The sequence below is a fragment of the Meleagris gallopavo genome, chromosome 8 (genome assembly GCF_905368555.1).
Source record: "Meleagris gallopavo chromosome 8, MGAL_WU_HG_1.1, whole genome shotgun sequence".
Lineage (NCBI taxonomy): Eukaryota > Metazoa > Chordata > Aves > Galliformes > Phasianidae > Meleagris > Meleagris gallopavo.
In genome coordinates this window covers 4,770,656-4,914,328 of record NC_139411.1, presented here as the reverse complement: position 1 = coordinate 4,914,328, position 143,673 = coordinate 4,770,656, and the positions used below count along the sequence as shown (strand labels likewise).

Genomic DNA, 143,673 nt, shown 5'->3' with positions numbered 1-143,673 from the left:
TGTAACAGCAAAGAGAATGTCTTTTACCATTTGAAATGCAGAGTTTTGTCCATGAAAGTGAAGGACCTATCTTTCATTATCTTTATGTTGGAATACAGTTGTCAACCACGAAAAAAATGTTATTATTTTAAATATATGCCCTTGATATTGGAAAGATATCATATTGATTTTTAAAAGTTTCATATAAATATCATCTGCAACCACAAAGGAATTAGCTAATGAATGCTAATTTTAAATTTTGTAGTGTTATTTGTGAATATTTCTACAGTAGCTGGAGGTGATAATGCAATTTAGACTTAAAAATACCATGAAAATCTAGAAAGCTGCTGCACTGCACACAGGTCATTGAAACAAACGAGAACTGTGTGGAAAAAGTGAATAGACAATGGCAGGGTCATTTGAATGCCACTGCAAGATTTTACTTTTGATTTTATCTCTGCCATCTTTCTGAGAGAGAGCATGGATGCAAGCAGGAACAGCTTCTTGGTTTTATGAGCACGGTTGGGATGAGCTGATGGTTAGACTAGATCACTTAATTCCTTTTTTCCTCTAACACCTCTCTCCTTTCTTCACTGCCTGATTCTTTCTGTTGCAGCTGTGAATTCTGTTCACCAGGGAAAATCTTCTGCTCTCCAGGCACCAAGGTTGTCTTCAGCTCCTTGTGTCCAGAACTTGCCCCCGCTAGTTTCTTCAACTCCTGATGAATTTCTGGAGACTTTCCTCATGGTAATGCCTATTATACTCTTTTTACCACTCAGGTGAAGCCTAACGTGATTGTATTCATGGCTTGAAACTTAACCCATCATTTGCATTAGAGATGTATATATGGAGTCTTTCTCTTGTTTAGAAGCAATTCAATTGCGTTAACTAAATTGGCGAAGTATATAGCATTAGCATCTGCTAATGCATGCTTTATTTCTCTTTTTTTATTATAAATTAATTTTAATTCTATTGCTCCTGGTATTTAGTTGTAATTTATGATGTTTCACTCATGAGGCAAAATTGAGGATGGTGAAAACAAATCTTACCATACAGTCACTGGCTACTATCTACAATGTTATTATTCCAGAGTACCAGTGAAGGGAAACCACTTTGTTGATGCACTGAAGACATTAGAGACAGGAGGTTAATTATGTTGGATTGCCTTTTTGAGTAGAATTTAAATTCAGTGGGAAGAGAGGTGTTTTCAGTCAATGTTGCTAATACTGATGTGAGGCAGTATCTGGGAAGCAAGGCATGTTGACCAATGAGTGCACTAAAAAAGCAAATGAGCTTGATTTTGGCTTGGAGATCATTAAGGGAACTGAGAAATCATTAAATCTAAAAATGGGACCTAATGGAAGTTGATGAGAAAACAACTACGGATGTTTAATGAGCACTGCATCACATTTCCATCTCTTCAGAAATAAGTAATGAAATACTTGAATTTCTTTTTGAGGAAGAGGAAATAGTATATGAAAACAGCATAGGGAAAAGTAATCCTTTGGGCCATCCTTTCAGTAAGTGATTTCTACAAGCTTAATTAATTATCGGAGTTACTTGTGGAACAAGCTTATGCAAAACCATAGCACCATAAAATGTCTGTTTAATAGTTAGCCCCAAAACACGTTTAGATTATCTTGAAACTCTGAGACGTATTAAAAAATTGTCAGCATAATTTCATTCTTCTGAAGGGGCTGCAGATGGAATTATACACTTTACCCTTAAGAGAGAAATAGCAATATATTTATTGGTATAATATGGTGATTTAACAAAACTTTATTATAAACAAGACAAGTTTAACAAGGTTTGAGATAGCAGGGTGCACCTGATTATTTACTAAAGCATCAAGGAACATTTAATTGTAAATTACATGAAGAGCATTACATAGAAGACATTATATACTATACAAAAGTACAAAGAAAACCCATTCAGGCAGCATTACACCATGGACACTCTTTGGATCTGATGACATTATATGGAGAATAGTCTCCTGTTGAGTCTCAAGGGTTTGGAATGGAGTTCCTTTTGCCTTCTGGACTCTGGAGATTCTAGAAGCTATGAATCCTGTTCCATTCCTGGACTTAAGAATGAACCCTCTGCTTTTTCCAGATTCCTCCACAGAGGAGTCTGGATGCAGCCAAATCCACTCTCAGTCTCAAATTTTCCCCAGCCTTGGTCAGTGCTTTGCTTAGCTAGGTTTTTCCACTAAAACATCCTTAGCAAATTACTTGCGAATTGTCAAGAAGCTAGGTATTAATCACTTGCCAAAGATCTTCCACAGCATGAGATTTCTTACTTGGTAGACCCACCTTTCTGAGCATCTCTCAAGAGGAGGTCCTATTGTGCATCCCACTTCCATGCAGGAGAGTTTACAAGGCTCTTGGACTGTTTATTATTTGTGAAGCAAGATAACTGACTCATAGCCATATTGCATGCAAAATTACATGGACTGCAATTTTGAGCTAGATGTGAAGGGGAACACGCTGTAAGAACATTGCATGAAAACAAATACTCACCAAAACTAGTTAGCAATCTTATTTAAGATCAATATCTTGTTCTGCTGTTGTAATATACGTATTAACTTTCAGGTAATTTCATGTAAGAATAGGTATGCTGTTGCTTCACTTTTGACTAGTAACTTCTGTCTCTATACTAGAAAGTAAAAAACAAGATCCACGTGTCCACAACAAGTAGGAGAGCAAGGTGGCAATAGGGTTGCAGTGGAGACACGAGGGCAGTTGCACCACGTGGCCTTTTGCACCCAGATTACTTGAGGACCTGTGCTACCTACATTTCCTGTTTCCAATGGGAGCAGAGACCAGCTTCAGCAACTGGCTATCCATGTTGCACTTGCTCTAGAAGACCCTGGCCATCTTGACGACTACCAAGGATTAGTCTAGTTACGGCTCTGAGCTGGCTGCACAAGGTTGGATTGCATGAATGCTTTGAATGCTTTCCTTCCATGGGATTGCAAAGTTTTGAAGACTAGAAAAGATCTATAGAGATCCGCATGGCTGGTTTTGGCTTTTTCAGGCTTTTTCTACCTGCAGGAAAGCATGAAAGAGTTTGGAGTTTTGAAAAATAACATCCACACCAGCTCTTCAAAATACATCTAAAATATATCTGTCTTTTATAGCACTCTCAGACAGGAGCATTACATGTTGAAACATCTATAGTTTGTTTTTGTTTTTTGTTTTTTAATGTAAATTTTAATTTTTCTTCAAAACTCCAAAATGTCTTTTGGATGAGATTGTTTCTATTTCCTCCTTGGCATCGTGACAGTTCATATGATGTGACATTTAGATAATCTGCAGAAGGGCAGTTGTAGGTACAACCGTGCTTTTAAAAAGGTGCAGAGCTGTAGTTCTCTCCCCGGGGAAATACGAATTTAAGTATAAGAGGAGGATGGAAGAATCTGTCATGGGCATTTTTTTCTGTACAATGTGATTACAATTAAGGTCCAACAAAGCCTAATGTTTAGGGGACATTTTTGTGGTTGTAATTTCTTTGCCCTTCTCCTCCAACCTTAGCTAAAGAACAGTGAAGCTGGGAAGTGACTGGTGCTGAAAAGCCAATAGGATGCCAGGAGACTTCTGCTTCAGCCAGCTACATTTGATCTTACACCCCAATTTCATTGCGAAAATCTGACTATAGAGTTCCAATTCAGTTAATAAAGTCTGGGATTTTGGTAGAATTTCTTTTGTTTTGTGCTGAAGTGAGGCATCTGGGACTCTCCCCTGAATAACAATACTGGATACATTGGCTATCCTGAACTCCAGAAGTATGAGAAATGTTTTCCTAAAGCATCTAAAGATGAGTTGTGCCTAGTTAGTTCTCTACTGCTAGCTTTTCAGCTTTGTTCCATCACTCCTCACTTCTGTTAACATTTTTTAACCTGTGTTTTATGTTTTCTGTATGATACAGGTGTGCCAAAGCTATTATGAAGCAGGCAACTGTACTGGTAAGTGTGGGAGTAGCAATCAGATGAGGCTGAATGTAATCACCTACAAATTCCGACAAAGATTTTTACTTTTAAAGGAATGTTTCATATTTGAGGTGTATTTGGTATGCATACTTTCACACTCACCGGAAAATAGTAGCCCTTGTACGAATGAGATGTCTTGGTTTGTATGAATTAAATTTTGCTCCTATCTCAAAGAGCAACTGCTTAAGCTTTACTTTGTGTGTATATGGTCTTTTCTTTCATATATTGAGTTCTTTGGAGTGTTGAAAACATGGGTTGTTTCAAATCAGCTTTGCAGTTACAGCTGCCCTTTTGAATAGATGGGAAACTATTGTCTTCAAGGGGTGTGAACAAAAGTAGTTTTTCTCAGTGTTTCTGAAGCTGTGTCATGACTCTGCTTCAGGTGGTGCTCCCCAGATGGTCCCTTATCCAGGCTGTGTTGTGTCAGCAAGTGAGAGCACAGCGCTCGGTTCTGCAGGCCTACTAGAAACTTGTGTGCATTTACTGGGTTATTTAGTGCTTGTTAATATCAGGAGTGATTCCAAGAGCTCAGTAAATGTTGAAAAGAAAGCCACCTAAGAGTTTAAAAAAAAAAAAACAAAACAAACAAACAAACAAAAACAACAAAGAAACAAAAAACAAAAAAACAACAGCTTTTAACAGTTTCACTACGTATTTTCAATATTCTTCTGCAGGAGGCTTACATTCCAGTAGCATAAGATACTGTTTCTATCATATCGTAAAACCATAGAATGGCCTGGGTTGAAAAGGACCAAAATGATCATCTGGTTTCAACCGCCCTGCTCTGTGCAGGGTCACCAATCACCAGACCAGGCTGCCCAGAGCCACATCCAACCTGGCCTTGAATGCCTCCAGGGATGGGACATCCAAAACCTCCTTGGGCAACCTGTTCCAGTGCCTCACCACCCTCTGGGTGAAAAACTTCCTCCTAAAAGCACTTCCAAAGTCTCTGAGAAAGCACTCTATTACTAATTCCTGGTCAGATAAGAGTTATGCATGTCACCCCAAAATATGTTTGCTTTTTTCACGCGTGAGAGCCACAGATTTCCTGAGAAGTGGAGTTTGGGGCTCCCAGAGGGAACCAATGCTGTCTGTACGGTTCCAGGAAGCAATAAGCACCTACATGAAAATAACTCAAGTCCCCATCCTTAATCCCTGCCTATCCTTTTTTATCTGATGGACTCAGCGAGGGCTGGAGGATCACAGCGTGGCTGAAAACGAAAGGGAGTTAACAAGATGTGACCAGTCAATGGCTAAAACAATAGGCGAGACCCTGCACGTTGCCTACTGCCCAGGTGTCCTTCCCATGCACAGGTAGTCATGTGGATCACCGTGAGTTTGCTCTGCTGCTTGGTGCTCGGGGGGCTGCCGTGGGCAGGCACGTCGTGCCCCTCGCAGTGCAGCTGTGCCTTCCACAGCCTCAACGAAGGGACGAAAGCCAGGTATGCTGATACTTCCGAAGGGCTGGGGGTTTTCTTTCTTCTCTCTAAGGATGCTTTCAGAACAAAATATTGTGTCTACGCTTCATGTCTGTTATTTTTCCAGTTGCTCTGCTCTCCTGCTTCATTTGCAGAGGATTAGCTTCTGAAAACACAGTAAGCTGATTTCAGAGAAAGCGTTTGGGCATCTTCTCTGTGAGAACAGCAACATAATTACTGCTGGGGCAATGGCAAAAAGGAATACAGTTAAAACATTTTTCTCTTTCTGCCTTCATGCTGAATATACTGGTTTTATTCAGTCCTGTTAGTCTGTATCTAAAGTGTAAGCAGGTTTATTTTGCGGTACCAAAGCCTTCAATCCATTCTGCTTGCTTAAAAAATCCTTGGGTTGGAGATTTTAGGCTAAGTAATAGACTCTGGATGCCAATAAACAAAAAAAGGAAACAATAAAAATAAAACAAGACAATTCTCAGACTGGAAACTTTCAGTTGGAAAGGCAGGTAAGGCTGGAAGGTTATCCACTGCGGGAAGCAGCACCATTATACAGAGATTTCACTGGAGGACTACAATAAGAAAAAAAGTTATTCTGAAGGGTTATCAGAAATTAATGATCTGACCTAATGAAATACAGGCTACATTTTTATCAGATCTGATTCACAGTAGAGGAGGTTTGTGGCAGAGAGTATCTGATAACTCCTCTAGAAGAAATGTTTTTTTCTAGGCAAGATGACAGTACAGCAATGAAAGGCTGTCCTCTGTATTTGGATCACCATCAGGTGCATCTGCTTCATCTCTTTTATAGTGGCATAGTTTTAAAACCAGAAACTGTCCCAGTGAGAAGGGTGGCAGAGCCACAAATAGTGTAGAATTTTTTTAAAGGCAGCACAATAGCAGAAGAGCCTATATTTGCTCCATAAGTGTCATAATTCCTGGTAGAATTTCCTTACAGAGACTGGAAAAAACTGCAGTGCGTTTTGGTAAGATGCATAATAAAGCAAATGCTCGTTATTCTCTTAATGAGCATGATGTCGCATTTTTCTGTACTAAGATTTGTATTTTTCACTAGTAGAAGATTATCCTATAGATTTATTGTTTAGTGCTTAGCAACATAGTTTAGGGACACTATGAGGAGCCTCAGAGTAGAGTTTTGCCGTGATAATATCTCTGCTAGCGAACATTTTGTGTCATGTTTACACAAAACCAAATGTTTTATTGAGAGATGATCTCTGAATTTTTCTTATTTGACATATTTCTTTTCTTCCGCAAAATCTCAACCCAGGACTTAAGGGCAGCATAGAAGTGCTGGATGACAGAAATATATAGGGTTTTTTTGGTTAAAAATTAACTGGAGGCTCTAATAACATTTAACTTCAGGAAAACTACATGAGCAGTTCAGCCACGTTATTTATTGTTGCAGACAGTAGAGGAATAGTTGCTTTCAGCCAACGTCAGTCTGGCTTTGTAATGTCCTATTTATCGATCAGGCAGTATGATAAGAAAATGGTACTTGACTGATCACATTACATTACTTGAGTTATTTGGTTTAGCATGTGGAGTGGGACATGCCAATGTAACCTGCTGTGTTTTCTGAGGTGGCTTTGCACTTTGTTAAGAACTTGCCTTTTTTTGTCCTCTTGGCAAAGACAAAGTTACAGTTTTTTTATACAAAGACTGCAAAATGCTGCATGGGGTTTTCAGGATTTGAACTCCAGGAATTAGAAATAGAAAGGAGTGATTTAGACACGTGAATCTGCCTTGCTTTCAGCAAAACATTTTCTAAAGTGTTAGTTTTCTGTACTTTTGCTCTCATAAATGGTGTATCTCTGTGGTGAAGTGCCCATTGCATCTCTACAAACCTTCCAGTTTCACAGTGATATATTGCTATAGAATATTACTGGTGAGTCGACCTTCTCCTTGCTTCATGAGCAGAGATCCTGTGCTGTATTTGGTCTGTTTTACTTTATCCCATCCCAAACTTCATCAAACAGTTAAGGCTTCTTTTTACATGTCCTTTAATGTTTGCTTTATTGATCCTTTTATTTTAAAATGCATTAGCATCCTCTGCTGTGCATTGGCACTGCTGACTGTCATAAAGACCGTAAGAACCCAAAAGAGAAAAAAGCTGGAACACAATATGTGCCAGACTCAGATTCATACTACTTCAGGAAAGTGCAATCTCTGCAGTCAATAAATGTGTGTATATATGACTTAGTGTAAGCCAAATGTACTTACGGTGATGATGTGAGAATCAGCAGCAAGTAAGAAATGACAAGAACGAAGCTTTTGAAAAAAGAAAGGCAGATAAAATATTGTACTAAATTTTTCAAAATGTCTCAAGTATATGTCTTCAAAAAGATGAGGAAGTTGTATCTGTGTTTCTTTCTCACCAGGACAGTGCTGTGTAATGACCCAGAGATGACCCTCACCCCTGTGAACATCCCTGTAGACACATTCAAGCTTCGAATAGAGAAGACAGCCATCCGCAGGGTGCCAGGGGAAGCTTTCCATGCTCTTCACAACCTGGAGTACCTCTGGTTACCCTATAACTCCCTGGCCAGCCTCAGCGGGATCACCTTCAAGGGCCTCCGTCGCTTGCTGGAGCTGAGGCTAGATGGAAACGACTTAATATCATTTCCCTGGGAAACCTTGTCTGACATGCCACAGTTAAGGCTTCTGGATTTACACAACAATGAACTTACCTCAATCCCTCCCGATGCTGCTCGTTACATCAAGAATATCACGTACCTGGACCTGTCTAGCAACAAACTGATGACTCTTCCTCAGGCTCTTATTTCTACTTGGGCCAACCTGCAGGCAGTCCCTTACTTTCCTAACGATAACTCCAAGATCATCTTAGGTAAGAGTGACTGTGATTTTGCAGTAGGCAAAATGACAAGAGATCCTGATGTCATTGTAGCATTTTCACTCGCTGTGGTTACTATGACATGTACACTGCTCATTTCATGCCCTATATGAAGTGTGCACATTCACTTATACCTTAACCAACTTGCCTTTCCACACCCAGCTTATTACACCCTGACCTTTATCACAGACTTGAGTCTTTCTTATAGAAAACCAGTTACTCCTCTTCAGGAGCTTTTTATTTATGAACACTGCCACTTTTGTTGAACATACAAATGTGATTAGAGCTCCACATCTTTCAAGTGCTGTTTCCTACTAACAGCTGGCATGGAGTTGATTAGTTTTAAGCAGCATTAAATAAAAAGATGAATTCTTCTTATGTCCAAGTTAAAAAGGAGTAAACCTGCTGCTGAGCATAAAATCTGGGTCAGAACAGCCAGTTTGTTCTAGTATGTGCCTCTTAAGAGTCTCATTTATCTCTCCACGTAGAATTAAAATCTCAGTTTCCAAAGAGCCATTAATATAATGCTGCCTCCAAGGGTGAGAATCCACTTGTTGGTGGCATTTCTATGCTTCTCAGAAGCATGGTTCAGGTCAATAGTACATTTTTGTGTCAGAGAGTATATTACAGACCACTGTCTTAATTACTCCAAATTGTGATATACTCAGATGAGGTACACTTATCATGGGATTACTACTTAGCCTTTTAGCCGTAGTACGCTGGTTCAAATCCTCAGCAGGTTGATGATGTTTCAGAGTTGTTGCCATCTGCTGTCTTTATTTGTTATGAACTGACATAGTTCCACTGGCTCTTTGCCCCATGGGATGTGTGCATCTGCAGGTATTGTGTCTACAACCATGGGTGTGAGTTCAGGCACTTGATGGTAATCTAATCAGAAACATTTTCTCTCACTCTGAGAAGTGTTTGGCAAAATCTGCTCTTGTTCTCTGGATAAATTTAGGGGAGATACCATTTTTAGAACCAGGTCGCAGTGGAAAGAGACACTGAACTTTAAAAAGAATCCAATTGCCACATAAAAAACTTCTAGTGCTCTTAGCAGGTGTAAAGGTTTGATTAGGAAAGGAGCAGGTGTTTCCCCATCCTGTTTTGCCAGGTGTAACATCAAGTTCTTTAAGCCCACTGTTTGAGATTACCCATTTTGGTTGTGGCAAGGCGAGACGCTGCTGAGATCATTTTCTTTTCTTTATTTATTTTTCAGAGTAAAGTGGCCTGTAAAAGCATTCTTCCATGGAAGTGGTGTATTGTCAGTAAGAACAGATCACTTTTCTGCTCATGGCCAACCTGAGTGTTTGCATAAGCAGCTGCACACAGGTTGCCTGTTCTAGGATTCTGAAAAATTCATGTGAGCAAATGAGCATAATGCTAGCATTCATATGGTAATGTATAGGCATACCACCTCCTAGCTCCTATTCTGCTGACATCCATGGAGAAACATGTCTCTTTGCAGAAACAAAATGAGATTAGACAGCTCATGTCTCTATTTTGCTCTGCTGTTTCATATGTTTCATTTGACTGTTTCATATGGAGGCATAGAAAAATCCAAGAACAGCAAAGAATTAGCTCAGTCCCTTCCCTTGCCTACACTGAATCATTGTGAATCCTCTTCAGGGCCCTTGCTTGTTCACTGCTTCAAGAAAAAGGTGGTTTCAGCAATAGTTTCTTGGCTGATAGTTTGTGTCAAGACTGCAAGATTCTGAGTGTGAAGATTGCCCACGTGACCTGCCTGTGAAAGAGAAAAAGCAGATCTCAGAGTTAATAATGTAAAGTGTCATGAAGGATGGCTCTACCGATTATTTAATCTATGATGAGTCTGTACAGGAACTAAAGTGGCAATGCAAAAAGTTAAAGCTGTTTTTTTTTTGGCCAGAGTATCTAGAATAAATTGCAATCTAGTACATGAAGTCAGAAGTAAGCAGATAGCAAAAATGCCATAAAATAACACAGCTGAGATCTTAATTTTCATTCTTTCTTTAGTTCTCCTTTTACATATTTTAATTAATAAGTGGTGCACTCCTGCCAAGACTCCCTTTCAAGCCTTCGGAGGATGGTGTGCAGTGGTCTCAGCGAGATATTTTTTCAGCCAAATCTTTAAAACAGTTCATTTGGGGCATCAGAGTCTTTTGATATACTCTGTGTTCCAGCTGACTCCAGCAAATTCAAGCAGCCCCTTGGTGCGCATGGAGCCTTGTGCTGCACACACTGTGCTTGTGCCAAGTGTTGGTTCTTGCTGAAAAGCCACAGCTTGTGTGACTGCTGCTGCCATGCTCCAGGGGCCAGCAGTAGCAGCACTACTGTGTGGGCAGATGTTTCTGCTTGCTGGGAATTGAGGGGATAGTAGAGCTCCTTACTTTCAGGCTGCTGCCAAGCCCTGAGCCTTGTCCTTGGGCTGCCTGCTGAAAAGAGAGGGTGAAGCCCCCTTGAAGACAGGTCTGGGACACTGACCTCCTGTCTTAGTCTTCGCATACCTGGATTTAGTCTAAAATCCCCAGTGGCAGTGCTGCTAGCTAAAGCCATTAAAGACCAGAAACTTTTCGAAGGACAGGCAAATGTCAATATTTTTGAGTGAGATGACATACAGATTTAGTCAGAATGCAGCGGCTTCTATTCATGCCTGTGCATTGCTCCAGATCTGATTTTGCTTTTTCAGTACCATCTTCACAAATCTATTTTTAATGGGGTAATATCTCTTTTCTTTTTTCAGAATTTGAGTTCAGTATGCACACACACTGAAAGAGCAGAAAAGCAGAAAAAGAGAAACGTTCTGGGACAGTGAAGCAGGAGTGTTTTCTTTAATATATCTCTTCCTATGTGCATATTCTTAATACAGGTGCTGCCTAATAGATGTGTGTGACCTACCGTAGGCCTTATTGTTAGCCTATAGCTGGCTAATAATTTTAAAGATCACTGGCAAGAAGAATGTAATAGCCTGTGTCTTATTAGGAAAATGAAAACAAATAACCAACTCACTCCCATAACTATTTTTTCCAAAGTATATGACAAACTATTTGTTTTGCTTGATTATATGCATAAATAGTGACGTGTTCTTGGCACAAATTACCTTGCTTTGAACTTCATGAGTGTGATTTAATGTCCAGGTTTTGAGATACCTTAGCAAACCCAATTTTCTCCCTTTTACTGACCAGTATTGTGAGACACTTCAACCTCAGCCAACAGCAGCAGCGCTACGATCCCCATGCATATCCTTTTTTAGGGGCAGACTGGGAATCTATCGGTTTGTCCTGCTGAAAAATGGAAACAAAATTGGCAGAAACAAAAGTACTGTTGGAGTGACTGAGTGCTCTGGTTTCTTTTGACAGGTTTGCAAGACAATCCTTGGGCGTGTGACTGCAGTCTGTATGAAATGGTCCATTTTCTGAATTTCCAGTCTCCCAACATAGCGTTCATTGAGCCCAGGCTGAAATGCTTCACCCCTCGCAGCCTTGCAGGAGTCTTCTTCAGCCAAGTTGAGCTAAGGAAGTGTCAAAGCCCTGTTGTACATACGTCTGTAGCCAAAGTAAAGACCATCCTGGGCAGCACTGTGCTACTGCGATGTGGGACAACGGGGGTGCCCATTCCTGAGCTCAGCTGGAGAAGGGCTGATGGTGCTCCGCTAAATGGCACAGGTACATTTAAGCTTAAGCTTTTTTTTCCCGAGTGTGAACTGGGTGAGTGAGTCCTATACCATTATTTTCTGGGCTGCAAAGCATATGGAAGCTTATGACAGTAGCAACTTCCCGTCGATGAAAGACCCAAAAAAAGAAGTGGGTACAACATTAAGATTTCACTGTAACTCACTATAGAATGGTTTCATTGGAAAGGGACCTCAGAGATCATCTAGTTCCAGCTCCTCTGCCATGGCAGAATTGCCAGCCACTAAATCAGGCAATAGATCAGGTCACCCAGAGTTGCATCATCCAGCCAGGCTTTGAACACCTCCAGGGCTGGGATATCCACAACCTTTCTGGGCAGCCTGTACCAGAGCCTCATTTTTCAGCTTCTCAGTGAAAAATTCCTCCCTGCTATCTAATTTAGATCTTCCCTCTTTTAGTTTACAACCATTGCCCCTTGTCTTATCACTATCTACCCATGAACAAAGTCAATTTATCTCCTGTCTGTAAGCTGTCTCTAAGTACTGGAAGGCCACAGTGAGGTCTTCCTGCAGCCTTCTCTTTGCCAGGCTGAAAAAGTACAGCTCCCTCAGCCTGTCTTCATAGCAGAGGTGCTGCAGCCCTCTGAGCATCTTCACGGCCCTTTTCTGGACCTTATGCAAATGCTGTCTTTTCTGTGCTGGGAGACACGGTATACCAGATGGGGCCTCGTGAGGGCAGAGCAGAGTGGGACAATCACAACCATGTTTCTGCTGCCTCCCCTCTTTTGATGCAGCCCAGGATGCTGTTGGCCTTCCAGGCTGCAAGTGTACACTGCTGGCTCCTGCTATGTTTTTCGTCTACCAGGACCCCCAGGTCCTTCTTGGCAGAGATGCTCTTAAGTACAGTAGTATGTGTAAATCACTATAGCATTGAAATTCTCTGTAGGCTGTAAAATTGCTTACATGTTGATGTAAATATCATCAGATAAATACATGCTATCATTTTTTTTTTTTGTTTCACAATTGTGCTGGTGGTGAGGTGACTTGAAGGGTTTTCTGCAAATCTGTTGGAGCTGAAGAAATGAGATATGTCCAGCTGTAGCAAGAGACTGTCTTAATTTAGTTAGCTAGTCAGTCACTGAAAAGGATTCCCACTGACTTTTTTAAAGGGCCTTTTAAGAGTAAATGTGAGCTATTACTAATCAGTTAGGGAACATCTCTGGAGGAGAGATGTCAGCTGGAATTCAGATCGTCTGTGGTGAAGAAGGAAGACTGCAACATTAAGGCACTGATAGATTAAAAATAATAATTATAAAATATAATATAATTTATAATATAATTACAAAAAAGCACTGAACCACTGAGGAATACAACACTCCAGTAAAAATGCTGTGCTTCCAATGGTTCACTTAGGAAGGATTGATGAGGCCTCTTAGAAAAATGTTCTTTAGGTGATATAGTGACCAATTTCCTCTCCTATGCATATCCTGCTTATGGAGGGAGTCTTTGAATAACTTCTGCCTTCGTGAACAATCAAATTTTCATTTCCATTTTTCTGACTGCTTGGATGCAGAATTGCAATGTGAGTTGGTCCTTTAATGTGCGGGGAATTTACGAAAGAAACCATTGCTACATTCAAGGCAGTTGCTCTTAGTTTTTTAAGGTTTTACCTCAGAACCTGAACCTTCATTTTTTTCTAATCCCCCCAGGTGGTACTGTCTCCTGGGCCTGATTGGAAAGTGTGGGGTCTCAACTACACTTGAGCAGTGCATACAGAGGAGTGAGCATTTCTCTTCTCAGCAGTGGAACCACTTGTAATAAGTAACCTTTTGGGGGATCTTCACAAGCTATTCCTCTGTTGTGCATGATGTACAGGTTGTAGCAGAGCCTCTCCTTATAATGATGTCTATCCTAGTGCTGCAAACACTTCTCATACATTTGAAAGAGAGTCACAACAAAAAATAAAACAGAGAATGCTTTCCTGAAAATGTATGTTGAGTTTACTTTGAGTTACAACTGAGAATGATGGATTTTGTGCCCCATTAAATCACACTTGAGCACCTTTTAGTAAAAAGTTGGCTGAAAATACGCATTATTTCTCAGCAATGGCAGCTCCTGTGTTGTTATATCACTGAAATAGTGGTGTTCTGAGTACAAAAGTGTGAGAAACAGCTCAGTGTCTACACGAATGGGGAAAGGCCATAGGAAGACCGGTAGCTTTGTTTCCTAGTGTTTCAATTCAGTAAAAAATTAAATGGAAAAGGTAAGTTTTGCTGCTATTCCATTTTATTGGAATGTGCCTTGGTTGCCAAGGCTGGATCCTGACCCATGTGGGCTTGACAGGTTTTCATCCTGTCTTACGTTTGCCTTTCAAATATCTCCTTTGTTTACCTTCAAATTGAAAGGAGAGGTATTACATGCTCATCCTAAGGAGGCTGGTTAAATAACGGAGAATGTGCTTTACCCCTAACCCCCCTTTTTTTCCCTGCCTAAATAGAAAAATTCAAAAAATGCTAGTTTTTAGCATCTTGGCAAAAGAAACGAGAAAGTTGACGCTCAGCTGCATACATATTGCTTAGCGGAGCCGTCTGCTTTGATCAGTGATCAGACTTCCCCATGTTTGACTTGATATAAAAACCTGCCCTAATTTCACAGTAATAGGAAAATCATTTTTCAGCTTTGCTCCGTATGTTCTAGACTAATCCATGTGTTATTTTTGAAGAAAATCTGCACTGTTTTTATTTTCTATGTCGCTGAGAAGTGCATTCAGTGTTCAACTAGGTTGTGTTACAGCCCACTCCTGCTGCTGCTTTAAATATTGTACCAGCACATGTGAAATTTCAGTTTTTTTGAAAATGGAGGAAACTTCCCTGTTTAGTTTGCAAGTTGTGTGTCAAATGGAGGGAAATAGCATGAAATGCTTCACATCCATTTGTTCTGAAGCAGACTAAATCGTAACATAACTTTATTTTAGTGTTAATGTCATTTTCTTGGAATTAGTTTAATATTACAACGTACTTGGTGGCAAAAATAAACAATTTTGCTGTCTCCGGCAGATATTCTGTTGATTGAGACCTAATAGTTCACAAAACACACTATTAATTCTAGTGACAATTGACTGTTTTACATTTTTCCTTCTTTGCAGTGCACCAAGAGATCTCTAGTGATGGGATGAGCTGGTCTATCCTGGGCCTGCCTGTAGTCTCTTACCTTGACTCTGGAGAGTACATCTGTAAAGCAAAGAATTTTCTAGGGGCAACAGAAGCATTCATATCCCTAATCATCATGGACTCGGAAAGCACGGATGACCCCAACTCCAATGCCAAAGGCACGTGGAGCGGGAAGGCAAGCGGGATGGAGGCAGCTGCCTACAATGACAAGCTAGTGGCAAGATATGTTATCACCACCTCCACCATGCCTACCCTAGGGGCTGGAGCAGGAACCGGAGAGGATCTCCTCATCCCAGCTGGAGCACAAGATAGGAACCCCCAAAACCTACTGGTGAGCCCACCTACTGGTCAGCAGGAGCCAGAGAGAATAGTGAGATCTGTCAGGGTGATAGGAGATACTGACCAGAGTGTCACCCTGGCATGGAAGGCCCCTCTGGCGAAGAACACGACAGTGTTCAGTGTCCTTTACGCTGTCTTTGGAGAGAGAGACATGCGTCGGATCAATGTGGAACCAGGGAAGACCAAGGTTAGCATTTATGGGCTGCTACCAAAGACCAAATACATAGTGTGCGTCTGTGTGAAAGGGCTGATCCCCAGGAAGGAGCAGTGCATCATATTTTCCACAGATGAAGTTGCTAGTGCAGGAGGGACCCAGAAACTCATCAACGTGGTTGTCATAAGTGTGGCTTGTGTCATTGCCGTTCCTCTGACACTGGTGGTCTGCTGCGGAGCACTGAAGAGACGCTGCAAAAAGTGCTTTGTGAGGAAACCCAAGGAAATTCAGGAGTCCTATGTCACCTTTGAAAGTCTTTCTCCTGGGGCCAAGGTGAAAGGAGTGGAAGGAGAATACTTGACTAGACATACCCCTGATGAGTCTAACAGGCTCCTTTCTGCCCGATCCAGTGTGGACTCAGAAGCAATACCAAAGATAGAGGGGCAACCAAATGAATACTTTTGCTGATAGTTACTAGGCTGGTCATTGGCTTGTTAGATGGAAAGCTTGTGGCTGTATATATGACTGTGCTGCAACACTGCATGCCATTGTGTCAATGTGTGTCTCTTGGACATATTCTGGAGGAGGATGCAAGAAAGTGGAAGATGCCCAGTCTTTATAGGAATGTGTTGTTTGACAGCTGGGGTTTGATGTTTTGTACTCAATCAAAAGCTTCTGTGCTAACGGTCTCATTCTCTTGGACCATTCTTATTTTCATAAAATGATGCATGCACACTGAGTGTGAGGACATTAAACAGCACTTTTGAGCATGCTCTGCTCAGTGCTGTTTAGTACCTGCTCTGCATTATGCTAAATGTTTTCTTTGCAGCTCTGTTATGGTTCTTTGGTTTACAAATCGGGAAGTACTTGATAATTTTAATACAAATATCTGTGAATGTGAAGATAGAGTTTTACCTGTTATGCAACATATATTTGCATGAAACAGGCAAATTCATGTTTAACAGATGGCTAAATACAACTGTTTGTAGTACATCTAACAACAGCTTTATATTCTCAGTTCAAAGAAATGTGCAAAGAGATATGACTCGAGACAAAAAGCAATCGATTCCTAAGAACACGTAAGAGAGTAAGCTTGAGAATGGCATTTTGACCCTAACCACTGTTCTTCTTATCACTCAATTCAGCAACAGTACCATGCAGACCTTTCAGTATCAGACTTAGTTGTCATTTTCTAGCAGTGTTGTAATTAGTACAGTATGATTTATATCAGCTATGCTACTTAAAAATCATACAGTAGACTCTTCTGCAAATTATGTGTGGCGTTGTTATGTTTTGTACTGCAAAACCTACATTAAATAGTTCTGTAAAAATCTCCCAGAGCAGCCCTGTCGTTGCTGCTGGCTGTACTGGTAAAACTGGTAGTGAAGATCAGAGGGCTTAACTGGGCACTTGTGGTTCAGCCACGAAAATCCCTTGCTCTGTGTAGATCAGAGGTGTGTACTGCTGACTGGGCACACTTCTGCAGTACTTCTGCTGTGGCAGCAATGGTGGCAAAGGCTCCATGCTGATATTTGGGTTTCAAACATTTTGCAAGTTTGAGAACTCTGATAAAAGAAGAAAAAAAGCTAATATTTGTCTAACTGTGTTTTTCTAACCACGGTTTGCTGATCAGTTATTTGTTACTCAAGTCCTGCAATTCTGCGGGAATTTGGATCTGAATGCTTATCTGAAAGCACTTCCTAGCTGTGTAATTTTTCACTCCTGTCCCTTAGGTTGTAATATTGTATATAATGACTTTCTGTACGTAATAAATATAAAGAAAATGCTGCAAGATCTGCCAAATGTTGAATGGGAGGGATCCAACCAAGCTGAAATGATAATGGATGAAGCCTCGGTCTTTTGGAATCGATTTGAAACGTATGCTTGTAAATGTCTTGAAAAGATCACCACTCACATTCTGGATGTGTACGTAAAACATGGATTTGCAAAATTCAGTACATGGAATGACAATCCGTATTTTGCAAGTCCTTCTTGTCCTAAAGGATTTCTGTGATGTCAGATTACTTGACCTGATGGAAAAAAAAAAGTCATTTGATCTCAGCATAAATGCTAACAACAGAGAGCACGCTACAATGGTTTCTGATAGAACTCCCTGTCTTCCTTACATTCATGAAAAGGAACTTCTCTTGTACCGGGAGAATTTTTCAGTCCCTCTGTATAGCAATTCATGCCGCTGCATAGATTTTTATGTTTACAAATAACCTTTTTCAAAATGTATTTTAACACGATAGATCAATTGATGAAATAGGTAGTACCTAATAGATATATTATTTATTTATGCATTTATATTTCCCAGGATTGATTTCAAGTCTCATTCTTCAAGGTGGATTAAAAATGTTGTTCCAGTAGCAGTTTTTTGTGTGGGTTGAAAAGATTGTTTTCTTCAATCCAATTCCTGTCCCTCATCTGTAGTGGTGTTGCTTTAGGCTGTGCAGAAATCAGCAAGGGGCCCAGTCTAGCACGGGTGGCTAATTTTTAGTATTGAAAAATCAAGGCTGTCCTGAAGCTCTCCTGCAGTGAATGGAGTGGTCCTACTGCCCAAGGGCCTTCCCACAAGTGAGGTTTGCAGCCATCTGGGAGTGAGATGTATTTACCTTTCAGCTGCCTGGAGGCAGGAGCAGGGTAATTTGCCACACCTAGTCCTGGCTAAGAACAGCACTTGCCCACTCCAAGGCAACCACAGTGATAAAGGCACGGGTTGGGTTAGTCCCATCACTCCTTACCTGTGGGGATGGGAAGGCCAGGTCATCCCATGGCCTTCCTTGTGGATGTGTTAAGCTTTAGACTCTACTGGATATTTTTGCACTTGGAATAAATAGCAATCCCAAGTAGAATAAATGTGATTTTCCATTTCTATTTCCTATAGTGATTCTCACCGTCCTGTAGGTGAGGCAAAATGCTTTAGCAGCACAGCTGCTGCTCCAAAACCAGAATATCTGTACCAGACAGATGATTCACACAAGGTAGGCAATAGATTGAAACGTGTGTAAGCTCTGTGTTCTGTCGTTCATACTTTGCTAAACTGTATGTGGAATTTCAAACTGTTACAGGCAAACTGATTTTCTGCTGAATGGACGGCAGGTGAATTTCAAAACTCTGAATGAGATCTGCAGTTGTATGAGGCAAGTGAAAATGCAAATAAAAACCTCATTGCACTTTTCTGTTTCATTAACCCATGGGTGTTAGGGACCTCCTTTCAGCAGGGTCAGTGGAGGTAAGTGATGCTCTTCAGTCACAGCACACCAAACAGAGCTGGCTCAGAGCTCATCCCTGGGAACAGCTTCTTACTTGGTTAAGGTCAGTCCTTGGACAGAAGTGCCGTAAGGACCGTTTCCGTGCTCTCCCCTCCCACTCCCCCTCCCATCCTCACTTTAATGTTTTGGTTTTCTTGGTGCAAAAGTGAAATATTAAGGATAAGGAGTCAAAAAGAACATAATAGTGTTTTAAAAATGGATCCAAATAGCTCTGAACTGTACTGAAAAAACTGGTCTTAATCAAAAGATTCTTGAGAAGAGCAGCTATCAAAATGAAAGAACTGAGCAGAATATAAAGGAAATAATATGACAAAAGTGATTAAAAAGGAGTACTGCAAGTAGTTGAAGTGCATTAGAAGAAAGGTAAAAAAGTAGGTTAAAGCTTCGAAAAATGGTTTTGCAAACATGTTCAGAAGTGCCCAGGTTGTCTGATGAGCAGATCTAGAAAAAGAATAGTGTGTGCTCTAAACTACAAAGTCTCTGCATAAAAATTCCACAGGTGCAGAATAATGTCCTGGCTGATCACCACCTCATTTTCATAAAGTGATTTAAATGTACTGGGGGGCTGGTGGCCTCATTGCCCACCCTCTGCGGGACCTGCTAAGGTCAGCGATGTGCCAGGAATCCCAGAGGGATGCTGCCAGGGTTGTTGGGTTACTGAGAAAATGGGGAAAGTTTTGCAGGTTTGTATAGCTGCTGTTGAAGGTTCATGAAAGAATTTACCTCTTCCTTTTCACATCACTGTCCTCTTTTCAAAAGCTGCTTTTTCAGCCCTCTGCCATTTGGTGTTAGATGCACCGTGTCTGAAATACCCAACTGCAGCCTTCACCTCATTTGCCCTCCCTAGCAGGGATTTCTAGCTCTGATAACCCTGGTAAAGGGCCTCTAATTGTAAAGCATTGGCCTTAACTTGATTTCTTACAGATGCGTGTGCCCGTCATTTCAAGACAACAGTTTGGATCCCTTTCTGTTGCTGGAGGCACGCGAGAGGCTTCCCTTCAGCATTTGCTTTGGCAATGAGCGTGATCTCTTAAACTCCACTTCCCATGGATTAGCATACAATATCTCTATTGAAATTTATTTTGACAGCTTGGGTTTTAGACAGCTTGTTCTGCATTTTGGCTTCAATCGTGATGCCACATGACGGTAAAGAGCAGCTGAACTGAGTGGACATCTGCTGCCACAAAAGTGGCCATTAAATTTACAGGCAGGCATAAACTCAGCTGAATTGAAGACGCAACAAAATCCCACTCCAGTAGGGAGCATAAACATAAATGCTGTGGCTAACACTGAGGATGTGTACTCTTTCCTCCTCTCCCAGTCTCTACCTTATAGTGTGGTTACTCTCTTCCCATCAATTCATCTTATTTTGATATATAATTCCTCAGTGGAACTTTGGTGGCTCATGAAATGAGCATTTCCTAGAGCATTTTTCTCATTGAGTGCCATTAAGACATTGGGTTGTTTTTTTTTTGCCTCATCTGAAAGTGTTTCCCTAGTTGCTTCTGCAACGCACATAGGCTTGTTCCTGATGCCCAACTCGTTTTTGGTATGTTACTACTATTATTACCTTGTAATATTATCAGCAGCTATAATAAATTGTAAAATTACAAAATTATTACTATATAATTATAATAACATTACTCCATTAGGAGTTATTTCCACAGCAGACTACAGGACAGGACTGCAAGCACAGGTGCCTGTGGTGTTTGCTTAGGAAAGATGCTCATGCCTACACAAAGTAGGCCCATGGAGTCTTGAGGCTTCAGTTCCCATGGCCGAGACCACCGTGTGACACAACTTCTTATTGCTGCTACCTGTGTGACTCCTTCAGCCCTCCTGGTTCAGCCAGCAAGCCCCACTGACCGGTGACCACTTTGCCACGTAAGCCATATTAATAGGGGATAAGTAGCACCTATGTTGGCTTACAAGGTCCACGCTGTAAGAACCCCTCAGTGATATCCCTGCAGCCACCACAGTCAGGTAGGAGCTAGTAGCTGCTGTCCCTGCTGCACTACTAGACCAGCAACCTTTCTCTTTCACGTCATGTCTTGCTAATGACATATTAGAATGCAGGGCACTTGTTGAAATACCATCAAGTACGACATCGTGGTAAGTAATGTGCATTTTTGCTAGAAATATCATGCCCATATGGCTGTGGTTAGCTGCTAGGCACAGACAGCAGCGGCAGCCCAATGGACCCACTAATTGCAGCCTGCCCCTTGGGAGCTGGAAGCAGTCACAAAACCCAGCAGCAGTCCTCAACGTTCTCCATCAGTTTGTTTTTCTGATTAGCCTTAAAATCAAAGAGCCTGCTGATTTCAAATCTACAGAATCAGCCCTACGTCTTCTGGAGGCTTACAGCAGCTACACTAGCACACGTGCCCCAAAAGACATGTATGGTTCTAAGCTTTTGTGCTATAAATATTTTTCTATCCTGGTCCGCAGGTTGGAGGTTAAGTAGGTTCAGGCTAATCTTGATTTGTGACCCAGCTTCACACGTATTGGTACTGAGGTTAAGCCCTTTTCCGACGGCTGCTGCATCCAGCAGCCTGTAATGAAGCCCAAGCACGCTAGATGGCCCCAAGAGAACATGGTGCTGCTTGGAAATCGGAACTGAAAACTGCTGGCTTTGGATTTTGAAAGAAATATATATATATATATATTTTCTAATGAAATTATTTAGACTGAGTTTTTCGAGGGGACCCAAGAGCAATTGGTACACATGTCTTACGTGGGAAGCCTGAGAACTTAAAATATTGCAATAGCACTGAAATTTTATATTTTATGTAAAGTAGATGAACGTTAAAACCAATCTTTTCTCAGGGAAGTCCATGGACTGGCTGTACCTGTGTTGTGGTTTTCATTGCCGTTGTGTAAGAATGGAGACATTGAGGGGGAAAAATATGTATTTTTTTTTAGATAGTTTTTTTCACTGGAGAACTAGTGTCCATTCTCAGTGACAGAATGGCTGAGTAGCTTTCTTGCCCACCAAGTGTAATAGTGCACCCTGCGACGATCTATGAGGAGGTTTTGGAGCCTGATGGTTTGCACAGTCAGCACTATGTGCTACCAAATCACAACTGGGAGGTCTGGCCCTTACTGTGGTTTTTGACCTTGATGAATGCCATTAAAATGGCAGGAGACTGAAGGAGACTCATTTTAAAACAAACAAACAAACAAAAAAATATAAATAGGCCTGGTTAACTACTTGGGATCAGAAGAGTTTTCAGCTTCAGGAACCTGTTGAGCTTTATATTACCATCCAAGCAAATCTGTCATCCCCACGGCTAAGTAAGAGGCAGCCGGGAGTGAGCCCAGGGGTGATTTTTAGCCCTTCGACATAGGCTGTGAACCATACTATATGTCTTCTTTAGGCTTGGGTCCCCAGCAGGATTTATTTCTGCGTCAAGGAAGATTACAGATAATAGGATTTGCTTCTTGGAGGCTGTTGGCATGTTTGGTGAACACCCTGCACAGTGCTGTCTTAAAGGAGAATATGGACCCTACTATACATCACATTTTTCTTCTTCTTGTGGCCTTCCACAAGATAAACCCTTCTTTTTCATCTTGTGTCACAGGATGCTCTTGTTCTCAAGACAATTTTGGAAGGTAAGAGAACTGGTTATTTTAGCTGTAGCATCAGTGAAGAAGCTCAGAGATTTCTATATATATATTCCTATACATGTTTGTTGTTGTGATGAGGACCAAAACCAAGTGGCCCCATGGTATGCCTTTGCTATAACTAATACTGCACATTACCATCTTGAAGATATGAGATCTCTTTTATTTCCTTGAGAAACGTAGTGGCACGTGTAACATTTTTTTAATGCTTTTTAAAAATAATTTTAATAGTATTCTTAGAGGGAAAGATGGTGTAAAACTGAACTGAAGGATGGATTCACTGCTTCTGCATGCCATGAAAGCAACACTTGTTAATTCTTCATGTGCTTGCAGACCTATGTAGGGAACTGGTTTGTTAGCCGTGGAAGTAGTATGTGACCTAGAGAATTTTCTTGTTTCCTCCTCAGGAGTTTACTCTGCATGTCTGCACTGCTGAGGAAGATTCCTGAAAGCATCCCTCAAGACATTAGAAAAATTAGAATAGAAAACTCTCACCTAACAGAATTGCCTCGCGGGTCATTTGCGAACATTAGTGCCTTGGAGTATCTCTGGCTCAATTTCAACAACATCACGGTGATGCACATGAAGAGCCTGGAGTACCTTCTGGCTCTGAAGGAGCTGCGCTTGCAAGGGAACAAATTAAGTTCAGTGCCATGGACAGCATTTCAAGACACCCCAGCTCTGAAAATTCTGGACCTGAAGCACAACCGGCTGGATGTCCTTCCAGAACATGCGCTCCGCTATCTGCCCAACCTGACCTATTTAGATCTATCCTCAAATCAGCTTACTGTCATATCCAGGGATGTCTTCTACAGCTGGCCTATCTACCAGAGAAGCCAGATGGTGGGAGGGCAGGGAGAAGCTATTTCCAACGTTGTACTGGCCCTCCATGACAACCCGTGGATTTGTGACTGCCGCCTGAGGGGATTTGTCCAGTTTATCAAGTCAGTTGGTCCTCCTATTATTCTGATGAATTCCTATTTAACTTGCTCAAGCCCAAAATTCAGGGCAGGGAAGTTTTTTCATGAAGTGGAGCTCAACAGCTGCATGAAGCCACAAACTTCAGCTCTTGACACCAATCTGACAGTCCCAGTGGGGCTGAACATCACCCTGACCTGCTTTGTGCAAGCCAGCCCTGCCCCGGCCGTCTGGTGGACCTATGCACTCAAACTTCTACGGGCGTTTAATGGTAAGCAAAGCAAAGCTTTTTTTTGTATTTATTTATGTTTCGCTACTCTGCTGACATAGTTCTTCAGGCCATCTAGTCACCACACCAGTTCTCCGCCTCTTTGGTGCATCACTGTCATTGTGGTTGCAAAAGAATCCACACAATCTTAATTATCACACTTTATGTAAAAAATTGGTGAAAGATGAAAGGAACAAGTTCCACAATTATTTTATGACATGTGGATTTTTATTAGCAGCCTTTCCATCATGGCAAATGATGTAAGAACTATAAATAATACCTCAGCCATGCATATATATAAAATATGCACTTATCTAGACATGCATATAAATATATAATATATACTGCATAATATACAATTATATAAGTACATAAGTGTGTGTGACTAGATATGTCTCTCTCTCTCTCTCTCTATATATAGCCTCCATATACACATTCTCTATACATATATATCTCTGTATATAATTATATATTTATATGTGTGTTTACATGTGTGAACATGTACACACTTGTAGACTATTCCCATATATTTTCTCAGGAAATATCCATGCAATCCACAAACCCTTGAAGCCACATCACTAGATACTGTCTACTTGCACTCTATAACCAAAATGAATGCTGTTGTTCTGCATAAACCCCACTAATTTATCTGCTTTGCTGAGGACTTCATACTAGGAGACCTTTTCCCTTCCTCTCTGTCCGGCTGGCCTCATACAAGCCCTCCCTCACAGCTATTTTTGGCACCAGTCTTCAACAGGGCAAGTTGCTATTTTCATACGTTCAAAGCTAAAAAGACACACAGCCACTGTGCAGGTTGTGTGTAGCCCAAACGATCCTGCTATCTAAGTAAGGCAGCATTTGCCCTTTATCTTGGTCTGATGTTTGATGTATTTCAGCATTTTAACAGCAATTGTGCATCTTTCTGTGAGCACATGCTGGATTAATTACACACAGGTTTTTCTTACCAATGTGCCCATGTTTGTGTAGATGATGGGTTAGTTCATAGAGTTATTCAAATTGCATTTTGTGTCCAGCTCAGCCCTTCCTTGGCCTCATGTGCCTCTTTTTTGGTCCAGAGCCTCTTGGGAATGGAATTTTTCAATTTCCAGTCTAGTGGAATGCAGCACATGTTTAAACTAGAGAGCCCTCCCTGCCTTCTTGCAGCCCGGACACGTGAAGGGCAGACGGCGCACTGCTGGGCTTGGCCACCTCCAGTGCCCTGCCTCCGGTGCTGGAGCGCCCTGAGACATTTAGGGTCTGCTCTGTGAAATGTCCCTCTCAGGGTAGGTTCACTGAATATCCTGAGCTGGAAAGCACCCACAAAGATCACTGAGTCCATCTTGTCACTCCACACAGGGCCAGCTAAGAGTTAAACCACGCAACTTAGAGTGTTGTCCCAACAGTTGTTGAGCTCCAGAATGCTTGATGCCGAGACCACTGCCTCAAGAGTGTTCCAAGTGCTTGACCAGCCACTCAGTGCAGAGCCTTTTCCTAACATCTGACCCTCCCCTGACGCAGCTGTAAGCCCTTACTTCACATCCTGTTGTTACCAAAGAGCTGAGGGCAGTACGTGCCTCTCTGCTCCCCTTGTGAGGCTAGTGAGGGTCCTTACACTCTTCTTTACACTGAGCCAGCTAAGGGACCTCAGCTGCTCCACAGAAGTCATGCATTTCAGTCCTTCCAGTATCCATTGCCTTACTTTGGACACAACATAATGCTATTATATCTTTCTTGTACTGGAGTGCCCTAAGCTGCAGGTAGTACTTGGAGGTGAGGCTGCACCAATGCTGAGTGCAGCAGGCCAGTCACTTCTTTCAGCCAGCTAGCTGTGCTTTGACCGATGGCCCCAGGACTGGGTTGGTTGGCTCTTTTGCCCATCAGGGCCACACTCCTGTTCCCTTTTCCCCAGGATAGACTGGAGCTGCTTGGCCCCCTAACCCCCACTGAGGTGGTCTCAGGGCTACAGTATCACTATTCAAGACAATGACTTGGCTTCTTTCTGCCCTGCAGTTTCCACTCAGCCCATCAGCGAGGAGACTGTCCGTTCTGACCTGCTGATCCCAGCTGTACGGCCTGCAGATGCAGGCAACTACACCTGCACAGCCACCAACTTCCTGGGCAACGCCTCAGTGGCCATTGTGCTCCATGTGGGTACCTCACCAGCCTTTGCCACGCAGCCGGGCTGGGCCGCTGCCGCCCCAGTTGAGCCAGGCGCCCATGTAGAGGTGCGTATTGCCAAGCAGACGGTCTACGGCATCACCCTGGAATGGTTTGCAGCGGCGGCAGTGGCAGAGCCGGGGGAGATCTGGTACACGCTGTTGGTGGGCCGCTACGACACTGCGCAGAAGGACGCCATCTATATTGGCCCCGGTGTCAACACCTATTCGGTGACCGACCTGCTGCCTGCCACCAAGTATGAAGTCTGCGTGGCCGTCCGCAACCAAGCGCCCCGTAAGGGCCAGTGTGTTGTCTTTGTAACAGGCAGCGATGTCAGCCAGCTGGAGCAGCGCGAAAAGCTCATCCACATTGTTGTCATCGTCTGCGCCATGGTGTTGGCTGTGCCCGCCGGCATGTACGCCTGCACTGCTGAGGCCCGTCCCGGCTGCCTGGCCCGCTGCCCCCCTGCCTGGCCCCGCCGCCGCCGTGGGGACAAGCAGCCGGGTGCTGGGAGCAAGGAGAGCACACTGGACAGCCTGCCCGGTGGCAGTCAGGATGGACTCTGCCGTCCTGACGGTGGCCGTGGTGCCCGGCGGCCCCCAGCACATGAGGAGCCCGAGCGCCCCGGCAAGGCCCGGCTGCCCCACAGGAACAGCGCTGACCTCTATTAGCACAGCCCCCGCCCCAAACGTATCTGTGGCTGCTCGGCCTGGTGAATGGTCTCCATCTTGCTGGCTTCCCCCATGTGGCACAGATGTGGGGCATGGTGGGGTGTATGGCCAAGATCTCCAGTTGGCTCGGTGCCCCAGGACTGTGGGGCATGCACCCCAGCACCCCAGGCTGCCAGCACTGCCACAGAGCAACATTCATTGGCACACAACACACACATTGAGATGCACTCAACCAGCCTAACAAACAACATAGCAAAAATATGTTGCAGTCACTTCTTAAGAAATGTTTTAAAGCCATGGTGAGACTGCTTCAATCTGGCATGTAAAGAAACAAACATTAACAAAACCACACACCCTACAGCTCCATAGAAGCACATGCAGTGACAGGCCAGAGCTGCCTGCTCTTTTTTGCATAAACATCTTTTTTTTTTTTTTTTAAGTATTTTTATTATTATTTCTTTATTTTTCCCACCCAGGAGGTGGTGGGCATGGAGGTTGGTTTCAGCTCCTCCCTGTGCCAGGTGTGGACTTCTGTTGGCTGTCAAGTGGAAAAGTAAGAAGGTGCGGGTGTGGTTTGGAGTGCTTTTTTGTTTGTTTTGAATTTTCCTTTGTTTATTTTCTTACTCCTGTGAACCAGCATGATGTGGCAGCAGTGCAGGGTTTTACTTGTTTTCTGATGGGAATGCTGTATGTAATACAGAGGGAAGGAATATTTACTTGTGTCTAAAACGTGTGTCTTAGATGAGCAGTTTAGTTTCCTGCATAGCCATGCTTTTGCATAACAAAAACTTGCATATCTAATACCTTTTGTGAATTATTTTTTAATACTAAGAACAAGAGCTGGTGAATGAACGTCTTGGTTTTTGTGGACAAATACTCAACCACTGTTTCTTTCCCTTTCTATTCTCACCACCACTCCTCTCAACTTCCCCAGGAAGGCTTGTGGCAGTGGCTGTGGGGGTGATGTGGGAAGGTGATGGGGATACTTGGCATGACCCTTGCCATTGGGACATCGGCTGCCAACACTGTACGGGTATGGCCTTGACTGTAGGGCTTTGGCTGCTGCGAGTGTTGTGAGTCTGGGCAGCAGCCAGGCCCCCACCCCAGACAAGGATGCACCACCCGTCTCTCCTGCTGCTTCACAACCCGCATTTGCCTTTTTGCTGGAGGCAAAAAAACCCGAACACCCAAATATGCATGTGGGAGCTACTGGCCCAGGCTCGCAGAGCAGCTGCATTTTTTAAGAGCGTCTGAGGATATATGACTCATCTGTTTTTTTTGACCTCGTGATTTCCAGCGCAACCAAATTATGCCCACAGCCCTTGTTCTATAAGTTATTGTAGACTTTGCCACAAAAAAAAAAGAAAAAAAAAAAAAGAAAAGAAAAAAAAAAAAAAGCCAAAACCAAATCAGAATAGAGACCTTGGCTATAGTTGAAAGAAAAAAAAAAAAAAAAAAAAAAAAAAAAAAACTAATGTGAGCTTTAGCATGTGGCAATTTGGCTTCTAGTTGTGTTTGGGTGACCAAAGCTAGGCTTCCTTGTGTATGTTCTGTGCTGTTCAAACTCAGGCCCCATTTCCCTCTGCAGAACCTCCACCTGCATGGCTCCTAAACACAGATGTGCTTTGTCAATGCTGACTTTTGTTGTCATCCCTGAAGGGACTTATTAGTCTTGTCTTAGTGTCAGTGTAATAAACATGACTGGTTTTCAGAATGTGCAGTGTTCTCTGCTTTATTTCTGCTCTTTTGTCATTACAAATCACAGAGAAACCCGAGTGCTGAGCAGGGAGGGACAGGGCTGGGCCTCCTGACCTGGCTGTGCTGGGAAGGGCAGTGCTGGCTCAGCAGCAGTCCCAGGCCCCTCTACCATTGTGCCCCAAAGGAGGGGCACTGCTGTCCCACAGAAACTGCCCAGGAGGGCCCATGGGGGCCGGCCTGGGAAGCCATCCTGGTCATGCAGCATACAAACAAGAAGGCATCTCTGTCAGTGGAAACTCACCGTGAGAAGAAACACACTGTGAGAAATTTTCAATATATATATTTTTTGTTATTTGTTAAAAAAATTTCTGAAGTTGAAATACAGAGTAACTGGAAAAGTCTCACAACATCATAATAAAACATCTTTATTCCTTCTTAAATATAATCTCTAAGACTATAAGCCTATAATTCCTGCTAAATCTCACTTAATTATATCTCACTTAATTGAATGGTTGTTATAGGCTTTCCTCGTGGAGAATGAACACTGAATACTGGCTTCAACACAACACTGGGAAAAGAGTGGAACACAGGATACATCACAAGGTTTTGGTGCCCCATGAAGCGTTGCAGAGCCCTGAGGAGACATAAGCCAGAGAAAGGAGCACGTGTAGGGCTGTGGCTGTGGGACCAGGGCTGAGCAATGGTGATGGGGCTGCGTCTCCCCTTTCTCAAATGATCATGGCTGGAGGATGAAGACGTAGTGTGTGATGCAAGGGCCTGAAGCCAAGAGGAGGGATGGGCAGCGGGCCCTGAGGGAAAGACAGATAACACAGGAGTGATGATGGGGACAGTGGGAAATGTAGTGCAGTACCAACAAGGTCTGCTCCTCCCTGCTGAGCATCCACCTCTCCACTGAGGGTCTGTGGCTTTGTTTGGCTCCAGACATCACACTCAGATTAAAGTGTCCTTAGAGGACTCCTTAGAGAGATTTACAGCCACATGGTTCCTCACACAGCTCCTTGTGCAGCCCCAAGCCCAGGGACTGCTTCAGAGAAGTGTGTTCATGAGCGAATGTATATTATTTTGTGTTCCCCCACAAAACCAGGTAGACTTTTGTTCCTTGATGCTCTGCAGTTTTCAGTCCCTGATCTACATGGGGCCTGAGCAGCTGTGCTTCCCCAGCACAGTCTGGGAGCCAGACCCACTGCATTGCACTCCCAGTGCTGCTAGAGCCTGATGCAGAGGAACATCCTGGAGCCCAGCCCTGAACTCTCCCCGTAAGCTTGGGACCCCTGGCTGAGCAGCATTGGGCACCATGGCTCCTCTCTGCTGCTCCTGGATCAGTCTACTGGTGGCAAGAACATGATACGGTGAACTGGAGTGAATAGAAGTTAAAAAACATGAGATTGTTTCTGGTAAGTGGGTAATTTCTTGTTCAACATGCTAGCTCCTCAGGTGATGAAGTCCTGGTGCAAATGAAAGGAGTAGATCAGCTAATGGGGTGAGGGAAGAGGAGCCCCAGAGGGGCCGGGCTGCTGGTCCAGCTGAAAGGACTCAAAGCAGTTGTTTGAGAAGCCTCACAGCCCCCTTAGATTAACACAGCGTACTGTCACTTAGGGTTTGCTCCCCATCTCAATGTTCATGGTGTCCATCCATGACAGCCAACCTAAAGCAGCTGGCGCTGCTGCCTTAAGGGGCAGGAGTGTGGGCACAGGGTGCTTCTCCCTGGTCAGACAGGTACACGCTGCCTTCTCCCCAGGTCCAGCTTAAAACACCTCCTCAGAGACAAGCGTGACATAGAAACTAGGGTAGACCCAATAAAAATCTGCTCTGCCTCCAGTGCCTTTTTTATCCAACTGTCCTCCCACCCTAGCTGACAATCTCGGGGCAGAGGGATCATGCCAATGTGCTCTGGCAAAATCCAGCATAATCTGCAGGAAAACGAAGAACTTTTCCAAGCCTGCACACAGGATGAAGGGTGCTGTCGCCATAATTCCACCAGCTGCTGCACTGCACATCATGCCCTACACACAACTTGCTCTCAGCGTTCTGTGAGCTGCTGCAGAAGGAGACCTGCACACTGCCCCTGGTGCCGCAGGCAGAACAACTCCTTCTGAACTGATTATGGGTTTTGAAGTGATGGGTTTTTGGATGCCTCAGCTCCACCTGTCAGACCTGATCAGAAGTGGCATCTGCAGAGTGCTGGATAAGGGCCTCTGGAACAGGGGTAGCCCAAAGACCTGCTCACTTTGGGAGGCTCTGGTTGGCGCAGGAGCGTATGGAGCACCCCGGTTAGACAGCTGCAGGGTGGAACAAACGCTGGGATATGGGATGAAGGAACTGCAGTCCTAACTGGGCACACACCACAACATTTGATACAGGTGGGGCGACTCCACAGCACATAATGCTTCTGGAAGATGAGGGACGGCTATCACAGCAAGAAGCTGCTCTCAGTTCATGGGTATTGACAGACACGGGGAAGACCACGGCATATAACATACCCATGTGCAGCCACAACCCACAGTCTCTGGGGCTGCCAAGAGCACCTAGACGTGGTCTAGATGTGTGGCTCACCCATAGCTGCATTTCTCTTCTCAAACTTCATTTTGAGCTCTGATACCAGGGCGTTGTGGGCGCTGTTATGACCTCTCTTCTTCAGCTGCTTGTTGATGAACTTGGGAGTGAGGGAGCCGGACACAGTTGGCACCCGCCACACTGCGGTGTTCCCGCTGGCGGCCAGGGCGGGGGGCGGCGGGGGCAAGGGAGCGGCTGGGGGCACTGGGGCTGCCTGGACGTTGTTGTTGCTGTTCTCGTTCTGCAGGCTCTTGGCATCGTCCTCAACGACAAACTTCTCCGCGGCATTACTGGGCCTCTTGAACTTCAGCCACTCCATCCTCACCGTGCGGGACTGCTGGGTCTGTCTCTTTTTTATGATCCGTCTTACCGGCATGATTTTGTTGGACCGCTTATTGCGCCAGAACATGGCAGTAGAGATCATGATAGTTATCAGCACCATTATGCCCATGACACCAGCTAGCACTCCTAAGGCTTTCATGGGGTTATCTTTAGTTTGCATCAAAAAGGCGGCCATAGGCCCTTTGTGAAGAGTCTGTAAAAGAGTACAAAGAAAACACATGACTTACTCTGTGGGACAGACAGTGACCTAGAAATTTCATTTGTCCAAAATATGTATCGAGCAGGGATCACTATTGGAAGTTGTCTCTAATGAAAAGGGAGAGTCAAAGAGCCAATCCAGCTTTGGGCAATTTAAAGCCTGGGCAAATGCTGCAGTACTGTGAGATGGATGGCCACCAAACGCGAGTATGTGCAGGAGTAGTACTGCCAGATTGGGGTGGGTTCCTGTGTATCACTTAGCATTTGCTTAACTTGCAAGAACTGAGCAAGACAATAATTGGCTCTGGGAACTGCAGCAGTACTGTTGCACTGTATTGCAGAATTAATTTCCTAGGAATAATAGTGCTAAACCAGATATAGGTTTATTATTAGAAAATGGTCTTTCAAGAGCAGCCACAGGTGATACAGTGATGCACTTTACAGGACTATTACTGAATATGGCATTGAAAAGATTGTGAGAAAACTTTGTTTTATGAAATTACAGTATATAAATGAGTAATTAGCAGATATGTGCTGCATTCTGTTTTCAAGTACTCTTTTACAGACGTAACAAAACTCTTCGAGGTAGGGGACGTGAGTAGTACTAAAGAGCTTTGTTTTTAAAAGAAATAAGCAAAAACATAAGCTACATATGGCATATTAAGGACAAATGAATGACCAGTTCACTTTGTAGCTTAGCACAATGTGCGTCTTGGCGGTCCCCGTATAATTTTGCGGATTTTGCCCTGTGGGTGAAGCTTGGATCTTTTCACACTTTTCCAGTACATGATGGTGGAGATCACCATTGTTACAGAAATGGTGGAAAGGACGCCACTCATGCAAATTCCAAATATCGTCCATGGACGCTTCTTGAGGCCTAAAATATAGGATTTTACCCTGGACTTGATCTGGAAACATCAAAAATAAGAGAAACGGTCAACCCAAACACAGTTATACTTGAAAGAGATGAGCACCTATTATAAATACAACTAGGGAAGTAGGGTAAAATGTGTATGGAACATAGAAAATAAAGAAAGCTACGTGTCTTCACTTCACTTCTGTATTTTCATAAACTACCTCTGAGACCACTGTTCCCATATCCTAAATACTTCTAATTGCTAAAGAGAAATGGACAAGGACATGCTATTGAAAGTCATTGACCGTTTTACTTAAAGGTAGGGAGAAATCTTCATTGTTTTGCTGTGCAAAGAGTGTTTCCATTATTTAATCAGCAACGGAGCTTAGCTAGAAAACAAAAGCAGAGCAGCCCATGACTGTCAGGGCTTCATCATTCTGTATTACATGGCTACTGTGTACACAAATTCCATCAGATGGCTATAATAAGAACCGGCCCAGCAAAGAGTTGGGAACAAGTGGACAGCTACAGAACCATGATAGAAGTCTAGAATTAGCTGTATATCAGTTTTGAGAAACCAGAATTCTGCTCCTGGGACAAGATTACAATTCAAAACCTGAATTAACCAAACAGGATGTCCACGCCTCTTTTTGTTACTGAACTTCTGACTTATTTCCTTTGGTTTTCACTTTTCTGCCACAGCAGTTTGCCGTGGGCTGACATCACAGTGTGCACACACCTGGCAGCATCTCAAAAGCCTGTCATAGTGCGTGGGTTGCTGAGAGCAGAATGAGTGGGCAGCACATCCAGAAGCAGGACCCAACAGGAGGAGCATGTGGTTAAGCTTTCAGCCATGAGAGCCGCTACAGCTCATTGGCTATATTTAGAAGCTTAAGTAAGCGGGCAAAGCTGTTAAGACCCCAAGCCAGGTTGTGTCAACTTGAGCAGGTGGGTATGTAAAATCAACCAGCTAGTTCTGAGGAGTTCACTCCCACCTTTTTAGCATCCCTTGAGTTCTTCCTCAGATTAAATCTAGCCTTGTTTCAGGGATGTTCACAGAGTACGGGAGAGGAGGAAATACGCACATTAATTCAAAGACAGTATTTGTTGAAACTTTCAATCAGGGGCATCTAAAACTAAGACTCACCAGCTATGTTTAGAAGTCTAAACCAGTGGCCAAAGCTATTAAGAACCAAAGGTATCGCAGATTAAACTATCTAAATGTGGACTTAAGCTTCAGTCCCCAGAAAGCTGTAAATAAACACCCCCGTATCCTTGTAGGGCTGCAAAAAGGAGGCAACGGGATCCCCCATCAGGCCAATCTTCAGGATCAGCAGCTACCAGTGAAAATCTTGGGCAGCAGGAATATATTTTGCTGTGATGTAAGGGTGAAAAAAGCATAGCTTTTTCAGCATATGCTTCTTACTCTGCTGAAAAAGGATAGGAGGCTAACAGATGCTATTCCACACCAATTTCCCTAAAATGAAGCTCAGTTAAATTAAAAGACTTCTGGAGTTTTTCATCGCTGTACTGTTCCAAGAGCAAAAGGTCCTTTGATGTGCAATACTGCTGAACTTAACCACAAGGCATCTATCTTGAAGGGCGCAGCCTTGTGTTAATTGCAGTGGTAAATGTTAATCAGAAAATATGCCTGTTTAATTGCTTGGTGTGATTAACACTGCAAGAAATCCCTTAGAGAATACATTCAAAAATATATTTCTTATCCAAAATTAGTAATACATAAGTGACCTCCAGACAGCTAACTAAAAGAACCTTTTTTCAGCTGGAGCACAGAGGAGGGAAATGGACATTCATAACAGTCAGAGAGAGAGAGAACACACAGTGTCCCTAAACCAAGAGCCCGCTCCCTTCACCACGTGCTAGCAGTAATCATGAAGTGTCTGGGGCGCAGGGAGCGAGCAGCAGCCTTCTACACTGCCGTGATACATCACTCAAGTGGAAGATGAAATTTGTGAGTGCTTTGTCAAATCACTACAAGCAATGAAAGAAGTAGTGGAGAAATGTACAGAAGTTTCAGAGGACAGATGTTACATCAGATTAGTACTCCAGATCCTGCTGAAGAGACCTACTCAACTGAAGAAGGAGGATGCTGTTGCTATTTCAGCTTATGCGTTAGGACTTGGCAGGGAGAAGAGCCTGGGAAGAAGGAATAGCTGTGTTTGAGAGGTGTCTGTGTCTTCAGAGCCCTCTCTGCTTCTCCTTTACACTTTACTGGGACAGAGACTCCCTCACTTTGTGCCAGATTTGTATCCCTGGGTTGAAAGGAAGCAGAGACGGGTTGTTGTAAGAGATACCTTCATTACATCAGGTGCTTATGTTGCTTCACACATTAGAAAGAAATTCAAGGAACTGTTAATCCCAAAGCACTAGATACTCCTTTTTTTCCTTCCAGATATCCTTCATCCACAAGTGTAGATGCTGAAAACTTCAGCTCAGGTATGTATCATCTCCCCCCAGCAGAGGAAGCGTAGGGCTGTCTCACTCCCCTCAGCACCCCTCAGCCCTGTACCTCAGCCCCTACGGAGCCCCAGTGCTGCAGCCTTGGTGGGTTGATGCCAAGAGCAGGGATGGGGAGCTCCTCCTGCACATTTGGTATTCAGTTTACCTTGTTAATGAGCAGAAGTGCTCTCTGCTGAAACTTAACTTCCAGCAAGCTCTGAAACATAATCAAGGAGTGTAATATAAATCCACCTGATAAGGAATATCAGTGGAAAAAAAAGGAGGCAGAGAAAACAGAAAAAAATAATTTGGTTGCATCTTTACCCAAGAAAAAAGAGAAGGTGGTGTGTGTAGGAAGAGATTTGTATGTTTACCCAGTCTGTGCTTGGTCCAGTGGCTAATGATGTGGATCTCATCCATATCATTTCCTCTTTGCTGGTGCCTACTTAAAGACACGGCAAGTAACAATGAATAATAATCACATAAGCATGCACTGCTCACCATAAATCGCTCCTTGTTCTTTGGTAGATGATAAAGTTGGACTAATGAGAAAGTCAACCTATGTGTTCTATCTTGTAGAGTCATCTCCTTTGTCTGCTAATAATACTGAAATTACAAAACTCATATTCAAATTTCTACATACTTAACAAAAATCTGTGAAGTCTCCTTGCTATTCCTGCACCACTAATTTTGATTTGCAAGAGTGTTCTGACATATCTCACTCAGTCCCCAGCCACTTTTCAGTCACTTTTTGTAGGAGAAAAGTTTTTGTTTTTTTTTTTTTTGAGCATGAACAAAAGATCAGAGATTTGGCGGTCAGCATTTATTTTTTCTCTCAGGAATCTATAGTCCTTAATTTTCACCTGTCCCTAACCATCAAATGCAAGAAACTCATAATTGGAGGACTGGAAGGCATGTCATATAACAAGAACTGGCAACACTGGACTGTTACACTTGAAGAAGGGGAGGTTAAGAGGTGAACCTAATGCTTTCTACAACTTTCTGAGGAGAGGAAGTGGAGAGGTGTTATTTCCTCCCAGCTATCTAGTGGCGGGATGCATGTGAATGGCTCAAAGCTGCATCAGGGAAGGCTCAGATTGGACGTTAGGAAAAACTTCTTTGCCAAGATGGTAGTCAGACACTGAAACAGGCTTCCTGTGTGTTTAGGAGGCATTTTGATAGTGCTTTAATGCTTGGGTCAGTCTCAAAATACTATGACAGACGGTTGGACTCAGTGATCTTTGTGGACCATTTCAATTGAAACTATTCTATTCTAGCTCACGTTATGCTCCTACCTTTGTACCTTCGCAGCTTTTCTGACCAAAATACCTTCTACATTTGTGTCTGTGGAATGTTCTGTGCTACAGAGCTACCAAAGAAAGGAGAAGCGGTTGCAGGCAACATTTTTTCCTGATGATTTCAATTCCTGAACCGTTTTTAAAGTTGTCTTGGAAATGAAACAAGCAATAGGTACACTTTGGTGCCTCTCAAGAATCATCCCACCTGAGAATTTTTCTAAAATGTTTTCTTACCTCCTCCGTGATATCAATCTTCAGAACTGCTGTGGTACTGAAGGACGGGGAGCCTCGGTCTTTGGCCTGCACCACCAATGACCATATGCAGTCTTTGTTCTTTGTAATGTTGTGGATGATGTCCAGGGAACGGATATAGGACTTCAGCTTGATTTCCCCCGTGCTTTGGTCTATATCAAACACATTGGCTGGATCTGCTTGCATGATGGAATAATCCACAATGTTGTTTGGTTCTTCTGCGTCTTGATCTATAGCCTGGTAATGAAAGTGTAGAGAACAAAGATGACAGTGCTCGTGTCTTTGCCCAATGAAAACTTTAGAAGTTTCTGAGCATTAATTTCTGGTAATATCCATGCAGTAAAATTACTGGTCTGTTTAAGTTTGGCCTTGGAAACAAATTATCCTTTCCTGACATCAGCTGTGCTATGTTTACTTGTGAAAAACATCAGCGCTAGCAATGTAGCATTCTGTAAATGATATCTATTTGAGATTAGAGGAAAGAAGAGGGAAAACTGTACAGTGCAAATGGTCCATTGCTAGGGACTATCTCATGCAGTGTTGTGGACAAAAGTTGAAGTGAATAGAGAACAATGGGATTAGCTCCATGCACTTTATAGGTGCCTTAAGTTTTTGCTGTAGTATTTATTCTACTCATGCTAGGTGTTGCATATTCAGGCTTTACTATATATGTTCAAATAGGTGTAACATAGGTTCTGCTCCTTCACCTGTGAATTGCTACTGCAATTATTTTTAACCCCTGTTCTGCACTGGATCACTATGTACAGTTCTGCAAAACGAAGGGAAAGAGCACAGTGGCATCACAGGAATGTTAAGTAAGTTGGGTTTCTTATGATCACTGTATAATTCAAGATTCTCCAGCAGCTAACAGTTCAAATGCTGTAATAGAACCATATCTTCTATCTATAGAATTTTATTTCTACTTTCCAGCAGTCTGTAAATACTATTTTTCCATGCTGTAATGCATTTGTTACATACAAATGGATGTGAAGAGTAAAGCCTCAGGAAAAGGCAACTTTCAGGCATTCGTCATGATAATCCCTGAGCAATAAACTGCATAGCTGGGGCTTTTCCAAAGCACTGTGCTTTGTGACACGCTATGTTCTTTCTCACCTCTATCTTCACTGGTGACCCAATGATCATCGTCTTTTCCTGGATGTTTTCATTGAATTCCGGAGAGTGGTCATTGACATCTAGCACAGTGATAAACACTTCAGCCAAGCTGTATTTCCCATCTGTGTCCTCTGCTTTCACGTAGAAATTATACTTTGAGTTCACTTCAGCATCTAATACAGCCCAAGGTTGGGTGTAAATTATACCTGTTGATGGGTGGATTAGGAACCTGGAAAATAAGCATTGAGAGACTTATGGGTGGTTTTTTGTTTGTTTGTTTGTTTTGTTTTTTCTTTTTTCCTTTTTGGTTGCTTAGTGTGTATTTGCAGTCTAGAGTAAAAGTGGGTTCTAAACACTGAAATGATGTGCCCCAAAGATTAATATAGTTCACCAACCTCATGCCAGAGTAATGTTCCTGAGTCATTCATTCTGCTTGTCTTTAGGTCTGGAAGTCACAAAACAACCAGTGTTTGGTGTTTTTCTATTCACTGCTCATGTCATCTCAGCTGCGTTTTCTGTTATAGGCTTTGTCCTGAATAAATGCTCACCACGTTGGCCTTCTTCCAGAATAATTTCTTTGCATTAAAACATTAAGGAATTGCCTATTCCTTCAGTTTATAAGAAGAGCAGTGTATTAGATCATGTTCTAAATAAATTAAGATTGATTGATGTATCCTTGATAGCTAATGGAAGTTTGCTGCATATCATTTTTAAGCTCTTTTCTTCTTAGAATGGGTAAGAAAAATAACTGTTCTCAAATCCCCAAAACTGCAGGCCAAATTATTTCTTCCAAAAATAATCACTTTTCCACAGACTGGCACTGGGATGGAGTGGGTGCTCAGATTTATTTGTAGCAAGTTCAATTCTATACAATTGTAATTACTGAGACACTGTCAAAAGTGACAAGCAAAAGCTTGGATTTATAGAGAAGTTACTAACACACTGTCATTTGTAAATGGACTACCAATGTAGGCTCCAAACAGCAGGGTTTTTAACAAATAGAAGGTTTTATATACCCTTTAATTATTGTAAAGAATGACAAAATGTTTTCTGTACTACAAATGTGAGTGCGATTGAGAGTGATTATTAAACAAGTACTTAATAACCGAGATTCATCAACTGTTTGCACTTATCTGTTAAATACAAATACTAGACCAGAGGTGGAAAGAGCTGTGCATACTCTTGGTAGGGCCTGTGCTGAGTGCCCTCTTAATGCCCAGCCCAATGAAACCTCGTAGAGAAGACTCTCACCATCCCCATCTTAATGGAAGAACAAAAACACAGAGAAGTGAAGATATTGCAGCAATGTACCCCACTCCTAGAGTCAGTTTGGAGGGAGGAGCACTGATGTAATGATTATGTCTTCAACGGCTATCAACATTCCTCTTACTCAAGTAAAAATCACTTTTCTGCCAACATAACTGCATTTGTGCTGCTGTAAAAGAAAAAAAAAAAGTTCCTAATTGAAAATCTCAAATCTGTGCATTCAGTGAATCTGGAGGTCCAAAACTCAAAATCAGTCCAGCCTTGGAGAGCCATGCCAGCCTGGCACAAGCAAAACAAAAACAAAAGAAAAATAAAAACAAACCCCAAACATATTTAAGAACACAAAAAAGTCTTGATATCCTAACTTGCTTATTTGGTAGTGTAAGAACAGTAAGTCTGAACATCCCCACAACTCCAACCAGAAAAAAGTAGTACTTACGCCTTTTTCTAAATCCTTTGTCAGAAACCTTAACAAGCTTTGTTGCACCAGCTGTTACATTTTAAACCACAGAAGTCTGTCTCTATGACAAGACCTTTGCCTGCTTGCCGTTATGCAGCTAGCTTAAGGACTTACTGAGTAGATCAAAATAATCCATCCTGGAAATGTTTCCATATGCGTACCTTTCTGTCTACAGAAGAGGTTCACCCTTAGCATCTTGGATTTTGGACTTTGACAATGTCTTTAAATGGCTTTCACCCTAACAAGAGGAATTCAGCTCTAACTCCTGGGGATAAAGCCTGGAGAAAAATGGATTGTGGGGATGAGTGCCTCAATAGTCTGTTCTTTTCCAGGTTCTGTGTTCAGGAGATGCAGCTTCCAGCAATGATATCTGTGACAGACTGCTGATGCTAGGCAAGGCTAGGAACTCCAGCAACAGACCAAAGCAACTGCTGGAATGGGAACAGTGTAGGCAAAACCAATGTATTGGGATGCTCTTATCCCATACTTCCCAAAGGCAGGGAAAGGGAACTTGAGATCGTTACACCATCAAATATGCGTCAGATGTCATTCTTCCCTTATGTAGGGCTATAAGGTTTAATTATATAAGATGCCTTGAACACTCAATACGGTTGGACTTCAAAGTTCAGGTTTACATCTTTGAAAGTGTTTACTTCTTTGATTTATTTTGACAGGAGTTGAAACAACTATTTGTACAGCTACACGGAAAGGGAAGCTAGAGAGCAAGGAATTTTTTTCCCCCTAGAATGGACTTTTCACAACTAGACCAACATCTCTCATTTCTCTTCCACATGTGTTTTAATAGTCTGCTCGTACGTCACTTAATTTTCTTTTTTTACTTACAGATCTGCTCCCGTTCCGTAGATAGAGTACTTGACTTCTCCCCAAAGCCCAGAGTCTGGATCTGTAGCCTTAAAAGAAGAAGAGAGACAGCCATATTCTTAAACTGCAAAAAGAGATGCATTCATTTTTCCTTTAAAAACAAGTCACTTAACAATGAAAAGACTTTTCCCTCCTTACGCCAGAACATTTTTAGGGGGAAGTCGCATTAACAGTTGTGCACCTCGAAAACTGTCATTTACAAATGATGATGATGATGATGATTTTTTAACGCAGGGAAAAGTTCTCCTTTGGCACAAAGAAATGCCAAAGAAATATTCCCAGGAAGGCAGCGAAGAGGCCGGCAGTCTCCTGGCCGGGCTGGTGCCTGAGGCAAGCCGCTAGATGGCTCTATTTATTGACATTTAACGCATCCTTCCTTTACGAGCAACGAAGTCGATCTCAATGGCACAAACTGCCCGCTATCAAGCTTTCCCAATTATAACTTAAGTATTAGTGCACATTCTCTGGTCAAAATAATTTACTTTATCCAGAGGATTTTTTTTTAAATCTGCTTATTTAATTGATTCAGTTTAAAGTAATGCATTTAAAAAAATTCAAGTTATTTCAAGTTATACTTAATAATCGCTTTTAATAATGCAGATACTACATCAGATGATGTTTTTGTTCTGGACTCTTGCTGGCTTCCTGTCTCAAGATTAGGGAAGCTACTGATTTAGCGACAGCAATTTCCCTAAGTCACTGTTCTTTGATAGCTTTGATAAACCATTGTACCCAGCCATCAGAACTCCTGGTGGTGGGTGGCTCATTCCTCTTCCTGTTGTAAATATTTGTTGCTTCTTTTGAAAACTGGAATAATGCGTTTGATTCCCACCTAACTAAAAGCCTTGCTGGTAAGTGTTTTAAGCTTGTCAGCTTCTCTCACCTCACAATTTTGATAAGCCTATTCTCAGATCTCCTACCCTTTTGTAAAACATTCTGCATGTGCAGGATTCTCTTCATCCAACGAATCTCGCTTTGTGAAATATATTTATGAATGCAGATCAAGCACTGAGTTGATGCCACTTGAAAATAAACTTCACATGGAATCTTCAGCTATGTTGCCCTTTTCACCTTGGCTCAGAATAGTTAGTTTTGCTTCTTTTGCAAACTTTTTATAATTTGTTGTTGTTATGTACCTTGTGGCATTGCCTACTTTTCCTGCTGCAAATACAGTGGTGTATGGAGTCAAGGTGACCTTGTTTTGTCTGCCAATCCCCGTGCAGCCAGGAGCTCTGGGATGCGAGATGTGTCTCTCAGCAGCTGCATTGAAGAGGTGCAGCTTGCATTCTAATGGCTGGAAGCTTGACTCCGGCACAGCACCCATATAATGCTCTGATTTTCTTTTTATGAAAATGTGAGATACAAGAAAATTTATAGGCATATTATTCCCTCTGTGAAGAGATGCTTACAGGAATCTTTCTTTCCCAGCTCTAAGCATTTCAGTGTCATAGCCTTCCCTTAATAACTGTCTAATTAGGCATGGAGCAGCCAGACTCTTCCCAGGAAGAGGAGACTAATACCCACTAAACAGCCATCTTGTTTTCTTTTTACTTGTACTTAAGCAAGCAAATCCAGCAAATGTAATTCTGCTTAGCCATAACCAAATATTTCCATTGGACACGGATTTGACTGGTGCCTTCCTAGTACTCACTGATCATGTGATTTGTCTTAAAAGCAGATGGCCTTTAATTCAAACAGAAATCAATCAATAAATAAAATCTGTTGTTCTGAAAAACAGTTTAACAATATTGATACATATATATGAAAAATATTTATCAATATTTTAAAAAAATATTATTATCTTGTTGATTCTGGAAAGGAACTGGAGCTGAATCCAGAAGCTAAGTGGCAAGCTGGCCTTTTAGGATCCCTTCCAACTCAAACAATTCCATGATTTTATGATTTTTAAGGCCTTCGGACTGTCTGCACAAATAGCTAGAAAAGAGAAAAATTATTTACAAGTGAGTAAAACTTACAGTTACAGCAACTACATTTGAGCCCCCTGGAGAGTTCTCAGGGATCCTGGCAATGTAGTAATCAGAGGAGAACTTTGGGACATTGTCATTGGTATCTAGGAGACGTATCGCTACGTCAGCCGTCGAGCTGAATTTCTCTGGTGTGTTCACCTCTATTGCAAGAAGCTACAGAAAAAGAAACAGAAAATGACTACAAAGCATATATTATTACTTCTTAAAGGAACATCCTAGTGGAAGCTTTGAGCTTCAGATTGCACAGAAGTGTTGCTGTCACGGAGCTCTTGCCCACTTTGTGCAGCTCCTGAGCTGAGGGCTGTGGGATCTCCTCTTCCCCATGCGTTGGAGGAAGGCTGCATCGCCCACAGGTGACAGGGCTTGGAGAGAGAGTTTGAAGTAGGTGGGGAGAAGGCCATCTCAGCATCATCTTTTGGAACTGTTCCTACTGTGTAAACAGGTGTAATGGCTGGGAATAAAAGCTACGGGATTCCTGAAGGCATGCGACCTGAAGGATTGCTAGAATTACCTCAGGGCCCATATGTTCTCAAAGGAGAGCTTGTTGCCGTGTCTCTGCAAACTTGTGTGCTTGGGAGATTCAGAGGGTGTTTTAGCAAAATAAATTTTTGAAAGTAGAGTCAGACATCACCGAACCCGCATGTGAGAAATCAGCTCCTAGATCAGCACACAGATAAAATCTTACTGCTTATGATGCACGTGGTGCTGTAACAAAATTATAGCATCTGCAGTGAAATCATCTTTGGTGATAGAACCTGCCCATCCCAAAGTGCCTTCTGATAGCTTAGTGCTTTGACTTTCTATTTACGTTCATTTTCATTCCTTCTCCTTTCAGCAGCCACTGAAAGGTCCGGCCCTGTCAGCGCACCTGCAAATTCTTCCCACAGGGTGGGGTTTTTGTTGGATTTCTGATCTGCAATGTATTATGCAGTGCTATATCCTTCACTACAAGCAGAGAGAGAAAAAAAAAAAAAAGCTAAAACTGTTACTTCACAGGACTGCATAGCAGCAATTAATACAAGTGCCAGAAAAGTAGACAGATATAACCTTAAAAGTGGCAGGAGATTCTTTAAAATCGACTTTGATTTTGGCAACCGAAGTGAATTGCAGCTGCATCTGGTCCCAGTCTGCGGGAGATGCGAGTGCCTGCAGACGGCGGATGGTGGGTTTGGGCTCTCCTCGAGGAGGGACGTGATCTGAGCTGAAAATGAAGGGGGTCCTCATGGCCGATGGAATTTAAAAGCCATCCCTGAACAGGAGGTGTATTTTCTCTGGCAGCTTTTGCCTCGGGTGGCGCTTTGGTGCGCCTTCCTGTCAAGTCTGCTTTAATATCTCTCTGGCATTTTGCTGTTCAGTTACAAACCAGAGAAACGGAGTTGTTGTTTGTAGGAAAAAAGATTAAAAAAAAAAAAAAAAAAAAAAAAGAGAGAAGATACTAGCTTCTCAAAGCTGCTGTGGGATACATGTTAAATAGAAATAAGAGCGTGTTTCACCCTAAAGTCTACACAGAATGACTAGACTAGATTAGCAACTAGAACTGGATAGAAAGCAATTTTGACTTCTCGAGGAAATGGAGAAGGCCACGAAGTCTTTATAAAGTATTTGCTCAAATGCATCGTTACCATATCATCCCACTGCACCTTCTTCATTTGGAATTTAGACAAAGGCTCTGCATTTTTGGCAAAATCATTTGATATTTCTTCAGCAAAGATAATAAAACAAAAGTTTCCAGCATTCGGATGAATGCTGGCTCTTGCGTGGCTGGCTTGGAACATCAGTGAGATGGCCCCAGATCGGTCTGCAAAGGGCCACGCAGGGGAGATACACTTTGACAAAGGCAGTGAGCAGTTTTGGGAAATTATCTTCTGGTCAGATGAGGTCTTTGGCCCACCAGTATTCAAAGTATGATAATGAACTGAATTACTTCTGACTAAGCAGGTGAATTTCTGGCTCCGGGGAAATTAGAATTTCATCCTGTGAACCTAGCACTGTAAAAGTAGAAATAACACCCTTGGAGTTAAGTCTGGAATGACTTGGACAACATGCAATTTCCACTGATACTTAATACTCAACAGCTTGTACTGTCTGGAGTAAATTATCCCATAAACGGATCCATTAAGCCTTTCAGAAGTTGATGAAACAGGAGGAAATGAGTTTCCTTTCTATCGAATATAAAGTCAGTGACATATAATCAGATAGCTCCGGGTGGACAGAGGAGATAAATCCCATCGGATTTGTCAGCCATCATACGCATATCAGACACGTGAGCAGAGAGGGTCCAGAAAGCACAAGTACCTTAAAGGTTAAGACCTTGTATTTTTCATAGTCAATAGCAGCAGAATTTTCCACTATTATTGTAACCTGAGCCTCATTCAGGACCGTCTGGGGAACGACTCGGAAAATGCCGCCGGGTCCGACGAGACGGAGGTTGAATTTAGCGTTGGCTCCCTGTGAAGAAAAGCAGATACTGCATTGCTTTTGGTGAATGATGCATTTCTTACAGCTTAAGCTGGCTCTGTTTCTTCAAGATGTATGAAATTAGAATCGGTCTTACTGCTGAGAGCCTTCTGTTCTCCATACCTAGGGAAAGAAGCTTAGCTATATAATCGCTCCAGCCCTGGTCACGAGACAGACGTAACTTTTCTGTAAATAGATAGACAAGCTTGGTTATTCTTCCAGTCATAATGGGAAAACCCTGCAGCAGGGCTGGCTAGGAAAAGCAATCTTTTGGCAAGAAGTTTTCAGCTCGCTGCCTCGTGCTGCAAGATAATGCAGGCGAGAGGGACGTCACCGCTCGCATACGAGCGAGGAAGTTCTGCCTTCTCCTGGTCCCTGCTGAGGGGAGATGACTGACCTGCCCAAGCCGGGACGATGGATCTGTCAAAAAATCCAACCTGTGGCTTAAGAGCTCACATCCCAGAATGACACAGAGGCCTGAAAATGTGCAATTTCCAAACAGAAGTGGGACCTGACATTTTGCACTGACTGGGTTAAACTGGCCCTGAGTTGTGGCCTCCGAGCCTTTTGGAAGTCGGCACACCTGGGAGCAGAATGAAATGTGACACACATCTGACAGCTCCAGGTGAAAGGAAAGCCCAAATCCCAGCATATAGATAAACTTTCTAGACAATAGAGGACAAAAGAAGTGGTGATACCTAGGTTAGCAGCTCTGGTGTGTGAGATGGCAACGGCGTGCCAGAGTGCCAGACAAACTGTTTAAAATCAGCTGGAGCATGGAGAAGAAAAAATGAAGTGGGATTCCTACATCTCTGCCTTACAAGGAAGCCCACTGAACTACGTTTATAACGTCACTGCTTTCTCCGGCAGTAAAATGATTACACTGGGGCAACAAGCCGCTATCCCTGCCCAGCTGGTGCTGCGTTCTGCCCCCACAATCAATCTTGTGGTGAAGAATTTCTAATAACAACTTTTGAACAGGATAATTTTGCTTTTCCATTCCTGAGGGTCGTTACAAGCAGTTCCCGCTGCAGCCCTGCCCCGTGTCAAGACAAAAAGTACTCCGTGGTAGATCCCAAGGAAACAGGAGTAATCCTGGATCTAAGTACAGTGGTCTGAGTCGGCCAGTTACAAAAATCCCCACAGCTATACAGGAGACAATGGGCTTCCTTCTGCCAGGCGGTACAGCACGCAAAGCAAAGCCAGAGCTGCTGGACTGCAGGGAACGGTGCCGGTGGGGAAATGTGACTGTCTGACTGCGAGAAGTCCTCTGCGCTTGAACTTGATGCTGCAAGGGAGAGCGCTGCCTCCCTTCAAAGGCTCAGTAATTTTTGACAGTGTTATCCACTGAGCCCAGATCTGCACAGAGTAAGCCTTGCTACGCATAGCAAAGCAGACAGCCGGGGGACAGAGGAGCAATGCAAGGGACAATGACACCAGGCCTTTAGTAGCATCTGCTGGCTGAAGAGAGGGGGATGAGAAATTTCTATGTGATGTTCTTGCAAGATGGCATTTCCATCAAACTGTAGGCCTGAGACGGGCTGTGATTGTGGCTTCCTTCTCACCTGGACCACCCGAGACATCAATGGTTGTTAGAGACATAAGTCTTTATAGGGGGGAAAACATTGCTTTCTGTGTCTTTAAACAGTATCAGTCAGTAATGGAAACACTAAATCAGGGACTGAACCAGTGATGGAGCACCTGATAGGAAGGCAGGGCCAGCACAGGTGTATGCAATGCAGCTGAGTGGCTGGAAGGGCTGGAACCAGGATCCACCCCTTCCCAGACCTCATTTAAGGGTTGGCAGTGGAAATGCTAGCCTTTCCCACTGGGGATCCCTGCCTACCTGAGGCCTTCCAAAGGTAAGCAGCTCTTTTTCTTCATTTAAATGTCTGTTGCTGCTGTGTTTGGGCTAGTTTGCATTTGCTGTAACCAGAGACTTTGCTACCCTGCTATTATCATGGCGCTTTCTATCCTATGATAGCATTACAAAATCCTATCCCTACAGAGTGATGTTGTATGTTGTACTAGGAAGCTTCTTGAGAAATTTGAACTATTAGCTGTATTTTCTGTTTAGTTTATAGCCTAATATGTAGCCCTGAGTATTTTATCAGTCTAGGTAATACGTATATATTTGGTCTCCAAATAAAAGAGATGAGTTTTGTTTCTTTTCTTCTGTAGTAACATCCTCAGTGACAACAGTAGGATAGATAAAGCACTGTTTTGAAAACAGTCCTTTAACTGCTTGCTGCAGTGCAGTTGGAGGGAGGTGGAAGAAGCCGGTGGGTTTGGTAGAATACAATACAGTCAAAACAGCACAATACTGAGAGCAGTTGAATAAAAGCGCTCTTTCCAATGGCAATACAGTTATCAGATGCATTAATCTCTCTCTTGTTGCTGCCTACTCTAAGACTAACTTGGATGGATGCCCTTCCTGCAGTATTTAGCTTAGGGATCCCATAGCAACCGTCGCAATAGTATCTGTGAGTGTCAGGGGTCAGTTAGATATTGGGCTGAGATGGATGGAGTTGTCTTTTCTTTTCATTTGATTAGTTAGTTTGGCGCTAGCATAATTTCTAAGATGACCTAAAAGTATCACTCCAATGGGAACGATATATCAAAGCACAAATTACAGACTCTGGTTGTAACATAAGCTCTAGAAGGATAATTGGTTGCCATAAATACAATGTAAGGGCATGGAAGGTATTGTTTCCAGAGGGGTTATAAAAGGTACAGACAGAAACTTAAAGTACTTAAGGTTACTAAAGCGATTGGGGCTTTAGTAGTTATCTAAAGGGAATATGTTATGCTGACAGCAACTGAACATAACCAACAGGCAAAAGAAATACATGAAGACTTTTCAGTTTCAGTGGCCTCGAGGGGTGAGCTGCAAATTTGGGACTGCTGCTCTTTTCTCTGACATAATGGTCAGACTAAATGACGTATGACAAACTAAATATGCCTTAGAGTCCAAATTCTCTGTGGTAATGGTTCCGGCAAGTATTTTGCCTGCCCTAAACTTTCTGGGAATGCACGTGAAACAATTCAGTGCTAAAAAAAAAAAACCGAAGGCTTGACATTTTTTGCTCTGATGTCCCTTTCTATCTTTGTGAAAATTGAGCAGGAAAACTCACAGTTTCCACATACCTGATCTGAATCATTGACAGTAATCTTCAGTCCTCTCAAGATTTCACCCTCTGGGGGATGTTCGTACATGGTCAGTTCAAATCTGTTCTGGGGACCGCTTTCTCCATGAAATGTTGGCGGATGGTTGTTGAGGTCGACCACCCTTATAGTCACCGTGGCAAAGGCATATGCTGAGATATCCCCTTCTGGGCTGACTTCTGATGCCTGGACAAAGTTAAGAGAGAGAAAAGAGATGAAGGAATATTCCCTTCTTAGCTGCAGCTGGCTCGTTCCTTAGTTCCATGTTTGGGTCTTGTTTTGCATGCACAAATCACCCTAACAGCAGTTTTGTACAAGCATTCATAGCCTTATGTTGCTGTAGAAACCTCAGTCCACCTTGCAGTGGAGTTCAAGATGATTAGAAAGTGTGGTAATAATTCAGTCCCAACCAGATCTGATGGGGAAAAAAAAATCATCTTTTGTGAGCTTTGTATTTCACCCTAGGTAAAAAACAGTCCTCCAAAGACAGATAACTTGATACAGACAAGATAATTGCTTGCCCAAGGTATTTATGAAATGGAAAAGGAAGATGAACTTGACGTTTGCTGGGTACCACAGGTATGTAACTGGCTCAGTACTGGAAGGGCAGCAGCTTTGGAACTCTGAGAGGTAAGATGTATTTGCAGTATTCAGGCTGTGTGAAATTTGAAAGAGCAAAAGGACAGTTGTGTTCTCTGATTTGCAATTCTGCTTTGCCATCTGGATAGGCTTCATTTAAGCTGGGTGTAGGTTGTACAGATGAGCAAATCTAGCTGCTGTTTTTATTAACTGAAAGACAAAATTGGTTTAAATGAAACTAATGCAGACTAATTTACCACCTTCAATCTAAGGTGTTTATTCTGACAGGACAGAAACTGTTGGAACAAAACACATCCCTAACGGGCATGTTTATGTTGAAAGGGCTTAAAAACAAAGGTGCTGGTCTGCTGAACCCCTCTGAAGAATTACTCTTCAGCTGTTTAGAGCATGCCAGATTTAAGGCAATGCTTAATTAAATTCCTTACCACACTCGCTGTCTTGCCTTTGAACTATTAGGCTGTTCACTCATTTGGCGTTACAGCTCTGCTGTGTAAAAATGTGATGGGTTTCCCTAAGAAATTGTTGTCTTTGAGGATGGAAAGAAAGATCCTCATCTTGATGTAGATGCAGTTAGAACTGATAGCAGTAGCCAAGGTGCAGCATTACTTTGACTAGATATTAGGGGGATTTGTAAGTTATTTCTAAACTCCCATATGTATCACTGTATGGATTGCAATGCCTCTGGTCACACCAAGACAAGGAACCACATGAACAACTAGCGGGAGATTTCCCCACGAGGGGTCTGCCAGGAAGGGGCGGTAGCAGGGTAAACGGAGTGCAGCCAGGGCCCTCAGTACGTACCTGAACTCTTAATTCATATACTTCTTTCTTGAGCTGATTTGGACTTTTTATAACGGAAATGGCTCCGGTGGTGTTGCTGATTTCAAAAGAACCTTCACTTCCTGCAATAAACCAAGATAGTCTAGTTACATGCCGTTTTCTGTTTCTTGAACCAGCATGGTATGCTTAATGAAGTGTGCATTTAGTATATTTGTCTGGATGTGTATCCACTGCTATCGGAGGCTATTTTTGAAAAGTGAAGCATTTTTATGCCTGATTGTAGTATGATAAGAGCACAGATGAGGGCCAACAAGAGTTTACTCTTCTAGGAGCAGCTAGGCAGAGCTCTGACCCCACAGGCAGCTGCCCTTGCTTTTCACTCTTCCATGCTGGCAAGGTTCCCTCCGAGCCTCAGCAACCAGGCATGCACATTTCATTTTCCTTTCTGTTATGCTGCCTTGTTTACATGCTGGTTTAGTTTAAAAAAATAAATAAATAAACACTACTCATTTTAATTAGCAAATGCACACATAATTAATTTTCTGAGCAACAAGAACATCACTCTCGCTAATATCAGCTAACGTGAGGAGTTGGACAATTTATGCTAAAGAAGCACAGTCATGCTTTCTGTGAACAGCGTCTTGGGAGAAGCATCTTCTGGCTTTAAACATCCAATTTGTTAAACGACACTCATCTTGCAAGGCTGGCCTTCATGAAAATGGACTTAGGAAAATCTAGAGTAAAGCCTAGGCTTTCTTTCACAGAGGTTGAGACAGCTCCGCAGGCAGGATGGGGCTGCAAGCTGATTTTGATCCATGCAGCGTGACTTCCATCTTTCTGAACAGAAGACCAGTTACAGGGCTTTGATCCCTTTACACCCGGTGAATTTGCCCTGCTCAGGGAGGGGACGGCCAGCATCTGGGGACCCATTCTGCCCTATGAGAGCCTGCATGCAGTCTCACCCGTAGGATTGGCCACAGGTTCTGCTTTGTTGCAGAGCCTACCACGGAAAGCAGATGAGGGGAAAACCCTGAAAAAAGGAACTTGAGGCTTTTAGAAAGAAGGATGACCATCTGAAAGCCCTGTCACTTTCATTTCTCTCTAACTCAATTCCAATGCTTATTTGTAAACCATCTGATAGAATCCCATTTTGCTAATACCTGTAGTAATTGCAACTTCTTTAAAGTATATTAGACACAACATTGAACAGGTTGACACATCTAGGAGGTCAATTATTAAGATACATTGGCCTGGAAAGCACGTCCTGACTGAGAAGGAGCTGAAATCAATAGTAGTTTCAATCCAAAATACCACACTTTGTCTATGTCCCTATGTTTCAGGAAGAGAAACTGATAACTCAGGGTATGTGGCACTGCACATGTTCCTCTATTTTGCATTTTTAGAGGGTTAGAGTACTTTCTAAAGTTGTCCTACGTGCTCTAGATAAAAAAAAGTCTTAAAATAAATATTTCCCATTTGCTGATTTTTTTTTCTTTTTTTTTTTTTCCCCTTCTCCCCACCTTCTCTTCTCCAGGTTGAAGAGTCCCAATTTTCTCAGCCTTCCCTTGTATGGGATGTGTTCCAGGTCCCTCATCTTTGTGGCCCTTTGATGGAATATCTCTAAGAGAATTCTGTCTTTATCTGGGGACACAAGAGCTGGACATGGTACTTCAGATGTGGCAGAGTAGAGGGAGAGGATCATCTCCCTTCACCCAATGGCCAAGCTCTTTTTAGTCTGTCCCATGTTTCTTTGACAGCTTCCCTGGTTCATCTGCCTTGGCGTATTTTCCTTCAACTGTTTTTTTTTTTTTTCCCCTTGTTTAGCTTCTTTCTGTAACACTCCTTTGTTTTCATTCCTCATTTTCCACCTTTCTTTTTACCTTTTCCTCATTTTTCATCTGTTTTCCTCTTCTGCAGCCCCTATTCTACCTATTCTCTTTCATCAGGGAGAAGGAACTTATTCAGCATGATCCCATCCCACATCAAGATAAAATCTGAACTTCAACCCTCTCCGTCCGCTCTAGACATCTAGACAAATGATTTAACACATGGAAGAATTTCCCGAATAGCTCTGCAACTGAACTTGACATTTCTTGCATGAAACTGTGAGGTCCTGGGAATCTGGGTGCCCAGTTATCATGGAAGTCCTGTTTTGAAGGAAGAAACAACCAAATGAAACTAAAGGTTTAGCTTGGAGCTAAGCGGTTGACTTCACCTGCTAATGAGTCATCAATTCCGGTAAGGTTTGCATTTATACCATTGAAAGACAGGCCACAGACGCCCTCAGTAGACCTAACGAAAAGTATTACTGCTTTGATAATATCTACTTTGTTACAGGACGGTTGACAGATTCTCTTCACTAGTAAATATCATTTCTTCCAAGAAACCAGAGATTTGGCAGTTTATGAACCCCAGTGACAATATTAATAAGAACAATGCCACATCTGGGTCTCCCAGTGCATTTTCTCATTTCCTTGATTGAATTATAGAGATGTTCAGTGGCACCGAATGCGTCTCCCTTTGTTTTCTGAAGCAACAAGCAGGCTACTGGTGCCTAACAAATCGACTACACTAACAAATCCAAGCACAGTGCTGCGAAGCAGATACTGAAACTCAGTGAGTCTTAACTTGCTTTCCGGTAGGCATGGCCCTGGAGTTGCTAGAGATATTTGATGCTATTCCATGTGAGATTATCACAGCATTATTAACCTCTAGGCTCATCTCTCTCTAATGTCACATCTAGATTTGACTTCGCTTCAGATTTCATATAAGCCAAGTCTACTCACCGTTCACGATGCAGTAATGAATGCTGTTTGGCTTTCCTCTGTCCCCATCGAGTGCAACAACAGTGAGGACCTCGGAGCCCTGGGGAGAAATAGGGCATTATGGTTTGTGTGTTGAAATCAAAAAGCAATGAGATTACAGTCGTGTATTTATAAACTGAATTTCAGAGAGTCTTTCTGCAGTAAGGTGTCGAGAGAATGGTGGTATTTTTGCTCATGATGGGGAACCCCCTAAGGTCCATTGATTTCCAGCAAGGAGAATGTTTCTGCGAAGAGACCGTACCTGTTTGCCCAGTGCCCAGCCTCTTATCCTTTTCTTCAGATTCGGAGTAACAAATCTGAGACCCGATTGCTTCGGTTTGCTACCAAGATGCTCTGTGGCAGTTACTGGTTCCACGGTAAATACTAATTTCTGTATGTGCCTGATAGTTATTTCAAGATATATGTGTAACTCTTAGAGTAAGTCTATGTATGATACATTCTGAACATCTGTAAAGCATGCAAGTGTTACTCTGCCCTGCAGAAATGTAACAGCCTATGAACTGAGCTGCTGTGTACTGTCACACATTCATGTTGCAGTTTTGGACAAAGTGAACATGTGAACTTTGCCCATTGAGGAGGAAAATGAGGCGAATGGGGTGCTAACACACTGACAATAGTCTAAGGTTGGGTAGTTTCATAATTAGGTACGGTTTCTTATCCTATGTATGAAGAAAATTTTAATTAAAACATGTATCAGGGTGAAAGTTGATCCCTATTCAGTACTGTGCCTCTGCTTAGATGGAAAACTGATTAGTTTGCAGCTTCAGGAATGATATGAGTCTGGAAGCATCATCAGCATCAAGACTGCTGCTGTATGGCTCAAAGTGCCATAATACACTGGCTCAACTCTACCCTCTCTTTTGAGCAAATCTGACAGTAGGATGTTCTGAGATGGTGGCAAAGCTGGGAAATCACTCTACTCATTAGACTGTCAGTGATACATATAAGGAGGTGTGTCTTCAGCAGTAGGCATAGCAACAAACAATTTTAGGACAACTCTTATGTGGTTCTCCTTAGTATGCCCCTGCTTGCTTTCTTAGTGTTCTGGTGCATTTGGGCCTGGGAGGATTTCCTGGGCCTTTACTCCTGCCTAGCTGAGCAGAAAGTACCCTGTGCTACTCGGATGTCAGGATTGCCTCGGCCCAGATGAGGTATCAAGAGGATCGTGCTCTGGGCTGCCGCGCTTGTTTACCTTGGCTGAGATGTGAAAGACTGCACTTCTACAGGCCAAAACCAGTACTTACTGCAAGCGTATCCTCGTAGACATATCCATAGTAGGGAGTCCCAATGAACATGGGAGGAGTGTCCTGAACATCCTCCACGTTGACGGTAACAGTTGTGGTGGCAGAGAACACTTTGTTGTCTCCCCTCAGCTTCCCACCGCCATCCTAGAAGAGAAGTTGCTGTCAGATCCCTCTACTGAAGTATGCAGGCGATCTCGGGGAAAGTTAAACAGGTGAATGTGACCAAAGTTCCCCAGGGGGTCTTACGTGGCACAAGTGAAAGCATGATAGAGCACAAACCCAGGAGCTCTGTGACAGTCACAGCATATAAAACGTATAAAACAATCTCTGGGGATCTTACCACCATTGGCGCTGTGCTCGTGGTACAGCAGTGCCAACTAGAGAAATGCCTCACGGTTTCAGAAGCTTTTAACACCCTCACTCTTGGAGCACTGGCCAGAGGTCAGTGGCCAAGCTCGTGCGAATTGTTCTGCATGCCTGCTATGCTATTCTGGATTTTGAAGAGATTTGCTCCTTACTGCCCAAAAGCAGCATTTAACCCAAGTTCCGTTATTTCTCCTCAAATGAATCCTGCCTAAATAAATAAATAACAGGGTCCATACATTTTTCACAAAACAAGAAATGTAAAGTCACTGTAAGTAGCAGCAAAATTATTCTTCTTCCACCCATGTGACTGCCAGTCTGACAGCTTTCTGCAGGATCCTGGGAGACTTTACTTCAGAGTCTGTGAATTTTTAATGCCTGTTACAAATCCTCAGCCATGCTGCAGGCACCACACTGCTGAGAGAGACAGCGGCGAGGAAAGATTTGCAGCATCACTTGTGGGATTTGTGTGAGATCCTGCCACAACGCAGCGGAGATGTGGAAAAAAGAAACATCCACAGACTCTTCCAGAGCTCTGCCCTGTTGTGACATGGTTGCATACCAAGCAGCATCAGGGAGTCCAAAAGGACTGATGAGTCCCAAAGCTGGGGCTGCGTACGCCAGTGCTTGCTTCTGAGTGAATCTCAATGTGTGTGGGTGACTTGCTGCAGAGGAGCTCGCTGCCCTGGCACTGGAGACTGAGCTCAATGTGGGGAATCTGCCTCTGGCTGCCTCCGGATGTTGCTCGGCAGCGGGCATCGGCCAGCTTTCTGCCTCCCTCTCCACGGAACCCTCCATTCCTCCAGAACGCGGCAGAGGGAGCGACTGCTGTCTCAACAAACTTTTAAGTCAAGCTTCTGTTTGACCTAAGCTACCCTACTCAAATGCAATCCTTCACCTCCTCCAGTTGCAAAAGAAAGCTTTGTACCTTGGCTACCGCCACGACAAAATGCGTTCTTGACTTCTCGTAGTCCAGGGTGACCCCCGATTTGATGCGCAGGACGCCGCTGTGACGGTCTATTGTAAACTTATTAGCGTGGATGTTCTAGAGGAAAAGGAAAGGAGAAAGGGCAGAAGATTACAGGTATGGAAACAAGATTGCCATAGGAATTAATTTTTTATTTCATCTGCTACAGGAAAAGACTAGAATAATGATACAGTTTGGGTGAATAATGTATCTGATGAATTTCACCTCTGTGTGTTTATGAACAAATCATGAACCAGCCACGAGCCTTTCGTTATTCAGAATAAACCAGTTTCTTCAATGTGGTTTTCAAAATCTTTTCCGTAGTGAATAGACACCTACAAGACATCTGATTTTCAGAAGGGCCTAAAAATGTCTTCCTCCCCTTATGGTGAGAGTCCCTAAACGCACACCTTTGGATTTCCATATGCTATGGTCACTGTCACTCAGTTTTTGTCCTTTTGGTGACATCACTGTCTGCCCATTCCAACACCAAGAAGGCTGGTTGCAAGCGGGCATTGGCTTCGTCGGAAAGAAGACGTAGTACTCCATACTGCGATACAGCTTTCAGTTTTGCACCAGCCTGCTGCATCCAAGTACAGACAGGGTTTCCATGCATTTTCCCTTCTGAAGGAAGCTCTATCATGCTTTTGATATCCCACCTTCACACAGGGTTACAAGTTAGACTTGCTCTCCTGTTGGCCCAAAGAAGGGGCCAACAGGAGCCGTGCTGTGATGTGCAAGAGTGACAGCGGCATCCCTGCTCCGACGCCTGCCTGCCAGGCTGCACTTTGCTGCTCGACGGCAGACAATATGCGTTTGCCAAAGCTTGTTTTCTTGTGATTTCAATGCTACAGAATTGGCCCTATAGACACTGGTAGCAGCTCAATCCTCTGAATCTTAAATGAGAGATGAGTCTTAAAAGCACAGATAATACTTTACCTGCAAGAAGTAGGTGATACTTCCTCCAGAACCAGTGTCTCTGTCAACTGCCTCGATCTTAAAGATACTGCTGCCAGAGGGAGAGTTCTGTGACCAGAAAGAGGTACTACAGTGAGACAGAAGCGGCAAACCAGCAGAACTACAAGAAGTGAGAATTGAGCATGTAAGGAGACAGAGAGCGCTGGTAGAAAGAACGTAAATGAATGAGGGAACCAAACAAGCAAGAGATTAAAAATGGAGGAAACTGGAGCAGAACAAGGAAGTAAAGCTTTCTGGAATAAACAGGACGGGAAATCTGCTAAAATAGAGGGTACCCTATTTCCACTGAAACCAATTCTAAAATCACACTGTGGAACTTACCCACTAAGTAGCATGCCTTAAGTCCGAACTGACTTTGGCCAAACCCCATAACAAAAGAATGTGAGTTAGTCCTCCACATCTTGAGACTTCACTGAAAACACACCAGCCCCTCTTTACGTTCTACTGAAATACAGTATGCAAAGAAACTTTACCAACCTCTGGGACTTGGACTATGTAAGGTGTATTGATGAACTCCGGGCTCTCATCATTAGCATCTGTTACAAGAATCCTCACTTTCTCTGAAACCTGGAGTGGAATGTGAAGAACACATTATAACTCAAGCTGACTTACGTGAACCCATTCATTTGCCTATTAATGTGCGGCCAAAGGTAATCAAAAGATGTATTGTAATACATTGTCTTTGCTCTAACAAAACCGAGCATATAAAAGTGGAAAGAAAAAAAAAATAAAAAACAAACAAACAAAAAAAACCCTAGAAAATCACGAAAACCAGAATAACTAGCCGTGTGGAGAACACCCAGGTATCTCTAAAGTGAAAAAGGAGTCTCGGAGCACTTCACAGGTTATACATTGGGGTTAACTTACGCAAGTCATTTTTCTTCTTTATGGCATTCAAGCTACCATGATACTCTAGAGTTATCTGGTTTTGGGGGTGGTTAGAGGGTCACATTTCTCTGTCACCTCCAGAGATGAAGCCGAGGTCCTTTTAGTAGGAGTCTAATATCCTCACCACAGGAACATCTATCTGTAAACTGAAAATGCCAAGGAAATTTGTAGAACTAGGACCGGCTGCTCGTGCCCCATGTAGGCCTTTAATGATTAGATCAAAGCCGTGTTCAGCAGCAGACAAGAAAACCGCCTTGGCCTCAGCAAATCTTCTTAATGTCACACCAGAGAAACACTGCGGGGGTGGAAGCCAGTCAGCTTTTGTACGTCTTACTCTGGTTCCAGTCCTGTTACACTTCTCGCAAAAAAAAAAATCTTGAGCTCTTTCTTAGTTATGGGTCCCACTGAGCTAACAGTGAAACTTCAGGGGAAGCTGCTGTTATTCCGTAGCCTACTAAATCAAGCTTTCGGCTCACACAACGCTGTAGTTACCCTCACAGAGCTGGAACGAGACCTGAGTTACCGGCAGACTGCTGGCTGTTGAAGCAGGAGGTAAGGCTCTAATGAGATTATGTTTTCTGATAAAATGAGATAGTCCCCGAAAGGTAATTTAATGAAAGGAGGCACAACTGCAGGGTGAGCAGTTTGACAAGTTAGAGTAGAATTAATACTTACTGTACTCAGGCCATCTGAAATACTGACAATAACTTCAATCTCATCTTCTTTCTGTAAAACAGCAACATACATTTGTTAGACGGTTTTGCTCTCACTGGAGAAAGAACTGCAAACTTAAGCACGTCTCAGCAGGTACAAGAAAATAGCGACTGATACAAGAAAACCAGAGCAGAGGCTAAGGAGACCCCTCAGAGCCTTTAGCTAAAGTGCTCCACGGCCTGTCTGGAGATGCGGATGGGAGACGGCTGCTCTGGGAATTCGTATTGCATTATGAAGCGCTAGTGAAACATCGGTCATCTTTTTGGAGAAATAATTCCTAGAACACCATTATTACTTCAAAACTACTCTGTGTTAGTACGTAGTATTTTGAAAGGTTTACTAAGTATTGTGTTGTCTTTACTGCATGGGCGACACGATGGGTGGTGTCTGTGTTCTCATAATAAAGTTGCCTTCAGTCCACTATTGCTGGGAACATCTTGAACCCACGTGGTTAAGGGTTAAAGGAGCACGACATAACTAGAAACGTGTCCTCAGACACTGCTTATGTAAATTTCTATTTCCTCCTATGACAGGAGAGTTTTGAAGGAATTTAGTCATGTCTGACTATTAAGGGACTGTTCTCGATAGCGTGCAGGTGGGGGCAGATAGGAATAAAAAATAAACTGTTCTGGCAAAAGCTGAAAAGAAAGCCCTCAGCTGCCAAAAAATTTGATAGTACTGCCAGTACTATCAAATCAACCGGAAAGCAACCCGATGGGTGAATTATAGCGTCTCAAAGTTAGAAATTACACATCTCAGGTACAAACAAGTTGGCATTGCTCCTCAAAGACATCGATCAACTGAAAGTCAAGGAAAATCCACTAAAGCGGAGTGAGGACATCTCACTGCACGCTACCTCTCTGTCAAGTTCCTCGATCAGCGTCACGTTTCCAAGGCTTCCGTCAACAGAAAAGTAGCGCCTGGATCCAGCCTCGTAGGTCAGGCCGTACGTCACGGGATCTCCTTCCGGATCAGTTCCATTCAGAGTATACACGTGGGCACCTGAAAAAGCGGCCACTGAGCACTTCCCTGTGGTTATGTCAGCAGCGAATATTTCACCAGCCTGCTTCTTAGGGATTTAGTCATCTTGCAGGAGGCAAAGCTTCTGCGAATCAAACCTATGGCAAAGTACAGGCACGTAGGGAGTTCAGTGGTTCCGACTGTCAGCTTTTATCCTGATGGTTAAACTGAATTCACCGGTGCCGTTTTCCCTCAGTTAGGGGCCTTTCCTGTGCAGCTGTACCGTTTGCACCACGGCGTCTACACAGATAACAAATTCCTGACTATCAACCCAGGTGCGTCTGAAGAGATGTTGCTGTAGGACCGGGAGACAATCCTGGCAGCAGCAGCAAAAGGCCTTCACACAAACCAGCCTGGGCCGAAGGCAGCGCTCCCGCTGGACAAAGCCCGGGCTCTGGAGACACGGGGACATTTGCAGGCTTCATTGCCTTCAGAGTCAAAAGCAAAAGTCTTCCTTCCTGCTTAGCTCCCATCATTACTTCTCTCTCATTAAACTCTCCACTTAGCACATCCACTCGTGTGCATACCAATTAATAAATTCTCTAAATTCCTCAACATATTTCCTCCACACGCTGGGGAAAGAAAGATTGTCATTTCCGTTTTAACACATCTGAGAAATAATGCCAGTTTTCACAGTAAACCGGCTTTGTTTATCAGAGGTGATGATTTCTGGAGGAGATATGACACCCACACTTTCAAAAGATGGTGAGCGTTTATTCGTAACATTTTTTATTAAGCTTGGATGTCTGTCATTCTTCTGTGCATCAATATTTTCATCCAAATAACTGCAAGCACTTCAAGATTATCAATAACTGAGCCTGACACACAAAACATTTCTGTCGTTTTCTTCTACCTCGTGATTGAGGAGCCTTATCTGAGATACCCAGGTCACAGAGGTACAGAACACAAACTGAGAGGGACGTGCACGGACAGGCCATGTCACCTGGGCTTCTTCATCCGCTCTCTACCTGCCTCACTGGAAAAGGCAATGAGCAATCACCACCAAGCCCGCAGGTGGCTATGGACTGCAAGCTCACTCTAGGGCAAGAGGAGCTGCTGGAGAACGTGGACCATAAACCACAAGGGCAAACCTGCTCTTTATCAACCGCTACTGTTGCTGCTGTTTCACACCTGCACCCTGGCTGACTTGGGACCGGAGGTGGCCAAGCCAGAAAACAGCAAAGAAGCCGCGGGAGCCATGGGGGTAGCTTGAAGGATGGAGAGAGATGAAGCGGCCAGCCAGAGGCAGACAGTGGGGAGCTGGAGCTGCGTGCGCAAAGAAGCGCAGCTGAAAACTGCTTTCAGTGGGACGGTGCACATATGTGGGAGCATGGGGAAAAAGGAAAGAAGAAAGGCAAGCGTGAGAGGCATGCAGAAATCTCCAAAGCACTGAGAATGCCTGGACTTTCAGAAACGAGCCCTTACGACGGTGCTTCGATCCCTTGTTTTGCATCTCTTCTCAGCGTTCCGCTACGAGGGCTTACAGGATTAATGGGGTAAGATGAAGCAAACAGCCTGAAATAGTATCTCACACATGCTGTAAGACCTTGATTAGGGTCATATACATCTTGTATGTACACAGGCAACTCTTTGCCACAAGCTCAGCACCAAATATCCCTACGTACCCCACTGCGCGACTGCTCAAATTGCAGCTGCCACTTTAGCTCATTCCTTTTCCCGTGGTTCTTACATCTGCCACTGGAAGGGGCTGTTGTTCTGGCCCCTCTGACAACAAGGAGTCTCGTGATCTGCAGCTCTAAAAAGAATCTGGAGATGCACGGGCAATTCCAAGCCGTCCCATACAAATAGCAATTGCTTTCTTTATGGTAAACTGACATCATTAGGTACATAACTGACAGTCCACAACTACCTATGAACAGACAACATACCACAAGGGAAAAGAAGGCCTGGTAAAAGACGACACGAGCACGATAATGTGCTTTTCTTGAACTTGGCGTACTCTTGTAGCTACAGCACTTCTTCCTACAGCAGCATGGAGAAACCATCACCTCCTTTCAGCGCTCTGAAATACTACACGTCCCTCACCTGCACGTGCCGGGGACTGTAACTAACACACAGCTCGTAACCTCAGCAGAGCCAAAGCATTTCTGGAGGTTGATTAAAGCAGCTGCTTGTGGTGCTGATCCCATCAGACGCTGGCTGCGGCTGGGGCACAGCCAAATAAAGCATCCTCCCTATGCTCTCACTTTTATGTGAGCGCACAGAAGACCTAATGCCAACCCGCCCCGCATGTCTGCAGCAATAAGCCTGAGTGAAGCCACCCAGAATCAGCCATACACGAGCTTCAGTGCCCCTGTTTTGTCGCTGATCATCCTGATCAAAACTCTAAGATGACTGTGGGACTATGGATGCTGGGAACTGCACACAGACAGGAAACAGAGAATCCTCTTTCTTCCAGGTTCCTCTGCAGCGTGAGGTCCTCGCACTGAGCCGTGGCCTGTCTCTGGCCCTCCCACTCCATGCAGTGCTGGGAGTTGCTTCTCTCTTGACTTTTAAAAAGTCATTTATAAAGCAAACAGCAAGTGCAGACCAGCTAATGTAGACACATTTTGGCCAAAGCCAGCAGTCATTAGCAATAGCAGCACTGCAGATGGGGCAGCTGACACGACCTCTGACCCCTCACAGCTGTACTGCTGTCTGGACACGCACGCTCTCCTTTGCCTGTCCTCAGCTCCAGCATCGGGTCCCTGTGTTGGAGCACCACTGCTACAGGGAGCGCTGCCACTGGGACAGACTGAAGCCCTGCCGGGGGAACACCTCTGACTGTGCCACCCTCAGCTTCCTGTCCCCGTGGAGGTGGCTGAAGGCCCAGCAGGGAGTAGCCGATGCTCCGTAAAGGCCTGCAGGCCAGCAGCATGTCAGGCACAGAGTCCAGTGGCACGCAAGGAGCTGCGCTGCCTGCAGTGCAGTGGGGGCTGGCAGCCATCACTCACATGGACTGGGTCAGGTGTCACTTTGTTCCAGTAAGCACCTCACATTACAGGCACTATCTACATGAACAGGGAAGCAATCCCACCGATCGGCCTTGCTCCAGCGACCAGCCGAGCTGTTCTGATTGCTGAGGCTTAGCGTGATTTCCAGGCAACTCTGGCCAAAGGCACAACACAAATCTCAGCTTCTTGGTCTGCATGTGCTGCTACACCGCTGTAGGCCCTCAGCTGAGGCTTCCGCCTAAGCCTGGCTGAGCTTACAGTAAAGCCCTGCTGCATCACAAGCAAGCTCACTGCCCGTTCATCTGCTGGGTGCGTCACTTCTATGCTCTGTTCTGCTTTCTGCTCCTCTGCTTCTCTGGTTGAAGAACAAGAGCAGAACCTGCTGCTTCCCAGACATCTCCTCCTCACTTTGAACACGCCCAGTGTGGGTCTTGGCTGGCATCTAGTTCTCCGGGCCAGAAACTGAGATTTTTGAGCAAGCCCCAGGCACTGAGCATCCGGCCATGGCTAGGAAGCCTGTGCCCTAAGTCTGCCCTCAACCCTGTCTCTAACACTGGCTAAGCCCTGCCAAGGGAGGGGTTGGGTGCAGCCATCTCCTTGCGCACAAGGGCAAGAGTAAATGGGTGCTTTGGTAATCCATTGAAAATAGCCGAGTGCTTTTCTTTACAGACAAAAGAGCAAAGACTAAAGAAAACCTCAGTGCTACGTCTGGAGGTCTTCATCACAGTGATTTAATATATGTAACATTTTTTAGATGACAGGAAGTTATTCTTTTCCCATGGGAAATTCTGATTATTAATCATCCATTTATTCTATTTTCTCTCTCTTTTTTTTTTTAATGCAATTACAGTTTAAAAAAGAACTGTATAAACCCACCCACAAAATGTTCAGAGTCAGAGAATGCATCAGTAAAATTTTCAGTAAAATTTTGAATTTTCAGTAGAATGAAACTGAACTTGTTTCAAAAGAATCAATTGTTGCCAAGCAGTTCTTACTCTAAGCAGAAGCGTGCTCTACCATTTGTGCTGTACATGAGGAACGTGGTAACTCTTCACGGAAAACCACGTCTCTCACTTTGCGATGTATAGCCTGCTCTTATCAGGGCTGACAAAGTTATCAGTGATTTTAACACCTCTGACAAAACACGTGTTGCCAAGCAAAAGAGCAACCGACTTCAGCTTCATACTTTAACCATACACGTTTGAATACTGACCAACAGGTGTGTCCTCGGAAAGGCTGAGGAGTGCCATGTTCCCATTTGTGCTCCTGGCTCCGTTATCGAAGAAATAGGGGGCATAATTTGCCTGAACTGCAATTAAAACAGAAGCCAAAGAAAAACACGTCATCGGTGGCAGTTACCTAGCTGCTACCCGACTCTCAGTAAACACGAGCTCCGCGGGGAATACTACGAGGGCGCAACATACCCATTGCTGCAGTGCACTTTCAGGGTAATATCTGCACGGGCACTTTCAATACACTCGCTTCTACCCGCTACTGTGCGTTCACACAGCAGTCAATGGAGAAGAAGAGCGTGTAAAAAAACATCGAGGGAACCAAACCAAGCAGCGGGACCTCTCTAAGAAGTCTCCGTCAGCCCTGGGCATCCGCAAAACATCAACCCTCCTGGCAATGCCCGCACGCCTCTCCCTGCGCTGCACGCACGGGACTGAAGCTCCCGGTGCCTCGGCACCTCTCCCAGCGCTCTGAACACATTCTGCCCTAACGTTATGCCTACTGCACTAGCAATTAGCCAGAATTAAATTGTTACTTACTTCCTGCCAGACAACAGCAGAGTTTAAGAAAACAAAAAACAAAGAACAGGTTAGTGGTGTGCCTACTGACGCCGTTAGCTTCTAAACAGCCCATCTGAAACAAATCTATGTAAGCACAGCGGGGAACAATTGCACAAGGGTCAGCAGTTGGCAGGGAAAATATTTCAGGACGACATTACCACATCGGTAAGGATTACCACGGGATTTAAGGTGATGCTGTACCCTCCTATATTCTTATTTAAAGGGATCATTGTACTCACCCAGGCAAACGTGCACCAAACTGAGAAATAAGGAGGGGACGAAATGCCTTACATGCTTCATCCCACTGCAGAAGGGGACAATTTCTTCTCTGTTTCAAGGATTTTAATTTGTTTTGCTCTAAAAGGTCCAGGAAAGCGTCCTTCAGGCTGATGTAGTGGAGAAATGTGCAAGAGGCAGTAACAGATGCTAAGACGTTAAGCGGATGACACGTCTTAATTTCTGAGGAATTTAAAGAAGCTCCTTCCTACCAGCTAATTAGACCAATTACTTTGCAGGGAGCTGTGAGACTCGTTTCTCAGGCAAGATTTGAAGGAAGCAGTGCACCTCTCACAGGGTCGGCTGCGCTGTTCAAACGTGAAAGTCAGAGAAAAGGTGAATCTGAAGATTGCTTTATTTCTGATGTCTCTAATTCCCTAAACCAGCCCTCTGCTTCTAAGAGCTGGGAGAGGTTTCTTTTTGTTTCAGGTTTGGAAATACTGTTGTTACTGGCTTAAAGGAAACAACCGCATTTATGATGGCAGAAAATACTTAAAATTGCACACTAAAAATACAAAAATCAAAAGCTTTTTTTTTTTTTCCTTTTGCTTTCTTTTTTTTTTTTCTTTCTGTGCGTTGGCACCACTATTAAATTCTTAAATGCACGCATTTCTGGAAACCCCTTACATTCAGCAAGCAATTTCTAACCAACACACTAGAAATGTGGAAAAACTTCAAAAGTAGCTTTTCTTTCTTGCTTTGGTTCTCCGCATATAAAACTCGTTTGTGTTAATTTAAACTATATTTATCATCCAGTTAATTATAGAGCAAAAAGCAGCCAGTGTGAAAAGCAGATGACAAAGTTGTTGCATGCTGGAAGAAACTCCCTCGGTGGTGATGCCTCCGATCAGGGATGCTTACGAAGAGGGTTAGCTGTTTGAATGTGACCCGAGGCAAATAATTTATTCTTCTGCTTCCTGAAGGTTTCTGCAGCTATCAGATAACCTGACCAAACTATGGTGTCTCTGCTGTCAAGTGTATAATATTTAAGATCCTTAATTTGTTTTGTCATTTTCAGTGGAAAAGTAATCAAAGCAAAGTTGTTTTACTATCCCACTAGTCTGTTTTGAAAGGATATGGGCTCTTTTTTGTGTGGTTTTGAATACCAGGTTGCGGTGAGAAAAACAAATACCAGCATACGCTTGAAGTAAAAGAACAGGCTTTTACAAGAATAAAAGCGGAAGAATGAGTTCCTGTTAATGCTGTTTACTGCTTGCATTCTATTTATTTGCATAAATGAATTTTGTGGAGGGCATCAGGAATATTGGAAATTCAGACTCGGATTTCCAACCCTTTTTTTTTCTTTTTTTTTTTTCCCCATCACTTGCAGCATAATTTACGTGGCTGTTGCATTTAATTGCTTGGGAATGGCCGCTCAGAAGCTGAGACAAGGTGAGAAATGAGCGGATGTTAAGAGTAATTCTTAATGTTGTAATGCAGACTATACCAAGGGTGGTCTGAGTTGGCTGATATAGTACTCTAGCGATTACGATTTTTCTGAGCAATTTTTCCCTTCTTCTCAGTAACGGGAACATTGCTCACTTTTTAACTCGATTTTCTCATTCAGTGTGTTTCCCCACGTCAGTAGTATGAATTTGGAGGGTTCTCCTGAATTGATACTAATACCTATGAAAGATTGAAAGTGAGCAAGAATGATTATCCTCGTATCTTTCATACGCTGTCATCCTAACACAAATCCACTGAAATTCAGGCAGCTTTTCTGTTGAGAAGATAGCGCCAGTCTCTTGGAGCACTTCAGAACATTAATCCTGATAGATTTCACAACTGCCTTGCCCTTCCTAAAACTTACTCACGTAAAGATTTTTAAAGAGTACATGTAGGTCCGTACATTTTTCCAGTACAAAATAAAGTTCGATATAGTTGAATTAGAGATGTAGTGTGGGTTTTTTTAATTCCAATTGCTTCATTAGTCCCGCCTACATCATTCAATATTCTTCAGTTGTCATGTGTATGTTGCAAAACCTAAAGCGTGTGGGAAACAAATTTGACCATTAAATTTGCATAACGTAGTTGTGTTGCTCTAGGCTGCAGGCACGGGGAGAAACAAAACATACACTTCAGAAAACCATCTACAAATGCAAAGAATCAACAGATTAAGCCAGATAAATGTAGTTCAAGAACTAGCGAGGAAAATCTTTTACTCCATCCTCGTGGGAGTTTCATTTCAGATAACTGGGCCGTAGAGTGCAAAAAGCTGAACTACCAGCTTTGAGTTCTATAACGTTTATGGCAGGAAGAAGATAAGAAGTATTTAGACATTTATTGAGGTTGATTAAACACATCAACAAAGCAGAAAAGAAGCCTGCAAAACCTGTATGAGTACAAACACGGTATTGCAAGGTTATATTATTAGATAAAACAATAAATAAAAATAGTTTCAGGCACACACCTCGCCTAAGAAAACTGCGCTTATTTTCCATTTACAATACTACGGATTAAAGGCATAAAGACTTCAATTTCAAGGAGAGTTAAGCTGGATACAACAAGCACTAAATACTTCTTATGTCACATTTTTGTTTTAAACAGGAATTAAATAGTGCGGAGAAAATGCTAATTCATGACCTGAAGCAGTGATCGAGCACCCGGCAGGAAAGCAGGGCGAGCCCAGCAGAGTTCAGGTGCACACAATACACTTAAGTGACCAGAAGAGCTGGAGCCAGGATCCATCCCTTCCCAGACCTCACTTAAGGGTTGAAAGTGTAGGCAAAGGCATCTTGCTGGAGATCCCTACATACGCGTGTTTTTCTGATGGTAAGTAGATCCTTTTGTTTTTGTGTCTCTAGCTGTCGCGTTTGAATGAGTCCTCTCTTGCTGCAGTTTAAGATCTTGCTGCTCTCATCACTGCTGTGCTTTCTATCATGTTATAAGTTTGCAGTCAAAATTGAATTTAAATTTTGGATAAGTTTAGCCCACTTTATTTTTAGCTGAAAGGCGACGTTAAGGCTGAATAAATATTGAAACGTATTTAACTTCAGTTTGTACTAGGCTGACGTGAATTACTGAGATTAATTGCTTTTGTGTTTGTATGGGGCTGCTGAATCATGGCCTGAATCTCTGATTGATCACCTGAGGTGAGCAATGAGTCAGCCACGGGAGCACAGCTGAAGGCAAATCACCTGTCCTGCAGGAAGGGGTGGAGCCTGGCTGCACCTCTCCTAGAGCCATTTAAGAGCTGACTGCCAGTGGGGAAGGATCTCTCTCTGGAGATCCGCTCCACCGGAGTTTATTTTGTGAGCCCAGGACAGGGTGAGTGACTTTCTCTCATTACTCCAATATAAATTATATTAGCCAAGCTCCTGGATATATATATATATATATATATCCAGGATGTACACACGCACACACACACGCCATCTGTATATCCATTGATTATACAGTGTTAAACTTCACTTGCACAAAAAACATTGAGTAACTCATTAAAAATACTATATGGGTAAATGCTTTGTTAAAACCAATGTCCTTTAGAGAGAAACTAAAGAAGTAAGCACTTGAAGATTCTATTTTCCTGTCAAGAAAAAAACTTCTTTCCAGTTTGTAGAGTCAGAGTTGGAATCTTTATTTATTTGGGTAATCTATTAATACTTAGTGTGCTATGAGAGGAAACAAGTTGATCGAACTGCTGTGTGTACTATAGAAGCAGCGGAGGATGTTGTCTGCTTCTTTCTAATGCTTCTAAACGTATGTTTTTCTCTCCCTAACAGAAGGGATGCAAACAGATCATGAAATGCTGCCTGCAATAAAGGAAGATTATCTGGATACTTTACAGCAGAAACTGCTGTCAGCAGGCTGCCCTCCTTCCTCTTTTCTACAGACTAAGTATTGCAACAACCTTGTTACTTTGGAATTAAAAAGCAAATGTATTCTTTTTGCACGTGCTATTCTGTATATCCCACGGTTTTGCCCTGCGGCCTTTTTGAAAGTAGGAGCTGTCCTATTTGTGCTGCTGACTGAAATTAATAATAGACATAAGTTGAATACCTTTATGTAATTGTTCTGTAACAAACTTCTTTATTTCTGTTTCTTCAAGTGTTCTTGAACGCCCTGCCTTGAGAATAGGTCTTATTTGTTATTGTAATTTATTTGTGTAAAAAAAGCATGGGGTGCATTTACACAAGTTTATCTCTATAATTAACAAAATCTTCTATTGTCTACAAAATCTTCCTGAACTTTTCTTCACGTGGTGGAGCAGAGGTTAGAGGAGATTAAGGTCAGCTGAGGATCTTCTGTCAAAATATCTCCGCTCGTCAAAAGGTACGTACTCGTAGCAATTTCAACCGACAGAGCGAAGACGGTACAACTTGGCTCGCTTAGTTTGTTCCTCTGTAAATCTTTCGTCTTGTTTGTGCACAGTTAGTCTTCAGCAAGACTTCACAAACAAGTCTGTAGAAACTTGCTGTTTCTCTGAGAAATTGTTAATGACCCACGCATGCTCCTTTTGCTCGGCTAGCTGTCTGTAGGAGAGGGACAAAATTACTCTCTGGACTTCTAGGTTCCTCCAAAATTCTTCCTCTCCGAGCTCAAACTAATTGGTTTCTTAATGGTAATGAGCTGACCTCACTTACGTCATGGTTAAATGTACTCAAACAAAAACATAAGGTCAAAATGATACAAAATTAAGGACTCGAAGGTTTCAGAAAAGCAGCGTTGGAGGAATGAATTTTCTCATTTCCAGCAGCTCTAATCTACCGGAAGCTTAGAAACTTTATATTGTCATTTTAACCGAACAGTAAATGCTCCTCCAACTTCCCACTCCAGGGAAGAAGGGAAAGAAAGAGACAGATGAAGTTGCTAGTGTTTTTAATGTAATTATCCACTTAGCTTTGTGTTGGAAACATTGAACTTGACCATCTTATCTTTGCACCAAGTCCAGGAAAGTTTACTGTCTAGAGAAAGGAGGACATCGTATTTGTGTTAGAATGAATTATGATTGAGTCCTATCTCATTCTGCGTTCTCCATTATCTCATTTGTAGATGCGGTAAGGTACCGTAGTTCTTCACAGCTTCAAAGCATTACATACACAATACAGATACAGATGCGAATATTTGAAACGCTCGGGACCTCATTCATCAAACCAGTAAGTGTTCGTTATGTACTTCTTAAAATTGAAATAATCGCAGGGCCAAAACGTGAATGAACTAGCAGGGAACACTTTATGCGAAAATGGAGAGAATTTCTAATGCTTCTGTCTTTTTTTTTTTTCTTTTCTTTCAATGGAAAGTTAACTCATTCATGTAAGTCCTTAGGGTAACTTCATAAACATCAGAAGTCTACTTTCCGGCATTTATTTCTCTTCTTGATTCTCACTTCGGTCCGCTTCAGATTTCAGTACAACTTCGGCAAGGCTAACGTGTGTGAAAGTGACAGTGTAATGATGCTTGTTGAAAAACCATACAAAATCCAGATAGAATATAATAGTTATTAACTTCATTAGCACCGTATCATGAAAGCGTTGCAGAATACGAAAGCACTGAAGTATTATTTATCTTCCAAGCAAAGAATGTTTGTTTTTTTTAATTTAAATGTATCCCCTTGTGCAGTGTATATGGAAAGGCGCAAGGCATGTTAGTCTTACCTTTAGCTCTTCAATAAGAACTTGCCCTAGAATAAAATGTCATTCCTGTGTGAAAGTAACCTTTACGATAACTGTAGTTAAGATACACTTGCCTAGCTTTGATGTGGTTAAAAAAAAAAAATCTAAACATGGGTTTTAAAAAAATAAATAATAGAACTTTCAATGGCATACAGGACAGTAATGAACTATGTGTCTCTAGGTTCTTAAAATACTGTAATTTTCTCATCATTGAGCCTCTGATATCGTATGTTCTGACCTGCTCTAGGAGTGAGAAATATCTCTTTGCTAAGGTTTAGAGAAATTCTCTCTCTCCCAAAGTTATCTTAAAAGACTTCCACGTCACACACAACTTGTGATAACAACATGTAATAGAATCACCTTTCACGTGTTAAGATTTGGAGTAATATCTTTAGAGATAGAAAGGTGTGTATAAAAAAAAAAAACCAAACTTTCAGGTCATAACTAGCTATGTAATTGGGTCTTTTGGTAACAGCTTCATGGTGTTTTTTATTCATTTTTGTCGGCTTTCTTGTCATCCAGCTTGAAAGATTTCCTTTACTTTTTGTCCTTGACTGTGTGGAACTGTTACTGAATCTTCTGCCTTTCATAGCCTTGTAGTAAAAAGTTCTTCTAACAGTGCTGAAAATGGGATGGCCTTTTCAAGCACATGCTGTGTCTCCTTTCTGAGGAGGAGAGTGAAATTGAATTAAGAATGTCTTTGAAACTCAATTGGGAGCCATTGCTTTTTGCAGGCTACCTGCAAGCATGGAGAACTGCTGCGTGACCGGGTATTCTGAGCAGCTGGAAGTCACTACCAGTTGGAACTGTCACCATTTTTTTTTAAATGCTGAGGTCACATTCTCTCTAATCTTTATGTACAGTTCTACAATTTTTTTGATGTGTTGTTTTAAGCAAATGTCATCATCGAAGATGTTGCAATATGGTTAATATATGCAAATATTGACTTTTTTTCTATCGGGTTTAACTCTTTGCACCTTTGAAAGGTGTGCAGGAATGTTAACTTCTTTCAGTACTTCACTATTTTTAGAATGCCAAAAACACTTATCTCACAAGCACTGTTGCTTCTACTGCTGATGAATCTTCGCATTGCTTCAGTATGTCTTGACAAACTTACGATGTTCTCATCAGAGATCTGTCAGCCTCACCTCTGTGCTGGAGGAGAGTTTGGAACAGATTCTTCTGAAATCTGTGCTAGGGCACGTGGAAGAGAGGAAGGTGATACGAGACAAGTAGCGCGGCTTCACTGAGTGCAGATCCTGCTTGAACAATCTACTGGCTTTTTTTTTTTTTCCATGATGGAGTAAACGGACCAGGGAAGAACCGCTGATGTCAACTTTTTGAATTCTGGTAAGGCTTTTGACACAGTCCCCCACAGTATCCTTCTCTCTAAATCCCTAAGATAGGGATCTAATGGCTGGATCATTTGTTGAATGAGGAAAGTGAATCAATGTCTGGAAGCGGATCAATCGTGAGTGATGTCCCTCAATGGTCAGTACTGGGACTCAACCTCTTGAATGTGTTCATCAGTATTGTCAACAGTGGGATCTATCATGCCCTCTGCAAGTTTGCAGATGGCACCACGTTGTCTAATGCGGTGAACAGGCTTGAGGGACAGTATGTAATCCAGGGAGACCTAGAGAGCCTCAAGCAGTGGGCCCTGTAGGACCTCAACAAATCCAATTGCAGGGTCCTGCACGTGGGTCCCCCAGGTTCAGCAATTCCCACAGCGGATGCGACCTGGGGGATGGAAGGGTTGAGCACAGCCCTGCCCAAAAGGACTTTGGGGTACCGGTGGTTGGGAAGCTGGGCTTGAGTAGGGCATTGTGCCCTCACAGCCCAAAAAGTCATACGGTTAAAATCTGCTTTAGAAATTCTAGTCAAAAGAAAAAATAAAAACCCAAAACACTTCAATTTCCTGCTCTTTATGATGAGGGTTTTTTTTTATGATGAACGATATTCTGTAAGTAAGAGACAAATCAAATTATTCAGAGGCTTCGCTTCATTTATTCCCACTTCCGACTGCTTGATATTGGACATCAGATGCAACTACTGGATTATAAGTATTCAGGGGAATAGAGATCAGGTTCTCTGAATAACACAAAGCAAGCCCTTGCGATACAAAGTGAAGTACTGGCAGCTTCAGAAAATGGGAATTATCCTACGGCATTTATTCAAGGTGCGCGTTCCACACTGCTGCCTGGTAGTTCATTTGTATGATTCTAAGCTTTTGAGAGTCTATCTGAACTGCGAATGTTGCCCTTCGTTAGGCTTTCATAGAGGTTCGTGGAATGCACAGTTCATAATCTGCTTCTTCCAGGACTTAGCTGAGATGGCTTGCTGTTCTTTAGCTGTCTTCCATTCTGATTTGGCTTTGTTTTACGCTGTGGAATTCAGTTCTTGCTCGTCTTTCCTGAACTCCTCTTGATGCGCAAGGGTGAGGAGAAGACGAAACAAAGTGCTCTGTGAGTTTTATTTCTGTACTTAACCATTAATGTGAGGAAAGATTCAACTTGATCCTTCTCGGTGCACCTATACATGCCTAATTCCAATCAGGGTTCAGATTAAATAGAGAAAACTTGACACAGGCTACACCGTGTAGGAGATCACTTCGTTAAAGTACTGAGCTGTGTGATAAGTAGGTTACATCATGCTGGCTACTGTATCCACAAATCCATTTCACTCTGAAATGAATTTCAACGCTTCAGTGCTTTGAGCGCTTCTGAGCCATTACTGTTTTTGAAAAGAAATTGACCTGTCTGATAAATATTTCTGCATGTGTTATGTTTAGCCTTGCGCTCGTTACATCCTGTGACAAACCGAACCTAAGAGACTGGATTTTCATTCCTTTGGAAAAGGGTAATACTTACTGGGGTTTGAAGCACTTTTTTTTTTTTTTAATTATGTGTAGGTCTGCTAGGGCTTTAAGTAAATGTTCAAACAACGACTTTCACCTGTGAAAACAACACAGCACTGATTTTTTTTTTTAAAGTGCTTTGCTATGTTTTGCCTTGAATGTCTGCAGGGCTGGGGCATCTGCGGCTTGTCTGAGCAACCTGTTGCAGTGCTTCACCACTATCCCCCCCGAGTCAAGGATTTTCTCCTAGTATCTAACCTAAACCTCGTTTGATTTACAGCCATTTTCCCCTTGTTCTGTCACCATCTGCCTGTCCCCCTCCTGTTTTTTATTTTTATTTTTAAGCTCCCTTCAAGTCCTGGAAGGCCGCAATGAGATCTTCCCTGAACTTTTCCGAGCTGCCCAAGTCCAGCTCCTTCAACCTTTCTTCGTAGGGGAGGCGCTTCAGCTCTCTGAGCATCTTTGTGGCCCTCCTCTGGGTAACGGTGTTTCGAGATCCGATAAAACATTCCTGGCAGAATAGGCAAGCAGTTTTATTTCTATATAGACATGCCTGGATTTGATAAGGTCAGCTATGGGTTGTGTGGTCTATTTCATTTATGATGTACCTTTCTTGTGTTATTTGAGAACATTGTTCACAGTTAACCTGTTAGAAACGTGCCAAGCCACCCTATTGTATATCTTTTCCGGGCTTAGTCAACGAGGGTATTAACAGTAGAAATGATTGTTTTCTTGCCGTATTGGTAGTCTTATCTGCGTTTGTCAGCCAGCGCCTGCAGCTCGTTCTTTGCCTGCCTTTTTCAGCACTGGAAGATCCCTTGGAATGAGAAACGCTTCTAAGATTCAAGTCCAAAGTTCAGGTTCGGTGCCGTCGTTGAAGAGCAGCGGCACTTAAGCTCCCGGTTTGCTACGGGCCTCTCTTGCTTCAGTTCTGAAAACTTCCAATACCAACCGCAAGTTTGAAAAGCAGCCGGCGTCACACAAGTGACACGTTCTACAATCTGTTTGAAGTCTCTTGTACTGTAACACTTGCGTCTTTGAAACCACAAATTATTTTTTTGTTTTTAATTTCTGATGGATTATGTTTTTGGGCATCGCCAAGTGTCTTTACAGTGAGGGTCTTCTGTTTGTTTTGAGAAAGTGCCAGCGCTGCATTTTTTTGCTTTGTTTCGGTTTTGTTCTCATGGTAGTATGCCCATCTTTCATTTTACGTTTGTTTTATTAATGCAACGCAATGCTTGAGAACAATATTACTTGAATAGTTCTTTAGAACAAACTGCCCATGGAGGTAGTACATGGTTTGATGCTGTTAAATGCAATAAATGCTGTGCGTATATTATATGCTGATTATACTATTCCTTTTATAGTACTGTTCCCCCCAGGCCAATGGAATCACGTAGTTCAGAACTACTAGGACATCCCAGTAGTCTAAAGGCTCTGAATGAGTAGGCCGGCCCCTGAAAGTCATTTTCATGGGAGACCTATTGGGGAAAGCCCTGGGCGGGTAAACTGCTGGCAGCTGCTAATGCCTGGGAAGTGGGTTATACGGTATGTGTGACAGAGTTTCTTTTTTTATTTAAAAAAAAAAAAAAGCCCAAGGAGAGCCTTTTGGTAAGGACAGCGAAGGAAACAGCCCCTAGGAACACAAGGGAGCTGGAGGTAGGATGCGTTTCCAGTTTTTTGAAATGTTTTGTCCTTTTTCTGACTAATTATTTCCTCAGGAACAGAGGTGGAGCGATTGGAAAGGTGTTTGTCCGTAGCTTGCCTGCTACTACATAAAGCAACCATTTTTTTTTCCTACTTGTATGTTCTTCGTGGCAATTCCTTTGCAGTTATGTACTGAAGTTATCTTGTATTAGTAATTGCAGTGAACCGTGAGTTTGTAATGTTTTGAAAATGAAGTAAAAATACCTCTGGGACATAACTAGTGTTGCTTCTTCACGTAGACAATGGTAGTGAGCTGCTGCGACTTCCTTGACCGAAGAGAAATAATGCCTCCCTCACAGCATTTAGCGCACGGGCCTTGATCCGCCTGTGTTTCTAAACCTAATCCTCAAGTGAGGAACAAGTGTTCGTTGGCTTGCTCATCTTTGCGAGCAACAAATTTGTTTCTCGTGTAAATGTATAGCGAGTAGTTTCTCGTATGAGTAACACTACTTGCTGTTTTACGGTGCTGTTGCTGTGAGTAAGGAAACTTAAAAAAAATATGGAAGTGGATTGCTGCTTGTGACGTAATAGCATGCAGCACAGATCTGTAACAGCGTCTCGGTTACCGCAATGCCGGCAAGAGCGCCAATGGCTGTGGTCTCCTAAACGGTGTACGAGTAGCATAAGGATAGGGATCTTGAGAAAACAAACGTCCAGCATCTTATAAGTGTGATTTGATAACACATTCAGCAGGATGCGAGCGCTTTTCTACTTTGCATCATCGCAGTAGAGAAAACAATTGCTTTACTACTTAAGCGTATGTTAGTTTTGCTTTACACTTTCGATTTGTTCAGTTTTAATATACAATTAAATTTACTAGCAGATGCAGTTGAAAAGAAAAAAGGGAACTTCAAGGCATGCTTTCAGAGGTTCGTGTTCTCAACTTGGGGAAATAATTTCCTTGTTCACGATCTTGTGTACAAAAACTCTCACACACGGGATAGCGGATTGGGATTTCCTAAATGTAATGCCAGAGTCAACCGAAAGCAAACCTTGAATGCAAAGAAAAGCATAAGATGGGGTAACTAAAAGAATATTTATTCAAAATGGAAGATTTTAATCTGTCAGCAACGTTGAGTTAAACTCCTCGAATTGACCAGCCGAGACCTATGGGATTTCAGCGTAACGCAAGCGTCGGCGCTACCGGAGCACGACTGTGGAAGGCCGCGGCATAAACAGACGTTCATTCTGTAAATGCGCGGGACGGTATCGTAAAATCGTGCGGCTGTTCTGAACATAGTAAATGTAAAACCGCAAGCTCCAAATTAAAATACCTGCTTACGTGCTGTGCTATGACTGGACAATGGTTCTGTTATTTACCTATGTTTCTAAATATTACCGCTCACTTGGCTATTCAACACTCGATGATATTGTTATGAGAGCTTAACATTGTTAGCGAAATGTTGGAGAAGACAGATAATAGTTCTCCAGTGTGCTACGTATTCTTGAGGATGGATTTGAAAACATATGCCAGTAGTTAAAGAGGAATAAACGGTAACTTCTTTGGTCGAATTGCCAGTGCGTCTCATTTACCTGGGCAACTAAGAAAAAAGAAACAATAAAAAGACAAATTGGTTGAAGCATTTGAAAGACTGTACCTCCTGTATTGTCTTTTGTAACTCAGAGCATATTTATACTAAGGAAACTGCGTCGCACAAAGATGAGCGTGAGAAACGATGCGTGCAAGACGGTAATCTTTCCGCGTTAGACTTGTTAGGGATGAGCTGGTTAGCTCGGCAATGTAGAAGGCTGCACAGGCCAGCAGTCAAAGAGAATAAAGGGATTCTCGAGCTTCCGAGAGAGACAGGAAAGTTGCATCTTACGGATTGTGGACCATGCACTTAAAGAGTAAACATCAAACTGTTTCTAGGCACTAAACCGATGTAAGAAAGTCCTGAGCGGTGGCGTTCCTCGCTTTTTTCCATTCCCTTCTATTTCCCGATCACCATACATCAATGACTCACAGAGGTCACAAAAGCGTTCTGCTGAGAGAGTAGAAAAGAAAGATGGTACCTCGCAAACTAAATGCAGTTTTAGATGTAGCTGTCAGTTTAGACCTAAGAATCAAAACACAGAATACTGCTACGGAAGCTCGACGTTTCTAGCAAGCGCAGCCGCGTTTCTCTCGAAGCGGAAAAGAGCAAAGGGCAGAAAAGAAGGCCGTCTAGCTTCTTGCCCGTTGAGATTGCGTCGAGGCAGAATAGCCGCTCGCAGATACAGCGTAATGTAACGCTGTATCCATAATTAGGAAAAGCGATCGGGTTTGGGAAACTTTTGCTTAAAAATTGGCTTCCGTACGTCAACGCGTGCGGCTTAACCTCTCAAATCCTTCCCATACTTCAACCTACCGTCAGTTTTCAGAACGTCGCAGCTCTGAAAATCGTTCGTGCGGTTTTCCTGCGGGGTTTCAATAGGGAATATTAAGCTGTCAGTAAGGAGAACTCGGGTCTTCCGATCGCGTGACTGCCGAAGTACGAGGCAGCTTCGACGGGGAAAACTCCACGACGGCGGCACGTCCTCGAGAACACCCGCTGGAACAAACGTTTCGTGACTAGACTGTCGATGCTAGAAAAGCGTAGTCAGGGTTTATGCTTTTTTATTTTTTAATACCAAAATTAAAAATCAACGTTCATATTCTTAAAATAAGAGTACGATGAAGAAAATCCAGAGAGACAGCGGCGAAGCATCGGAACGAAAAATGAGAAAGCACGCCTCAGACTTATCCCTTTAGATTTAAGTGTCTCTGGTAAGCCAGGCTATATCGAGAAAGGTAATTAAAGCCCATCTGATATATATGCGCGCCCATCTCCGCGTCTTCTCTTATTCAAAACTCCAGTCTCCATCCCATAAATGTTCTCCACCAAAACAAAACTATCGAGGTACATCACGCACCAAATTTCAAGGGGAGATGAAGGGAGGGGAGTCGAGAAGCTCTATTCGAAACGCTGCAGAGTCCGATGCACGGACTCGGATGCGAACGATCCAAATTCTTGTTCTAGTTTTCCCCTCCTCTGCCCCTACGACTTTCCCGTTCACCTTTATGTGGCAACAGAGCATTCTAAAAACACTCCTTAACCGTTCGTGCGGACACTTACCTAAATCCGAGCCGTGAGACGTTCTTTCTTCTTCTAGAAGCGTCCTTTGTTCTCACGCTGTCTGTCTTAGTTCTCCGCAGCTGCTGCACTCAACAGCACTCAAAACATGAATTATTCTTGTCTTCCCACAAAACGCCATATTTATATTGGGTTCATTTTCGTTCCTATTTTCCCTCCGAACAGGCCGGAGTTTCGCATAATAGAAGTATTTTCCGGAGCCATACTTGTCCTTTATTCATCTGTTATGTTTCACTTGCGTGCACGCTGTTTTTTTCTCACAAACGCCACGCTTTTGGAAATCGGCTAAAATTTTGTAACGTCATGACATTACCCGTGTTTTGTAGAGCCATTTAATTTCAAGAAAGAAACGGAACTACTTTGCTATGTCCTTCATTGGAGCGCATCCGTTACTATAGAAACAGCTGTATATCATTTGATCGCATTGCGTGGAAATTCTACGCTCGCAAGCCGAGGAGTCGTACGCGCAGTAACCAATCGGCGTAGTTTGCGACTACGTTAAGCGGATAGCTTTCAGAGAAAACATTTTCACCCGCCATCCCTAAAACCGCGTTCGTGCGGGAAGATCTTTCTTTATCATCGTCTTAATCTCGCCGAGCCAGAAACGTCAAGAGAAAGCATCTGTTTTAACTGCTTAGAACAGCGGTCCGTAATCGCCAACGAAACTCCGTTTTCGCAATGCAGGTAATCCACGATGAAACGGTCTCGTACTCATTATACCGAATTACAGAGCTGTGCACGAACTCAAAGTTCAGCTCCTCCTCTCTTCTCCCGTCGGACGATCGGATAAGCGGCGGGAGGCGCGTTCCGTGAGAGCCCGGCGAAGCGCTCGCCCAAAGAAATATAAAGTCCTTTCATAGCCAACGTTCGTAAGCTGCACGCTACAACGCTCTTCATCCCCAGCACGATTCCCTCATAGCATTCAAGGAAACGGAAGGATTTTTCTCGGTCTCGAGACGAGCCATCACCGAAGCGCTTCTTCTCCCGGAGAACGTCACAACGTTTCGCGTACCCCGGGTGGGATCTCTCGCCTCACTCCACGCGCTTGGATCTCCCCTTTTTCCCATCGGAGGTCACCGATGGCCGTGAAAATATATTCGCAACAGCACGCAACAAAAACATCCACTGTTCTACGTTTGTACGAAATAAAAATGAATGTAGTCCAACGTTTGGGATTTTAAATGACAAACGAAACTGCTAAGCAGAGTGAATTTCATCACCGAAGCCTTACGGAGTATCCGTGTCCTTAGCTGGAGATAACTGAAATCTCTCCGAAAGCACTCCTACCTGTTTACACGACACGTGAACAAAATCCCGAGCATCACCGTGCGGAGCCGCTCGGAAAGCTTCGCTACGCATTTCACCGGTCGCCAATCGTCTCGCGCGCATCGTTAGCCCGTGCGGGCATTCGTCGCGTTTGCCGCTCCCATATTCCCACTGCCCCCTTCAGTTACGTTTTCTCTGTCGGGTACAAAGTTTTTACATGTTTAACACTTTTTTTCTGGTTTTTGTTTTTTTTTTTCCTTTACTTTTCTTTGGCCGAGGGCCACGGGAAAGCCGGGCGGAGACAGAAAGCGTGCAGCGGGCGCCTCTGAAAACAGTTAAGGCTGGGGACGTTTTGCGGAAGGGTGTCGTGTGAGATGCAACGCGATCCATCTGAATTAGGCACAATTATTAATGAATGCCACAAAGAGGTGCGAGGGGGGCGCGCATAACAAACCGTACCGAAGCGCAATTTCCGTTTCTAATTCAGATCTAGCGCCCACGCGTCTAACCGTTAGGATCCCCGGCCGGTCCGAACGAGCCTCGCCCGCGCTAACGAGGCAACGACTCCCAGGTGCGGCGGGGCCGCGGCCGGCAGGCCACAGGTGCGCCTCGTCGGCATCCCGGGGCGGGGCCGCCCCGACGCCTCTTAAGCTCCGCCGGTGGGCGCAGAGAGCCACGAGCGAGCCGCCGGGTCTCTCCGCGTGCCGTCGCCGCATCGGGTCGCGATACCCCGCCCGGTCCTCGCGGGGGGCTGCTTTTAAAGCCAGTGCTCGTGTTTCTGTGCGACGTTCTCTGTCGTGTCCTTTCGTTTCAGGCTGTAGCGATGCGTTTCCTGGAGAGGATCGGCCCGAATCGGTGAGCCGTTCCGGTAGCGACGGGACCGCGGAGGCGGCGAGCGCTCCGGCGCCGTTCGGGACCGTCCGCCCGCGGCGCGAGGCCGCCGGGTTTTCGCCGCGCTCCGTCAGGGGTCTCTGCGGGGCTCCCGCCGCCTCCCCCGGCTTCTCTTCGTCGCCGCTCGGCTGCCGTCCGCTTTCGGAGGGGCCGCCGCGCGGTTCCCCGGATCCTAGCGTAGCCGTGGAGCGTTCTTAGCTCCTCTTTTAAGGGCTTTTAACAGAGCGGGTTAGTTTCTCCCGCTGTCGTCGGTGGGAACGAGCGGGACAGGGCCGCGTTCCTGCGGCCTCGGCGGCGCTGGGGGTAAGAAGCTACGCCGAGGGCTGCTAAAAGACGAGCTTTGTTCTATCGCAGGCTGCGCGAGGGTTGCAGCGGAGCGGCTCGGCGGCTCGAAACGGCGAGCGTTCGGGAGTCGCTAGGTCAGCCGTCTGTCCGCGGGGCCGCCGCTCGGCCGCTTCCTTTTCTTCGAGATCGGTACGGAGCCTCCGCCGAGCCGCCCGAGACCGAGCACGACCCCGGGCCGGCCTCGGCTTCTCCCCCCTCTCCGAAGGCTGTCGGCAACGATTCGGCCCCTCCCGCTTCCAGCGCGGAGCGCGAGCGGGACGGGACAGTGAGTTTCTTCAACCTCCCCCTTCCCCGCCCCTTACGTATAACTTCAGGAGAGTCATGTCATTCTCGTGGTGGAGACACGGTGGGACAGCTTGCACCACTGGAATGCTGTTGTGGACGGCTATGTTTTGTTCGTGGGGGTTTTTTTTGTTTGTTTGTTTTTCCTTTTTTAGGGAAGGCGCAGCAGCGAGGCGGCGGAGTCGCTCTTTCGGTGAGCTAATTGGAACGTGCTGAGCCGTGCCTGGGGACAGATGAAGAACTAGGGGGTGCGCTGCCGCGCGAGGCTCAAGAGGCGGTCGACGTGGGTAACGTCACCGGGGGCTCCGGGGACAGGCGGGGCCGAGGAAGCCAACGAGATCTTACGCACGCGGCTGAAAGTAAGCTCAGAACTGCGTGCGTTAATTCTCACAGCAGAGTCGAACCGTTCCGCTAGTCGCTAGGAAAGCAGCGCGTTGTCATTGCAGGAGGCTTCCGTGACGCGTCGAAGATCAAGTTTCAGATGCGGGTGGCAGAGAAGCCGACGAGGAGAGCTGCCCGAGCTCGTCCTCCCTGCTGACGAAGGGCCAGCTGGAGCTGAGAAGAGCAGGGGAGGCCCGGAGCGCAGCAGGTGCGAAGCAAGGAGCGGGATCGGCGCACGGGTCTCGGACGGAGCAGAATTCCTCCTCTTGAAGGGCTTAATTGGCGGCGTCCCTCAGGCGAGAGCAGCGGGAGAGGTCCGGCGAACGGTTCTTAGCGCTCGAGTCTCCCTTCCTCCTGTTCAGAAGGGGCGTCTCCCTCAAAGTAAGAACCGGAGCGGACACGGCAGGAGACCCGCGCGGGCAAAGGAAGAGCGCAGCTAAAACGGAAGGGGGAGAGGAGGAACAGACGGGGCGAGGAGGGCTGAGGCCCGCTTGAGAGTCGCTTTTAGGGTGGGAGGTGAAGGCTAACGGGAGTTTACAAGCTTTCCGACGCCAAAAAGAGAGTAGGGAAGAGAGGGGCCTGCCTATTCAGCAGGCGGAGGCCGGCAGGAAGCGGTTGCTAGCTAGCTCTGTAATTGCATTCTCTATGCTCTTTGTTCCAGGAAAGATGCCCGTCACTGCTGTCTGCACAAAGGGCAAGGCGGCCAATCGACCTCACCTCCTTCCCCGGACAGGTGAGGGAACAGGTTGTTGGAGAAGCCATTTCTGAGTCTCTGGAAGAGAAGAAATGTTGCTGGAACAATCCGAAGGTGGATTCTGTGAGGGTAAAGGAGGCTGGATCAGCCAGGTAGCCTTGCGTGTTGCCCGGTTAGATGTCGCAGGGGGTCTGTCAGTACTGTTAGTGACTGTGTTAAGTGTGGGAGTCTCGTTTACAAGTTGCTGGGAGGTAGGTGGTGTTTACAGACTCAGACATGGGAAGTTCTACGCCAGTAGGAGGAATGATTTGAGCAGCAGTGATGAAAGAGCGTCGAGCGCTCTTCTGTGGGGCGGTTGGCCCGAAGGTGCGAGAGACTTCATTGTCAGCGGGCAGTCTGAGGGCTGCCCTCTGAGGCAGCTGCTTGATTGCGTTTGGAAATTTGCTTGCAGGTTTAGGGTCAGCGTGGGGATCCTGACAGTGAGACTGCGGTGCTTCTGTGGAGTGAGGTAAGCCATGTCCCATTGTCCCTGGGATGGAGTTTGTGGTTGGGTGCCAGGGTCTGAGTCCTCTGCATTTGAAGGTGATGGTTTGTCTTTGGTTTTGTTTTTGGAGCAGGGGAGGCTTGCAGTGCTGTCAGCTAGTAGGAGGAGTGGGGTATTGTCTCTTTTTGGTCCAGTGCTTGAGAGGTGTGTGTTTTTCCTCAGGTTTCTGTGCAGCTGGTGCTGAGGAGGTCTGTGTCCTGGGTTGCAAGGTGCAGAAGAAGCAGAGGGGGTCCAAGAGGTATTTGTAAGTAGTGTGTTGCAGGTGACTCCTGGGCCCTTTGGTGTGTGGTGTGGTACTCTGTAGTGGGCTTGTGGCTTTGTTTTGTGTGGGAGGCTGGTTGAATGTGTGGCTTGTGTAGAGGTGAGTAGGAGTGTGGTTGTGTTTTTCCTTGAGGTTGTGTGTTGAGTTGATGTAGTTTTTTTAATGGGAGTGTTTGTTTTTTTTTTTGTTTCAGCTGAATGGGAGGAGTGCAGGTTGTGCTGGTAAGTTAGTAGGTTTGTTAGTTTTTTTGAGGGAGTTGGTGTGTTTTGGAGTGCTGGGGGGAGAGCCATGGGCTGCACATAGTGTGCAGCCCGTGGCTCTCCCCTTGGGTTGGGGCTGTTTGGTGGGGTTTGCACTATCTCAGAGAGATTATTTTTTTTTTTTTAGGGTGGGAGGGTGGGTGCAGGTCAGTAATGGAAATTTTTCTTTCAGGCTGCACTGTGGCAGCCCCCCCTGGGTGGGTGTGTGGGGGGCCCCTCCTGGCATTGGGGCCCCCCTGGGTGGGGTGTGGGGGGGAGCCCCTCCTGGCATTGGGGGCCCCCCTGGGTGGGGGTGTGGGGGGGAGCCCCTCCTGGCATTGGGGGCCCCCCTGGGTGGGGGTGTGGGGGGGAGCCCCTCCTGGCATTGGGGCCCCCCTGAGGTGGGGTGTGGGGGGAGCCCCTCCTGGCATTGGGGCCCCCCTGAGTGGGGGTGTGGGGGGGAGCTGCTTCTGGTGAAGGGGTCTCTTCTCTGTGTGCCTGAGTGGCTCCTCTGTGTGATGGCTTTGTTGTGCTGGGGTTCCTGGGCTGTAAGGAAGGAGATAAAGCGGGGAAGAGCTGGGTTCTCTGTTCTGTGGAAAGAGAAAAGGTTAATTACAATGTTAGGTAAAACAAAGAATTCCAGCTCTGTGACTTAAGACGTTGCTTGCTCTGTGTAGTTGCTTACTGTGCCTTGGAGAGTAGAGGAGGGTGGTTCTTGTAAAAGAGAACTTGAATAAGTGTCTGGAGGTGAAGCGTGCCTGCGGTTTCTGTCTGAGCATGTCTTCTGTGTGCTCTGGGTGGCTTTTGGTATCAACCAAAGCAGAATGATGTGCTTGGAAAGGAGGAAAGTTGCTGCTCTGCTCTCTGAGTTCTGCCAGTTCTTCCTGGAGAATGAGGCGGTCTAACAGGAAAATAAATCCTCCTGAAGGCTCCTCTTCTGAAAAAACAGGGCCAATGCTTATTTGTATCTGAACTTGACGCTCTTTTACATATATAAAAAAAATCTGTTTGAGCAAAGCCTTATTCGTGCTAAGTATTTAAGAGCGTGCCCTGGAAAAAAGGGGCCAATTTGAATCTGTGGGCAGACAAACTTAAATGCTTCTGAACTTAAATAGTGGAAAAACTAGCGCTCCTTGTTTAAGAGAGGTATCTTTTGCTTTCTTGTATTGCTGAAGCACAACTGTAGAGGACAACATCTAGGCCTAACTCTGTCCTCCTCATTTCTGTGTATGCCCCTGGAATATTCCTAAGCCTGCTTCTGCAGGATGAGAAGTTTGCCACGTGTCTGTTTTACTGAAAAAGTATTGGCTCAAAATGGTCTTACCAAAAAGCTGTCGCTACCAAGGGTGCGTGAGCGTTCCGTGTTGTATGGGAGAACTGTCTGGGATGCCTAAGAGAGCCTGCACTTAAATGAAATGGCTAGGCTTGGCTAGCTGTGGTCTAGCTATAGTATTTCTGGGGAAGTGGATGCCCGTCTATCTCTGACGTAAACAAAAAAGAAAAAGAAAACACTTGCTTACTGCAAAAATGAGGATGCGCTGGCTATTTCTGCGCTTGAGCCTTATTCCCTGGCTGCTGATGTTAGGTTATTTATCTCGGAGAGCGCATGAGGAGAGGAAAAGATCCTTGTGCAATAGGCTACTTAAGACATTCTGCAGAAAGAGTTCAGTGGGGCTTATATTGATAACACTGTCAAGCTATCTACTGCAGAAGTACGATGCATCAGACTTAGTTTACTCACCAAATGAAATTGCCGAGTACATTGGCAGTGTTTGTATCGTTGCGGCTGAATGTCTGGAGAGAAGTATTTCTTGAATTCAGTGGAGCTTCCAAGCTGGAAGGGTGCGCTGTCCTGAGAGCGGAGCGGTGTTGACTGTCTTGCAAAAAAAAAAAAAGTTTGTGCTTTTTGTTTTGAGGTGGGTTTGCTGAAAATTCTCAGGTTTCTCCCTATGTAACTCTAGCTAACACTACTAATGGGAAACCCTTTGCCTTAAATCTTGGTAACTTATTCCTGTGAACCTTTGTTCCAAACTGAGACTGAGCTCTAATGCAGAAGTGCTGTGTTTTTTCTCGTTAGCAAAACAAATGGAATGGTGTTGAGGCTCTGCCTTAGCATTAAATGTTTGTATGTATAGTGTTTATGCAGTAGTCTGCAATTATTAATTGGCTTTGCTTCTAACTAATAATCCAATTCCGCTACCGTTAAAGCAAAATCAGTAGATAATTCAGAATAGAAAATGGATATCGCTGACTTAAATACGATGCTACTTTGCTGAGGAGTTAAACAGCATTACAGTGACTTTGCAGGTTACTTTACTTGCTAGTTGAAGACGGGGTTGGCAGGGACCTGATGGTAAGTGTAATAAAGGTCTTCTCTTTTTTTCCAGAGGAATGTCTCAAATGCGTATTTCTGAGAGGAGACCCTTAGGAAGAAATGACTGTACAAACTCAAATTGTCTGTTTCTTTCTGCTTAGAGAAACGGAAGGAGCCTGCCAGGCAGCTCAAGACTTCAAAGGCCGTGTCTGAAAACACGGTCTGAACGCTTCTCGAACGCGGTCAGCTAGAGGTAGTGACTGGTGCCTCGGGGGAGCCCGTTCTGCTGTCTGACTGCCCTCTGCTGAAGAAATGTGTCATTACCTCCTGTGTGACAGTCTGCGTGTGCAGCTCTGTGGGGTTCCCTTAGGTTATATCTACGATGCGGAGATGGCCCCTTCGAGGAGCTGTGGCTACCCTTAAGCCTCCCTTTGGCCTCGGGGCTTGACAAACTGAGGGACCGTGGTGGCTTCTTGTAAAGCTTGCCCTCTAACCCCCTCATCCTCTTTGTATCAACATGTCGCTGCTAAACTGCTGAACAGTGAAACTCGGTGCAATGCCTGCTCTTTTCTTGAATGCCTCAGGTTTTCTCTGGAGTCAGAGTCAGCACCCCAGGATAGCTCACCCATCTCCTCTTAGAAAATCTTTTCTGCATCTCTGCCCCGAAGCTCCTCTGATCTAGCTTCAGGCTATTCCCTTCATCCCATTGCTAGCTACCTGAGAAAAGAAGCAGAGCCTCCCCTACCTCCAGCTTTGAGATAGTTGCAGAGGAGGAGTCTGAGCCCCTCCTTGCGTGCTTTCTGCGAGCTCTGTTTTTTACACTGTGACGCCCAAACCATGCAGGGTCTTCGCAGTGAGGCTGTACCGCTGCGGAATGGGATGGTCCCTTCTGTTATTTAGTGGGTAGTGCTGGGTCTGAAGCACCCTGGGGTACTGTAGGCCTGTCGGCTGCTGGGGTGTGCTGCTGATTCCAGTTCAAGCTGCCATCAACTGCAACCCCCTGATTCCTTTTGGCAGGGCAGCGCTCTCGCCTCCGTGTCTGCATTATGGAACCAGAGTTGGCCTCACATCAAACCTCGCTCGCTTGGCAATGGCATAACCTGCTGCTGCACTGAGATCAAGCTACAAAGCCTTCCCACCCGCGAGCCAACCACAGCTCTTCCTAAATGAGCATCATCAGCAAATGTACTTAATATGCAATAAAGTCGCATGTCCCCATCATTCATAGAAATACCCACAAGAGCTTGCCCCAGAAATGAAGCCCTGGGGCATGGCTGGCGCCCATCTACCAGCCTCTTCCCCTCTCACTTATTCTAACAGATGCTCAGAGCCTCTTCTCTATGAGCCTGAGTCATTGTGTTAACGGAAGGATCCCCTTAATAATACAGGCACATAAAAGTATTGGTCTTGAATCAGTGGTAAGTTTACAACTAATGAGTAAAGACTTCTTCCCACCCAACTTTCTTCCCACCCAACTCTTGATTTTAACCACTCCAAGTCGCTCTACTATTCATGCTGTCTGGATAGTAACATCAGTGTGTATTCTACTGTTAACACCCTGACCTGCCAAGTGAGAACTCAGTGGTTTGCAGCTACTAAAGACTAAAGCCACCAAAAAACCCTTCCCTTGATTTGTAAGTTCTCCTGGGCGCGCACGTTCAGAAAAGAGCTTCCAACACACATACATACCAATCTTTATGTCTTTCTTTCCTTACAAACAGAAATACAAACTCTCCTTACCCTCTGCTTAACTAAAAACCCAGGCTGTACTAATGTATTCCTCCATCAGTCAAGAGAAAAAGCGATTCACTGTTTTTCCTAATATGTATGATAAATCAGAAATAAAAGCCCTAATCCTTAATTCACATGGACTTGACAACAATGAATGGCATTTGACCGAAAGCGGACTCAACACTCTGACCTTGGCGCTTAACTTGCTCACTCTGAGCACCTACCCCTTGTCGCAACGCACGGGAGCTCTCCCCTTCTCCAGTTTCCATGCTCACGTGCGGTAATCTTTTCCGTAGCAACCTCCCTTCCGCATCAGTTCAACTCGCCAAGCTCAGAAGATAAATCCCTGCCCCCAAACCTACGCAAAGAAAGTCAAACTAAGGGTTGTTTTTTCTCATTTGAAAAGAAATTAAAAAATAAGCCCTACAAGGACAAGAGGAAGGAGGTCTTCTATACTTCTTTATCCAGTATAACCGTTCTCAGCAGTCTGTAGGTTCTTAAGCACTCAACCCATCAAAATCCTACTATAGAGGTAGGGAAACGCAGGATTAAAGAGAAAGGCTTCAAATATCATCATAGTAACAGCACCAGCAGATGATATTACAAAATAAAGAATGCTCACCCGTCTCCAAACATCTGCAAACATCGCAGAAAAATAGCACAGAGGAGGGATCTCGGGCAAGGACCTCTGGCAAAAGATCCTTCCTTAGTGGCAGATGGCCCTTAAGTGAGGTCTAAGAGGGGTGGAGCCCGCTTCCACCCCTTCCCTTCAATCGAGTCAATTGCTTCCGCCTGTGCTTCCGAGACCGTCTCTTCTCCCAGGTGCTCAATTAGCAGTTCGGGCCCTGACTCTGCAGTTCCCTTACAGTCTTGTAAATCTTACTGCTTATACTAAAGCTGTTTAAACTACCTACACCAGCCTCGGAGAAGTTCGACAGAACCACTTTGCAGAGGGGAGCCTGGGAGGCTAGCAAAAGCGGACGAGAACGGGTCCGACAAGTTCTGAGGACTAAAACTGCACTCGCCAGTCAGTACTGCCAGGGAAGATGGCTGTGAAGATGGTCAGGCTGACAGGCTTTTTTTACTGTTCTGTTTCTAATGGTAGTCCGATCAAGTAAGATTATAAAACAATAAAGCCCGAGGCTAAAGTCCTTGTCAGACTCGCTGAACCCTCTTCACAATTATTTACCTGGAGATAGGAGGTCAAATCTGAGATGTCTCCTAGAAAAGACACGGGAAGAATTTGCTCGGATCCCAGATGGGGCGGTTGTCTACTTTTAAAAAGACATTCAATGGCCACATCTTCAGAAACTAACTGGTTTCCAACCCATCTGATTTCCAGATGTAAGTTTGCAATGGTAATACTCCAAGTACTTCACATATTTAAAAGAAAAAACTAGGAAAACACACTTTCTCGGAGGCCCAAGTCATTAACCCTGCAGTACATTCTCTCCTCTGAGAAGTCTTAATTTTAAATTATTTACCCCACGGGGGCCAGTGATGGGGTACTGTGTCCCCTGGGGGTCAGTCTACAGTCCAGTGCTCTACAATGTCATATCTAATGACAGGAATAAGAGGATTGAGCACACGTGACACGTGTTCACTAATGACACCGAGCTCAGTGGTGCTGTTGATAAGATAGAAGAAACAGATGCCATCGTGAGGAATCTAAGCAAACCTGAAAAGCGCGCCCACGTGAACCTTTCGAGGTTCCTTGCAGCCGAGCGGCACGCTTGGGTCGGGGCCTTCTGAGATGCAGTACAGACCAGGAGAAGGACTCAGGGAGTGCAGCCACGTGGAGAAGAACGCGAGGGTTCCGGAGAACTGAATGCTGAATGTGAGCCAACAGCGCATACTTACAGCCCAGAAAGCCAACCGTATCCTGGGCTGCATCAAAAGAGAAGCAGCCAGAAGGGTGAGGGAGATGACGGTGCCTCTTTGTTCTGCCCTGACGTGGACCCACCCAGAACGGTGTGCCCTGCCCTGGACCCATCAGCGTGAGAATGAGAATAATGCAGAGCTGCTGGTCCAGAGAAAGGCCGCAGTAGTGAGCAAAGGGTTACAGCGCCTCTCCTAGCGGGAAAAAATGAGGGAATTGGATCTGCTTATCTCGGAGAAGCGAAGGCCTCATTGCAGCCTTCTAGTGCTTGAAGCAAGCCGGTAAACAGGAGAGACACAGACTTGTTACATGGTCTGTGCAATGCTACAGCAAACTATTAAGTACAGCGGTAACAGCAGGGCAAAGCTCTAACCTGCAGGAACAAGGACGAGCCCAAATGTAGAAACTGGCATGGATGCAGAAACAAAAGAAAGAAAAACAGCTTACCTTCCAAAAGCCTCCCATAGGCAGATAGTTCTGGCAAAGTGCTTGCGCCTCCACCGCCAGCCCTTAAATGAGGTCTGTGAGGGGCGGATCCTGGATCCACCCCTTCCTGTCCTTGACTGCATTATGTGCACCTGAGCTTCCCCGGGTTGGCCCCGGCTTCCCTCCAGGTGCTCGGTCGTCACTTCAGGCTGTGACTGAGCATTTTTGCTACAGCCTGATAGTGATGGGACGAGGTGGAATGGCTTTAAACTAACAGAGAGGAGATTTAGGTGACACGTGAGGAGGCAGGAATATTGTACTCAGGGTGCTGAGGCGCCGGCACGTGACGCCCAGAGCAGTCGCGACGGCCCCATCTCCAGAGGCGTTTGAGGTCGGGTCGGAAGGGGCTCCAGGTGGTCCGATCAAGTGGGGGACAGCCCTGTCTGTGGCGGACTATGGGATCCTTAAAGTGCTTTACGACCCGAGCCGTTCTGTGATAGAATTGGATCGACTGAGTCTGAGCCAATTTTTTTTTTTTTTTTTTTGGTTGGTTTTGCACTCCCGATTAATGATTGCATAGAGATACATGACTGTAAACCGAACCCAAGTTAAGAGTACAGCGCTGAAATGGTTTTGGATAGGGATTACTTTTGATATAATCTTATTCGGTTTTGGAAAAGCACTCGTCGCGTAAGCGATGCATCAGAATCTCCGGCAATTCTCAAGTCCCCGGCGAGCTTGAGCATTCCAGTTAGTCAACGATCGCGTGGATGGAGTCACGTACACTGACTTTTTCTAACTAACGTTCCAGCGAGTAATAACGGACGCACCACAAACTTGGCTGGAAATACAACGCCGCGGTTGATAGGAGGACTGCATAAGTGCTCAAACAACAACAAACATTGCACAAAACAAACTTACAAAACGAATCGCCTTCTCTAGTCTTAAAGTAAGCCTGCGCAGGGAACTTAATATCACGTAAGCCGCGTCCTCGATTCATGGCAGGAACGTATCAGTTACAGAAGTCATATTCTCCGGCTTCGTTGTGAAATAATTTCTAAGTTAATTGGAAGGGAATAAATATTCGCAGCCACTGAACGCTTACTGTCTTCTTGACACGTTCCCTTATGCACATTGATTCTCTCGGCGATGGGAAATAACAGTTTCTCATTTCTAGGCTGCCATTTTTGTACAACTTCAGACAAACTCAAAATATCAGTCTAAACAAAGTTAGAAGAATTAAGGGCGACCTAGTTAGCTGCTACCTATTTCTTACTCTAGCGGAGACGAACTATGAGACGCACCTTCCGATGCTGCGGTGAGTTGGCCAAGGCTAACAGATGCACTCTCGCCTGGCCGTTTGCTCGGCGCCTCTCTTCATCGGGAGCTGAAGCTGGAAACCTCTGGGCGACAGAGGAACAAGGAAATCGCTTACCAGTTCTGTAGTGAGAAAAAGACAAACTGGGCTTGGGAAAATTAATTGACTGTCAATAAAAAAGAAAAAAAAATTACTGATTTCAGTAGTAGAAAATAATAATGATACTAAAAATGAATATGCTTTGAGAAAATGCTTGTCTTCTCCCCCTTTCCCAGGCTTAACTTCTCATTAAGTACCTCTCTATTATTGCCATGATTTATGCTCAGATCCTTTTGTGACGGAACAGACAGCGAAAGATTATGTCGCGGTTTCTCTCTGCTGTTCCTTCCCTCTCGCTGTTTTCCTCTGCGCGAACGAGGGCCCTCTGTAGGCTGCCGTCCCTTTGGGGCCATACCCGCTTCAGCGGGAGTTCGTCCGTGGACGGCGGTCCCTTCGGTGAAGTAATTCCTCTTGGGTGGGTTATCCATGCCTGGGTTGCCTGCTCCGGCGTGGAATGCCTCCTTCTCTGACCTTCACGTTCCCTCTGCTCCTTCCCGCTCGCTTTGTATCCCTGTCCACTTCGTTCTGTCCTTTCTTACGTTCCTTTTCACCAAAAGCTCTGCTAACGATATCGTCTGGGTCCTGGGATGCGTCTGGTGCAGAGCAGGCTGAAGCCGACTGTAATCATCACAGGCGTCCCCTAATATTTCATAGAGATCGCTCCTGCTTCTTCCCTTCCTTCCAAAATCTTGCCACTGAAACCCAATAAAGATACCAAGATCTATTACTAGGAGGAATAAAAACCCTAAAGATTTTGAGCAGGATTTGCTAAAACAAAAACAAAAATGAAACAAAACAAAAAAGCGCGACTTTGACGAGATACTAGAATGAGTTGAGAAAATGAATAATAGGGTAGATCGTAGGTTTAGATCTCAAAAACCTTGAGAAACGATCACTAGCTGTGAGAGTGCTTTCCCCGGGTCACGGACTGTAAATCACATCATTACTAATTCATGAATGGTGAAATGCTATATTCTTTTTCCATTCCAAATTGATGCGCAACGGTCGGACTCTGATTGCGGTCGGAGTCTATGGGTAGCCAGAGAAAATCCCGACGTTAAGATACAATGTGAATTCTGGTTCTCCTAAATTTTTACCTGATCAGACATGAAGTGATATTCTTTTTTTACTCCGGACAGAATTCAGCTGTGCACCGTAACACCCGTGCACGAATTATTTCTTTTCGGATCCGGTCTAATCTTCCATAGAGAACGACTTCAAGATTCAGATTCTATATGTATAGGCCTGAATCGAACAACCCTTTTGATCACATTCTGGCATGTTTCCCAAGTTTAATAAAAAAAATATATTTTTTAATTTTCTCCATTTTTACCTCAAAGTCAACAGTTCATACATTTATAGAATTGTCAGGTGTTTGCCTACTGCATCGAAAGATGCAAGTTGGGAAGCTAGAAGACAGAAAACAAAACAATCAAAAAATTCCCAAAAAAACACCAAAAGTAAATCGGTTCCCTCTTCTCTCTCCGGTCGTGGGATTAGAACCTCTTTTCTTGTAACCAAAATCTTACGAATAAAAATGAAGCGGAGCCTCTGCCCTTTATCCTCTACAAAGAAGGCTGTGAAACTCTCTTTTGTCCCATTCAACTCAGCGAAGGTACGCTGAGAACGTTTGCTAAATCTGCCGACAAACTCAGTTCAGTAATAAAATATAAATCCTGTAACGTTAACGTAACAGATCACAGGCCTTCAACGGAAAATCATTAGGCTGCCTGATGAAAAATCAAGCGCTTCGGATCAGAGATACCAAAACTCTGACCGTAACTGAGAACAAAGCGGAAGTTGTCGTCACCGTAATTGTCACGTGATATTCCTCGTGACAAGATTTGTACGTATGAACCAGCAGGCAAATTTGAGTAAGACAAAGTATCGCTCGCACCTTCACTGCAAGAGAAATCTACATTTTTTTCTAGCTGATTTATCAAATAAAATTCAGCTCTGTCCCAGTATGTTCACGAGTGACAAAGCTAGCAAAAATCAGTGCCTATTAGAAATGTAGCCAAGTACTGAGCTTCTTTCCGTAGATTTCAAAATCGATAGGCTTTACAAAAACCACCGCGAGATTTTTTATCTGCTTGCGGTTACTGAGTAGAGAGCCCTGTGTCCCTCCGAGCTTTATTTTTGTCAGCTTTGTGTGAGTATTATTTAATAGTAGCCTCTGTTATCTTAATGCTGAATGAGGTATCGATGTCCATTCGGGTAACTGACAGATAAAGTGTACTCTTTGTTTTGTCAGCTTAGTCATGGTATGCTTACATTATGTGTCATGATTTAAATGTAACGTGGAGGAAAGTGAATTGAATGGCCTTAAAAACAAACATTTTAAAACAGTGTTTTTCAGTGTTGGTTAACATCCGAACTGCTCTATCTTCTGTAACCACGTTCATAGCCCAACCGTAGGAGCTGAGATAACACAGATTTACATTCGTGAAAGTAGCAGAACACTGAAAGAAAGCGCTGCTTTGGAGAAAAGAAAGGTTTTGAAGCAGCCTTGGGAATAATTTTAGGACAAGGAAATCGGGAGGGGAAAACCACAGGATTTTCCCATACAGACGCCTTCTTGCTCTTTCTTTCTCAGATTTCCAAATCCGTATCCTTCATACAAAGGAAGGACTAGGGAGGCAGGGGTAATATTCTTGTGAGAATTAGTTACTTAAGAAACAGTTGGGTTCCACTTAACAACAGTGAGATAGGAGTCACGGTGACGTAACTGCTATGAATAGTTCTGCTCGACGACTTGAAGGGTGCCAATAGGGGTGGGGTTTTTTTGCGTAGATTCCCAAAATTCTAAGCTCCTTCCTCGCTGACTTTGACGTAAGAAGTTTTGATACGCGCTACTGTTCTTGTTACCGTTAACTTCCTATGCTAGTTTGTTAAAAACAAAACAACGAAACCAAACCTCGTCGCAAATCCGATACGGGGATCGTAAGAAAACACAGGGCCCAAACCCAAATTTCCTCAGAGGACTTGACTTCACAAAAAGGAGCGAGAAGGGTTTTATTGATGAGAAATGCGTTATTCTTCTGGAACCTGAGATTCCATGAACGTGTACTTTACTCTGATCCACTCATTTGTTGACAAATAACATTGAGAAATTTCCATGTGAAGTGTTAGGGTGATTCGTATCTCTTTTTTTTTTAATGTCATCTTTTAATAATGTACTGTGAGAAGCAGGCTTTTAATAATAACCCGAAAGGCCTAGGAGAAGAATTTCATGAAAATTGGGGCTGTCGAGTAGTACTGTCAATCTCTGACTCAGGTCACGTCCCTATCATTTCCCGTTCCTTGCAGGGCTCTTTACAGATATCTGAAAGTCGTCTTAGCTGTAGGTCTTGGTTTATTCCCGCAGAATAATCACACGTGCTAACTACATGTTTTTAGTATTACAAGCTATTCTAAACATGGAATCTGTGTACAAATACCTTCAATATCTTGTATTGTGAACTTGTAAAGAAAATACTAACAGCACCATTATCCGCTTCAGTCTACTGTAAATAATTATTGGAATGGTTCTCATCAGCCAATAGAATAAATTCCGTTTCCAGTTAAACCGTCTCACGTAAAACATACTTGTTTCACCGAACGTGTACCGAAAGAAGTTGAAAAAAAATAAATTACTGACTTTACCGGGTATAGAAAAGTTATTTATTCAGTAACATTTGTTGCTGTCTTTTTACCTTGAGGACGACAGGGATCTCAAAGGAAGGTCGCTGCAAGCACTTAACCTCTGTCAAAAGAAACTGTTTCAACTCGTGGACCAGTTCTTCACTGTTCTGCGTCTGTCATTTATTTCAGTGTACGGTAGTTAGAGATCAAAACGGCGGATGTTTCTTTTAGGTAATGAAGCAACAGCTGTGTTACTGCCTTCCTTAGTGAAAGTTAGTGGCTTCATTGCTATTTGGAGCATAATCAGCACGCTTCATGCTCCATACAGCCAGTGCATAAAGTGTGCAAGAGTCGCATACAGTGCATACTCGATCACTGTAAATCACTTAGTAGCCCACAGAATGGATGTTTGGCTATTGGACTAGAAAATGCACTTGGTCATACAAGTTTTCCATTTATATATAAATGATTGTGTCGGCAAGAGACAGAAAGCTGAATAGACCAGCTTCTCAGCCAGAGGAGGGGAAGACAAAGTACTGTTGCAATATTGTCTCGTATTTTGGATGCCTTTCTTCAGTGCCAAGGTGGCATTTTGTGACAGTTAATAATTATTATGGGCACAACCCTGTTTTAATCACCCGAAGGACCGGGCAATTCTGTTCTTTTGGCTGAGGGCTTATACCGGTAGTGAATATGTGTTAAAAAGCCTGCGTTGAAAGTAAGTTTGCACTTTTGTGCAGGGTTTAATGTTTGCAGAATCCTCCCTATCTGAATTGGAAACTAGGAAAGGAGCAGCACGGGGTTCTGGAACTTGGAGCCTCAGCCGAGAAGCCAACGGAGATTGACTGAGATTAAACTGTCAGTTAGGGTATGGCCCTCATTCAGACCGCTGACATCACAGTAGGGGCGTGTTGGCTGAATATGAGCAGCTGCAAGGAAAGCAAACGATGAACTCTCTCCTTGCCAACAAATGTCAAATCCCTAAACATTCCACTCAGTTAATATGTATTCGCTAGCTAGCAAACGCTGTGAGCAGCAAAGCATAGATTTAAGCTCAATTTCTTTCCTTCCTTGAATAACAGACGTGTAACGAGATAGGACTGCCCATTTCCATTGCACCTTTCCATTTGCAACCTTACAATATTATGAATCATTTTTACTATGCTAATTTTAAATAAGAACTAGACCTTTTTAAGGGAGGAACTTTTCCTACTATTAATTATCTTAGCTGGATTTTGCCTAGATTTTCACAAAATCTTCTCTCGTCTGCATTCTTCCATCCATTCTCTTGTACTGGTCTTGTTTGCGCACCTACGCCACAGGATAGGACGACACATCTTTGCGAGCGTGAAACTGAGATGGCTGGTTGCAGAGAAAAGAATACTTATTAACTCATTGATTCAGCGTGTCTGGGTTGTCTTGTTAAGCAGCATTGGACTCCACAGGTCCTAAATAAACGGTAAATTCTTGGAATGGAATTTTAAAGGACGTTTCTTTGGCAGATATTTTTATCTGTGTGTGCTTTTACTTTCCAAGTGTAGCAGAAATGCTAAGTCGTGGCCTGAAGCAGTGATGGAGCACCTGGTGGGAAGACAGGGCCAACCCAATGGAGCTCAGGTGCGCGCAATGTCACTGAACAACCAGAAGGAGTGGAGCCAGGATCCCCTCCTTCCCAGGCCTCATTTAAGGGTTGTCAGGGAAAGGTGAGGGCATCTTTTGTTGGAGATACTTCAGTAGATGAGGCCTTCTGAGGGTAAGTAGTGTTTTTATCTGTGGCGTTGTTGGTTGTGGGCAGATCCTGATTTGCTCCAGCCTTGGGCTTTGCTGTTTTGCTATTATTGCTACGCTTTCTGTTGTGTCATACTCTTTCTTAGACCTCATTCGCGGGTTGGCAGCAGAGGTATCAATGGCGAGCACTGATTTTTGGCCGACATGGTAGATACAAAATCAGTTCACACAGCATGTATGAAACGTCTGACTGCCAGCTACTAAAGCCTGTTGTTAGGATAGTCAGCTCATTAGGCGTAGCGCACAAAGGAACGCTTGCTTTTTATTAATATTGTTTTTTTTCCAGCAAAGGATGTCAGACATCATTTCTGACTATCTAATAGAGAAAATTAACCTTGTAACACATTGAAAACAAGATATAAAAAGCACGATATAAATGTAATCTCAATGAAAAAGAAATGCTTCTAGCTGCACCTTGTGAAGCTGTTATTAGAGACGAGCATGCCTTTCTGAGCATGCCTAAGAAAGCCTCTTTCCATTATATTAATTGCACGTGCTACAGAACAAAGCAAAAAGGAATCCTCTTTGTGGAACGCCTGGTGCAGCATTTTCAAAGGGCCCCCACGCCTGTTTAGGCCACAGTTTTTGCCAACCGCACAAATTCAGAGCTCATCTTTCAGTTACAGATTGCGCTTTCAGCCTGATGAAAGTGACACGTGCCGAGTCACCTGAAATAATAGAAAGGAACATCACACAAGGAAGAAAAAAATTGAAGAAATGCTTGTTTTTGAATTCTTACACCGCTTGACAAAATCTCAATTCTCTTAAGAAAGCAGAAAGTTCAGAAATAGCACCTTGAAACAGTTCAGTGTTTATTACTTGATGGTGAGAAAGGAGAAAAATAATGCAGTAAAGCATATGAAACTGAGGATACAGAAGAAGAAAAAATGAGTAAGCAATCCCTTAAGTTATTTCCCTGCTTTTAAGTCAGTCACTCAAGGAAATCCAACAAAGGAACACAAGTAAGTAACGAGATTGGAAGTCAGAAATTATCTTTCAGTTAATCCCCATACAAGTTAAGTTATTTTTCCATAAATTGTAACATTAGAAATAATCAAAACCCAACCAGACCGTGTGACGCTAGGAAATTATGCATATTTCTAATTTATGCTGTACTGTAGTCTGTTGGGCATTTTGTTTGGCAAATTCAGTAACAGCCTTGGACTTCTCAGCTTTCCTCATTTCTCCCTTTGTGAAACGTTGTATTTATTTCCTCAGTTCACTTCTCTGTGGCCCGTCCATATTTTCCTCTCTTCAGTAATTTAATTCCAGCCTTCATGAGTGGAGCACCATCAGGCTCGTCCTTAGGAGGAGTCTGTGTTTTAACTTCACTTTCAAACACAGATGCACAGAACGCCTTCTGTAATTTTTTAAAAGATTCAACTCCCTGAAACAGACTAAAAGTAGAGGGAAAGCGGCACGTTTTCCAAGAAAAAAAGTCATTGGCACGTAGGCTTCAATTACAGTCCATACAAATGAAAAAAGGCATTAATTCCATGCCCAATATAACCTTGTGGTACCATGGTAAACTACATTTCAACATTCAAGAGATCTGGATATTTATTAACTTAGTGCTGCACTGCAACAGAAGTTTTTCTTTGTCCCTTGTTCAGACACAATGCTTTTCATTCACATCTATTCAAGAGATCCAGAATATCTGTCTCCATACTTTCCCCCCCTTTCCACTCTCAAAATTGCTAGCCACATAATAATTCTTTTTCCCTTTGATTTAGATTCTGAATTGTTTCTATTTCAACTCATCACTGCGCTTAACTTCCATTTATTTTCATTTTGTAGAGAAGAATTAGTTGATTGTTCTTTCATGTTTTACCTCACTGACATAACTTGCTAAAGTTTTACCTTTTTGTGGCTTTTTGCATAGAACTGTTTCTTTACTGTGAAAAGGAAGTTTGCACTCCGTGCTATGTACAGCTAGGAAAAAGTTTACTACACTTTAAAACAACACTGTCTTGCTTTTTAAGGGCTAAGATAGCCAGTTTTGGTTGCGTAATCGTACAGAGGTACGTGGAATCAGAACACTCAATTGGGAATGTTGTTATATAGTTAGAGAATAAATTGCAACCACAGCAGTTTAAAAGCAGCCTCTTCTCGTGCCTCTGCAGCTAGATCCTTCTTTCATTACTCTCCTCGGCTGCTTTGAAAAGGTCTGACAAACTAGACATCTCTGGATCAGCACGGAAACTATCATACCTACTCACTTGTTACAGAGGGTAGCTCTGCCTCACCCACTTGTGTTCACTTGCTTCTCAAGACTACTGCCCTACGTATCCTGAGAGATTTAAAGAAACTTCTCAGTTCTCCATTTACGATGAGGTGAAGGATGAGCTGGGAGAAGGACGCCTAAAGGAGAAACTAAACAGAAACACAACTTTCCATCCGTTTGAGTACACCATCCCTTTTTGAAGCGTACAAAAATTGTTAAGGAAAAAGGACAACTTCATTCTTTTGCCCAAACGTCCTTTAAAATAACTAACAACAGAAATCTTCACTATAGTTTTCTAATGCCTCCAGAAATTACGAAGCATTGTTTTCCTTTCAAAAAACAACATTTCTAGTGAGCAGTTTGTGCTGTGAATTTCCCTTCTGCATCGACTATGTGCTGGAATGAAAGAATCTACAGGAAGGGAAGAATCCGCCAAGAATATTCTCCCAGCACCTGCTCTTTCATAGAGATGGCTGTCAAATCATCTTCTCTGAAGTACTAAATTACACAGACAAAATGTCATCCATTTTTTAATCTCCGTTTAAGAACAGAACGGGGAAAGCAGAGAGGCTCCTCCTTAGAGAACAAGCATCTAAAGATAGAAATGCACTGTGTAAGATTTTACTGAGCAACACCTGTAGTATGAGAGGTGATGGTGAGCTGGGAGGTTTTTTTTTCTCCCGGTTTCTTACATTCCTTATCTCAACAGCTTAGCCAGTCTCTTGGTGAATCATCTTTTCTTTGTGAGAAGACAACTCTCCTCGCTGGATGAGGACTGAAGAATCGGTGGCTCATATGGATGTAGGCAATCCGAGCTATCACTTTGAACTGCTGCTGCTGCACAAAAGGAAAGACAACATAAAATAGACATGCGATGCCTGTAGAAGAGTCACTTGGAGTCCCAGGTTTTCTTTTGACATAAAATCCGTCCATCTTCATTGAGCATCTCAAATGCAAAAAAGTGATTTTAGAGGAAATTTCCTTTAACGTAGCTCAGGTGTGACTGAAGGTGCACAAGACAGGTGACAGAAGGTAAAAGCATCGGATACTTCAATTTCACAGACAAAGTGAATTGATACAAAGATACCTTTTCAAATGTTACCTAAGATTAATGGCAATAAGTGGCAACCCAGACAAGACAATTCAGGAAAAGGGTAGAATAAAGACTTTATAAAAATAAGATGACTAGTCAAAAAACAGAATCGCCCCGTTAGCCTTGTTGTATAACAGTGTATTAAACCTTGTAGAACAAGAAGAAAAGTAATATTTCAAAGGCAGAGTACAGTGACATAAAGCTCAGACCATCTATGTCATCTAGCGCGCATGTAACACAATTAGTGAAGGCGATGATCTAAAAATGAAAGAAAAAAAACAACGTACAGTAACCGAGCAGAAGGTATCCATTATTCACACAACCGCGTGTAAGGAAAGCGCAGAGGAGGTGAATGTTAGAGGCAGTACTCAACTGAGTTGCTTCTTTATGGAATTGCTTGTTTACTCAATTCAGTTTCTAAATTCTAAATTCCAAAGATTTCCTATTATACGTACAAAATATCTTACAGGAAAAATGTTATAGGATGTATAAAGAAGTTTTGGGGCATTATTTTTAGTGGCTGGGAAAATCTTATTTATGTTCTTTCTCTGTAGCAGATATCACCACAGAGACACCAAGGAAAGGGTGCTCTTACAGACAAATGCTACCTTATGTACTACTACTGCATAGAATCAGACCAAAAAAAAAAAAAAAAAAACACGCCACACACAAAGAGACTTTCAAATGTAATATGGCATTATAGTGAATGTAATATAGTATATTCCTTCCCCAAATACATTATTTAATTAATTTTACAGGTGTTTCCTCTTATGATGATTCATTGTGTCCACTAGCAAAAAGGAATAACTTGTTAAATCACAGTTAGTACCAAGGTCTTGGCAGGAACCATAAGAACTCAAGAGGTGAATGCATGTGAACACGCCTCCTACATACTTACTGCTTACGATTTTGAAATCCAATTATTTCTGTCCATAACAGAGGCAAGTCTGAGCAAGAATATCTTCATAGTTTGTGAGACACTTACGCTGAAAACGGGAACTATGAGAACAAATGGAATTTGATTGCCTATACATTGCAAATACGATTTTTCAAGACAAATTCCCTCCTCCATTTACAACTTTGAAGATCTCAACTCTTGACTGAACCACATGAGAAAAAGGGGAAAGAGAAGAACAGTTGCCTGAGAATTAGATGAAATGTTTCCATCAGTTCTTGAAAGGCGGTCAGCTACATATCTCCCATTAGTTTCAAAGTGAGAAAAGCATATTGGCATAGGTCATAATCTGCCACATTTCACATTTTCATCAAATACCAAGGCATTTGCCTTTATAATTTTTAAACAAATTTGTTACTGCTACTTCTATACAGTCTAAAATGCCTTTTATCCAGAGAAACAGCTTTTATGTTTCTCTCTTTTACTCTAATGCATTTAAACAACAAAGAACATTCCCCCCCTCCCCCTTCTTCAGCTGCAGGGGGTAAAGGAGAAATGAGGGAGTACTCAATCGTGTCGTTAAAATATGCGTGCTACTTAATGAGAAACTCTTAAGATAAAAGTTATTGTAACTGTAGATAAAATAAATAAATAATAGGATACTACAAGAGCAAATCTATTATCAAAACGTCTTCTATTTTGCATATATTACTCTATATACATTATAGGAGGGCTGTTCCAAAAGTAATGCTTCCTATTTTATTACGCTGGCCCACAACATTGTATGCAAATTTCGGTGGCGTGTTTCTGGGATTTGAACCTTCCCACTCGTTGCATTCTGCTGCTGCGTGACAGGTGGCAGCAGAGTCTGACAAAATGGCAGCTGACATGGAAATGCATATGAAGCAAAGGGGTGTCACTGAATTCCTCCACGTGGAAAAAATGGCACTCGTTGACATTCATCGACACTTGCTGAACATTTATGGAGACCAAACACGGGGTGTGAGCGTAGTGAGCAGGTTGGGGTGTGTTTCAGCAATGGCAACTAAGGGTCACCTCCGCTAGTGCAGATAGATATGAGTGCAGCATGCAGGCTCTTGTTCAGCACTGGCAAAATGCCTCGATACTGGTGGTGACTGTTGAAAAACAGTATTTTTGTAGCTGAGAATTTTCTCTCTCCAATAGTGTCATTGTGCTGGTTTTAGCTGTTGTATTTTCCACAGAAATAAGTACGAGGCATTACTTTCAGAGCAACCACCGCAAACGTAACGTCAGCTGCCAGTCACTAGATTAGGTTATGACTGCGTTTGCTCATAGAAGGAGCCTTCTAATATCAGGAGAGATCTTGTAGTTTATGTGTGTATGTCACTTATTTGGCTCAAAAAACTTGAACAGAGAGAATCATCTCGTGTGCTCAGCAGGCATATCCAGCAGGCAATGGGTTTGTTTTGCTTCAGGACCGGACTGAAAATACCAATAAAGAAATTACACAAGGGTAAATTTTACATCCAGGTTGGGGCTTCCTCTCGTCACAGAAAAACACTCAGTGTTACATGGAAGAGTTCAAGCTGCAAAACTTCTCCAGAGCAACCCCGTTTTCCCTTCTTTCCGTGGTGCCAACAAGGCAAAATAACAATTACATTTCATTATGCTAGCTTTCTCTCAGCTCTTTGTGTAAAGGCGCAAAGAAGTTATACGCAGAGAGAAAGAGAAAAATAACGCACCAAAGAATGACTTACTTTGAGAGGCCTCGGTCACAAAAGCAAGACGGTGCGACAGATATATTTTCAGAATCTAGCACTGATTATATAATAAACATGACATCACAAAAGAACAATAGGAACAACGTGTTTAAAAAAAAAAAAGCTCATCAAATGTCTTTATGGTGAGAATTACTTAATTTCAGATGAGGGAGCAAAGCTGTGTGACGTTACCCTGTCTGTAATTTGGGTAAAGCACTGCGGAACCTGTTGCTGTAAATAAACATGACTGAGAGAAATCCTTGTGTAACCATAGAAAGATCGCGGTTTCTTCTCACCATGTGAATTTATGTACACTTCAGCAAACCAGTAAGAACACATTCATTTTCTATTAATTCAAAATCGGAGAAAAGCATACCAGAGTTCTGGGGTACTCACAGTAAATGAAATTTATTTTCCCAAAGTCCAAACCCTTCTTTCTTTGACAGCAGCTGGTAGGCCATCTCTCACCAGCATCTCCAGCTTGCTTTCTCTTCCTGTCCAGTTGAGAAGAGGGAAGGAGCCCAGGTAGGTGTGTAGTCCTGAGACAAATCTAACCCAGCAAGCCGGTCATCACCTTCACATCGTTCCTCATTCGTAGGTTGATTTTTCCTGGATTTTTCCTAGCAGCCTCAATGAGCAAACCCACTACCTCATCCTGTCCTTAAAAGGATGCAAACCGTCAGCTTCCCCTCTTTTTCAGATTCCTAGTCCCGCCCTGCTCGTCTACCAGCATTAGATATCAGTCATGTAAACCCTATCAGGCATAAAGCAGCCCCTGAGATTGAGCACTATTAACTCTTCAGAGCTTCTTAAGTTTCAGTATATGAAAACAACTTCAAAAAGCAAAATCAATGACATTCATCAGCGTGGTTTCATTGCAGCTCTGCTTTCAAAGAATTACTTTTATATTCCAAATCAGCCAAAGAAAAAAAGAAAAAAGGCATCGAGAGTAAAATGACGCGTTCGCATAAGCAAGTCCTTCTTACTAGTCATTCACGTAAGCAACACAAATAGCACATATAATATGTCACCAAAGGCACAGCTTATTAGTGTGCTCAGATACCTGAAGGGAAGGAATAAATATGACGGAGTTAGGCTCTTTGCAGTGATGTCCAATGACAGGACAAGAGGCAAAGGGTACGAGCTGTAACACAGGTGGTTTCCTGTGAACGTCAAGAAACCCTTCTTTACTGAATGGGTATCAGAATACTGTCAAAGGCTGTGCAGTATCCTTCAGAGGAGATCTTCCAAAGCAGCCTGGACATGACCCTGAGCAGCTTGAGGTAGGTGGTCTTGCTTGAGCGAGTATCCTCCAGAGGTGTCTTCCAACATCAGCCCTGTTGTGTTTTTACGTCCGCCACACAATCACGCATGGTTGCATCTCATGTATCAGAGGAACTGGCTTATGGCTGAAAGCATATAAAAATGAATTGACATTAAAGAAAGACTTTCCTCTGAAACGGCACGGAGAATAGACAAAAGCACACATTTTTAATCACTAATAAAAGTCAACTACTTCACTGCTATTGATCTTAACCTTAATCAAATGTATTTGTAATGCAAGACTACTTTAAACTGATGGATTTTTCTCCAAACACTTCCTCCCCTTTGAACTCCAGCAATGTTTCCACTGGCATCAACTCAACTCACTAGGTGGAAAAGAATATACCCAATAGGAAAAACTGAGAAGAAAGAAACTAGTGACATGTTGAGAAGAGTTATTGACTGAACATATTAAGATTAAATAGAAACACGCTATTAAATCACTAAAAGATAGGGACAGGACAAAGAGTGGATATTGCCTTAGTTTCAGCAGGGACAGAGTACTTTTTCTTCTAAATGGCTGGTATGATGCTATAATTTGGAGAAGTACAACACTGATAACATTTTCAGTTGCTCTGGAGTAGCTAGGAACAGAGTGGAGGATGTTTTAGTTTTCTCAGCTTCTCCCACTGTACAGGAAGAGGGCTGGGAACAGCACAGGGAGCTGGAAGGGAACAGAATCAGGATAGCTGATCTAAACCCAGCCAAGGCAATATCCCATACCCTATGCCATGATGCGCAAGGAAACTTTCCAAAACAGGAGGAAGTGCAAAAGGAGGGCAACTGATGCTTGGGGACTGGCTGGGCATCAGTCAGTGGAGACTGAGCAATTGCTTACACATCAGCGGTTATACATAAATACACAAGTACATGTATCATAGCCATTGTCCTCTTTCCCCCCTTTCTTTTCTCTACATTAGAAAATTCTTTTTAACTTCAATCCACTAGCTTTACTTGCTCCTCAACCCCCCCCCCCCCCCACCTCAGAGTCTCCTCCTCTGCCCCCACATGGAAAATCTGTTCTGGACTCAGAAATATCGTAACTGAGGGAAAAGGATGAAAAAAGCTGATGCCTTATGTATGGGGGATGTCATTTATTTGTCAGCTCAGGATGTTCTTGTTTTATAGAGCTGCTTCTGTTTTATAACTTCTTGACACACCACGGTTGGAAATGCTCACCTAATCGCACTGCAGTGTGTGTTTGCTAAACGCCTTTCGTTCTGCCCTTGGCTACGTTCCCTCTCATTGTAGCAAGGGTGCAAATTCGACTGATTGTTACAGTAAAAAGTTTTGAAAGTGGATGTCTGAAGGGCAAGATGTTCTGAAGTACACAAGCAACTTAAAAGCCTAAGTCCTTTTTAGGCACTTGGACACAAACTTAGCTTTTCTACAGAGAACGAAAAGTACATTATCACACCCCAGAAAATGAATTCCAGCTCCAAGGAGAACAGAACCTATTACTAAACTGTAAACAGCTTTCCTAAACAATGTTCCACAACTTAAGATAAATGCTGTACTGGATTCCTAACGTGGCAGTTCTTACATTATATTCAGAACAATATTGTGTGGATATGTCAGTATCCTTCGTGTTCAATTATCATCACCCTCCTGTAGTCTTATCTGCAAACTGCATGATTGAACAGTTTTTCAATAACGATATCAGTCGTACCAAGAGGATATAAAAAAAAAAATCAAAAAAAACACTAATTGTCAATGCCACTACTATGTGAAATCCACATAAAATCCACATGAATGCTTTTTGTTTTTATTATAACCGTTTCTAAAAGACAAATAACTGTTGGAACAAACAGGCTGGCCTTCACTGCTCAGGGGGACTACAGACCAAAGTAAAACAAGGAAAATCATGTTATCTCCACAGTCTTCATTTACTAAAACAAACAGCAGAATCCAGCCTCTTGTCAGGCTGGAACCCTGTGCCCTGGCTGGCAGAGGTTTGCAAAGATACTAAGATGTAACTATGATTGTCCATAGAATTTGCCATTAAACACTTACAAGATACAAAGTGACAGCCAGGTGGATGAGGAGGGGAATGTTTGTAAATGCACAGAACTTACAGACCCAGGACAGTGCAGCTGGGCTGGGACTAGGCAATGAGAGTCAGACAAAGTTTATATGTGCTTCTAATATTCAAATTCATTTCCATGGAGGGATGACTTAATTAAGGTGAGCTGCACAAAATTCATCTCATTTCCATTTATATTCCATGCCATACTTAACTGACGTTACAAGAGAGATACTCTGCTATGCTTCATTGCTTTCATCACTTTCTAGTCCTATTGCAGATCAACAACGCATACAAGTGTACTGTTCTTCTTGGAGCCCCAATCCAGAGAAGGCAGCAGAGGAGCTGAACGGCGTTTCTATTTCAGATGCTGAAGCATCTAGTAACTTCGGATGATGCCTAAAATTTCAGACACAATACTTCCAGGCACACTTACCAGGATCGGTAAATAGTTTTATGTCATAACTACCACTGCTAGTTTGGGGCAAGCACTCCAAAGTGCACGTACAGAAGAATGTATGCAAATATAGCATACGTGAAAAGTTTACTTCAATATTCTAGCTTATTTTTAGTATTGTTCTTTACGTTTGGAAGAGATCTAGAGTATTCTGTTCTTCAAATGGCTCTTGTTGGCACCAGCAGTTATCCAACAAGGTCTACTTCCTCTCTATATGAATATACAGTATTCAAGTCTTAGACTGTCACGTCAATTCGCTTAACTTCTGCCCATGAAACTGTTAAAATAAGCTGCCTTCTTAAGCTGTAATCTAGCTCTGAAAGGTCTGTTCAGATGTATTCTAGCGGTACCCATTGCCTCCTTACCACAGAGATAGTCTTTGTGAAGGGTGCGTCATGCCTTTCCTTGGGCGTCAAGGTGTTGTACATCGCTATTGCCCAGTATTCTGTAGACAGCAGATCAAAAAAAAAAAGTCCACACTTTTGTGAAAGAGCTCTAGGTCCATTTTAACCATTTAGGTATATCTGCCCTGTATCACTGGGCAGTAATTTTCAAAGTTACTATACGTCCTTGATTTTGGTCAAGCCTTTTGCTATCACTTTCCACTGTACCGATTCTTTTGGGAAATACTAATATGGGTGCAGTAATACCAGCAAACCAACTCCAAATCCGGTGATCAACTGTTCTTCAAGCACCTTTCTCTTAAAACCTAACTGAATGGCTCTTACCTCTCACTCCAGTAATAGCTTGAGATGTCGCTTGTTGGGGAAACTCCACTCGTGGCAGGCTCTAATTCAGCCAGTCCTACCGGCTTGTGGAAATAGGTCTGTTGCACTACATTGCACAATTTGCAAGTTTTTGCACGTTGTCCTGCTGTCAGCTGAAGAATGAAAATTAATTCCCTACAGCCAAATTCACTACCTCAAATGGGAAATTCTTTCAAGTGAGACTAAAGCAACTTCTCATCACTTTTGAATAGATGGTGAATTTATAATGGTATGAAATGACATAATCTTGCACATACAACACTTACTCTCTAAGATATCTGTTTTCTTGGGTGACATTGTTCTGTAAAAGCAGAAATGCGAGATAAAATGACAACTTATTATGCCTAATAAATACTATAAAAATTATCTTAACCTCCTAGCATTCTGCCTGCTCTTTTCTCTCTAGCAAGATAACTATTTCAAGATTCAGCTATGCAACGGAACTTGAAGCAGTTTCTAAAGATGTTAATTCTGTCACGTATAACTGTTAACGTTCACACCACATATAATACAATTATCAGCATCTGCACACACAACAGAATTCAAAACATCATTGATTTTTATTATTACTCAGATCCATCTCAAGGAATTTAGCTTTGGCCACAGAGCAATTGAATGAAGTTTCTATATGCATCACCACAGCTGTAAATCATCGGTTGCGTTTCGAGAGCATAGCAGGGCACAGCGATCACAATCTCTGCACTTCAAAAATAAAACTTTCTGAGAATTCTTCGGCAGACCACCAAATTGTAAGCAAGCTGAACAAAAGCAATGTATTCTCCTAACATTACTGCTTTAAGGGCGTTCCTCTCTAAGAAGATCTGAATGATTCTTAAGATAAAAGGTGCTGTAAGGACATAGTCAGCATAATGCATGTATATCAAAATACAGATGCCATGTCTTTAATGTCACTTGTGCACTGACCTCAAAGCATATAAGCATATTGAGATAAACTATTTCTATTTCAAGACTAATTTGGGGGGAAAAAAAAAGAACTGCACAATACACAGTACGAGCAAATTTACTATAACGAAAATTAGGTCCAGCAAGTTTTCAAATAAAAATCCCGCTTGTTTGACAATTTCGGAGGCCCGTAACTACCACTGAACGGGTGAAAGCAATACAGAGGAAACACCAATAAGTCCAGCAGGTGCCAGCCAGCATACAGTCCCATCAAAACACAGAAAGGGAAGACTATCACTGTGTAGAGATTGTTTGTATTATCACGTGGTCCTCTGCTTAGCAGTCAAAGGCACATTCGTAAAGACAAATGCTACGGGGTCCAGCATGCCTCGATCTGACACATTTGAGTAGTGGCCATTTCTGCACTACCTCAGCAGGTAGTGGTGCCTGCCACAGATGGGTATCCACAACATACCAGTTCTCAACCAATTTACTGATCTGTAATGATGCAGATTGGACTGCAATGAAGCGAAATCTTCTAAGATTCAGCAATAATACATCAACAACAGGAAGCAATTATTGTGATTCGGACCCAGATCAGAATTAGCATAGACAGCTTTCCTCCAAGCTGATATTGATAGATTACAAGTATAGGAGTCTGCTGAAGATTATTCATATTCATGAAGACTTTCTTAACAGAGACATACAGAAACACAATGCAAAATACCAGACACACAGATTCTACCACAAAATCCAAGATGATCTCAATTTGGTCTCAGAAACTTTAAACGTACCCTGGCAAGAAGCCTTACACCTTACGCAATTCACACATCGCTGTCTCACCTGATACCTACAATCACAGAATCACAGAATGGTAGGGGTTGGAAGGGACCTCTGGAGATGGAGTCCAACCCCCCTGCCAAAGCAGGCTCCCTACAGCAGGCTGCACTGGTACACCTCCAGAGAAGACACCGCAACCTCTCTTGTTAGGCCATTCCAGTGCTCCATCGCCCTCACTGCTAAGAAGTTCTTTTGCATACTGGTGAGGAAGAACTTCCTATGCTCCAGTTTATGGCCGTCTTCCCTTGTCCTGTTCCCACAGACCTCTGAAAAGAGGTTGGCCGTGTCCCTTTGTCTCCCGCGATTAAGATACTTACAAATATTAATCAGATCCCCTCTCAGTCTTCTTTCTTCAAGGCGGAACAGACCCAGGTCACCAAGCCTTTCCTCCCAGGGGAGGTGTTCCAGGCCCTTTTATCATCTTTGTGGCCCTCCGCTAGTCTCCTTCCGAATGATCCCTGTCTTTTCTGTACTGGACAGCCCAGCACTAGATGCAGCACTCCAGGTGACGCCTCGCCAGGGCAGAGGAGAGGAGGAGGATCACCTCCCTTGACCTTCCAGCCATGCACCTTTTAAAGCACCCCAGAACACCATTGGCCTTCTTAGGCCAGCAGGGCATGCAGCTGGCTCAGGTCCAACCTGTCATCCACCAGGGACCCCCAGGTCTTTATCCACAGAGCTCCTCCCCAGCAGGACATGCCCCAACCTGATTCTGGCAGTTATTCTTTGCCTGGTGCAAGACTCTACACTTGCTTTTGTGAAACCTCACCTGGTTTCTTAGCTCTCCAATCTGTCCAAGTTTTGCTGAATGGCAGCACTGCCATGAGGTGCATCATCTCTCCTCCCAGCTTTGTATCATTGTCTCGCTCCGATTGACAGCTTTCTAATGTATTCACCCTTATCCGCCCCCACCCCGCTCACTTGGCAGGGGCGAAGACATCAGTTTTCTAATGGCTTGGAGAGCCGTGCAGGTTACCTGGAAGAGGCCCTAGGACCTGGGGTTTTGCTTTCCTCAAGATTCTTGAGCTTTTGTTCTGGCCACCCGTTAACTAATTTCTCTAGCCTGACTGTGGGTAACCCATTCATCAAATCTCGTGGAACACCCTGTAGCCAGCCCAGTGCCCACAGACAATTACCTTTATGATCAATATTTCGCCTACCTGTTTTTACGGACAATGAAACCCTTCCAGTCCCACTGAGCTTTGGGCTAGGTGGCCTGGGGGCAAGGCTGACCGCCGCATCGAAAGTATATTCGGTTTTTCATCAAAGGGCACAATGGGGCTATTGGGGTTTCTAATTTGTCTAGTCTTTCCTTTATTTCTCGTACTTCACCCTGAGAAAAAGTTTTTTCTCGAGGCAAACTATGGATGACAGTATCGCTGGCATGCTTGCTCGTTAACAGTTCCTTAAAAGCCATTTGCAACAAAGCCGAATTACGTTTCTCTCTTTCTAATTGTTCCTCAAGGTTCACTATTTGATTCGGCAAAGTTTTGACCAATTCTTGCGTTACTTCAACGGATTCCCGCAGTGCTTGTATAGTTTGGGTCTCTGCCGAATGCTTTTCGTTTCGGAACTCCACGGCAGCTTTTAAAGCAGCCCCAGGTACGGCGCAAATAAACGACTTTCCTTTTCCACCTCGGGTACGAGCATTCTTTTGCAGAACGCTAATTCGGTCCGAGACACTCTGCAAGTTATAGCAGTTCTGTCGTGCCCGATCCACACCTGATAAAGAGGGTCGAGCACTGTGTTTTTCTAAAAGATCAAATAATACAGCTTCGCTTTTCATGGTGGCAATGCTGTCACTCATTTTTTCAATACGCTGAAAGATCTACACTAAGGGAGAAAGAGGGGCAGGTATTCAAAAGCTCAGGTGACTCCTTACCTCCCTCCAGGGAGGCACACAACACCTATTAAACAAATGCAAATGCTCCAATCACTCTTCCCTTTCTCTGAGGGAAGCACACAAAAAGGTTCAAATTTCACACTGAAGTTACAAGATAGTGAAGTCCCAAAATGCAGCGAGTTCTTCCCGAGGAGGCACGCACGTATTCAAAATTAATTAATACGTCCCCGAGAGGTATACACATAGACAGGAAAGATTCAGAGCACGGAGCGGTCATCCTGGAGAAGGACTCACGTCTGTTTTCAAAAAGTATCGCTCCATGCAACTCCAGGAGGTACACACAAAGAAAGTTTCAGACTATACCTGAAAGGACAACACTCTCACGGTGGGTATCCAGCCTTCGACTACGCCATTAAATCAACGTCTCGCTCCGATTTATAGGAGGGAGAGGAGGTTCTCTGAATATTATATACCCGGCGTGAGATGGAGAAACAACGGTTCAAATGTTGGTCCGACCAGTTTATTCTAAATCTTAATTAGGGAGATGGGGAAAGGGAGGACGGACATGATTATGAATTAGGGGAATGGGGAAGGGAAGGAGGGCGATAGAAAAGATAGGAAAGAAGCAGCAAGGAGTCTTTGTAGGCAGCAAGAGGGAGATAGTCACCACCACGGATCCAGCGTGCTTCGTAGTTCAGTCATTGATCTTCAGTAGTGGCGGTCGTCGGGCATTGTTGCTCTGTTGACGACGACGACGGTGACCATGGCGATGATGGCCCCTTTTCAATGCTTTCCAAGCGGTCGAGTCAGCTGCCTTTGGAGTGACAGCTCAAATCCAAAGCGGTTGAGTCAGCTCTCCTTGGAGTGGCAGCTTCCGGCTCTGGGATCTCAGCAGAAACTCCTTTGCTCCCTTTGTACCAAGCTGGAGCTATTTAGTCACAGGCCAGATCTTCCGCCAGTCAACACTCCTGAGCACTCTCTTCCCGACGCAAGCAGCTCTCTGGAAGAAGGGCCTTTCAAAGGTTCCCAAAGTGATGTCGATTGTCACACGGTAGCACCCATCATTTGGCTCCTCAACAAATCAATAAGAGTCGTATCACAAGAAATACCTCAGGAAGAAAGCTTTGAGCCAAAAAACAAAGGATTCTCACAATCATCGGCATACTTAATGAGGGTGGACACTACCCCCTCATCAGGATCATAGATGAAGATACTCAGCAAGGTCGGATCCAGCACAAACCCCGGGGGAACACTGCCAGTCACAGGTCTCCAAATGGACTCCATGCCGCTGATCACCACCCTCCGTGCTCAGCCAGTTGTCAACCCACCTCACTGTCCACTCATCTATTCCACACTTTCTCAGCTTCCTTATCAGGATGCCGTAGGAGACAGCATCAACAGCCGTGGTGAAGACAAGGGAGATGACATCCATTGCTCTCCCCTCATCTACCCACCTGCTGAGGCCATTATAAAAGGCTATGAGGTTGGTTGAGCACACTATCCCCTTGGTGAATCCATGCTGACTACTCCTGATAACCTCCTCTTCTAAGTAGAACAAGCTGTTCCACCACCCTTCCAGGGACAGAGGTGAGACCGACCGGCCTGTAGTTTCCCAGATCCTCCTTCTTGCCCTTTCTGAAGACTGGAGCGACACTGGCTATCCTCCAGTCTTCAGGCACCTCTCCTCTTCTCCAAGACCTGTCAAAGATGACATATCGCGGTTTAGCAATCACCTAATAACTCCCTCAGCACACATGGACACAACTGCACCTACGATGGCCCTCTCCTCACACAGGACCCAGGGGGAACTGCAGATTCCAAAGCTCCCCACAGTAAACAGTCTAGACTGCCACATCACCCTTAAGATGTCCACCTGGGTGCCCACAATAGCCCAGAGAGTCCATATCCCCTCAGTCTGAGTTGCTGTGTCAGCCTGGCCACTGTGACACGGTAATTACAATAAGAGGCAGTAGCACCCTAGAGTTCTCAAATGAGAAGGGAGGAGGGGAGAGAGAATAGGAGGAGAACAGAGGAAAGGATCCTCCCTGCTCGCCCTCCCTGCCGTGTGAGAACTGCCTGTGCTAACCGCTAAGCACGCCCTGCGGACAAGCACTCCTGTTCGTGGTGCTCGTGTGTTGCCGTGTTCCCTAAGGGGAGCTGCTTTTATACAGGCGGGGGGTTGGCTGCCATCACTCCCAGCTCTACGCACACAATGTCAGCACCCATGGCAGTACTAGCATGGCTCCTGCCTGATTTGGGCTGGGAAGGATGGTCTGGGACTGCTGCACTGACCAAACAGCTCTGCAGGGCACGTCAAGCCACAGTTTTGGGGGTTGGTCTTGTTTACCTCTCTGCCAGATTTTTTTTTTTTTCCCCTGCATGCAGAAAAAAACCACAAAAGTACCAGAAAAAAAAAAAAAAAGAAAGAAACCTGAGAACACACAACAGTGCTGTTAAACTGAGCTGCCCAGGCAGATATTTTGCTACTGGTTCCAGACTGGCAACAACTCAAAACTCTCAATACTTCAAGATGTCCAAAGAAGCACGGACACTTTTCTTAATAATGCTTTATCCTCCACTACTGAACTATTCAGAAAGTATCGAAGTGCACATTTCTGAATAGAAAAAAAATCCCACCAACACCTACGTACAGGTAATACTGGAGATTCCAAGAACGGAAGAGTAAAGCAAAATGCTCATAAACAACATAGTAAAAATTATCCAAGAATTTCAGAATTAAGGTAGGTCTTAACGTGCTGTTGCTAGCTTCAATATATGAAAATCATATACTACTGCTAACTACCACTGTTTGAAAATGTTACTGAGAACCAGGAACACCTCCCAAAAGCAGGAATAAGTCCCAGATCCTAGATCACGTTCTTATCCAATAAACAAATGACACTCAGTGAGCAAGTTTCATTTTCTCTCGACTGTTCTACCGGGAAGATGATTAATTCTGGTTGTTACGTAAATAAGGGATTCATTTATAGTTTTTCCTATGAAAGAACAAAGCTATGTCACGCGAAGACATTAGATAGAAAATTCAAAAGGAACTAAGAAGAGCCCACATCGTATTTTCAAACATTCTGCAACTAATTTGCCATAGGACTTTGTGTTCAGTTAGAGTTGATGTAGATGTTTGTGAGAATTGAATGTTGTTTCTGCATCAGAACAAAATAAGAATTTTGTTAACTTCATGGTCTTTACCGTTTGGGGTTTTTGTTTTATAGTTCGTTTCAGGGGCCTTACTACTTTATTAGAGTTCTATAAGTTAAAGTAATATGTATGTATATATGTATAGCCAACATTGAGAATATATGTCACACATTGCAACAGTATTCTGCCAATTTAAAAAAGAACAATTCACTACATGATACGGGGAATGCCTGGAGAAGATCGGACATCTCCCCTCCCCTCCGTACTCTTTGTTTAACAAGAATTCCAAGCAAATCACCATATCAATAGGACAAGAAGAGCACTGAGACACCTTGGAAGCAACAGGATGGCAACTGACTATGTCACACATTGCAACAGTATTCTGCCAATTTAAAAGGACAATTCACTACATGATACGGGGAATGCCTGGAGAAGATCGGACATCTCCCCTCCCCTCCGTACTCTTTGTTTAACAAGAATTCCAAGCAAATCACCATATCAATAGGACAAGAAGAGCACTGAACACCAGATAACGATCCAATTAAATCCTCTGATAAGATTGTGAACCCGGAGTACCCAGCAAGTGGGGAAATGGGGGAGAAGGGGGAGGTAAGGGAGAGAAAAAGGGTATAAAAGTTGTCATGCTGTATCCATAGGTGCGCTCCTGCTTGCGGGACGCCCGCCATTGCAATCGCGAATAAAATCTGCTTTTATCAGAGATACCGTCCTGGCAAAATTATTCGGATATTTCCAACAATTTGGGGGCTCGTCCGGGATTATTATTGCCTCTTTGGGTGTCTCCCTACTGCCCTGGACAGGATAGGTGCACCCCGCTGATTTCAGCGGTCCTGTCTGAGTGGTGAGGTGACTCCTTGGGACGGCCGATAAGAAACCGAGACTGTTAGATAAAGGACGGATTCTGTAAAAGCCAAGGGGCAGGTAGGCACGGGTGTTGGCCATTGCGACCCGGTAACTTCGTGCACGGACCAAGGTAAGAGAGTTTAATTCTTGCCTTGGGGGTCGGTTGAGACTCTTGAGTGTGTGTGTGATTGAGACGCACGTCAGTGCGAAGCGAGTGCGGAGTCCCGACCTGCGGTTCCGTTGTCCCGCGAGGGGCACGGCCAGGGACGGACGAAGCGGCTGTGTTGGTGGAAGGAAGAGTCTCGGGAGGGAGCTGTTGGTGTACGGTACCCTGTGCACTTGACGAAGTGGCAGCAGTACACCCCTATTTGAATCCGAGAATCGGAGTAAGGTACTCCGGAAGGATTGGCCCTAAATCCGAGAGTCGGAGTGTGGTGACCTGTGGGCTGGGTAGTTCACAGTAGCACTCCGGAGGGATGGGGAATAGGAGCTCCCGAGAGCAGGGGAAAAAGGTCCCCTGGTTTGTGCCTAAAGAAGCCCCTTACGAAAATGTTTCAGAATTGGAAAGACGGTCCCAAGACCAGGGACAAGGATAAGAAAAAGATGCTTAAATATTGTATACAGATATGGCCTAGAGAGCCAATACAGGGAAAATAAATATTCTGGCCAGAATATGGATCTGACAAATGTTGGGTGTGTCAGATTCTGAATTCGTATGTAAAGAATAAAACCCCCTTTTCAAAGGAGGAATCAGACTACGCTGCTTGCTGGATTCAAGAAGCCAGTCTGTTATTAGTGAGAAAAGGTCCGGACCAAAAAGGGAGGAAATAAGAAAGAGAACCAGAAAGATCATAAATGGGATCCCTTAGACAACTTCCCCCCCCTTCAATTTCAAAAGCACTGCAAGTGGCAGTGATCTCTACAGAGTAAGAGAGCGGCCGTGCTGCTGATCTGTGCAGGGTCCTGGAGAGAGGATGCACATTCTATTACTGTATTACTGAGGGAGTTGGAGCAATGTGAATGGGACCTGGAGAATTTTCCTTTCTCTAACACTAACCTTACTAATACTTCACTTTATCCTCTTAGGGCAGTCTCCTTAGGTCAAAGGGAAATAGGGTATGCTGATGTCTGTTGTTTTTACGAGAAGAAAAGTTAGGAGTTTCAAGAATTCCTTAATTGAGGATTCTGTAAGTGTAGCAGAACAATTAGATCAATTTCTAGGGCCTAATTCATGGATGGAAATGATGTTATCACTGATATGTTGTTTATTGGAGAAGGAGGTGGGCACCTATGCAAGTATGGGAAAGGAATATAGAGGGAACATTGGGCTCTGGAGGGAGGAAGAGAGAGAAAGGATCCTGAGGATAAATTGTATTGATTATTGTCACTGTCTTTGTGATTGTTAAATGTTTATGTTGTGAAAGTGTTGTTGTGTTATGATATGTCATGTACGAGGCTGTTATGATACAAGGAGGTCTAAAGTGATACTGAGAAGACCCCCTGGGTTGTATTTTGGCTCAGTGGAGAAAACATTGCTGGTGAGCCAGGGAGAATATTGAATAAGAAACCGGGAACATAAATGGAGTAACGGGGTCAGTTTTATAGTTAAGTACTCTAATCATGAGACCAAGTGCTGGGTATTTGTGGAAGTTGAGGAATTGTATTGTTTGATTTGTGGATTTTGAAGGCACTGGGACAAACTGTCTTAATGGTATGTGGAAATGCAATTTTTAATGGTATGTGGAAAAGGAGTTGTTAACGGTATGTGGAAATGTAGTTGAGGTATAAAGAGTGGAATTGTGGAAAAACAAACAACAAAAATGGCAAAAAGGTTAAGGAAACACTGAGTTTGGGATGTTAGAGTTTGGGCCGGCACGAGAACACATCCCCCATACTACCCCCCCACACCGCGGCTTGTAAGAACAACTCGGAGTAGGAGAAAGAGGTGTGGGCCGGAGCCTCCCGCTGTGACTGTAAAGGGTGCATTGCTTGTGAATGGGGATGGGACGGGATATTGAAAGTGAGAATAGCCGTCATCTGCAGAGATCTCGGAAACCCGATATCCCAGTTTGAGCACTGGAAGCCTGGGGAGGGGAGGGGGTGAAACTGAAATATAATGTTAGTAATGTATGTGATGATGAAAGTCTAGAAAGTGAAAAGGGTTTGGGAAAACAAACAAACAAACAAACAAAAAAAAAACACACAGGCTGAGGAAGGCAAAGTTGAGTAAAGGTATAAACAGGGATGTCCTTACCAAGAAGAAGAGGTAAGGGGGAGCCTGGAAGGGCTCAGGGAGAGTTCCCCCCCGCCACTGGACCAAAAGCAGCTTGGGGAAGCAGGGTAAAGAGGTTTATTTTCTGATATGGATGCCTCTTACTCTGTGCTACATCAAGAATTATTACCTTTAGATGATTTTTTTTGTAGTTGTAGGAGTTATTGGCAAGAGAAGTTTACTTTTTTTAGGGGATCAATTAAATACAGTCTAGGAGAAGAAGTAGGAATATATAAATTCTTGTACATGCCAAATTCTCCAAAACCATTACTTGGGCATGACATATTAGAACAGTTGAATGTAGTTTCAGTAGAGAAAATTGGAGCTAAGTGTCAAGCAAGAGCAATTGACTGAAAATTTTTGAAAAAGTTTGGCTTTAACATAAACTGGGAAAAGCAATGTTGGTACCCCCAGAAGTTACGTAAATCCTAAGTCAGGTATACACAGGATTGCAGGCATCAGGAAAGCCTGGCAGAGCCAAAAATGCAGCCCAATAAAAGTTAAGTTAAAGATGGGAGCCAGCCCAACCAGGGTAAAGCAATGCCCTTTGAGCATACAAGATTGTAGGAGGATAAAAGAAATAATAAATAACTTTTTGAATTTTGGATTATTAATTGGATAGGAATTCAAATAGCAACTTACCAGGATGGAATTACTGTATCAATGAATATACTAACTGAGGCAGATGAGAAAGAAATAGACCCTGTAATCTGGGTCAAAGAAGGGAATAGAGGGGGGTTAAGAATAACCCCTTTGAAAGTAAAATTACAAGAAAAATACCAGATTATAAGACAAAGGCAATATCCAATTCCATTTGAGGGACGTATTGGCCTTAAATCTGTAATACAGGGATTACTAAGGGACGGGTTGTTGGAACCATGTATGTCGCCCTTCAATACCCCCATTTTACCAGTCAGTAAACCTGATGGTTCCTACCGATTAGTTCAAGACTTGAGAAAAATTAATGAAATAGTACAAAAAAGGCATCCAGTGGTTCCAAACCCATATACCTTGATGAGTAAAATCCCAAATGAAAACAGGTGGTTTAGTGTTATAGATTTAAAGGATGCCTTTTGGTCTATTCCACTGGATCATGAAAGTAGAGATATATTTGCCTTTGAACGGGAAGATCCTGAAAGTGGGCGGAAACAGCAGTATCGATGGACAGTCCTACCCCAGGGCTTCACAGAATCACCAAATTTGTTTGGGCAAATTTTGGAACAAATATTGGAACAGTTTCAGCCACCAGAAGGAGTGTTACTCCTTCAGTATGTAGATGATCTCTTATTGTCAGGGCCAGAAGAAGCAGAAGTTAGAAGAGCCACAAACGAGTTGCTAAACTTTCTAGGGAAACAAGGACTGAGAGTGTCAAAGGATAAACTATAGTATGTAGAAAAGGAAGTTAGGTATTTGGGACACCTAGTCTCTGAGGGAAAGCGCAGAATAACCCCAGAGAGAATTCAAGGAATTATCGAGCTACCCTTGCCTGGAACAAAGAGGGAATTGAGGAAATTCCTAGGAGTAGTAGGATATTGTAGACTCTGGATAGAGTCATATGCTCAGAAAACCAGAGGATTATATCTTAAATTATTAGATGGAGAGCCCAACATCCTTGAGTGGACTGTTGAGGAAAAAGAATTAATAAAAGAGCTAAAACAAAGCTTAATTACTGCTCCAGTCTTAGCTCTTCCCGCCTTAAATAAACCCTTCCAATTCTTTGTCACTGTAGATAAAGGGGCAGCCTTGGGAGTGCTAACTCAGGAATGGGGAAATAAACGCCAACCGGTGGCCTACCTATCTAAGCTGCTGGATCCAGTGTCTCGGGGATGGCCAGAGTGTATCCAAGCTGTAGCAGCAACTGCCCTCCTGGTAGAGGAGAGCAGAAAACTGACCTTTGGGAGACAACTAGTGGTTACGACCCCACATCAGGTGAAGACCATTTTAACTCAGAAAGCTGGGAGGTGGTTAACTGACTCTAGAATTCTGAAGTATGAAATAATATTAATGGAGAAAAATGATTTAGTATTTGTTACTAAATCTTGCCTAAATCCAGCCACCTTCTTGTGGAAAGGGGAAGAAAAAGAGGAAAATATAGAGCATAATTGTCTGGATTTAATTGAGTATCAGACAAAGGTAAGACCTGACCTGCAAGATACCCCTCTTGGTGAGGGAGAGCTTTTGCTCATTGATGGGTCTTCAAGGGTGGTGCATGGCAAAAGATACAATGGGTATGCTGTAGTGCAGGTGGCAGAAGGAGAAGTAAAAGAGATGGGCCAGCTGCCTAATAATTGGTCAGCTCAGATATGTGAATTGTATGCCTTAAATCGAGCCCTTCACCTCCTTAAAGGAGAAGAGGGAACTATATTCACAGACTCAAGATACGCATATGGAGTGGTACATACCTTTGGGAAAATCTGGGAGGAACGAGGATTAATCAATAGTAAAGGAAAGGAATTAGTTCATGAGGCACTGATCAGACAAATTCTGGAAAATTTACTGTTACCCACTGAAGTTGCAGTAGTGCATATAAAAGGACATCAAAAGGAGAATTCGATTATTGCTCGTGGAAACCGAATAGCAGATAAAACAGCCCGTGAGGCTGCTTTACACTCAAAAATTATCATGAACTATCTCATGCCTGAGGTGCCTCCTCCTTCCCCAGGACAGGTATTCAGTGAAAAGGAAAAGGACACTTTTAGGAATTTGGGGGCCATAGAATCTGAAGGGAGATGGATCCTCCCAGATGGGAGAGAATTGTTAAACAAGGCAGTAACAAGGGAAATTTTAAATATCTTGCATCAAGGAAGTCACTGGGGAGTACAAGCTATGTGTGATGTTGTACTGAGGAAATATGTATGTGCAGGGATATATACACTGGCTAAACAAGTCTGTAGAGGGTGTGCAATATGCCAGAGGGTAAATAACAAGGTCATTCGTAGTCAACCTGCAGGGGGAAGGGAGCCGGGGATTCGACCTTTTCAAAGTATTCAAGTAGACTTTATGGAGCTCCCTAAAGTGGGAAGAGTCAAATACTTACTGGTTTTAGTAGATCACTTAACTGGGTGGGTGGAAGCATTTCCATCAACATCTGCCACCGCAAATATAGTAACCAAGGTAATTTTGGAACAAATAATCCCTAGATATGGGGTGGTAGAGCACATCGATTCAGATCAAGGTAGTCATTTTACATCACAAGTTTTACAGAAACTAATGCACACTCTAGAGATTAAGTGGGAGTTTCATACCCCCTGGCATCCTCCATCATCAGGGAAGGTGGAACGGATGAATCAGACCATAAAAAGACACCTAACTAAGTTAGTCTTGGAGACTCGATTGCCTTGGACCAAATGTTTGCCCTTGGCACTTCTCCGAATAAGGACAGCGCCAAGAAAAGATGTGGGGGTTTCTCCATATGAAATGTTGTTCGGATTGCCATATCTGGGAAAGAAAAATGAGATACCACAATTTGAAACTAAAGATGCATTTCTTAAAAACTATATACTTGGGTTATCCTCCTCCTTATCAGCTCTCAGAATCCAAGGACTATTAGCACAAACCCCGCCTCTGGAATTTCCAGTTCATCCATTTCAAGGAGGGGACTGGGTCCTGATCCAGACGTGGAAGGAGTCAAAACTACAGCCTGACTGGGAAGGACCATTCCAAGTACTTCTAACGACTGAAACAGCTGTGAGGACGAAACAGCTGTGAGGACGAAACAGCTGTGAGGACGAAACAGCTGTGAGGACGAAACAGCTGTGAGGACGAAACAGCTGTGAGGACGAAACAGCTGTGAGGACGAAACAGCTGTGAGGACGAAACAGCTGTGAGGACGAAACAGCTGTGAGGACGAAACAGCTGTGAGGACGGCTGAGAAGGGATGGACTCACTACACTCGGGTAAAAGCATCTACTAGCCCTGAGGCATGGGAAGCAATTGTCACAGAAGAACCTTTAAAGATAAAAATTAGGAAAAGGAAATTGTGAAGTCATTTAAACTAATCTTTAACTTGCCTTCAAATAAGTAAAATTGTTATATGTAAGTGAAAGCTGGGGGGGGAGGGGGTAAGATAGCTTATATAGAATTAATGCCTAAAAAGAATTTCACTGTTGTGGTAATTATTAGAAAAACCTAAGGTTTGGCAACAATGCTGGGGAGGGACCAACTTATTGTTTTGATCTTGATAACAATTTATTTCAGGGAAAGCTTTAGTCAAGTGATGGCTTGGAAAAAGATGACCTCCAGAGGGGATTAGGGGGATACCCTGTTAAGATTTGGGTAAACCTTACAAGAAAGGAAGTACCCCAGACTGTTACATTTGATGCTTGCCAGGTAATAGCCTGTGGAAGTTTAAGTACTCAACGACAACTGAGTAATGAAAATAAATATCTCTGTCCTGAACCGGGTATAAATAAGGGATTCCCCTGTAACAGATAGAATAATGTATGGTGGACAACTGCCCATCGAGGTTGGACATATATACCTGGAATATTTGATGCTCCATGGGCACATACACTGAAAGATCGAATAAGCATGTTTAAAGGGACTGCACAACCAAACTGTCAATCCTTACAATGTAACCCAGTGACAATAACAATTAACAAGGCTGATAATCTTGTTAATACTACCTTTGGCCTTGGGATAGACATGCGTGGGAAAGATCCAACAGCGAGATTCCGGATAGCTGTACGGAATATACTCCCGGATGACACCCAGAAGGTTCAGGATGAGGAAAAACTTAGTGAGGGGGTGAAAAATCTTCCTAAAAACCCCAAAATTGTGACAGTTAAAGAGATAAAAGATCTTAGACAAACATTTGAAATTGGAACAGGATATGGAGATGTTAATGCCTGGGTAGAATGGATTAAGTATACTGTCCAGAGTCTCAACCATAGCAATTGCTACGCTTGTGCATCTGGACGGCCTATAGCTCAGGTGGTGCCCTTTTCTCTGGGATGGACCAAGGATCCCCAGGGGATGCAATGCATAATTGCCCTGTACCAGGAGAAAACCGCATGGGGAAATGAAACCTGCAAATCTCTCTCTCTCTTGTTCCCTCCAATGTCTGATACAGATGTCCGGATCCCTCCTGCATTCTCCACAGCCATAGGTAACCATCCAGCCTGCCTCTCACGGCAGGGTGTGAAGGCTACCAGGCCGATAGGGAACTTTTCCCTATGCAGTGAGGCTTTGAATGTTACGAAAGATTTGTCAGGAAACTATTCCAGATTAGAAATCCCCAGAGCAGATCTCTGGTGGTACTGCGGGGGGAAGGCCTTATGGTCCACTCTCCCATCCAATTGGGCAGGCACTTGTGCACTTGTTCAATTAGTTATACCATTCACCCTGGCATTTGAAAAAGGAATTTCCAAAAATCCTGGAAGAAATAAAAGAAGCTTAGGAATATCATTTGATGATTCAATCTATATAGATTCAATTGGAGTGCCTAGGGGTGTCCCTGATGAATTTAAGGCAAGAAATCAAATTGTTGCGGGATTTGAGTCACTGTTTTGGTGGGTAACGATTAACAAAAATGTAGATTGGATTAACTATATCTATTATAACCAACAGCGATTTATAAACTATACAAAAAGTGCCATCAAGGGAATTGCAGAACAATTAGATGCCACAAGTAGAATGGCCTGGGAAAATAGGATTGCTCTAGATATGATGTTAGCAGAAAAAGGAGGTGTATGTGTAATGTTGGGTACTCGCTGTTGCACCTTTATCCCCAATAACACAGCTCCAGATGGCACAATAACAAAGGCATTGCAAGGACTTACCACCCTTGCTGACGAATTGGCAGAGAATTCAGGAATAGATACCTCTATCACTGGATGGTTGGACTCCTGGTTTGGTAAATGGAAAGGGGCAATTATATCAATATTTACTTCTTTGATTACAGTAGCAGGAGCCTTAGTAGCCATCGGGTGCTGTGTTATCCCCTGTGTGAGAGGACTGGTACAGCGATTAATTGAGACAGCACTATTAAAACAAACACCCAATGAACCACCACCGTACTCGGATAAAATAATGGTATTAGGGGAGATGGGGAATGAAGAAAATGAAGCAGAGGAGGAGATGTATACGATAATGCCTTAAAGAACAACAACAACGAATTTTTTTGCAGAAATCAACAATGTATAAAGAAGAAAAGGGGGGAATTGTGAGAATTGAATGTTGTTTCTGCATCAGAACAAAATAAGAATTTTGTTAACTTCATGGTCTTTACCGTTTGGGGTTTTTGTTTTATAGTTCGTTTCAGGGGCCTTACTACTTTATTAGAGTTCTATAAGTTAAAGTAATATGTATGTATATATGTATAGCCAACATTGAGAATATATGTCACACATTGCAACAGTATTCTGCCAATTTAAAAAAGAACAATTCACTACATGATACGGGGAATGCCTGGAGAAGATCGGACATCTCCCCTCCCCTCCGTACTCTTTGTTTAACAAGAATTCCAAGCAAATCACCATATCAATAGGACAAGAAGAGCACTGAACACCAGATAACGATCCAATTAAATCCTCTGATAAGATTGTGAACCCGGAGTACCCAGCAAGTGGGGAAATGGGGGAGAAGGGGGAGGTAAGGGAGAGAAAAAGGGTATAAAAGTTGTCATGCTGTATCCATAGGTGCGCTCCTGCTTGCGGGACGCCCGCCATTGCAATCGCGAATAAAATCTGCTTTTATCAGAGATACCGTCCTGGCAAAATTATTCGGATATTTCCAACACATCGTATTTTCAAACATTCTGCAACTAATTTGCCATAGGACTTTGTGTTCAGTTAGAGTTGATGTAGATGTTGAAACAAAGTTACTATACATACAAAGGCTGCTAAACACAAGGAGCTATCTACGGCTGAGCCAGGCACTGAACTGCAGCTTCCCGAAGGATGGAAGGATACCTCTTGAAACGTGCCTTACGAGTTTGTCTCGTTCATTGTTTCCTAAGCATTTGCTGTAGGCTGCTGTTAGACCTGGCATACTGGGCAAGCTGAACTTTGGAACTTCATACGGGCAATCTTGTATTCTTACAGATTAACCTTACATACTTGCAGAACTTGATTTCAGCGTTTCGAGCATTCCACAGAGCTGAAAAGACATCCACGCCTGCAAGAGATGAAAAGTTCAAGCATACTCCATATACACGGGAAACATCACTGGAATGCTTAATTAACATTATGACTTCACTGCACTCAAATCTGTCTCCAGTCAACGCTGCGCAGTGTGCGCTAAGCTGAGGTAAGAACACTAATAGTAATTATAAATCGCAGCTGAAAGGAGGACAAGACAAGCAGAGTTTGGCAGGAAAAATCCATTACCTTCAATCTGTACTCTAAGGAATAGGAATGTTCCCTCACTTTCTTTTGGAGAAAAAATTTGGACAGATTTACTTCATCTTTTTGTAACAGTTTTCTAGAATAACATGTAAGAACCTGAGAATTCTCATAGCAACATAAGCATCAGGCAAAACAAACGGATTCATGCTCATTTAGGAAGACTTAACTATACATTGATGCAGCTAGACAGCAGTTCAACACTACCAATAATGACAAGCTAGAATTAAAACAGAAAATTAAGGCATGGGAAGATCAGTTTGCAAATGTCACACAAATGGAGGGAAGTTAGCAGATAATTAGAGTTTCTAATTTCTCTTTAAATGTCTCACTAGGCAATTGAGACTTCACTGGGCTTCAGATCACAGCTGGGCACAGCTGAAAGTGTGTTTCGAAAGAGTAGAGGAAATTCTGCTTTTTAAAGAATATTGTGAAAGTTACTGTAATGTGAACTCAGATTCCAAAGTACAACAAAAATGGCTAGCACTTCCTTGAAGAAATATTATTTGTAGTTCACAGCTCCCCTGATGTACAGTCCTGTAAAACCATCTAGCAATATATTAAGAAATCACCACCAAACCAACATCACATGCCTACCAGGAAAAAATCAGTGAGGAACCAGAAAATGCACCAGTATAATTCTTCCATTACCTCCACGATGGGCACGTTCAGAGACCTGAAGTCCAGTTTAAGAGTCATAACTACTAAACTATGACTTACACAAAATCTGGTTGCCTTTCACCAGTTCAAGTAAGTCCTCGTGAAAAAGCATGCACTGACTGCATGGTGCTCAAGGAAAAAAATGAAGCAACCATTCAGAGGAGCAATCCCACTTGGCTTTTTCTGTTCTGTTCTTAAGGCCCACCGAAGGAGGGTCTACTTACATTGCTGATGATGGCTTGTCATCCCCTCCCCAGTTATGGACTTCTCCTCCAAGAGGACTGAAAGCCTTGTAATTTGAATAGCGGCTGATGGTAGATGCCTGCAGAAGAGCGTAAGAATAGATCAGACACACAATTGCACTCCTCAGAGGGCTCTTTCATCTCCAGTGATTTGTGCTTCCAGCTCTACTTCCAGCAGAGGTGGTTTCTCTAGAATTAAAAATCTTTTATCAGTTTATCCTTCATGAATTTGTCAATCTTTCCCACAGTGAGTGGAACACAATAAAACCTGTACCATCCTGGGGCATTAAGTTTCATAGGTCTCAAGGCGGAACCAGATTTACTTCTGACTTGACCCAGTCACAGCTTCAAAATACTCACTGCAGACATCACAGGAGCTGCCATAGTAGCCACTGCCTTCATACATGAAGAATATCAAGAATATCACTGAGGGCCACGGTGCATCTGTAGCACATTTCTAAGTCGTACACACAACAATATCTGGTCATCACCCCAAAGACAGAACATTTTCATAGCAGATGAATACTAACCCAGCATTTCTCTTGGCATCCTCATTCCTTTTCATACGCAGTTCATCCTTAAGAACAAAACAAAACAAAAAACAGAACAACAAACAAACAAACGCCTTGAGTGGTATTTCCTTATTATTTTCCATATGTTGGGCTTTTCTGCAGAAGTAGTCTGAATTATTCTAACTGCGGCACAATAGAGCTTGAGGAAAATAGGCCTTTATTGCTGCTGTGCCCACCTTCCCCAACAGAAGCCTGTCCAAAAGGTGCTCATCTCAGAGCATGCTTCTGCAAGTACACACGCGGGAGTAGAACAATGACGGTTGCTTGCAGGGTGAAGGCAGCAATTCCACAGCTCAGGTAGGCATCCTGGAAGCTCGATATGGGAAGAAACCTTCCTGCTGTTCTTGCCAGGAATCAAGGCTGTGCAACACGCATCTTTCAACGAAACAAACGCAGGAAATTATTTGTGACAACATTCACTTTTTTTTCCTCTTTTTCTTCCCCCCTCCGAGTGCACTGGGGAGACCACACAGTAACCCATATCGTAGTCTTGTCTCAGCAGTATTCAGGACAAAAAAAAAACCAAAACCCTCAGAAGGCACAAAATTAGGTTGTGGCTCTACATCATTTCTTGGGTCCTAGGTTTTCCAGCTCTGATAGAGCGCAATTACTTAAGCTCTAAATATAACAAGGAACACTTACAGAGGCTTATATCTTGTAAGTGAATCCCTGAATGTTTACATGATCGCTTCTACCAACATGGGCATTAAGGGAGGGAAAGTCGCAACACAGTATTTGATGAATACTGTTTCGCCATTGTAAGAGGGGGAAAAATTAGGGTGTAAATGCACACAAACTGCTTCCCCCCTCCCCCTTTTTTTTTTTTCTTTTTTCTTTTCCTCCAGTTTGTGTGTGCTGCAAAGGCTCATTCATCAGTCCTGAGTTCTCATCCCTAGCAGTCCTTCCAGCTGCTGAGGAACTTCTAAGCGTTTTCTTACAGTAAATACAACATAAAACTGTTCTCAGAAGGACTGGAGGAAAAAAGGCATCTGCTCTTTTGGAAGCTGGGCTTCTTAAAGGGCAGGCAGCTTCTCTAATAATACAGACCATGAGTCAAACGTGGCACACATATTAAGCTTCCCCAAGGACTACCGCAGAACTTAAGGCACACGAGGACATAACTTGGAATCGCAGCAAGAGTATTTGCCAAGTATTTCCATTTTTGAATGCAATCTTGTCTTCTTTTTTCCTTTTTGCCCAGAAGAGGTCTGTGCGTAACTACATCAAGTGTATTTTTTCTTTAACCTTCCGTCACTTTTTTTTTTTTGGCAGTTATCTTCTTCTGCAGAAGTGGCAGGAGCATCTTCATACTAGTCAGAGTTAAGGAGTCCAGCATCAACCAACCATAGCTCTTTCCTTGCTAAATAAGCTCCTGAGCACTTCACAAAACATACTGGTAGATAACATGTACCTTCAAGCTCAAAATAACCCCGATCAGCCAAACTTTGACACTGGAGGAGGCAGGTAAAGTATAAACCTTCACGGAGACTGAAATTTACACTTTTCCTTCAAGCCATCACTCTGCATGACAGTTTTCTGAAAGATGAGTTCAGCGAAGGGACAGCTAGCATTCAACCCTCAAAAAAGGGAGAAAGGATCACCACTCCTCATTTTCAGAATGGAAGGAAAAAGCCCAAACAGTCCGAGTGGCTTTACATGACAAAAAACAGAAAGTGATCCAGAAATAAGTGATCATACACACGTTTAGGCAGACTAACAACACTAAACCAAATCCACACTGGATTAGGATCAGGCAGCTTGCTGAACATTCATCTGCTGCGGTTAAAACATAGGGAACACTTTAAAAATGTAATTGCATCTACTCCAATCTTTACGTCCCTTTTGCAGAAAGCATCCGTGCTGACTTTAGGCCCAAGGATCCACTTAATTAATTGCTACCACCGTGCATCCAAGACTGAAAACGTTCAGCAGTATTAAAGAGAGAGAGAATACATAATACTTTTACACCTTAGCAAAACTGCTGTCCAGAAAAAGCTGAGCTGTCCCGTACTTCCAGGAGACCTGTCAGGATGTACATAACAATGGCACAATTTGTGTCATTTGTCTTCTCCAGGGTACAAGGCCTATTCTTAAAGTTGCTATAGCCTGGATTTACTATCTAACAGTGAAGCGCCAAAGCCATTTCTGCAGCAGTTTGTTTGCAAACTACTGTAGCAGCCTGGCTACACAGGATATATTTTGATGCTTACATCAACTGGATCCCCATCTAACGTAACAGGTGCCAGAATACACGCTGTTAACATTGTGCACATTTCTGGGATTAGCAAGCTTCCTGACTTAGCTGTGCCTTTTTTTACCCTTACTGTAGCTAACTAGGAGCGAGTCGGATGGAGGCAGCCAAGACCTACCGGCTAAATGTACACAGCCTCAAGAAGTGCATTCCAGTTGATATTTCAATTGCTCCTTCTCAACGTGATTCACTTCTGAGTTTGTGCCCTGGAGCCCAAGTGGCAAGCAGGAAGGCTGCCTGGCAGCCAGCAGGCTTCTCAGCTGACCCGCTCCCCTGCTCTCCCCATTAGAATGGCATGCTGCGTAATTTATTTCGCCTCATACTAATCCACTTACAAACTACATTTCTACTTTCACCTTCTAAAAATAAGCCATTTCTAATCATATGGAAGAACACCCCTAGTGTTGAGAGGAATGATAGGCACTGCTAGAATATGTCTCCAGATTCCGTGATAGAAAAGGTTCACAAAGTTTCTCATAGCATCACAGAATTGTTAGGGTTGGAAGGAACCACTAGGATCATCTAGTTCAACCATCAACCCATCACCATCATATCCGCTAACCCATGTCACTTAGTGTATCACCTATCTTTTCCAAAAAAAAAAAAAAAACACGAAAACCAAAAACAAAAAACAGGGATGGGGAAAATATTTGACATTAGAAAATAGCAGACACTGACTTTAATATTACAATTTATACTATAAATATTTTGTTACTTAAATCACATAGGTGAAACCTGGTCTTCACAGAAATAAAATGGTTCAAAAAGGCCAATTAAAGCCATTTACATCTCTCTAAATTTCAACATGAATTTTGCTCGTTCGTTGAGAGATGGGCTTCGTTTGAGTTGACCAAGAAACACTTTGCACTGAACAGGAATCCTTCCCATTTGCATTTGATCAACGTCTGCAGCCACACAGCTCCTACTATTGCAGGCACAAGACACCTTACAGCGCACCAAGGGACCACTCCAACCTACTTATGTCACCTACACAAAAGAGCCAGCCCAAACAGAGGCAGCACATCTTAAAGAGAATGGAAGCTATCAAAAACAGAAGCTTAGAGAGGAAAACCTATTTACATGAATGATAGGCCCTGTTCTTCTCTAGCCAGTATGTAGATACTTTAATAACCTCCAAATTGTTACTATTTACTTATTTTGATTTGGAGTCTTTTTGTTGTTGTTTTTCATGACATACTGTCAGTTTTTTTTTTTTTTTTTTCCCTCTCCCCCTAAATCACAACCTACTGACTCTGGAAATAGCGTATCTAATTTTGGTTGAGGGTGTCAGTCAAACGTAGCATCAGTGATTGTACATTCTATTCTAACAGTCATGGGGCTTCTTCAACATGGTCCCTGGACGTAGCAGAATGCAGACAGCATTCACATATGCTGTCAGGCAACAGGCATTGCTCGTCTCAAACCTTGCCTCAAAAACAAGAATCCTGTGAAATCCTATCCATCTTGTGCAAAGAAGAAAAACAGCTGGGACCCAACACAGCTCACCTGACACAATAAAGGCATTAAGCATAAACGTTAGCCAGAAGCTCTCGTTAGCACTGCTGGTCAGTTCTTGTTCAGTTCTTGCATGAGCAGAGGCGTGGAATTTTGAAGAAAGAGCTTCCGATGATTATATCGCAGTGGTTGGTCACAGAACTGTTAGCCACGTAGCAAATGCATCACCCTCAAGGACAAACAGTCTGAGGCTGGAACGGGAGGCAGCTTCTCTCATATCACATCCTTACTTAACAAATACTTGGACACTGTGCTTCCACCACAGTTTTGTTACACGTGTACAAAAGGACATTCATGCAATTGCTTTGGCCTGATGAGCATTTGACTTCAGGGTGATTATTGACTTCTTCTTGGTGTTTTACTTGGCACGTTATAATTTTTTGCTCTTAGCAGATGTAGGAATGGAACGTGATTTCTGCATTACATATGGAAAAGGGGGACTTGATCTGAAGACGTAGGGCACAATGTATTTGTATTTTGTAACTAGTCCTTAGAAATAACTGATGTAAAAAAAAAAAAAGAAAAAAGAAAAAGGAAAAAGGAAAAAGTAGAAGTACCATATACGCCATTAGTAACATATTTTAGAAATATAGTTGCTGAACTACATGATTAATTCTTGCTCACAAAACTGCAATAATTTTTAAATGTCCCAAATAGCAAGGGTACAGCATTACGGACTAGAAAGTGTAATGTATGACTATTCTGTTGGCTAAGAGACCCTCAGCAAAAGAAGAACAGACTGCAACATCAAAGAAGCCAGGGCCTCTGCACAAGGCTGGGTTGCCTTGCTCTGCGGGTAGGTTGGGATGCAACAGGCACGCATCAAGATACACTCCGCTACTCTCCTTCCAAGCTTATCTCTAGGCAAGGACGAGCAGATGTCCAGAAATGATGACCGAGTGTTGAATGAGCAACTGTGAGAAGTTAACTAATCAGCAATGTATGCTTAGCTAGCAAAAATTTATGTTTGTCCGCTATCCGTATGTCTATTTGAGCGTCGGGAAGATTGTGAACCTGATGTACTCAGCCACTGAGGAACCAGGGGAGAAAGAGATGAGCGTTGAGTAATAGGGCATAGAAGATGTAATGCTATTTTCTGCATAATCTCCTGCTTGCAGGAAGCCCGTCATTGCAATTACAAATAACAACTACTTTACCAGAGATACCATCCTGATAGTTTGTAGGGACATTTCCAACACAGAGGAGCTAAGCATCAGGTCATAGCTTGTTCTTCACAAAAGCAGAACAATGGAAGATGGCACCTTTAACATCAGCTAAATATTAAGGAGTAGGAAACATTTGTCTTCCCCGTCGCATCCTGTCCTCTTTACACAGCATCACACCGTTCCCTTTGAAACCGGCTGGCACTTACGGCAAGCTCGACACGCAGCTCAATCGAAACACTCGCTACTGTATTTGCCAAGCACAAATAAATTTCTGAACGTGCTCTGAAAAGGTTTAAAGGCTATGACAGCCACCCAAAGCCGCGCTACCGTGACCATCAAGGAAAGGCGGTGCCAAGGCACTCAGCATCCACCGCTGCTACCCAGGGTGCAGGAAGAGACATGGAGACAAAGCGCTCGCAACTCCGTGCAGCTAGGCTCCCGGAAAGAGCAAACCCCTACTCTCCTGAAGCACTCGAGAGCACGAAAGCACAAGGACAGCTAGAGACAAGCGTGAAAGGGTAACTCACATCGTTCAGAGAAACAACGGAAAGGACTGTTGCGGGAAGGACAGTCAAAAAGGTACACCTCAAGAAATCTCTTCTTAATTCTCTCTGTTCAATTAGCCACTCAGCCTAATGAAATTCGACAGTAAAAAGTTTATCCCCTCGTATTTCTGAGCGATACGGCGACTCTCCTTGGGCACGTACCAACGTTGCAGTAAGAACAGACAAAACTGGGGAGGGAAGAAGCAATCTAGCTTGAGTCTGAATTTTCTTACCTCGGCGTTTTCTGTAAAAGCTGCTCTTACGTCAGCGGCTCCCATCTGCACGCTAACTTGCAGAGCGTGAAGTCATCCATCTGGTTTTCATAGACTGCAAACTACAAGAAAAGAAGGGAAGGCACACAGCCCGGTTTTAGCCGAAATCCCCAAGCATCAGCCTCACAAGTAACCCGAGGTACAACGGCTTTGAAAGTGAACAGCCAGCCCCTCCCGTCTGCTCTCTTGCGTGCGTGGGGCTGGGCTGGCTGACTGTCCCCTAGCAGCCCAAGGACAGCACGCAGGATAACACAGGGATAACACCAGGGCGGCACCCCTCTCCCCAGCGAAACCAAGTGAGCCTGCAGCTTCCCTCCCGGCATGAACAGGCTTTCCAGAAAGGAAATTCTAAATAAATAAGAGAGATAAAGAAATAAAAGATGGGAAGTAAATACGCTGCAGATTTCTTTGATTGGGAAAGCTCAGCATTAGTGGAGAGCTGCCTGACGGAAAGCCTCTGAGGTGATCTTGGCCATTAATTGCAACAAGCATTTTAATTGAAAGCGTCGCAAACAAAGCCTCTAAAAGCACTCCGAGAAAGCTTGGTGACTTGAAGTTCCCAAGCCCCCTTCGCACCCTCTTCTCAACTACTTAAAGATCTGCCCCCTGACTAAATTAAAGCGCCAGAGATCAGCTCACAAGGTCAGTACCAAAGTGCATTGCTTTTCTAAAGAAGGAACTGGGGAAACAACTTCCCTCTTGGGTGTGTCAGAGAAAGAAGTCTTGAGTTACTTGACATACGAGTAGGCTGGTTTGAAATGCAGAGACTCCATTTACAGCATCTCTTTTTGATACAGCAGAAAACAGGGTTGGTGGTTTTTTTTTGTTTGTTTGTTTTGTTTGTTTAAACAGTTGCGTTATTTTTCTCACTCTCAGTGTGCAAGTGAGGTGAACCAACTACTTCTTGGTTTTTATCAGGACAGATGTTTTCCATGAAAAGTAAAGGACTTGATGCTGGTTACAGATGATACTGGAGGTCTTTTCCAACCACGGTGGGTCTACGATTCTCTAGAAGAGCAGAGTTCAGATCTGAAGACCACCTGCTTCACAGAGGTACGGCCTAGCAGCTACTGAGGAGCTTTCTGGACATACAGGCTCTCTCCAGTCACAGTGATGCAGCACATAACAAAGCGAATGACTTAATAAAAATTCCTTTTTGGTGAGATTTGTTACTGAAGCAGAGAGTCAGTGGAAATAACAACTGTCAGTTAGTGACACTGGTGCAGACAGCATTTTCTTCCCCGAGGAATCGCGACATAAATTTGCACTTTCCTCATGGGTACCTTTCAATAGATCTGTTTTCTCAAAATAAGGTGGATGCAGCTTTGATCTTGCATACGCTGATAAAACGCTGCTTCGTCTTCAAATTTCTGAAAGTTTTAAACCATTGTTTGTTTGTCAAAGCAAGGAAAGCTGCCCCTCCTTAGGCACTGACACGCAGGTTACAAAGCATGGTAGGCAGTAGCAAGTGTCTCATTCCGGGACTGGATTCTGCTCCCCCCTGAGTCCATAGTATGCCTGTGCTGGAATTTCTGTCCAGTACAAGAGAAGAAAATGCTTTCTTCTCTACCTATCTCGTTGTTTTGAAGTTTCAGTATCAAGAAAGTGATACACAAAAGGGGTGGGGTCACTGGAGGAAGCAAGCACCTTGCCATTAAACACTCATCTATGAAGTTGCCAAGATGACAAGAACTCAGGATGGCAGATGAACAAGCCAGGGATGCACCAGAGCTGTGTGCTCACCTCTCATTTTAACAGTAGACTACTCGGTGTAGGACTTGACACAGATTTCAAATAAGACACAGTTCAAGTCCTAGATCAATCTTGTGATACAAACAAGCAGGCAGACTCCGTACAGACTGAAAAACCACAAGCCAGATAAACTGAGACAAACCTACTCTCGGAGAAGGGTAAGGTGGAGTTTCAATTCCCTTGCTGTTAATGAATTATTATAATGTAGATTTTGGCATTAACAATAACCCGTGTTCAAAGAAGAATTACCTGTAACATTGTACATTGTATTATCACCAGCATTTTAAAAGCAGCACATGAAATCTCTCGCATCTAGGTTCAGGTGCTGAGTTGGTCTTCATTTACTGGGACCTCAGAGTTTATTTCGTTCTAACAGTTTTGCTTGTTGCCCAGAGACTTGAGCTTGGCAATAGCCTGATTCCTTCTACAAAGGCACCTAATTGCCCACTGATGATCTGAAAAGGGAATACGCTGTGGTCATCCTTTGCAGCCTGCTCCTACTGTTAGATCAGGAGTAGATTGTTTCAGTGCTGTTAGTAATTGGCTTTATCACGCAGCACGCATGGAGCAAACAAACAGCTCGGACAAAAGCAATTCATTACAGCCTTCATGTCCTAGGCGGAGCAGCCCCAAGGTTGGTGATGTTTTCACTACAGGTTGCAGTCACCCCTGGCTGTCCCCGGGAAAAAGGGAGAAGCACAGCTTCCACTAACAGTGCCAGTCAAAGCTTCTATGAAACCACGATGCCTCCGCATTACTTTTTTTCCCCACAAACCTTCATTTACATAGGTAAGCTTTCTTCCAAAAGAAAGCATCTAAGAAAAATTGATGTAATAACACTTCTTCATATGGCTGCATTCATCAAAAGTTCTGAACCTGAAGTAGTGCTTCCCAACTCTTTGTTTGAAAACACTATTCATCCAAGAACCAGATATGTTGACATGTGACCACAGAAATATCATGTACAGAAACGAGCACATGGAGAACCACACCAAACCGCTCAAAAGCTCCGCGGGGCTGAGCTTGCTTCACAAGATGCATTGGATACTGGATGGCTTATTTGCAAGAGAAAATAACAAGGGCTACATTTTATAAAAGATACCATGGTGAAGTATTTCTTGGCTTGGTCTTGCTCCAAACCATGCCCTGAGCCTTACAGCACACAAAGGGCTAGCGTATGCTTAGCCTAACTTCACTTGCTTCTCTTGCCTTCAAGTACGAGCAGAAAGAAAAAGGGAGACATGTTGAGATTCCTGCACTGAGGAACTTGAAATTCTAGGGGAGAAGAAACAGCCTCCTGTTGCTCCAGCTGCAAACATGGGAATGTAGTGGGAAAGACTGAGGGTAGGAGGAGAGTACATTAGCGAGCAGAGGACTTTGGGGAAGCTTTTAAGAGCTGCAAGGCAAAGCAGAATTAGCATTTCAACTGGCATGGAGTGAAGAGGAGCACAAGGACAGGATCTAGGAGAGCTCTTTGTTGGGAAGGGAAGTGTTGTAGCAGAAAGCTTGAGAGATTGTGAACTACGTGGTTGAGGTAGGGGGGTATGGGCTGTGGAAAGCAAGGGGCTAGATGCTCTATACTGGAATGAACTGGAAACTGGGACAAACAGTGAGGAGCTTTAGGCTAGAAGACACTGGAAATCTAGAGTGAAAGCCCTGCAGGACTTTGAAGCAGGTGTCAATACAAATAATCTTAGCAGAGGATAGCCTAAGTAAGGATTTAAGTATTTACTTGAGCATTTATTTGAGAATTATCCCCTGATCAGCCTACCCACACATCAAGGCTTCCTGCTGTTATTGCTAGAGATGCAGTAATTCTGACTCACATATTCTGATCTGGGTATGCAGCATCAAGGCATTACATTCACTCTAGATATTGGAAACCACAAAAATGTTTTTGGGGTAGCTCTGGATCCCAACACGTATGAGAGTCAAGGGACTACGAGAGGGTATCAGGAAATAGGAGGAAACCACAGAAAGTCCCTTAGACAGCGAGTCTCAAGAATGCTGTGTCTAAAAACAGTTGTGAGCTTGAAGTTCAGACACTGCAATGCTGGAGTTAATATTAACCATATCAAACTGCTGTCAATTTACACGTTCCAAAACTAATTGTAAAGAAGGCCAAAGGTACTGCTTGGGTATTAAGCGGAGCAATTCAGCAGAAATTAAATGACACACCAAAAACCTCTGTAATTCTCACAGTCCATTTTCAACCCTTAAGTAACCAGGCCTGCTGTGGCCATCATGGGATGATAGAATTAAGCAGGAGTTTTGCTGGAGTAAGACCTGCAGAATCCCATGCCACAGTACGGCTATAACAAACGTAAGCACCTCAGTTAGAGTAGATTAGGGCATTACACTATACCTTAGGGAGCATTAGGTAAATTGTCCACTGACAACACTGGTCAGGAAGAGAGGGAGCCCCAGTAGGAACCAATGAAGGAAACTGCAGTGCCAGCCTTGAAGCTTAATGGCTAATACACTTCTGTTTCATGGATTGCTGTTTGAATGTCTCACGGACTTACGTTTCAGTGAACACTGCCAGCTGCAGGCCTATTTTTCCCTTGTTTTTGAAGCAAAATCATCGCCACGGCTCTGGCAGCCAGTCCAGAAAGCTTATCTGTCAGGCTGTGTTAAAAGCAGATTAAACACCAACAACCAATACCCATGATCTTTTAATTTATCCCTTTCAGACCAGGAGCTCAAAGTAAGAAAGAATAAGAAATAGTTTAGCTCTTGGACTTCCTTGAGTCAGCATGGACACTTCTTGCTTGCTACCAACCATCGTGCCCTAGGAGTTTGCCACGGTGTTATCCTTAGATCTCTCTCCTGACAAGGACAGTTTCAGGTCTGCCACCACCCGCTTAACGCATCTGTTTTCAAGCTTTTACCCTAAACCAAAAATACCTGGAAAACAAGATGACAGCACAGGAAAACTTATCAAGAGAGATGTAAAAAAAAAAAATCAAGTCTGGCAGTAGATTGTGGAAAACGCCAGAGAGTTGGTGGAATAAATCCCAAATGGAAAGCCTAGAGAGAAAAGAAACCAGCTAATTTTGAGCTCCAAATGCACCAGTACATATCTCTAAAACAGCAGAAGTGTCTGAAATCAACCAAACATATCCTCCCTCACAAAACAACAACAGCAACACAAGAACCAGAAAACTTCCTACTCAGACTCGAGTGCTAGTTGAAGCGAGTCTGTTAAAAATATGCACCAAGAAGCACAAAGGGGTGAGGGATTTTATGCTGCTTCAGGCTACTGCAAAGCTAAGCAGATGAAAATACTCATGATGCTGAGGATCCTACATAGAACAAGGAACCAGGCTGAGTCACATAATAGCTAGAACTCCGCAAAAGCTTTCTATCCACTCGATTAAAGACTGCATCAGCAAAAGTGAGTTCCTGGTTTGTAGCTTGATTCTAACAGCAGAACACACTCACAGAGGAGCCTGCAGAAATGACAATACTGCTCTTTAGAATTAAAAGGGACCCTGTATTTTCAAACTGTCATGCCTTTTCACCTCCAAAAGGTGATCCAGGAACATAGGTTCCGAGCCCTGCTCCTCACAGAGGCAGCCCTTTGGCAGAAGTTAACATCCATAATTCAGTAACTCGTGTGACCGCACTGCAAATCAGCACTGCAAAATGGATTGGTCTTACCAAAGTGCAAATATGCTACATTCCAGTTATTAAGCGGATTATTTCCTAGGCCTAGTTTTGAAGCAAGTCACACCAGCACAATTGAGAGTAAGGTAACTTCCACTAAGTGAAGACAAACAAGCTGCTGGAAGCTACTGAGAGAACGCTACGCTGGGATAACAGCCTGGATGCTTAAGGATGCGGTCAGATTCTTTACAGAGCATTCTCTCTGCAGATCACTAACTCTCAAAGGTAACTACTTCATTAACTGCGACACAACAGGAAGAACCCATCAACTGAAAGCCCTTAACACAACTCCTTATGTTCTGAAATCAGGTGTGCGAAGATTTGAAGCTGACATCTTGATACACAAACTTACAGCTGGTCTTTTAAAAGGTAAAAACAAGACCCAAAAAGCAAAACCCACAAGGAAAATCAGATTAGTAACTCTGTGTACAGTCAATGAATATAAAGATGTTATAATTACGAAATAAACAAGAGTTTGGCAAAGCAGATTATAATAACAAAAAGAGAATAGATAGAAAGCTTACCCACGTCCTGGGCTCGCTGCAACACTCCAGAGGAGAGATCTCCAGAAGAGATCCTTTTCCACTGGCAGTCAGCTCTGCAGTGGGTCTAGGAGAGGTGCAGCCAGGCTCCACCCCTTCCTGCAGCACAGGTGACTTGCCTTCACCTGTGCTTCCCTGGCTGACTCATTGCTCGCCTCAGGTGATCAGTCAGAGGTTCAGGCCATGATTCAGCAGTTCCCATACACTTTGCCGTATGAAAAATAAACCTGTTAGCATTCCTAAAAACACAGAACGTAAAATACCATTGTGCTGAAACAGCTGGAGACAGAAGGTGCAAATTTGGCAGGTAAGTTAACTAAATAAGAAACGCCTTCACCCTTCCCAGTTAAAACTGGCTTTGCTTCTACTGATCTGCAGGAAAAAAAGAAAAAGAAAAAAAAGTCTTTTTGTCCTTATCAAGTGTTTTCCCTCTGGTTGAAGGTAAGCAGCTAAGGAACACCACAGTGTTCTTGGGTACAATTAACTTCAGCAATGAAACATTCAGAGAAGAAACAGAACAAAACGCTTCCTGCGAAAGGCAAGTTTTTACGGCGTGCTTGTGCAGTGCTGAATAGCAAGTATGAGACAAGCACTCCAGCTCCCAAGATGCGTATATATTGTTTTCCCCCTATTTAGATGTTACCTCACTACAGCCTCTAACATATCTGAAGGAATTACAAAAGCAGTAATATGACAGAACAATATCTTCTACTCAGAAATCAGTACAGGCATTTGGGCTTCCAGCTACAAAGGGGATGCCTACACATCCCTACGGATCAGGCTGTTCCTAATCAGAGTGCGACTCATCTCCCTACAGAGGGTCTGCATCCTTATGCATTACCTCACTCTTACATTTTCAGATGGGTGAAGCACTCCAAAGTACACTGCAGAAGAAGTCGCCTTACTCTTCCTTCTGCATATAAAGGTCTCTCTTTCAAGTCCTACGTTGGCCTTGAACTTGTCAGCAACTGCTTTGCTGGTCTTGCTTGTCACATCCCTTTGCTAAACCAACGTTACACAGACTCAACAGCACCCTGATACGAAGCACTTCGCTGTAACTGTACTGAAATACCTCTGGTGTTTTTAGTTTCATTTTCTTCCTCCCCATTCCCCCTTGTACATGTCTTTAGGTAGTGAGTTTGACTTCCGAAGCTCCAGTGTTTGAAGTACTGAATACTGGCATGCAAAAAGACAGATTTCACTGTAGCAGAAAATAAGATCTGATTATTATTATTTTTTTTTAATGATTGGTGCCCTATTTCCCCTATAGGTAGACTATTTTCTATACTCTCAGAAAGTCAGCTTCTGATATTTGAAGCACCACTGTTGAAATTGGCTGAATATTACTTGGCAGCTGATGCAATACAGCTCCTCTATTCAGATAGGAAACCAACCTTTCTGCAACAGGAGATCTGTCCCAAGGTGACAAAACAAATATAAGCCAATGGCAAATCAAGAACTCAAATCAGATTTTCCTAGGAGCCTCAGCACTTAAAGTCTGCCATTCCTCGGAACGCCTTACCCTCACATCATAGTAGCTTTGCAAGCCAAATGACAAGACTGCAACATTCACATCCAGAAAACCAGCTGTAAGGTTTTCAGCAAAATATTTGAGACATTTCTGTAAATCTTCCATGCAGTATCACATAGTGAAATTGTAAGGGTACTAACTGCTACCCAAAATATCGGAGCATACATCTCGTAGGCTTATAACCCAATTTTATTTTTAAAACTGCTCACTGAAAGACAGACATAGTTACTCACATATCATCTTAATGCACGTGTATGTTATCAACACAGATAAACACCGAGTAGTTGAAAAATAAAGGAGTTCTTGCTGCAATTACAATGTGACAACTGCCAACTTAAGGAGAGCACCGTAATATTTTACATGGCCAACACCCAGCTTGCAGCATCTCTCCTTTGAAACCACAGGCAGAACACGAATTCTCACATCAATTCATGACCTGTCTAAAGGAACATTTGCCTGCTAACAGATCCAGACGAGCAGCCAGTTTAACAGACCATGTTCAGCTGCAGACAAGAGATAGGTGAGTTCAGCTGCTCTATCAATAAGAGAAAAGTAACTTAGAAACTACCTGCTCCGCATTTTCTAGGTTCCAATTTCTCCACTGTGTTTAGCCATGCAGAATCCCTCCAGCCTGCATGACCACGCAACAGGTGGTTGAGCTTGCTTGCTGTTTTAACACCAGTGAGTTACATTTTGATATTAGTAACACAGTCAGTTAAATTTGAACACTGAAGTTCATAGGCAAAAATGTGATAAGAAGTTTTAGAAGTGAAGACAAACTGTTGTAGAATTCATACATGCTGATGTAACTTTCCACGTTTTCACTGACTGCATTAATCCCTGTATCCTTACAGCTCACTTCCCAGGGGCACTGAGATGTGAAGTTTTCTGTTTCTAGCTTTCCCATTCACTCCTACTAGTTTCCCATCCACCTTTACGAGTGAACAGTGCATTCTACAAAACACTCTTCTACTGTTTGCACAGGCATTTATCCAATCAGAGCTACGAGACTAATTTTTTTTTTTTTTTAATGTTCTTGTTTCTTATGCTGTTGACCTTGCTCCACAGTTTCTGCTTTGAGTAGTTTTTTGGGGTTTGTTTGTTTGTTTGTTTTTTTTTTTTTTTTTTTTGATTCCCACAAGTAATGACCTTCCAGAACAGAACAGAAAAGACTGTTATGAGATAACCACATCATCAAAATTTTGGGGACAAGAAGGTCACACAGAATTTTTCTACCTACCTTTACACAATATCCCATACTTGCTCTTGCCTGAAGAAGGGAAAGGCTTGGAAATGAAGAGCACTAGAGAAGTAACAGAGAAACAGAGCAGCAGGACTTCAAGCCCCAGCAAATCATAACTACCCCCAAAACAACACCTAGAGAAGGGTGGAGGAGGGAGAACAGAAAAGAAACCTAAGAAACCCATCCACAACTTACTTGCAGAAGATCTTATAGAAACAGGCATCCCTAACAAAAAGGACCCTCCCCTCCACCGCCAGCCCTTAAATGAGGTCTGTGAAGGAGTGGATCCTGGCTCCATCCCTTCCTGTCACTCAGACCACACTGCATGCACCTGAGCTCTCCTGGGTTGGCCCCGCCTTCCCACCAGGTGCTCAATCACTGCTTCAAGCCCTGACTTAGCATTTGTGCTATGGTATGAAATGAAAACCTGCTTTCAAAGCATAACAAAGGGAAACCTGCACTGAGATCATTCATAGGAAAGCATTATTTTACAGAATGCAAGTGTTTGGATCATGAGAAATCGTGAAACATTTGTAAGATGTAAACGCAAAGTGTGACAAGAAAAGTTTGATTCCTCTCTTCTCTGCATTTGTCACGTCCAGCTCCCTGTGCATAAGATGGCAGTGGTAATTCTGGCATTCTTTGTGTGTGGGTGGCTTGTGCAGTAAGGAGAGACTGCAGTGGCTGCTACAAGTCAAATGTTTGCAATGGCAAGCTAGTCCTTGACAGCACGTTCTTACAGAGAGAAAAGTAGCTAGAGCTTAACATGCATACGTATATTCACTAGTACTTACGTATATGTACAACATCCAATACAAGACTGAGCTCAGCTAACAGTTTTTCAAAGGTACTGTGATATAACTAGGTAATGGTACTGCACAAGGGCTGCTCCAGAAGTTGTCCCACGACATCAGAGGTAGATGGCGGAGATACGACAGAAGCATCTGAATCTTCCCACCACTATTCCATTACACTTTGTTGCCACGTGACAGATAGCAGCGGAGGGGCAATCGGACAAAATGGCAGCTGATAACGGAAGTGTTTATGAAGCAAAGGTGTGTCATTGAATTAATCCACTGTTTGAAAACATTTCCCCTTTTCCTATCACAGCAGACCCCGCTAAAGAAAAGACTCTGTCCTCTGCTTTCTTATAGCCTCCCTTTAGATCTTGAAAGGCTGCTATCGGGTCTCCCCAAAGCCTCCTCTTCTCCACGTTGAGCAGCCTCAGCTTCCAGCCAGTCCTTACAGGAGAGGTGTTGTGTCCCTTGAAACAGTGTTTTGAGCCCCTCCTCTGGACGTGCTCCAAGAGGCCCAAGCAGGGAAGAGAGCAGCTGGGAAACGAGGCGCCGATTTATACTGAGCCTGATGGCCCCGAGGGAGCTGAAGTGGCAAAAACACAAAGCGCCTTCAGAAAGGGTAATTTTGGCTTCCCAAGCTCTGCTGGTAGTTGAAAGACATTTCTCCTTCACCTGAAATGCTTAGCTCCCTTGTCATGCTGTATAAGGCTGAAGCAATCTGGTTGATAACAATTCTGTTTCTTCCTCAGGCCGACGCTCGTGAGAGGTCTCGTTGCCATTGCTAGTGAAGACTTGCAGAAGAATCGGGCCGTGCGCAGGTGATGTGCATGTCCTCCCCTTCCTGAATATCATGGCCCCCACTTGGTCGGACTTTGCGCGTGGAGCACTGCTGAAGGGAACGCACAAGCGTCTTGCACTAATGGGCTGAGCCTGACCCTGAGCAAGAGCGGTGCCAGCAGGCTACGGAGGAGCTCAGAGCACAAGCAAGCGTCTGCAGGAGACTCAGATGCCTGGCTGAGGGTGGAAAGTGATGTTCAGCCCAGGCCCCCCGTGATCTGGAGAGAAACATCACTGCGCGTATGCAGGGGGGGAGACAACGAGACTGTAACTGGAGTGGGTCAGGCCGCTCCATGGCGAGTCTCTGCTCCCCTCCCAAGCCGTGATGACGCGCACGCTTTCCTGACCTGCAAAGGCTTCCAGCTGTTTCCCTTATTCGGGCAAGGTCAGAGTGTTTTCTGTGGGCAGGGCACAGGCTGTGCCTTAGCAAACTGGATTTACTCGTTACACATCAGGGGAGAGGCTGGAGCACCAGGAGGCCCTGATGAAGGAGGGAGGCTGCCGAGTCATGCCTGGAAGTGGGCCGCCACCAAGTGGGTCTGCTTCAGCATTCCCTTGCCAGACCACACTGGCCTTTGGCCCTTTGCCTAGTCACTTCTTTTTCCAGCCGTGCACCGTGGAGAAAGAACCTGGCTTCCTTTCTCTTGGTAAATGACAGAGAGGCGCAGGTAGTGCCTTTTAATTGCAAGGCGGCCCTAGCAGGCCACCTGTGACTGATCAGGAGGTGCTGAGCCACTGTAAGGAGCTTCTGCTCCACCTCACTCTGAGTCATCCATCCACACCTTGGCATCCGGGAAAAGAAGTGAGACATGCTAAGGGCTCTAGGCACAACCTCACGTCCTCATTCCTGCAGAAATGCAGCTTTTTGCACAGCGTTGTCACAGCCATTGGCATCCTGCCCGACCACTTGGCAGTGCCTTGAAAGGAGCTGTCATGCTCCTCTTGGTGAAAGAGCAGTCAAAGGAGGACGGGCCCTGATGCCCGCACTCCCATCTCACTCAGAATGTTTAGGAAGGAAGACGGTTTGAGAGTAGCTGGCTTCTGTTCCCATGGTGGGTTGCTCTCCTTCCAAGCGAGTCTCCCCCCTGTATCAGTATGAAATGCTTTGCTGAAGTCCGGCTAAACAACCTCCACAGCCTTTTCCTCGCCCTCCGTGCTGGCTTTCTAGGATAACTGGAAGGAGCTCAGGTTAGTGAAGCAGGAGCTGCCGTGCGTAGAAAGCCGTGCTGACTGGCTGTGATCACTGGGTTGTCCTCGACGTGGCGTGTGATGGCACGCAAGACAACGTGCTCCACGACCTTCCCTTGTACCGAAGTCAGATGGAGAAGCTTGTAATTCATCGGAGAGTCATAGAACCATAGAATCATGTGAGTTGGAAGGGAGCTTTAGAGGTCATCTAGACCAACTTCTCTGCAGTCAACAGGGACATCTAAAATTCGATCGTGTGCTCAGAGCCCCATCCAGCCTGACCTTTGTCTTACATTCTTTTACATCGGTAGCACATTTGTTCTCTCTCCTTATCTTAATTGGGTAGACTCTTCCATCTGCTTCTTTGTGCCGGTTGGCTGGTCGATCACGTAGCCCTGTCACAATTTCTGCCACGCTGGTCTTTTGCCTGACTCCTGCACAGCGACGCTTGGCCCCTTTTCATCACGACAACTAATTTCATCCAGTCCAGCCCTTCTGTAACACAGAGGGCTCCATTGCCTCCTCTCCTTCCCTGTCTGTGTCTGCATTCCAGTCATGAAAGCCATCCCATCACGTCTCGCTGAGGCCTACGATCTCATAGTCCTGAGCCTGGGCTAAAAATTCCCATTCCCCCCTGCTTATTTCTCCTGACCTGTGCATTTGTGGTGAGGCATTTAAGTTGGTCTCATAATGAAATGAAGTTGTGTCGCAGCCCAGCGATAGCTGCAGACGTCCATCTCAACATCAAAACCCACTGTTTTAAAGTGAGGCTGGCCAAGGAATGGAAAGGATGGCCCCGAGAAGTTGTGGAGTTGTCATCCTTTGAGATACTGACACGTGACTGGACTACGTCCCCACCAACCAGCTCAAGCTGATCTTGCTTCAGCAGGTGGCTCGGACTGACGAGTCTCAAGAGGTCCCTTCGAACCTCCACAGTTCTGCTACTCTGCGTTACTTCTGTTACTCATTCTGCTCCGCTTGGTTGAGTTTTATCCTGCACAACACGCGCGCGCGCACACACACAAAAGAAAAAAGAAAAGAAAAAGGAGCAATCCACAGGCCATGGAGCTGGGACCAGAAGCACTCTCATGCTGATCTCTCCCAGACACCATTGCTGTGGTGAGATGATCTCCTGCTAATGGAAACTCTCTGAGGATTGCAGACTGACACAGGGATTCCCTGGGTCCTTCTCCTTGCCTTACTGGTAGATGGCATCCCATTAGCTATGCTGCAATAAACTAGGCCCTCCTAGTTAACCAGGAGAGTTGTGAAAAAGGGGAAGTGGCTAGCGAGAAATTTTACCCTCAGGTTCAGTAGCCTTGAATGGATCTCACTTGGCCCCATAGATTTATGTGTGTTCAAGTGGTATGTAGTTGGTCGCAAACACTTCCCCCTGGATTGTAAAAGGTTTGATTCTGCTCCCTGTCTTTGTCTTACAGCTCCATGGGCTTGAGGCTGTGAGAACGGTTGGTCTTACCAATAGAGACTGGTGTAGAGACATGATCAAACTGTTGATTTGAATATTTGATTGCAACTGTAAACATTCTATTTGAAAATTTGCGGACAATGTAATTATGTTGACTGAAAATGACGTATCAAATGTTCCAAAAAATGGACAACTTTTTCAGCAATCTGGAAACCAGTTCTCAAATTCCTGTATCAGAACAGAAAGCAAGGCTCTTTGTTTTTTGCTGTTCACAGAACTGTGCCAGTGTATCGAAATACATACAATTATTTCCCATAACTTGAGTTAGCACTGCACTGTGCCCTCCCCATGCCCTGGTTTCAGCTCAGACAGGGTCAATTGCACACCAGTGTTTGGTTGTTGCTGAGGGATGGGTGCATGCCTGGGGCCAGGCTGGGCCACTCGGCGGCAGGAAAGAGCTGTTGCCATCATTTCCAATTCAAGTACTCAACTTTTTTTTTTTTTTTGCCCTGTTATCCCTGGCAAATGCATGGGCTGCATTAACAGAAGTGTTGCCAACAGCTTGAGGTGATTCTTTCTCGCTGCTCAGCAGTGGTGAGGCCACTCTTGAAGGCCTGATTCCAATTTTGGGCTCCCCAGAAGTCAGACATGAGAGTCATAGACAAATAGGAGAGAGCCCAGTGAACAGCATCAAGATTGTGAGAGGACTGCTATGACGAGAGAAAGTGAGTTGAAGCTTTTCATCCTGGAGAAGATGAGGAATGAAATTGACACTGCATCACGACAGAGCTAGCCTGACAGTACACTGAAACTTTTCCTTGTTAAAGGAGGGAAAAAAGCAACAAGAAAGAAAGAAGGGATAGAAAGATAGGAGAATGTGCATCACAGGAAGATTCTCAGCCAATTCATGAAACCAATGCACAATCTAGACATTGGTTTGGAGATGACCACAGGGGACAGTAGAAGATGTATGGACAGATAATGGCTGCGAGTGGAGGGCACTAATGGGAGACTCAGGCAGTGGCAGGAGGAGTGATTTCCATGGAACAAATTAGCTGTGGTGGACAGCGCTGCTTTGCAGACATGCAAACACATACGTGTCAGGAAACCTTTCTTTTTGACTCGGTGCCTTTCAACTGCTAGCTGTTTTGTCCCAGAACAGAGGGTCTCAGTCAACTCTGTAGATTCATGGCAGAATCCATGCCTGGGGCATCTCATCCTCACGGGGGAAAGTGGGGAATAGTACCTAGCTGTTAGTCATCTACTCCAGGAAGAAGATGCGAGCATCTGCAGCTGGCAGAAAAGTCCCTTTTCTGGAAGGGGAAACCGCATTGAACATCACTGAGCTACAGAGAGAACAGGGGAACAAAGATGCCAGCAAGGACTGGGTCGATTCGTCCCAGGGCTCTGGTGGAGGTTTGGTGGTGGAACTGACAGCTGTGGAAGCATCAGAACACACAATGGCAGAGCAAACTGGCACACAGC

General features: G+C 43.7%; 4 protein-coding genes and 1 long non-coding RNA gene across 14 annotated transcripts; 3 read left to right on the top strand and 2 right to left on the bottom strand.

Moving 5' to 3' along the window:
• Positions 1–5,179: 5,179 nt before the first annotated feature.
• LRIT1 (leucine rich repeat, Ig-like and transmembrane domains 1) lies at positions 5,180–17,527 on the top strand. Its single transcript, XM_031554347.2, has 4 exons — positions 5,180–5,409; positions 7,797–8,263; positions 11,608–11,913; positions 15,025–17,527. The coding sequence occupies exons 1-4, from the start codon at positions 5,288–5,290 to the stop codon at positions 16,008–16,010; spliced, it is 1,881 nt and encodes a 626-aa protein (XP_031410207.1). The 5' UTR covers positions 5,180–5,287; the 3' UTR covers positions 16,011–17,527.
• A 4,789-nt stretch (positions 17,528–22,316) lies between these two features.
• Positions 22,317–26,455, top strand: LRIT2 (leucine rich repeat, Ig-like and transmembrane domains 2). The gene is made up of 3 exons (XM_019617996.2): positions 22,317–22,429; positions 22,849–23,630; positions 25,638–26,455. The coding sequence occupies exons 1-3, from the start codon at positions 22,317–22,319 to the stop codon at positions 26,453–26,455; spliced, it is 1,713 nt and encodes a 570-aa protein (XP_019473541.2).
• Positions 26,456–30,542: 4,087 nt separating this feature from the next.
• CDHR1 (cadherin related family member 1) lies at positions 30,543–62,890 on the bottom strand. The gene is made up of 17 exons (XM_010714160.4): positions 62,830–62,890; positions 62,011–62,106; positions 57,680–57,825; positions 56,785–56,835; positions 55,699–55,788; positions 55,183–55,269; positions 54,205–54,321; positions 52,914–53,057; positions 51,631–51,709; positions 48,866–48,966; positions 47,447–47,650; positions 44,138–44,290; positions 41,831–41,995; positions 39,816–39,883; positions 37,247–37,475; positions 36,116–36,370; positions 30,543–31,262 (listed from the first exon to the last, which is right to left on the bottom strand). The coding sequence occupies exons 1-17, from the start codon at positions 62,888–62,890 to the stop codon at positions 30,711–30,713; spliced, it is 2,598 nt and encodes an 865-aa protein (XP_010712462.1). The 3' UTR covers positions 30,543–30,710.
• Positions 62,891–78,304: 15,414 nt separating this feature from the next.
• LOC104911880 (uncharacterized) lies at positions 78,305–85,238 on the top strand. 10 transcript variants are annotated; one of them, XR_014884599.1, is made up of 8 exons: positions 78,305–78,922; positions 79,095–79,298; positions 79,386–79,701; positions 79,982–80,166; positions 80,466–80,522; positions 80,721–80,802; positions 81,014–81,041; positions 83,535–85,238. It is a non-coding gene; the product is annotated as an uncharacterized LOC104911880 (long non-coding RNA). The 10 variants fall into 10 exon arrangements; XR_014884604.1 differs by having other exon boundaries at positions 78,305–79,298; positions 79,386–79,528; positions 79,617–79,701; XR_014884605.1 differs by adding an exon at positions 80,310–80,380 and having other exon boundaries at positions 78,305–79,298; positions 79,982–80,143.
• Positions 85,239–97,604: 12,366 nt separating this feature from the next.
• On the bottom strand, positions 97,605–130,171 carry LOC146543843 (uncharacterized). Its single transcript, XM_085229027.1, is given in 5 exon segments — positions 97,605–101,601; positions 104,361–107,765; positions 107,767–121,753; positions 122,865–122,962; positions 129,165–130,171. Coding segments are annotated over 2 exon segments (834 nt in total). The 5' UTR covers positions 108,313–121,753; positions 122,865–122,962; positions 129,165–130,171; the 3' UTR covers positions 97,605–101,601; positions 104,361–107,477.
• Positions 130,172–143,673: the final 13,502 nt, after the last annotated feature.

Bases quoted from the DNA above. Each gene is read 5' to 3' on its own strand.
- LRIT1 (XM_031554347.2), top strand. From the start codon at position 5,288: ATGTGGATCACCGTGAGTTTGCTCTGCTGCTTGGTGCTCGGGGGGCTG. The intron at 5,410-7,796 runs GTATGCTGATAC...CTTTCTCACCAG, and splicing joins AACGAAGGGACGAAAGCCAG to GACAGTGCTGTGTAATGACC. The intron at 11,914-15,024 runs GTACATTTAAGC...CCTTCTTTGCAG, and splicing joins TGCTCCGCTAAATGGCACAG to TGCACCAAGAGATCTCTAGT.
- LRIT2 (XM_019617996.2), top strand. From the start codon at position 22,317: ATGGACCCTACTATACATCACATTTTTCTTCTTCTTGTGGCCTTCCAC. The intron at 22,430-22,848 runs GTAAGAGAACTG...TTTCCTCCTCAG, and splicing joins TCTCAAGACAATTTTGGAAG to GAGTTTACTCTGCATGTCTG. The intron at 23,631-25,637 runs GTAAGCAAAGCA...TCTGCCCTGCAG, and splicing joins ACTTCTACGGGCGTTTAATG to TTTCCACTCAGCCCATCAGC.
- CDHR1 (XM_010714160.4), bottom strand. From the start codon at position 62,890: ATGAAGCATGTAAGGCATTTCGTCCCCTCCTTATTTCTCAGTTTGGTG. The intron at 53,058-54,204 runs GTACAAAGCTTT...CTTCTCTTCTAG, and splicing joins TTGTCGTGGCGGTAGCCAAG to GATGGCGGTGGGAAGCTGAG. The intron at 37,476-39,815 runs GTAAGTAAAAAA...CTTATTTTCCAG, and splicing joins TACGGAACGGGAGCAGATCT to GTTCCTAATCCACCCATCAA.